This window comes from Theropithecus gelada, chromosome 19, assembly GCF_003255815.1.
Source record: "Theropithecus gelada isolate Dixy chromosome 19, Tgel_1.0, whole genome shotgun sequence".
Lineage (NCBI taxonomy): Eukaryota > Metazoa > Chordata > Mammalia > Primates > Cercopithecidae > Theropithecus > Theropithecus gelada.
In genome coordinates this window covers 6,074,667-6,185,703 of record NC_037687.1, presented here as the reverse complement: position 1 = coordinate 6,185,703, position 111,037 = coordinate 6,074,667, and the positions used below count along the sequence as shown (strand labels likewise).

At 46.2% G+C, this 111,037-nt stretch overlaps 2 protein-coding genes and 1 long non-coding RNA gene across 9 annotated transcripts in view; 2 read left to right on the top strand and 1 right to left on the bottom strand.

Moving 5' to 3' along the window:
* Positions 1–9,496: 9,496 nt before the first annotated feature.
* Positions 9,497–17,727, top strand: LOC112612434. The gene is made up of 2 exons (XR_003116862.1): positions 9,497–9,593; positions 16,958–17,727. It is a non-coding gene; the product is annotated as an uncharacterized LOC112612434 (long non-coding RNA).
* Positions 15,716–62,912, bottom strand: ACSBG2 (acyl-CoA synthetase bubblegum family member 2). Of its 6 annotated transcripts, XM_025366945.1 has the most exons (16): positions 62,882–62,912; positions 62,636–62,721; positions 59,611–59,708; positions 56,336–56,565; positions 52,829–52,917; positions 48,392–48,512; positions 44,009–44,089; positions 39,530–39,679; positions 33,312–33,479; positions 26,890–27,071; positions 26,550–26,783; positions 24,182–24,399; positions 21,217–21,356; positions 20,794–21,040; positions 18,267–18,375; positions 15,716–16,163 (listed from the first exon to the last, which is right to left on the bottom strand). In XM_025366945.1, the coding sequence occupies exons 3-15, from the start codon at positions 59,675–59,677 to the stop codon at positions 18,302–18,304; spliced, it is 2,001 nt and encodes a 666-aa protein (XP_025222730.1). In that variant the 5' UTR covers positions 59,678–59,708; positions 62,636–62,721; positions 62,882–62,912; the 3' UTR covers positions 15,716–16,163; positions 18,267–18,301. The 6 variants fall into 6 exon arrangements, with proteins under 6 accessions (XP_025222730.1, XP_025222728.1, XP_025222731.1 ...); XM_025366943.1 differs by having other exon boundaries at positions 62,636–62,912; XM_025366946.1 differs by having other exon boundaries at positions 20,794–20,956; positions 62,636–62,912.
* Positions 62,913–86,298: 23,386 nt separating this feature from the next.
* The window catches only part of RFX2 (regulatory factor X2), a 120,236-nt gene continuing 95,497 nt past the window's right edge, over positions 86,299–111,037 (top strand). For both annotated transcript variants that reach the window (XM_025367215.1, XM_025367213.1), the window contains exon 1: positions 86,299–86,559. The gene's annotated coding sequence lies outside the window, so the exon portion shown is untranslated. The remainder of the gene's footprint in view (positions 86,560–111,037) is intronic.

Below are 111,037 nucleotides of genomic sequence, written 5' to 3'. Positions count from 1 at the left end.
AGAGGAAAGGAAGGAAAGAAGGAGAGAGGAAAGGAAGGAGGGAAGAAAGGAAGGAGGGAGGGAAGGAAGGAACGGCAGATGGGTGGATGGATAGAAGGATGGATGGAAGGATGAATGGATGGATGGATCAATGGGTGGATTAATGGGTGGATGGAAGGAAAGAAGGATGGATGCGTGGATGGATGGATGGGTGGGTGGATGGATGGATGGATGGATGGATGGATGGATGGATGAAAGAAAAAGGTAGGCAGACATTTTTTCCCAGGAGCCAGCGTGCCATCTCCCAGTTTCCCTCTGGTGGGTTTTTCTCTGGCCTCAGTGTGGCAGAGCTCAGTGAACCTCCAGGAGACAAAGCTGTCACTGGCCACATTTGAGCAGATCTGTCCTCTGTGCTCCAGCTCCAGCTCCACCCAGAGGAGCCGGAGTTCCATTCCTGAGCGGCCCACATTGCAGAGTCACTGCGGCAGCCACTGACTGAGATCACCTTTGTCAGCAGGCAGCAGCTGGGGACTCAGCTGGGCTCAGCTTAGCACTGGTGACTCTGGAGCATGTCTTCTCCTTTCTACTCTGGAACCAAAAAATCCATTCCCAGCATCAGAGTGTGGCTTTCCCTGCCCTGTGCCTTACCAGAGAAAGGTTCTTTTGAGCCTTCGGGGTATGGTTTTGGGTCTGAGCTCCTAAAGTAGGAATATGGAGTGAAAGAGGGTCTATGGTGGTTCCTTCAGGGTTCCCAGACGCTCCAAGATGCAGTGGAAGGACTACGGATGTGTACAAATGTGGTAGGGCTTTCTGGCCAGGCACGGTGGCTCATACCTATAATCCCAGCACTTTGGGAGGCCGAGGCGGGCGGATCATTTGAGTCCGGGAGTCCAAGACCAGCCTGGGCAACATGGCGAAACCCTGTCTCTACTAAAATTACAAAAGTTAGCCTGACGTAGTGGTGCATACCTGTAGTCCCAGCTACTTGGGAGGCTGAATCACAAGAATGGCTTGAACCCGGGAGGCAGAGGTTGCGGTGAGCCAAGATTGCACCACTGCACTCCAGCCTGGGTGACAGGAGAGAACCTGTCTCAAAAAAAAAAAAAAAAAAAAAAAAAGGCTAGAGGTGGCTCACACCTCTAATCCCAGCACTTTGGGAGGCTAAGGCAGGTGGATCACCTGAAGTCAGGAGTTTGAGACCAGGCTGACCAACATGGTGAAGCCTGTCTCTACTAAAAATACAAAAAATTAGCTGGGCATGGTGGCAGGCGCCTGTAATCCCAGATGCTCGGGAGGCTGAGGCAGAAAAATCGCTTGAACCTGGGAAGCAGAGCTTGCAGTGAGCCAAGATCTCACCACTGCACTCCAGCCTGGGCAACAAGAGCGAAACACCAACTCAAAAAAAAAAATCCCTAAGAGTTCTCTCATGGACTCTTCATAAGCACTCCATGAGGCAGGCACTGCTTCATCCCTGTCTACAGAAAAAGAAACAGCCTCAGCAAGCCGACTCGCCCAGGATTCTTTTTTATTTATTTTTATTTTTCTGAGACGGAGTCTCGCGTTGTCACCCAGGCTGGAGTGTAGCGATGCGAGCTCAGCTGACCACAACTTCCGCCTCCCAGGTTCAATCCATTCTCCTGCCTCAGCCTCACGAGTAGCTGGGATTACAGGCGCCTGCCACCACGCCCAGGTAATTTTTGTGTTTTGGGTAGAGACCGGGTTTCACCATCTTGGTCAGCTAGTCTTGAACTCCTGACCTCATGATCCACCCACCTCGGCCTCCCAAGTGTTGGGATTACAGGCGTGAGCCACCGTGCCTCGTTCTTTTTCTTTTTTATTTATTATTATTACTATTTTTTGACATGGAGTCTCACTCTCACCCAGGCTGGTCTCGAACTCCTAACCTCAAGTGATCCATTATCAAGTTATCAAGTTTTCCTTGAAATGGCTTTTGGGCTGTTATTGTTTAGGATGTTTTTCTTTTAGGTTCTCCCTTGATTTCTCCTAAGAATTCAATTCTTCCCCCTTTTCCTGCCTCCCTTCCCTCTTTCTTTCTCACATTTCAATTTGTTGCATCTGGAATTTATTTAGCCATGAGGGAGGGCCCCAACTCTATTTCCCCAATAGCTATGCAAGGCGATCCACCCCATTTATTGAATAACCTGTCTTTCCTTCATTTATTTGAGATGCCATCTTTGGTTGTATTTTTCAATTCCTGCATACGTTTGTGTCTCTCCCTGGCTTCCCTCATATGCACAGTACTCACCTTTGCATGTCTGCCACTGTGTGATCTAATTAATATCTGGTAGTGCGGCTGGGTGCAGTGGCTCACGCCTGTAATCCCAGCACTTTGGGAGGCCGAGGTGGGTGGATCACCTGAGGTCGGGAGTTCGAGACTGGCCTGACCAACATGGAGAAACCCCGTCTCTACTAAAAATACAAAATTACTGGGCGTGGTGGCGCATGCTTGTAATCCCAGCTACTCATGAGGCTGAGGTAGGAGAATCGCTTGAACCCAGGAGGTGGAGGTTGCGTTGAGCCCAGATCGCGCCATTGCACTCCAGCCTGGCAAGAAGAGCGAAACTCCGTCTCAAAAAAAAAAGTCTGGTAGTGGTAGTTTCCCTTTATAATTCTGCTTCAGAATTTCCCCAGATATTCTTGGATGCTTTTTTCTTCATATAAATGAATCAGCTTGTGTTTCAGAATATTTTTATCTGTTGTTCTGAAGTTTTAATTTTAATTTTAATTTGTTTTTGTTTTTGTTTTAGATGGAGTCTTACTCTGTCACCCAGGCTGGAGTGGCGTGGCGCTATCACGGCCCACTGGAGCCTCACCCTCCCAGGCTCAAGGAATCCTCCCACTTTGGCTTCCTGAGTAGCCGGGGCCACAAGGACATGCCATCAGGCCCAGCTAATTTTTTTTTTTTTTTTAAATTTTTGTAAAGATGAGGTCTCGCTATGTTGCCCAGGCTGGTGTTGAACTTCTGGGCTCAAGAGATCCTCCCACCTTGGCCTCCCAAAGTGCTGGGATGACAGGAGTAAGCCACTGCACCTGGCCTTACTTTTTTTTAAAATGTCTCCTTGTTGGCACTTGGTGAGTTCCTGGAGAATTCTCAGCAATGTTTTTTCTTTTTTTTTCTTTTTCTCTTTTTTGACATGGAGTTTCACTCTTGTTGCCCAGGCTGGAGTGCAGTCGTGCCGGCTCGGCTCACTGCCTCCTCCGCCTCCCAGGTTCAAGTGATTCTCTTGCCTCCAGCCTTCCAAGTAGCTGGGATTACAAGTGTCTGCCACCATGCCTGGCTATTTTTGTATTTTTGGTAGAGACAGGGTTTCACCATGTTGGCCAGGCTGGTCTCAAACTCCTGACCTCAGGTGATCCGCCGGCCTCAGCCTCAGATCTGTAACCAACTCTCATTATGTGTATGTTACGGTTTTTGTATTGTCCCGCGGTTCTTTTACATTTGTCCATTTCGTTGTGTTTTTGTCTTTTCTTTTTTTTTTTTTTTTCTTTAAATAGAGACAGGGTCTTGCTAAGTTTCTCAGGCTGGCCTTGAGCGTCTGGGTTCAGGCAGTCCTGCCACCTCAGCCTCCTAAAGTGCTGGGACTATAGGCATGAGCCACTGTGCCTGGCCTCTTTTTTTCTCTTAAGATTTTCCACGAGGGATGTTTCTATTGACCCGGCTTCAGGCTGACTGATGATTTCCTCGGCCGGCTTCAGTCCCCTGCCGAGCCCATTGGAAGCATGCTTGCTTTATGTCAGTGTTTTTGATGACCATTTCCTTTTGATTTCTTAGAGTTTCCATCTCTCCGCTTACGAGAACCCCCCATTGTAGGTTGTCTGCTTTTTCCATTAGAGCTCTTAGCATATTAATTATTATTTAAAATTGATAGCCAGGCGCGGTGGCTCATGCCTGTAATCCCAGCAGTTTGGGAGGCCGAGGCAGGTGGATCTCTTGAGGCCAGGAGTTCGAGACCAGCCTGGATGATATGGTGACACCCTGTCTCTACTAAAAAGGCAAAAAAATTAGCCGGGTGTCGTGGCGCATTCCTGTAATCCCAGCTACTCGCTGCTGGGTGAGTGCAAGGTTCCTGGGAGTCCCCAGCACCTGACACAACATACCCTGTTGGGAGGTGGAATTCAGGGACAGTCCAGGCTTGGACCTTGCTCTCAAGGGGTTCCCCAGTGTCCTGGATGGGTGGAGAGAGGGCTCAGTGCTGGAGAGCCTTGAGAAGTGGGGAGGGCTTTCTAGGAGAGGGGATATGAGAGTGGGGCTTCACAGGATGTATATGAGTTCACTAGGTGGAGAATGTCTGGAAGGGTGAGCTGGGCATGCACAGGACTGGGCCGTTGAAAAATCCCACTAAGCATAGACTTAAGTGGGAGCCCTTGTCAGCTCCCTGTCCTGAGGACTCTTCCTCGGGACCCCATAGAAGGTGGGCTGGTGAGTTCCTGCCCCCAAAACGCTCCGGGGAGAGGCCATGTGCCCTTTACCCTGCCATGATGGCACCAATACTGGTGATGACCCACTCTTCTGAGTTGAGACCCATGATCCCCATGCCGTGGAAGCACTCCAGGCCCAGCTAGGGGAGGAGGTCCTTGTGAGGCACTAGGAGGCTCAGCCATCCCCTCCCACCTGCCCGGGAGCCTCAGGCTGAGAACCTTTGGCTCCCTTTTCTCTGTTGCCTGTTTCTTCTTTCTTCTTCTTCTTTTTTTTCTTTTTTTCTGAAACAACATCTTGCTCTCTTGCCCAGGCTGGAATGCAATAGCGCAATCATGGCTCACTGCAGCCTCGACCTCCCCCAGCCCCAGCCATCCTCCCGCCTCAGTCCCCTAAGTAGCTGGGACTACAGGTGTACACCACCACACCTGGGTAATTTTTTAATTTTTAATTTTTTATAGAGACGGGATCTCACTGTGTCACCCAGGCTGGTCTTGTACTCCTGGGTTCAGGCGATCCACTCGCCTCGGCCTCCCAAAGCACTGGGATTACAACCACCTCACTTGTCCTGTTTCTTCTGGTTTTTTTGTTTTGTTTTGTTTTGTTTGTTGTTGTTGTTTTCTCTGATAAAATAACGCATCCCCCCCATGACAAGCAACCACACATTCATCTAGAACTGGGGCTCTTAGCTAGGGGGCGATTCTGTTCCTCCGGGGACTTTTGGTAATACTTGGAGACATTAAGGGTTGTCATAGCTCCGGGAATGAAACGCCACTGGCTTTGATGGAGACGAGATACTCACAGGACATTCTCCACCACAAAGAATGATCCGGCCCCTGAGGACAACGGCCCGGAGATTGAGAAATCCTGGAAAAAAGAACTGCAAACAAAATACCTTCGTGACATTTTTAAGCATGCATACTTCACAGAGCCAGAGCAATACTACACATACGTACCTGCCTTTGTTCACAAAACCATTCATCTTGACTGTTTCCCCCAGTCTTTAAATATTTCTCTGCAATATCAAATCTAACACTTCCATAATGTCGTGTAGTATAGAGATGTCATGATTTAATCATCCCCCTTATTGGCTGATAAGTAGGCTCTGGCTGCTGGATTTTTTGTTGTTGGTTCCACTTTTTTCTTTCTTTCTTTCTTTCTTTCTTTCTTTCTTTCTTTCTTTCTTTCTTTCTTTCTTTCTTTCTTTCTTTCTTTTTTTTAATGAGACAGGGTCTTGGCCAGGTGCGGTGGCTCACGCCTGTAATCCCAGCACTTTGGGACGGATCATGAGGTCAGGAGATTGAGACCATCCTGGCTAACACGGTGAAATCCCATCTCTACAAAAAATACAAAATATGAGCCGGGCGCGGTGGCGGGCGCCTGTAGTCCCAGCTACTCGGGAGGCTGAGGCAGCAGAATGGCGTGAACCCGGGAGGCAGAGCTTGCAGTGAGCCGAGGTCGCGCCACTGCACTCCAGCCTGGGTGACAGAGCGAGACTCCGTCTCAAAAATAAATAAATAAATAAAAGAGACAGGGTCTTGCTCTGTCACCCAGGGCTGGAGTGCAGTGGTGCCTCCATGGCTCACAGCAGCCTCCACCTCCTTGGCTCAAGCGATCCTCCCACCTCAGCCTTCTGAGTAGCTAGGACTCCATGTGCACCACCATGCCACCATAATTTTCATATTTTTTAGAGATGGCGGTCTCACTATGTTGTCCAGGCTGGTATGAGCCACCACGCCCAGCCTGGTTTCACTTTTATTAGGTAATATGTTGAGGTGAACACCCTGGTAGCTCAAGCTCTGCCTGTGCACTGAGATTATCTGTGCTGACATAAGTGTCCACCTGATAATTTAAGATGGTGTAACTCTCTTGGTTCCATTCGCTCAGGTGAGTCCATCGGATCCAGGTGGGGCCCCTCCCCGCCACTGCAGACTCTTCGATACTACTGCCCACCCCTCATTTCCTCGTCTAACACACATCTCAAACCCAGCTAGGGGAGCCCAGCTAGGGGAGGGATATTACCCACAGCCCTTATCCCTAAACCTCCTCCCTCCACTCCAACCTTCCGTAATCTCAGACAACAGCAGCTCCATCCTTCAAGTGGCACCGACCAGAAACTTTGGTCATTCTCAGTGGGTTCTGCTGAGACACCAAGAAATTCTGTGGTCTCTGCTTTCAGAATCTGAACGCTTCTCACCCTCTCCCCTGCTACACCTTGGTCCAAACTATCAGCATCTCAATCTCAGCTGGTCTCTTTCTACTCAGTCTGTCCTCCCCACAGTAGCCAGAGAGCACCTGAGTTCAGGGTACATCCCTCGTCTGCCTCCATGGCTCCCAGTCCCCCTCCCCTCAGGTAAAAGCCACGTTCTCCCCAAGGCCCACCAGGCACTTCTCGACCTTCCCCACCCCCTCCCTCCCTCACTCTGCTCCAGCCACACGGGCCTCCTCCCTATTCCTTCAACACAGCATGCACTGTCCTGCCTCAGGGCCTTTGCACAAACTCCCCTTGACCTGGAACACCGTCCCCTAGATCTTTCCTCTTCATTGAAGTCTTTGTTGAAATATCTCTTTCTCACAGTGAGGCTCTCCTTAGCCATGTTTTTCTTTTCTTTTTTCCTTTTTTTTTTTTTTTTTTTTTGAGACAGAGTCTCACTGTGTTGCCCGGGATGGAGTGCAGTGGCATGATCTCAGCTCACTGCAACTTCCGGCTCCTAGGTTCAAGCGATTCTCCTGCCTCAGCCTCCCAAGTAGCTGGGATTACAGGTGTGCACCACCATACCCAGCTAATTCTGTATTTTTTAGTAGAGACAGGGTTTCACCATATTGGCCAGGCTGGTCTCGAACTCCTGACCTCAAGTGATCTGCCCTCCTCAGCCTCCCAAAGTGCTGGGATTACAGGGATGAGACACCGCACCTGGCTAGCCGCCATATTTTTAAATTCTGCCCCCACCTCAGCAGTTTTCTCCTTTACATGCTTTGGATTCCTCTGAATTACTGACCTCTGTCTACCTATTGCATAATTTAGTTGTTTATTACATGGACTGAACAAGTCACAGGAGGTCTCTTATCCCCTTTCCTAATCTGAGAAATGGGTGTTCATTCATTCAACAAACATCAGAGGGTTGGCGCTGGTACAACAACAAGGCAATCCGGCCGCTCGCCCTCAGGGAAATGACCAAAGAAACAAACGGCCATGGTAGCTTGTAGCCATGATGATAAAAACTGGGAAGATTTTTTTTTTTTTTCTTTGAGACGGAGTCTTGCTCTGTCGCCCAGGCTGGAGTGCAGTGGCATGATCTTGGCTCACTACAACCTCTACCTCCCAAGTAGCTGGGATTACAGGTGTGCCACCATGCCTGGCTAATTGTTTTGTATGTTTAGTAGAGACAGGGTTTCACCATGTTGCCCAGGTTGGTCTCAAACTCTGGACCTCAAGTGATCCGCCCATCTCAACCTCCCGGAATGCTGGGATTACAGGCGTGAGCCACCATGCCTGGCCCTGGGCAGACAACTTTTAAAGGCGCTGTCACAGAGAGGGGGAAGGGGGTGGGTCTGGGGAACCAGGGCAGCAAGGAAAGACCTCGCTGAGGACATGCCACTGGAGAAGAGACACAATAAAAATCATAAAAATGACCGGGCACGGTGTCTCATGCCTGTAATCCCAGCACTTAGGGAGGCCGAGGTGGGTGAATCACGAGGTCAAGAGTTTGAGACCAGCCTGACCCACGTGGTGAAACCCCTGTCTCTGCTAAAAATACAAAAAATTAGCTGGATGTGGTGGCAGGCACCTGTAATCCCAGCTACTCGGGAAACTGAGGCAGGAGACTCGCTTGAACCCGGAAGGCGGAGGTTGCAGTGAGCCAAGATTGCACCATTGCATTCCAGCCTGGGCGACAGTGCGAGACTCTGTCTCAAAAACAAAAACGAAAAAGAACCATAAAAATAATAAATAGTGAATGCTGGTGCAATGCTTTGTGTGTGCCAGAGCTATTGAATGTGTGTAAACTCACTGAATCCATGCAGCAAAGCTGTGAGCTAGCTGCTGTTATATTTTGTATATTTACATACAAAATGCTAATATAAATGTACATATTTTATATTAAATTTAACATAAAAGTATAGCACACATAAAATTTATCCATAAACAGATGTTTTATATACTATGCATTTATAACAACTATATTTTAAATGTATATATCTAATTATACATATTTTTATGTTTACTTTTTAAATTTTTAACAGTATTTTTACTTGAGGATCCAGTTTATTATGGGTATTGGAATGACTTTTCTTCTCTTTTTTTCTTTTGAGACAGAGTCTCGCTCTGTTGTTGCCTAGGCGGGAGTGCAGTAGCACCATCTCGGCTCACTGTCTCTGCCTCCCAGGTTTGAGTGATTCTCCTGCCTCCAGCCTCCCGAGTAGCTGGGATTACAGGCATGCACCTCCATGCCTGGCTAATTTTTGTATTTTTAGTAGAGACAGGGCTTCACCATGTTGGCCAGGCTGGTCTCAAACTCCTGACCTCAAGTGATCCGCCTGCCTCGGGCTCCCAAAGTGTTGGGATTACAGGCGTGAGCCACCGCGCCTGGCCTTTACATATACATGTATATGTAAACTCTTCATATGGGGAAACAGAGGCACAAAGGCAAAGTAATTCGTGCAAGAGAAACGTAGCTAATGGCTGCTCTGGGATCCGAACCGGGTCCCCTAAGGCCGCAGCTTTTCATCTCTGGCTCTCAGGCAGCCTCAGGGAATCCATTCAAACAAACATGCCGGGTCAGACAAGGGGCAGTTACGGGAGAGTAACACCGCGCAGGCGCAGGAGGGAAGGTGTGGCGCGCAGGCGCAGGAGGCGGGGGGGGGGGGCTGGGGGAGGAAGGCCCTGCAGCAGCGCGCAGGCGCAGAAGCGGGTGGGCCGGAGCGGTGCGCAGGCGTAGCAGAGGGCAGGAAAGGCGCGCAGGCGCAGGAGGTGGGGAGGGGGCGGGGGAAGAAAGGCCCTGGAGAGGTGCGCTGGTGCAGGAGGTGAAGTAAGTGGCGCGCAGGCGCAGGAGGGTGGGCGTAGAAGAGGCGCGCAGGCGCAGGAGGGACGAGAGAGGCGCGCAGGCGCGGGCCGCCTGGCGGTACTTCGAAGAAAGACTTGGCGACGCCCGGACGCTGCTCGTGGTACTCGAAGTAGGTGAGCAGGTGGCAGCTGTCTCTGTAGTTGGAGCCGGGCGCGATGTTGTTGGCGTACTTGATGGCCGTGCTTGCGACCGTGTCGTGCACGGTGAGGAGTGTCTCGTTGCTAACCTAGTCCTTGCTGAGCCGCAGTCGCGCCTCCTCGTCGCGCTCCGTGGTCCAAGTAGCTCAGCCTGCGGACAGGCGGGTCGGCGGCGTCCGGAGACCCCCAGTGGACCTAGAGAGAGGCGACCAGGTGGGGTGTCAGGGGCAAAACCAGGGAGAGATGGGGGCACAGGCGGGGGCGTGGCACTGAGAGATGGCAGACAGAGGAGGCGTGAGGTATGAAGTGGATTGCCAAGGGAGAAAGAGCTGACCAGCGAGGCACAGAAGGGGATGCAGGGACAGGTGGACAATAAGACGCACTGACCCAGAGAGAGGAGTTCAGCAGGAAACCCACCAGCAAGTAGACAGGTCAGCTGCAGGCCCACACTGTCCCTGCTGGGCGCCGTCTCCTCCCCAGGGACCAGACCCTTCTGACAACTAACCACCTGCACCCCCCAAGCCCCCATACACCCAACCTGGCACCCTGTGGCCGTGCTTTCCATGCCCCTATCCCATCAGGCGACTTCTGAAGAGACAGATTGAACCCTAAAGGATCCTGACACTGGCTGAATTGCCCTTGGCCAGCCCTGAAGCTCTAGATCCCCCAATCTCAAACTGGCTTCTTTGGGAACCCCACTAGCCTCACCCAGGAGCCAAGGAGCCCCGACCTCTGTTTTTCTTTCCTGGGTGTTGAGTGCCTTTCTGTCATGGACTCTGAATCTGTCCGAAAACATGGTCTCCAAAGTATCTTTGTTTTTCTTCTTCTTGTGTGGGGCATCTAGTTTGCTGGGCTTGGGCAGACAGATCTTCAAACGAAACTACAGCGGGCAGCGGGGGTGGGAGTGTCCAACAGGGAGGCACAGGATTCCCACCGAGTCATGGGGGTGACCAGGAAAGGCTTCTCTGAACAATGGGTAGACACCAGGCAAAGGAAGGAGGGAGAAGCATCTTAAAAGAGGTAACGAGCGGCCGGGCCCGGAGCTCACGCCTGTAATTCCAGCACTTTGGGAGGCCGAGGCGGGCGGATCACGAGGTCAGGAGTTTGAGGCCAGCTTGTTCAATATGGTGAAATCCCGTGTCTACTAAAAAATACAAAAATTAGCCGGGCGTGGTGGTGCACACCTGCAGTCCCAGCTACTCGGGACGCTGAGGCAGGAGAATTTCTTGAACCCAGGAAGTGGAGGTTGCAGTGAGCCGAGATCACACTACTGTACTCCAGCCTGGGTGACATAATGAGACTCCGTCTCATTAAAAAAAATAAAAAAAAAAATAAATAAAGAGGTAACAGGCTGGGTGCAGTGGCTCATGCCTGTAATCCCAGCACTTTGGGAGGCCAAGGTGGGCAGATCACTTGAAGCTTGGCCAACATGGTGAAACCCCATCTGTACTAAAAATGCAAAAATTAGCCAGGCATGATATCGGGTACCTGTAATCCCAGCTACTCGGGAGGCTGAGGCAAAAGAATCATTTGAACCTGGGAGGTGGAGGTTGCAGTGAACTGAGATCGCACCTCTGCATTCCAGCCTGGGGAACTGAGGGAGACTCTGTCTCCAAAAAAAAATAAAGAAAGAAAAAAAGGGAAAAACGTGATGAAGGCAGTTGGGGGCTGGCGTGAAGAGAAGAAGGAGCATGGAAGGAAGGAAATGAATCTACCACACCCATTCCCCACCTGGTGTGCAGCCTAGTTCATCTCCGGGAGGAACTGACATATGTGGGCTCCCAGTCCCTCCCTCGTGTCCACAACATATTTTCATGCCCCTCTGTCATTGGGAAGGCAGTGCCCACTCTGGGCTCTACCTTTTTTTTTTTTTGAGACAGAGTCTCTCGCTGTGGTCCAGGCTGGAGTACAGTAGCGCAATCTCGGCTCACTGCAAGCTCTGCCTCCTGGGTTCACGCCATTCTCCCGCCTCAGCCTCCCCAGTAGCTGGGACTACAGGCCCCCGCCACCATGCCCGGCTAATTTTTTGTGTTTTTAGTAGAGACAGGGTTTCACCAGGTTAGCCAGGATGGTCTCAACCTCCTGACGTCGTGAACCACCCGCCTCGGCCTCCCAAAGTGCTGGGATTACAGGCGTGAGCCACTATATGCCCGCCTCTGGACTCTACCTTTTTATCTTCTTGGTCACTCCCCCCGTTCCAGCCACAGGGATTCTAGCCGCAGGGGGACAGTGGTCTCTAGACCAGACATCCAGAATGTTCCTGTCCATGGCCAGCCTGGTGACATCACTATGGATCCCGTGGCCCACAGCCACGATGGAGACATGGCCCATTGCCTCTTTGTAGAGACCAGTTTTAGAGGGCAGGGAGGGTCTACCCAAGAAGGCCCTTCACTGCTCTGACAGGCCAGTGGTCTGCAAGGTGACAGTGCCCAGGGAAGAGCCAGGGGCAAGTCTGGCAGCGGGAGGGACTCCAGAGTCCTGCTCTACACAGTTGGCTTTGAGTGAGACAGTTCACAAGGGAGCTGGAAGAAGAGTGGTGAGATGGAGGAGGTAAATAAGGTGCGGGCATCATGGAGGTCAAGGAAACAGAGCCCTGGGCTCCCGGAAGGCTGAGTTAGAGAAGGACTTTGAGTCGCTGTGCCTGGGGTTTTATGAATTCATTTACCCACCAAGCATAATTGAAAGCAGGGGTGTGAAGAGGTATTTATACACCCATGGTTTCTTTTCTGGGCACTGAATGTGTTTCTGCCATGGACCCTGAACCATGCCATGGACCCATATACACAGCAGTATGATTCACAAGAGCCTAAAGGGGGAAGTAACCCAAGGGTCTATTGATGGATGAACGGATAAATTAAATTTATCCACGTATATGTGTGTACACACACACGTGTGTACATACATGATGAAATATTACTCAGCCTGAAAAAAGAAATTTTAACACGTGCTAAACATGGATGAGACCAGGTATGGTGGCTCACACCTGTAATCCCAACACTGTGAGGGGCCGAGATGGGAGGATCAGTTGAGGCCGGGAGTTCAAGACAAACCGGGCAACATAGGGAGACCCTGTCTCTATTTTTAAAAAATTGTTAAAAAATTGAAAAAACTTTTTAAAAGGATGACCCTTAAAGGCATTATCCTCAGTTAAATAAGCCAGCCAGAAAATGGCAAATATTCTTACAATACCCCTTTTTTTTTTTGTTTTTTTTTTTGGGATAGAGTCTCGCTCTGTCACCCAGGCCAGAGTGCAGTGGCATGATCTCAGCTCACTGCAACCTCTGCCTCCTGGGTTCAAGTGATTCTTCTGCCTCAGCCTCCTGAGCAGCTGGGACTACAGGCGCACGCCACCACGTCCGGCTAATTTTTGTATTTTTAGTAGAGACAGGGTTTCACCATATCGGCCAGGCTGGTCTCGAACTCCTGACCTCGTGATCCACCCTCCTCGGCCTCCCAGAGTGCTGGGATTACAGGCATGAACCACCACGCCCGGCCTACAATTTTACTTTTAAGGTGCTTAAAGTAGTAAAATTCAGGAGACAGAAAGTAGAATGATAGCTTTCAGGGGAAAGGGAAACGGGGAATTGTTTGATGGATCTAAAGTTTCTGTTTGAAAAGATGCAACTTCTAGAAATGCGTCGTGTTGATGGTTGTACTACGATGTGAATGTGCTTAATGCCACTGAACTGTGTAATAACAAAGGGTTAAAATGACACATTTTATGTTACGTATATTTTACCACAGTTCAATTTTAAAAGCCTTCCTGATGATAGCAGATTCTTGTCGTTTCTCAAAAAACATTGAGAGAACATTAAGAGAACAGTGAGACCAGGGTGAGAATCATTATAGAAAACACATGCATTCCTCTCCTGTATTTGAGCTTCCCTCACTTGACATAATCAACCATTTGTATTTCCTTGAGGAGGAATCAACATTGAAAAGGAAGTGAAAAAATATTTGCAAAAGATATGCACATCTCTGTAAAAAGCTTACACATTTTGAGAAATAGGTTAGCAGTGGGGTGTCTAAATATAATATTAACATACAAAAATCAACAGCTTTTCCATATACCAACATTAACTACCTAGAAAACCTAAAAGTGGGGAGATCACATGACAGTAGAAACAAGCTATAAAACAGAATTATATTGACCCAAAATTGTACAGTATAGTCATGGATAAAATCAGAAGGGTTTGGCTGAGTTCAGTGGCTCATACCTGTAACCCCAGTGCTTTAAGAGGCCAAGACAGGAGAGGATCCCTCGAGCCCAGGAATTTGAAGTTACAGTGAGCTGAGATCACACCGGTGCACTCCAGCCTGGGTGACAGACTGAGGCCCTGGCTCTATTTTAAAAAAAAACTCAAAAAGGTTTACTAACAGAAACATGAAAATGCAGAAAATGTGGCGTGAGATATACCTCAGAAAGGGTACTGTTTACGGTGTGACAGCTGAAACAAGAGGCCAGAGCATCGCCTTGTTCAACCTCAGATGGGAATGCACAGTCGGACACTCAAATTTTTCACTCCTGTGTATGTCCTGGAATGACTTCTAAAGTGCCATAAATACTGATTTGGAATTTACAAGCAAATTTTAGCGGTGAGGCGAATTTGCAAATACGGAATCGGCAAATAATGAGGACCAACTGTACTAACTTATTAAAAAGTAAAAGCCCACCAAATAGTTGAGGAGGGCCATGGATGTGGTTTGGATATTTGTCCCTGCCCAAATCTCATGTTGCACTGTAATCCCCAGTGCTGGAGGTGGGGCCTGGTGGAGGTGTTTGGGTCATGGCGGGGGCCAGATCCCTCATGGCTTGGGGCTGTCTTCACGATAGTGCGTTCGGGAAAGATGTGGTCATTTAAAAATGTGTGGCACTCCCTCTGGCTTGCTCCTGCTTTCGCCATGAGACATGCCTGCTCTCCTTTTGCCCTCTGCCATGATTGTGAGCTCCCTGAGGCTTCACCAGAAGCTGAACAGGCACCAGCACCATACTTTCTGTAAAGACTGTAGAACCATGAGCTAATTAATTAAGCCTCTTTTCTTTATAAATGACCCCATCTCAGGTATTTCTTTATAGCAGTGTAAGAATGGCCTAATACAGCACTCAAAGTTGACATTAGCCTTATCTGCATTGCGTTAATTTTATTTATTTATTTATTTATTTATTTATTTATTTATTGAGACGGAGTCTCGCTCTGTCGCCCAGGCTGGAGTGCAGTGGCCGGATCTCAGCTCACTGCAAGCTCCGCTTCCCGGGTTCCCGCCATTCTCCTGCCTCAGCCTCCCGAGTAGCTGGGACTACAGACGCCCACCACCTCGCCCGGCTAGTTTTTTGTATTTTTTTTAGTAGAGACGGGGTTTCACCGTGTTAGCCAGGATGGTCTTGATCTCCTGACCTTGTGATCCGCCCGTCTCGGCCTCCCAAAGTGCTGGGATTACAGGCTTGAGCCACCGCGCCCGGCCTTTTTTTTTTTTTTTTTTTGCAAGGAGAATGCCATTTTAAATTTCTGGTGTATTTCAAAAATGGAACTCAAAAGGGTCTCTGGCCTGCCTCTGATCAGTATCTAGAACCTTAAGAGACATTGGGAGTTTTGTTGCTCCTGATAAGCTGTTTCTCTCCAGCCTGGGAGATGTCCCCTCTCCCACTCTCCCTACTAATATTTCAGGGACACACTGTGAATATGCCGTTTCAGCTCTGGTCTGTTTATAACGGACTGTTGGATGGGAGAGGAATAAACTGTCTTCTTTCAGTTGTTATTATTGAATTTTACCACAACAGCAAAACTCCTCCCTAATGATAGAATTAGTCAAGAGTCATACCTTGACTCTTGAGTTAACCAAGACTGACTGTGTTGATGATAACCATTAACTCATACCGAGGACTTTCTGGAGTCAGACACTGCATTCCCCGTACATCATCTCCACGAACTTCCGTGGCCACCCTCCAAGATGGGGATCTACTTTCCAGATTTAAAATCTCCGAGCCTCAGACCGTTGAAATCACAGCTGGTCACAGTATGAACCCAGAACCGATTTCAGAGGCCAAGTCCCTCCCCATCACACTAAATAAAGGACGAAGTATTTGTGTCAAGCCAAAAATCAAGACATGGGGCCCTGAAGTGCTTTATTATCAGAACTTATTGGAAGGGTTTCCCAGTTGCTTCCAGGCAGGTGAGTTCATTTGGGGGCCCAGTTCTTCAAATCTGTGAAGGCTTTTTCTTTCTAATGTCTCTTTAAGTCCCCTGGGGAGAAAAAAAAAAAAATCAAATGGGAACCCACAAGTTCAGATCTTTCTTCCAAATCAGGCAGCTCTTGGTAGACTTCCCAGTAAGGCTTCCCTGGGGTCATGACTTGAAGGTCCGTAGAAAGATCTACGATGATTTTCGTGCTTTGAAACGTATGGCAGGTTCTTCTAGGGAGCACCTCTTCAACAGACGAACAATCAAGAAACTGACCAAGGAGGAATGTGGCTCCTTAAAAACAGCAGGAAGAGCTTCTACCCAGAGCAGCATTTCACTTATTGCAATGAGGTCTTCCTGCCGAAGGCTGCAAAGAGGAGAAACACAAGTTATCACTGGGGGATTCTCGTAATATGTGCATTCAGTCTCCAAGATCCCACAGTCACCATATGATGAAAATATTCCCCAGTGAATTGATCCATTTATAAATTGGCCATCACCCAAAATCTCCCCACAATGAACTTTAGAGTGGCACTATCCAAAAGAAACATTACTGGAGCCACCTATGCAATTTAATAATATATAGCAGCCACTTTTTAAAAATTCTTATTTATGTTTTTTGAGACAGAGTCTTGCTCTGTCTCCCAGGCTGGAGTGCAGTGACGCAATCTCAGCTCACTGCAAGCTCCACCTCCCGGGTTCACACCTTTCTCCTAGCAGCCACATTTTTAAAAAAGGAACTTGGCCAGGCACAATGGCTCACACCTGTAATCACAGCACTTTGTGATGCTGAAGCAGGAGGGTCGCTTGAGGCCTGGAGTTTGCGACCAACCTGGGCAACATAGAAAGACCTTATCCCCACAAAAACATTTAAAACACTGGGTACGAATGTACCACTGCACTCCAGCCTGAGCAACAGAGCAAGATCCTGTCTCTAAAAAGTAAATAAAAATTTAAAACTGGTAAAAGTACTTTTAATAATAAATATTTTATGTAACCCAGTATTCCAGAATATCATCTCAACATGTAATCAAAATTTTAAAATACTGATATTTTATTTTTATATATATAATATGTATAATATATATATTATAAGTAAATATATATATATATATTTTGTGCTGAGCTTTTGAAGCCCAGTGTGTGTTTTATGTATTACAGCACATCTTGGTTTGGACAGGCCACATTGTGGCCAGTGGCTGCCATATTGGACAGCACTGGTATAAGAGGGTCCATCTCTCACTCCCACATCAATGTCCAATGGTTTCTCATTCAAGTGGAAAGTGAAATTGGAAATCTCACGAAAGATGAAGAATTATGAATGTGGTACGTTGAACTGCTGGGCCCACCCACAAGACATCGACACATGAAGGTGCAGAGGGGTTAAACCAGTTAACACTGAACAAAGGACAGTGGATGTGATGAGTCACAGGCTGAGTTGTACCCCTCCACAGTTCACATGTTGAAGTCCTAACCTTTAGTACCTCAGGATATAACTTCTTTGGAAACAGGATCATTACAGAAGTTAAAATGAGGTCATTAGGGTGGGCCCTAATCTTATTAACCTGTCCTTATCAAAGGGAAATTTGAACACAGAGACACCCACAGGGAAGATGATGTGAAGACACAGAGAGAAGACAGCCGTCAGCAAGCCAAGGAGAGAGGTCTGGAATGGATCCTCCCCTCACAGCCCTCAGAAGGAACCAAGCCAATCAGCCTCTCAATCTCACAGTTTTAGCATGCAGATCTGTGAGTCAATACATTTATGTTGTTTAAGCCCTCCAGTCTGTGGTACTTTGTTATGTAGCCCCAGCAAACTAAAACATGGGTTGGCTGGTGGCATTAGAACAATTTGCCCAGGAGAAGGTTACAGGCAGCCTATAGGACAGTTGAAGATGCATTCTACTTTCTGCCTGCATTGTGCATCTAGTGAAGAAAACAAACAAACAAAAAAAAACTATCAGTGATTCATGGTGTCATGGAGGCTCCCTCTGCACATGCCTTGGGGAGAGGAGAGGAGAGGAGAAATGGTGGGTAGTGGAAGTTCAAGCCTCCATCCCTTATTAATCTGTGTAATGGGCCAACACACCTCATTCCTTGGATTCCTGGCAAGTAGAACTTTCTCCACTAAAGTTTCTGACGAAAGGCCTTCTCCACATAAGACCCAAAGAGACATTTGGGATTTATTGCCTCCTACTTTCTAGAAACAAATAGAAAAGGCAGGAAGCACAGCTCACATCATTGGTGGCTAGCTGAAGGAGTTTACATACCCTACCATGACCCTGGTATGAGTTGAAGCCTGCTGCTCAGAACCCACTGCAACTGTGTGTGTGTGTGTGTGTGTGTGTGTGTCTGTCTGTCTGTGTCTGTGTGTTCTGCAATTCCAATCACAGATCTGCCTGCCACACAGTGGAGCCCTCTCTTGGACTCTGAATGCATAGCCCAGCAAAGCCAAGCAACTGAATCTCACCATCAGAACAGGTGACAGCAGCTCCATCAAAGCAGTCAGTGGTACATGAGATCAATTTGTTTTTTGTATTTCTGGGCTACAAAATGTCTCTTAAGTTTCATCATTGGACCTATTGAGAAAGGAGAAATCAATTGAGTTACGGAGATAAAAGAAAATTCCATACACCCATGCATGACCAGGCAACAGAGTCCCATGCCTCGGGCTAGGCTGGGTGGCTGGCTGTGCCCTTGACTTTCAGGGTGTGTAACTTTTGCCATCTGTATGGGGATGATAAAACTTCCATGTGGTCCTTCAGCTATGGTGAGGATTCTGTGAGGTGGAAGGTGAAGAGCACGCTGCATTCTGTGCCTGATGTGGACTGTGTACCCAATGGAGGAGGGATATCATCATCTCAAACCATGCCCCTATCCCCATTTTACAGGTGAGGAAACTGGAACATAGAGAGGACCAGTTCCTCTGAGGTCAGCTAGCAAGTGCATGGCAGAATCAAGACTCAAACTGGGAGTTGTCTGCTCCCTCAGCCCAGGACTTTCGTTGAAAGCCTCTGAGTCACCAGGGGCATTGATGACCTCTGTGCGTGTCTCAAGCAACCCCACAAGGACTGTTTTTCAGCTTATAGTTGAGAAGACCACCAGCCTGGACAACACGGCAAAACACCATCTCTACAAAACAAAAAGAAAATAGCCACACATGGTGGAGCACACCCGTCCCAGCTACTCAGGAAGCTGAGGTGGGAGGATTGCTTGAGCCTGGGAGTTCAAGGCTGCAGCGGCAAGTCGTGATCATGCCATTGTACTCCAACCTGGGTAACAGAGCGAGACTCTGTCTCAAAACAAACAAAAAACAAGGCTCAGTAGGACAAGTCACTTCCCTGTGTAGAGGGGACAGGATTTCAACCCAGGTTGTTCAATGCCACATGCTTGCTCTGACTCTTCCATCCACACCGTCAGATTACAGCCAAGCACTGACAGCAAACTCCCAAATGAAAGTACATTGGTAGAATCCAGTATCCCCACTCTGGAGTGAGCCCTTCCCTCATAGGGAAAGAGAGGCAAAAATAAAACTCATACAGAGAATAATTTCATGTTCTGATGCTTTAAAGAAGACAAAGTGGTATAATGGGGGTGACAGTGAGCTACAGGGTGAAATATTAAGGACAATGGCAAGCCACTTAAGCCAGCATGGTCAGGGAAGGCTGAAACCATTCCTAAAAACTTTATGATATTAATCAGAGAAGAAGGGAGGGGGAGAAACTAAAATCAGCCACACTTACAACACACTCAACATTCATCATTAGGTCAGTTTGCTCTCTGACCCCTTCCTCATAGCTAGCTGTCTGCCTATTGCCCCAGAATCACAAAAAAAACCCAGTCACAAGATATAGTTCCCCTTAACTGCTCTACAGATAACATATTAAGCATTGTGAAAGGTTAAGTTTTCCATTTGAGGTATCTTTTCAAGTCCTGCATACCAGTGAAACTACTGATGCCCACTGATCTGAAGGACCCCACAGGAGTTGAATTACCAAAGAATGCAGCTTCCACATCCAGATGATTTCATCCCCCTTATCCGAACCAATCAATGACTCTAATTTTCCAGCCCTTCACCCCCAAAGATCCCCTTAAAACCCCAGCCCAGAATTCCTCAAAGAGAGATTTGAGGGTTCTTTCCATCTCAGTTGGCTTCCCTGCAAGGGAATTTAATTTCCTTTTTTATTTTTATTTTTGTTGTTTGATTTTTTGTTTTTGAGACAGGGTCTCCATTGCTTAGGCTGGAGTGCAGTGGCATGATCGTGGCTCACTGCAGCCTTGACCTCCCCGGGCTCAAGTGATCCTCTCAGCCTCCTGAGTAGCTGGGCACATGCCACCATATCCAGCTAATTTTTGTATTTTTTTGTAGAAATAGTATTTCACCATGTTGCCCAGGTTGGTCTCAAACTCCTGGGCTCAAGCAGTCTGCCCACCTCAGCCTCCCAAAGTGTTGGGATTACATGCGTGAGTCACTGTGCCTGGCCATAATTAAACTCTGTCTTTGCTGCATCTCCTGCTGTCTCAGTGTATTGGTATATTAGTGTGCAGTGGGCATACAAACCTGGTGGTCCTGTAACAAGGCTGCTCTGAGGAGGAAGAGGCCTGTAGGGTGAGACCTGGACCATGAGAAGGAGCCATCCAGGCAAGGAATTGAGGGGGAAGGGTATTACCAGGGAGGCAGACTGGCAAGTGCAAAGGCCTTATAGTTGGACAAAGCCCAGAGAGCTGCAGGAACATCAAGAAAGCCCATAGGGTTGGTGCAGAGTGAATGAAAGGTCAGCAGGAGAGAGATTGTGTAGAGCTGTAGTAAGGAGTTTGGATTTTATTTCCAAGATGAGGAGCTGGGGACCAGTTAGCTAGAGGTGGCAGCATCCCTCTCCTGGTCCCTGGCTGGTCTCATAGACCCTCTGACCTTCAGAAAAGGACCCGTCTCTTCAGAGCCCACACAGTCCCGGATGCTAACAAGGGACCAGTCTCCAAACGTCATGGCCACTCACCTAGCTCTCCACCATAGATGGAAAAGTCCTTCTCCAAGATGACCCACTTTTGAATCTTCTGTGTATTGTTCATGGCTTCCTGGTTCACAGCATTGATGCCTTGCTGGATGGCCTTGTAGACCAGGGGGTCTTGCTGCTTCACAATCTCAGTCACGGTGGATGCCTGGCTTCCCAGACCCCGGCAGAAGTTGATGGCCTCCAAGTTCAGCTTGTCCAGAGGTTCTCCGCTCATCTGATTCATCTCACACTGCCCCCGGACACCTCTGTCACCACACATACTCCTTGACCAGCACCCCTCCCCCGGCCCACAGACCAAGAAGTGGGTCTTGAACCCACAGGTGCATCCTCTTGACCCTGGGGTGGGGCCAGGGAACGTAAGAGCGGCTGCAGAGACTTCCCCCAATGACAGAAAACCCATGTTACCTTCAGCGTCAGCAACATGCTCAGAAACTTCAGTTTATCTCCTACTAACATGGCATTACTGATGATGGGGATCTTCCTCTTAACCAAAGTCTCAACGGGAATGGGGGGCACGTTTTCACCACCAGCAGTGATAAGGATTTCTGGAACAGAGCTTGACTTGGTACACGTCCAGCCATGACAACGTGGAACCCCCAGCCCCTTGGAGATCAGAAGGGCAGCTGCTGGCATGGCCAACACTCACCCAGAAAGCCCCAGAAGCACAGGAGGACCTGGCCCTCTTCCCCCACCCACTTTTAATTATCATCAAGTGTCCAAAGTTGTGACTTCCACTTGGACAGCATCTTAATAATTCATTTCCTATCTCCTGGTCCACCATGCCCTGGTTTTAGGTTCTTCCAATATGTCTTCCTTGAAAGATAGTGAAGCCTTTTTGGCCACACCTTGCCTGTCTGTTGCCTCCTAGTCACTTAGTAACCCCCTCAGAATGTAATGTAATTCCAGTCTTACCCCCAGGGACATGTGTAGTAACCCTAATTTTGGCAAACTCTGCAAGAATCTCCCTTAGTCTCTCAGATTCTTCAACAGCGTCTCCTCCTGCCCCAGACCCACTGGTCACTTGTTCTTTCATCCTAAGATGCTTCCCTCTTTCTGTCCCACCCACTCAAACTCGTTCTCCCTTGTCCCAGAGACTCACAAAGTCACCTTTACTGTGGTCATTAATAGCAGTAAGAATAAATATGACCATGAAATGGACGTAAGTGTGTAACGGCCTTTTTGGGGTAAGAGTACTGAGTGGGAACTACTCTTCACTTTTTAATGTGGTTTGAGTGGGTTGGACTGCAGGGGTGAGCATGTGACCAGCTCTGACCAATCAGCATATTTCACCCCTTACAGTGAGACATATCTTGACTCGAGGATCCAATGAGAGGCCTAAAACGCTGAAAACATTGAGAATGATACACTCTAGTCCCCTTGCGGGGTTAGAGGTCAGCCTAGACTGTTGGTAGCTTTCTTGCTACCAGATGGCAAAGTTTATTTAAGAATAGCCTTTGGGAGGCCGAGGTGGGCGGATCACCAGGTCAGGAGTTTGAGACCAGCCTGGCCAACATAGTGGAACCCCGTCGCTACTAAAGATACAAAAATTAGCCGTGTGTGGTGGCGTGCGCCTGTAATCCCAGCTACTTGCGAGGTTGAGGCAGGAGAATCTCTTGAAGCCAGGAGGCAGAGGTTGCAGTGAGCCGAGATCGCACCACTGCACTCCAGCCTGGGCGACAGTGGGAGACTCCATCTCAGAAAAAAAAAAAAAAAAAAAAAGCAACAGCCAGGCACAGTGGCTCACGCCTGTAATCCCAACACTTTGGGAGGCTGAGGCGGGTGGATCACCTGAGGTCAGGAGTTCGAGACCAGCCTGGCCAACATGGTGAAACCTCGTCTCTACTAAATATACAAAAATTAGCCAGGTTTGGTGGTGTGCGCCTGTAATCCCAGCTACTCAGGAGGCTGAGGCAGGAGAATCACTTGAACCTGGGAGGCAGAGGTTGCAGTGAGCCAAGATTGTGCCACCGCACTCCAGCCTGGGTAACAAAAGTGAAACACCATCTCAAAAAAACAAAACAAAATAAAAAAGAACACTAGTGGCCAGGTGCAGTGACTCACACCTATAATCCTGCCACTTTGGGAGGCTGAGGTGGGCAGATCACTTGAGCCCACAGTGCTAGACTAGCCTGGGCAACATGGTGAAACCAGGTCTCTGCAAAAAAATAGTGGGGTGTGGTGGCATGCGCCTATAATCCTAGTTACTCAGGAGGCTGAGGTGGGAGAATCACCTGAGCCTGGGAAGTTGAGGCCACAGTGAGTCATAATTGGAGACTGTATTCCAGCCTGGCCAACAGAGTGAGACCCTCTCTCAAAAGTAAAACAGTAGCAGCACAGAGGAAAACTCAAGAAAAGAATTTTAAAATTTCTTATGACCTCATTTTGGCACCCAGATCCAGCCATGCCTGAAGCCAGCTAACCTTTTGGCCAACTGACCTTTTCAGTTATGTTGAGTCAACAGTTTTGCTTTTTTTTTTTTTCCCCCCCTCAAACCTATTTAAACCCATCTTAAATGGGTTTGAGTAAAAAAGCACTGTGTTCTCCATCAGGTTTTGGCAAACTATGGCCCATAGTGGCCAAATCCAGGCCACTATTCAATTTTGTATGACCAAAAGCTAAAAATGAATTTTACATTTTTAAGTTGTTGGAAGTCAAAAGAAGAATATTTTTGACACATAAAAATTATGACATTCATATTGGCAGCTGGCCACACCCATTCTTTGTGTGTTGTCAACAGCTGTTTTTATGCTACAAATCACCGAGTTGAGAAGCTGCAACAGAGACACGTTTTATGAACCCAAAAATGTTTGCTAAAGGGCGCTCTTCAGGAAAAATTGGCTTATCCTTGTTCTATACTTTCTTTAATCCTTACAACTCTGTAGATTATTGTCCTCTGAAAATGCTGAGGAAGAAAATGGCACTTTTTTACTCAAACCCATTTGAGCCAGCTTGAATGAGTTTGAGTTTACTTTTTTTAGTAAAACTGTTGGCTCAATATAACTGAAAAGTTCAAAAGGTCTCTGGCTTCAGGTATGGCTGGATCAAGGTGCCAAAATGATGTCACAAGGAATTTCTTTATCCTTCTCTTACTGAGTTTTCCTCTGGGCTGGTGCTATTTTGAAACAGGCTTCAAGGCTTGTCTTTTGCAGGTCCATCCGCCTGAGGGTGGACCATGGGATACCAAGTGACCAAGGGGTAACGTTTGCTGGACAGGAGGATAGAGATGGGTTGTACAGACTGAGGTGTTTCTGCACAGCTCCTCTTGGAAGATGAGGAACTGGGGGTGGCCTTTGTGCTGGTACGCTGGGCCCTTAAATGTTCAGGGAGGGCCTGCTTGCAGGAGATTCCCAAAGAACTCAGCCCCTGGTACCTTTGATGCGGCCAGTGACATAGAGGAATCCCAGACTGTCCAGCTGGCCCAGATCCCCAGAGTGTAGCCAGCCTTCATCATCGATGGCCTCTGTAGTTTCAGTCTCACTTTCCAGGTAGCCCATGAAGATGTGCCTACCCCAGAGGCAGATCTCCCCAATACCATCCTTGTTCTGCTGGAACAGCATATTCTTGCACCCAGTCAAGATCTTGCCACAGCTGCCAGGGGACAGAAGCAGAGAAACTGAGGCTCATAGAGACAAAATCAGCCACCCAGCTCTGCCTGTATCTTCAGCCTAGGTACCTAATACTCTGCTCAACTACAGCAGGCTGGATATGCACCCGAGTGCACAGAAGGAGGTGTTTGCTGCAGTGTTTAATCCAGCGTGTCAGATTCCCAAAGGCTTTGTGAACCGGGAAACCCAGCGGTGGCCGGGTGCGGTGGCTCACGCCTGTAATCCTAACACTTTGGAAAGCCGAGGAGGGAGTATTGCTTGAGCCCAGGAGTTCAAGACCAACCTGGGCAACATACAGAGACCCGTCTCTACAAAAATAATAAAAAAATAAAAGTTGGGCATGGTGGTGCATACCTGTGGTCCCAGCTACTTGGGAGGCTGAGGTGGGAGAATCACCTGAGCCCAGGAGGTCAAGGCTGCAGTGAGTAGTGATCACGCCACTGTACTCCAGCCTGGGCAACAGAGCAAGACTCTATCTCATAAAACAAACGAAAACAAAAAACGAAAGAAAATCCAACAGCATTTCAGGCTGTTTTTTGTTTTTGTTTTTTGTTTTAAATCTCCACATATGCCAGCAAAGAAAAAAATGCTTTTGGCTTAAGGATAGGAAAAAAACCCCCTCATTTTTAAGAAAACAGATAGGTAGACCTCTCTGCAGTGATTCAGACAGCTAATTTTAAGTATGACAACCAACTACAATCTCTTTAGAGGTAAAAGTTACTTTCATAAAACAGAGTAGCACTATTTGAAATCTGGATTCTTCTTCTTACTTTTTTTTTTTCCCCCCCCTAGAGATAGCATTGGCCAGGGTAGTTCTAAGATGCAGGAAAGGAAATATTTTCTCCTTGTGTTGCTGAGATCTCTTTGATTAACTGTTAGCAAGGCCAGTGGTCCCAGGGTTAAATGTAGGTATTCCCCCGGTTAGCAAAAGAAAAAATGGAAACAGACCTGAGAAATTTAAAATTTACAAAGAACTGCCTTATGATTTCCCCCACTGAAACTTTTTTAGGTATGTAGAAAAATCCAGAAGCCATAAAAGAAAAGATTGGTAAGTTCAACCATCTAAATTTGTGACCACAAATTTCTGCAGAGTAAAAAACATCTTAACTAAAATCAGAATACCAATGACAAGCCAGGGAATAAAATATTTGTAACTCATATGAAAGACAAAGGGCTGATTTTCCTAATATGTAAAGAGTGCCAACAAACCAATAATAAAGGGCCCAATAATCTAATTTTTAAAACAGGCAGATAATATTGACAGATAGTTCATAGGAAAGGAAGTACAAATGACTTTTAAGTATATGAAAAGGCTGGGCATGGTGGTTCATGCCTGTAATCCCAGTGCTTTGGGAGACTGAGGATTGCTTGAGTCCAGGAGTTCAAGGCCAGCCTGGGCAACATAGCAAAAAATTTTTACAAAATTGCCAAGCATGGAGGCTTATGCCTGTAGTCCCAGCTAGTTGGGAGGCTGAGGCGGGAGGAATGCTTGAATCCAGAAGTTTGAGGTTACAGTGATCTATGATTGTACCATTGCACTCCAGCCTAGGCAACAAAGTGAGACCCTGTCTCTAAAAAGATTTTTAAAATAAATTTTTAAAAATAAACATATATATGAAAAGATTTTTTTCAAACCTCACCCATGCTAAAAGGAGGGAGTCAGGGAGAGACACAACCAGAAGATTCTATGACTATGACTGCTGTCAGATGGGGAGTTGGACCTGAATTTGGTATTCTTAAAGTTTTCTTATCATTGGGTTGAACCTTGCAGCCTAGGGCAAGCTGAGCTTGGGAGAAAGCCAGGAATGGGCCATGGAGGTGTTTTGAGATGGGGGATCATGGGGATGAAAGGTGCTGAGGTCACAGGCGGTGAACTTGGAGGCAGAACTCACAAATGACAAATGGGGAGACCATGGAATGTTCAGAGAGCCATCCCCCTTGTCTGTGGGCTCTCTGACCATCCAGGGTTTCCCATGGTCATGCAGAGTTAGGAGTTGGAGGCTGGAGAAGAGGATCATTCTGGAGACACCACGTCAGGATTCTTCTTAACCCAGAGGCCCATCTATATACCCACCTTCCCCCTCTTGACCCCATGTTATGAGAGGAGCAGGGGTCTGCCCCGGGGGCTGGTACCTTAGAAGCCTGTAGTTATTCTGGTTGGATATTGTGTGGGGTCCCGAGCTTTCACTCAACCCATACAACTCGCCTATAGGTATGTCCAAGCTTAGAAAGAACTCGGCAGTCTCTTGGTTGAGAGGCACAGCCCCACTGATGAAAGAGTGACAGTGATCCAAGCCAAGGGACGTCTTGACTTTGCTGAACACGAGAGTCTTAGCCACGCGGTAGCTCATGGGAGTATTATATTTCCTGTGAATAAGAATGCCATCAAGTGGAAAGGGGCTGATGGGACCCTGTGGAGAAGGCTGAGCCTCCTCACCAACTACCCTCCCAGCCCTCTGGATGCTGCACCTACCCCAACATCTTCTTTGAGTTGACCTTGAAGCCAATGTTTCTTGCCCACACGAACACCTTCTTCTTCAAGCCTGTGGACTTGGCACTATTTTTCTTCACTGTCTCATGTATCTTCTCCCAAATCTGGGGCACTCCCATGAAGATAGTGGGTTTTACCTTCCGTAAAGTATTTACCAAGGTGCCCTGTATGTAACGAAACTAGGTTAGCCACAGCAGGGCCTTCCGTGCACCAGGGATGTCCATCTCTCCTGATCCACCCAACTCTGCCCAAGAGAACATTCCTTCACCGATCAGATTATGCAGGGCTCCCAGCCCAAAGGAGACAACCCACTGGCTGGGTTGGCCAATCAGATTTTTGCACTCTCTCTAGGGATTTGATGCGAAGCATAAACTGGTAAGATATTTTTGGAAGGTAACATGACAGTACTATTAACATTTTAAATGCAACCTGTCAACTTCACTTCTGTGGGTGAAGGAATTCAGCTGAAGGAAAGACTCAGGCACACAAAGAAACACATTCAAGATGTTCTTTGCAACACTGTTTTGTAACAGAATGGAAACAGCTTACAGGTTCAATGACAAGGGGTTGGCTAAAGAAACTGTGGTCCAAGCATGCAGTGGAATGTTGTACAACTGTTAAAAAAGGATGCAAGATTCTCCCCCAAAGAGACCTATAGGTTCAATGCAATCCCTATCAAAATCTAGGCAGGTTTTTGTTTGTTTGTTTGTTTTGTTTTGTTTTTATTTTTTTTTTTTATTTTTATTTTTTTATTTTTTTTTTTTTTGAGACGGAGTCTCGCTCTGTCGCCCAGGCTGGAGTGCAGTGGCCGGATCTCAGCTCACTGCAAGCTCCGCCTGCCGGGTTCACGCCATTCTCCTGCCTCAGCCTCCCGAGTAGCTGGGACTACAGGCGTCCGCCACATCGCCCGGCTAGTTTTTTGTATTTTTTAGTAGAGACGGGGTTTCACCGTGTTAGCCGGGATGGTCTCGATCTCCTGACCTCGTGATCCACCCGTCTCGGCCTCCCAAAGTGCTGGGATTACAGGCTTGAGCCACCGCGCCCGGCCTGTTTTGTTTTTAAATACAAATTGACAAGCCGACTTTAAAATTTATATAGAAATGCAGAGGACCTAGAATAGTCAAAGCAATTCTGGAAAAGAAAGACAAAATTGGAGGACTTACTACCTGATTTTAAAATTTATTCTAAAGTAGGATGAACAACCATCCTGGTTTACTGCAGAACTGCAGGAGTATCTGAAATGTGAAACTTTCTATTTTAAAACTGGGGAAGTCCCAGGCAAACCAGAAGTTAGCCATCCTGCTATCAAGCTAGTGTGATCAGGTCAGTGTGGCTTTGGCATAAAGACAGAAATGCAGATCAGTGGAACAAAACAGAAGATCCAGAAACAAAACCTTACATTTATGATCAATTGATTTTCAACAAAATGCCAAGGCAATTTAGTGGAGAGGGGAGACTATTCAAATGCAAAACGAAGTAAAACAAACAAACACTTCCACAAAACTTAGGGTTAGAGCCTTATTTCTCACCAAACATGAAAATTACCTCAAAATGTATTATAGCCCTAAATGTAAGAGCTCAAACTAAAAGCCTTTTGGAAGAAAACGTAGAAGAAAATCTCTGTGTCTTTAGAGTAGGCAAAGATTTCCTAGATATGATACCAAAAGCATAAAAGAAAATAGATAAATCAAACTTCATCCAACTTGAACTTTTTTCCTCTTCAAAAGATTATTGAGGAAACAACAAGCCATAGAACTGGGAGAAAGTATTTGCAAACCACAAACTTGGTAAAGGATTTGTAACCAGAATATATAAAGAACCCTTCACACTCAACAATAAGATTAGATATGCAGGCCAGGTGCAGTGGCTCACACCTGTAATCCCAGCACTTTGGGAGGCCGAGGCGGGCGGATCACAAGGTCAGGAGATCAAGACCATCCTGGCTAACATGGTGAAACCCCATCTCTACTAAAAATACAAAAAAATTAGCTGGGCATGGTGGGAGGCACCTGTAGTCCCAGGTACTCGGGAGGCTGAGGCAACAGAATGGTGTGAACCTGGGAGGCGGAGCTTGTAGTGAGCTGAGATCGTGCCACTGCACTCCAGCCTGGGCGACAGAGCGAGACTTTGTCTCAAAAAAAGAAAAGATTAGATGTGCAGCCAATTCTTTTTTTTTTTTTCATTTTAAATTTTCTTTCTTTTCTTTTCTCTTCTCTTCTTTTCCTTCCTCTCTTTCTCTTTTCTTTCTTTCTTTCTTTTTCTTTCTTTCTTTCTTCTTTATTTCCCTTCCTTCCTTCCTTCCTTCCTTCCTTCCTTCCTTCCTTCCTTCCTTCCTTCCTTCCTTCCTTCCTTCCTTCCTTTTCTTTCCTTTCTTTCTTTNATCACCTAGTCAGTGTCATTTGCTTCATTTTTACATTATGGTCTAAAATTAACTTGCTAATTTACTGGTATACTAGTTTATTATCTGTCTCCTTCCATTATTTCTTTCCTTTCTTTCTTTACTTTTTTTTTTTTTTTTTTTGGACAGAGTCTCCCTTTGTCACCCAGGCTGGAGTCCAGTGGCACCATCTCGGCTCACTGCAGCCTTTGCCTCCCAGGTTCAAGCTATTCTCCTGTCTCAGCCTCTTGAGTAGCTGGGATTACAAATGACGCCACCAAACCTGGCTAATTTATTTATTTATTTTATTTTATTTTATTTTTTTAATAGAGGAGACAGAATTTCATCATGTTGGCCAGGCTGGTCTTGAACTCTTGACCTGAAGCAATCTGCCTGCCTTGGCCTTCCAAAGTGCTGGGATTACAGGCATGAGCCACTGTGCCCGGCTTTTACTTTTCTTTTTGCTAGTCATGCTAGCACAGAAAGAGCAACCAAATTTGTAAATGGGCAAACTATTTGAACAGATTTCTTTTTCCAAAGAAGATATGTAAAAGGTCAATAAACACATGAAGAGATGCTCACTATCATTAATCATCAAGGAAATGCAAATTAAAATGGCAATAATAAAAAAGGCAAAATAATAAAATAATAAAAATGATAAAATAATAAACAAATTAGAACGGCAATAATAATAAAAATAATAATAATATGCGTTAGTGAAGATGTAGAGAAACTAACCTTTGCACACTTCTGGTGCACTTACTTTAGAAAACAGTCTGGAAATTTCTGAAAATATTAAGACACTTTTGTTTCTATTCAGATTGACAAGTTTTAAACATTCTGACAATATTAGGAGTTGGTAAGGATGTGGGAAAATGGGAACTTCTCAGGTCCTGTAGGTAAATGTGTATGTATTATGTATTCAGCCAAGAAAGGAAATATGTATTGAAGACCTAACACATCTCAGGCACTGAGCATGGGGCATGTGAGAGGGATCGAGAGGGCCCAAGGAAATATTTAGCAGAGAGCTAAGTGACAAAGAAGAGTCAGCCCTGCAAAGAACAAGAGCAAGAACCTTCTAGAAGCATGTACAAAGGCCCTAAGATTTAGCCTGCTTGATGGAGAGCGTGGGAGGCAAAATAATGGCCCCCCTAAAGATGTCCACGTTCTAACCCCTGGGACCTGTGAATGTATAATCTTTCATGGTAAAAAGGACTTTGTAGATGGGATTAAGTTAAGAATCTTGAGATGGGAGATCATCCTGGATGATCTGGGTGGCCCAGTGTCATCACAGGGTCCTTACAAGAGGGAGGCAGGAGAGTCAGAGTCAGAGAGGGGAAGAGGTTGCCCTGCTGGCTGTGAAGATGGAGGAAGGGGCCCTGAGATAAGGAACACAGGTGGCCCTAGAAGCTGGAAAAGGCAAGGAAATGGATTCTTCCCCAAGAACCTCTAGAGTGAATGCAGCCCTGATGACGTATTGATTTTAGCCCAGTGAGACCCATTTTCAGACTTCTGACCACCAGAACTATAAGATAATAAATGGGCCAGGCACACTTGATCACGCCTGTAATCCCAGCACTTTGGGAGGCTGAGGCAGGTGGGTCACTTCAGGTCAGGAGTTCAAGACCAGCCTTGCCAACATGGTGAAATCCCGTCTCTATTAAAAATACAAAAATTAGCTGGGCATGGTGGTGCATGCCTGTAATCCCAGCTTGGGAGGCTAAGGCACGAGAATCGCTTAACTCGTAGTCGGAGGTTGCAGTGAGCTGAGATCATGCCACTGCCACCGCACTCCAGCCTGTGCGACAAAACGAGACTCTGTCTCTAAATAAATAAATGTTGTTTTAAGTCACTAAGTTTCTGTTCATTTGTTGTGGCATTAACAGGAAACTAATTCAGAGAATGTAGCTTGGGGAAAATGTCAGAGTTCTTTTCTGGCTCTGTTTGCAAAGTCCAGACATGTAGGAAATCACTGTAAAACAAATTAGTCAGGTATGGTGGCATATGCCTGTAGTCCTGGCGACAGGGGAGGCTGAGATGGGAGGATCCCTTGAGCCCAGGAATTTAAGGCTGCAGTAAGCTATGATCATGCCACTGCATTCCAGGCTGGGTGGCAGAGCACGACCTTGTCTCTAAAAAAAATGAAAACAATATTTTAAAAAGAAATCAAAGTGTTCTCTCATATAACTACTTTGCAAAACCTACCAGTGAATGATTTCCAGCTAAATCAGGAATAATCCAAAAAAAGGCAAAGACCCTAGAAAATAGGGGATGCAACCCAGGAGTGGGGAGAAGGGGTATCCCTGTATGGCAGCTTGTGGAAGATGCTGTTGATGTCCTATCACATCTCTAGTGGCCCACAGTTCTCTCTTTTCCAGAAAACAGCCCTTAGAAATAACTGGGAAGTTATGCTCCCTATCCCACGTGGGTGCCTAAGCCCACAGCCAATGACTATCTGAGTTGGGGATACAAAAGCACAGCCTCCTTGCCTCAAAGTGGAACAACTCTGGTGTCATTCATGCCTCAGAGCTTCCTATGGGATCAGTCTGAAGTTACAATCCAGCTGAATGTATGTCCTTTCTTGTTTTTTCTCCCAGCCTATCCTTCTCTCCTCACTTCCTTTTGGTTTTCACCTGAGAGCTCCCCATTGATAAATCACAAAGATCTCCAACTCAGATTTTGCTTCTAGGATACCCAGCCTAGGACAACCTAAAACAACAGTCCAGCTAAGTGCAGAAGGATGGAGGAAAAGAATAATGCAATGAAGCTGGGTGCAGTGGCTCATGCCTGTAATCCCAGCACTTTGGGAGGCCAAGGCTCACCTGCGGTCAGGAGTTCGAGATCAGTCTGGCCAAAATTGTGAAACCCCATCTCTACTAAAAATACAAAAATTATCCAGGCATGGTGGCACAGGCCTGCGGTTCCAGCTAATTGGGAGGCTGAGGCATGAGAATTGCTTGAACCTGGAAGGCAGAGGTTGCAGTGAGCCAAGATCATGGCACTGCACTCCAGCCCAAGCAACAGAGCAAGATTCCATCTCAAATAATAATAATAATAATAATGCAATGAATATTTGAACATTTGGAGAATATTGATAAGCATGTGACAGATCAGATGGAGCAACTGGACATATATGCAAAAACTTCACCAAATTGGAAAAGAAAGGCAACTATTAATTCTGGGAAAAACAAAAAGTTGTACCAAACAGGAAATGTTATCATATGATAAACTACTTGGCTCAGTTAACTAAGAATAATTTATATTGAGAGAATGGGGAAGGAGAAATGAGACGGGAGAGGAAGGGAGCGAAATCCTCACCACAGTAGAAAGGCAAAGATAATACTTAAAGTCAAGAAAAGGTGGTATAAAAGTTCTACACTCAAATACATGCATAATCCCAGCAAGTGGAATAAAATGAAGACCACAAACAACATCATATGAATTCAGATCCGACTTTGCTGCCAAAAGCTCCTGTTTTTTTTGGAGCTTTTTAGATTTTGGAATACCGACTTATAAAAACACACACACACACATACACATATTTTACTTTCAATACCAAGTACATCTTTGTCTTGGGTTGTTCAGTGTTCAATCTACATAACCATACATAGATGCCCTGACTTGGATAAAGATAAAAACTAGGAGAATGTAGCCAGTTGGTTTAAAAAAAAAAAAAAAAAAGTTGTTTTATTTGGTCAGGTGTTTTTTTTTTTAAGAAAAATTTACTGTTATTATTATTGGTTTTTGTAGAGATGGGGTTTCGCCATCTTGCTCAGGCTGGTCTCAACTCCTGAGCTCAAGCAATCTGCCTGCCTCGGCCTCCCGGAGTGCTGGGAATACAGGCATGAGCCACTGTGCCTGGTCTTGTTTTTAATGCTTCTAAATAGAGCATTAAGATGAGGGCAGAGGAAAAACCGTTAGACCTGGGGCCTAACCCAAAAAATCTGTTGAATGATTAACAACTATCTACTCACCTGGGCTGCCCAAGAGGAGGAAGTGGGAGCCCCAGGTCCTTACTCGATCTTACCTTGAGAGCATCTGCTTGAGCAAAGTATGTGAGCGCCCCAATCTTTATGGGTACCCAGATGTCCATCATCTGTGCTGCAATGTGGCTGAGTGGGAGGTAGCTGACCACCGTCTCATGCTTTTCTGTCAGTTTAAAGTCCTTTGCCACTGCTCCTGCCATCCACGTGATCTGTAACATAAGGGACAATCCAAGGTGCCTCGCCCTCATAGAAGGGCCATTTTATTTTTAAATTTTTATTTATTTATTTTTCAGACAGGGCCTCACTCTGTCACCCAGACTGGAGTGCAGTGGTGTGATCACAGCTCAATGCAGCCCCAAACTCCTGGGTTCAAGGGATCATCCCATCTCAGCCTCTTGAGTAGCTGGGACTGCAGGCACACACCACCACATCCAGGTAATTTTTTTTTTTAACTTTTTTTTTTGTAGAGAGGGGAACTCACTATGTTTTCCAGCTTGACCTCAAACTCCTGGCCTCCAGCGACCTCCCGCCTCAGCCTCCCAAAGTGCTAGGATTATAGGTGTGAGTGACCATGCCCAGCCTGGAGGGCCCTTTTAAATATATTTAGCTAAACACATTAATTAAGTAAACACTTACAAAGCACCTACTATGACGAAGACACTGTTTGCATACTTTACAAACACCAAGTCATTGAATCATTGTAACACCTGGGGGTCAGTAACTATAATTCTCCCGAAATTTTTGGAGCTTCCCCCCAAAAATCTGTCAAATGATTCACAACCATCTACTCATCTGAGCTGCCCAAGAGGATGAAGTGGGGGCCCCAGGTCCTTACTCGATCTTACCTTGACAGCATCTGCTTAAGCCTAAAGTATATGAGTGCCCCGATCTTTACGGGTACCCAGATGTCCACCATCTGTGCCGCAATCTGACTGAGTGCGTGTGTGTGTTGCTTTTTCATAAGTCAGTATAAGGCATCTTGGATTGTCCCTTATGTTACAGATCACGTGGATGGCAGGAGCAGTGGCAAAGGACTTTAAACTGACAGAAAAGCATGAGAAGGTGGTCAGCTCCCTCCCACTCAGCCACATTGCAGCACAGATGATGGACATCTGGGTACTCATGAAGATTGGGGCGCTCACTTTGCTCAAGCAGATGCTCTCAAGGTAAGATCGAGTAAGGACCTGGATCCCCCACTTCATCCTCTTGGGCTGCCCAGGTGAGTAGATGGCTGTTAATCATTCAACAGATTTTTTGGGTGAAGCCCCAGGTCTAACAGTTTTTTTAACCGGGGAGAATTATGTGAAAACAGAAGCCCAGAGCCCTTAACTAACTTGCCTGAAGTTACGGGGGTTGCAAAATATAGCAGGCAGCTTTAGGAGTAGGGAGGTTGCAGACCCTCTTGGGTCCAATGACAGAACTCAGAAAACTGAAGGATTCAACAGGTGTCCCAGAGTCAAACCCTGACTCCACTGTTTGCTAGACATTTGGGCTATTTACTTAAAATCCCTTGTGGCCGTGATTGCCTCATCTTTAAAGTGGGGACAGAGGCTTCTCAGGTCCAATATAGAACTATGGAACCAACATGGTCAAACAAACAAAAAGGCTCTCCATAATCCCATCATATAAACAACCCAGCAATTAGCATTATTAGCATTTTTCTTTCTCCGATGCATATGTGGATGTAAAGTTTTAGTGTACCTATAATTTTGTCACCTATAGTTCTCACTAGTGTCATAAATATCTGGTGAATAGTTACTTCGTTAATCCAGCCACCCGGACCTCCTCGCTGTTCCTCCAATGTATCAGGCATGGTCCAGCCTCAGGGCCTTTGCACTGGCTATTCCCTCTGCCTGGAATGCTCTTTCTTCAGCCTTTTCCCTCACCACCCCCCACCCCCATGGCTGGCTACTTCTTGAACATTAAGTCTCAGCTCAAATGTCACCTCCTTAGAAGGGCCATCCCACACCATCTAAGGTGAAAGTGCCATTGACTGCCTAAGCCTCTACGCACCATGTCACGCAAGCTGAATGTTTTCATTTGTTAATTTCTTATCTGTTCCCAAGGTCCAGATTGAGTCTCTCTTGTTCGCTGCTGTATCCCCTGTTGCTGGAATATTCCCCAGTACATACTAGATGCTCAATGAATTTTTGTCAAATGAATGAGGAAATAGAAGGAAAGGTTAACTACAATAAAGGACATACAGCAGTCAGCCCAAAATATCCCTCAAGGCATCCCTCAAGGCTAGTTCCATTTCTTTCCCTGGGCTCAGGATGAAGGCTCCCATAAACCTTGTCATGCATAGTCCAGGGTTCAAGGAACCTAGCACACTTTTGTTGAGAGAAGGGGCTTGGTGTGTGTAGTCTGTGAGGTACAATGGTTTAGACACTCCTGGTTCAGATCTCAGTTCAGAGCTTCCCTTGCTCTGTGATCCTGACCAAGTAATTTCCTCTGTCTGAGGCTCAGTTTTCTCATCTGTAAAAGGGTTAGTGACAAAATTTTCCTGGTGGGGTTTTACTGAGGGGTTAAAATGTGTTTATCTGGCCGGGTGCGGTGGCTCAAGCCTGTAATCCCAGCACTTTGGGAGGCCGAGACGGGCAGATCACGAGGTCAGGAGATCGAGACCATCCTGGCTAACACGGTGAAACCCCGTCTCTACTAAAATACAAAAAAACTAGCCGGGCGAGGTGGCGGGCGCCTGTAGTCCCAGCTACTCGGGAGGCTGAGGCAGGAGAATGGTGTAAACCCGGGAGGCGGAGCTTGCAGTGAGCTGAGATCCGGCCACTGCAGTCCAGCCTGGGAGACAGAGTGAGACTCCATCTCAAAATAAATAAATAAATAAATAAAAATAAAAATAAACAATGGAGAAGGACATCCTATTCAATAAATGGTGCTGGGAAAACTGGCTAGCCATGTGCAGAAAAATGAAGAAACTAGAAGAAAACCTAGGAAAAATTCTTCTGGACATTGGCCTAGGCAAAGAATTTATGACTAAGACCACAAAAGCAAATGCAAGAAAAACAGACGTGGACAATTGGGACTTAAACTCAAGAGCTTCTGCACAGCAAAAGAAACAATTAACAGAGTAAAGACGACCTACAGAAAAGGAGAAAATATTTGCAACTATGCGTCCAATAAAGGACTAATATCGGCCAGGTGCTGTGACTCACGCCTGTAATCACTTTGGGAGGCTGAGGCGGGTGGATCACTTGAAGTCAGGAGTTTGAGACCAGCCTGCCCAACATAGTGAAGCCCCATCTCTACTAAAAATACAAAAATGAGCCAGGCGTGGTGGTGGGTGCCTGTAATCCCAGCTGCTTGGGAGGCTGAGACAGGAGAATCGCTTAAACCTGGAAGGTGGACATTGCAGTGTGCCGAGATAGTGTTCACTGCACTCCAGCCTGGATGACAGAGCAAGACTCTGTTTTAGAAAAAAAGGACTAATATCCAGAATCTATAAGGAACTTAAATCAACAACAACAACAAAAAACAGCCCCATTAAAAAGTGGACAGTCTTGCTTCAGGATCTATGCTTATAACCCCTGTGCTAGGAGAATATCTTAGCAGACATGCAGCTACTAGGAGCATAAATACTAGCCAGCATAGAGGGGAATATCCTGTTTAATCAGATTTCTTTCATTCATTCATTTCCCAAAAGTGGATTGAGTCCTCCTGCCCACCAGGCCCTGCAGTTACAGTAGTGAATAAGACAGACAACCCCTGACCTCAAGGAGCTGATGTTCCTGATAAACAAATGAGCATATAATATGTCAGTGTTAAAAAATTCTAAGGAAGAAAAGAAGTAGCCAAACAGGAATTAGGGAGTAAGGGGGTGGTTTATTGTTTGCTATTTCAAACATGGAAGTTAGGGAGGGCTTCACTGAGGAAGTGACGCTGAGCAGAGACCCACCCGAAGGAGGGGAGGGAACAAGCTGTGTGGCCATCTAGGGAAAGAAACTTCCCACCAAGCTCATGTAAAGACCTCGAGGCAGGACTTGTCTGGCGTGTTGGAGGAACAGTGAGGAGGACAGTGTGGCTAGAACAGAATGAGGAAGGGGGAGAGAGGGTAGAGAAGAGAGGAGGAAGGGGAAGGGGCTAAGCTTGCATGGCCTTGTGGGCCTCAGGAGGACTTGGGCTTTTACCTGGAGGAGATGGGAGCCATGGCAGGCTGCGGACAGAGGAGGAATGGGACCTGACTCAGGCGCTGACAGGTGCCCTCTGGTGGCTGTAGAGAGGATAGACGGGGGGTAAGGGTGGGAGTTGGGTGGGAGGCAGGTAACAGGGTAGGGTGAAAGCAACCACACAGATCCCTGGGAGCGATGATGGAGACGAGACCAAAAATAATTTTTCTCTATCATGCATCATACAGTTGAGTCCAAGGGCTTCTGTAATGTCTGAACTTTTAATTTTTACTCCAACAATTTATCGCCAAACTTGAAGCCTGCTTTCTTTGTCGTTATAGCAAAATATATTTATGCATCAAATTTTACAGGAAGCCAAGTTTTAATTTACATATAGACCTTAGTCCTGGGCCCACGATGTTGCTCAAACAGGCAGTATGGGAGGGTAAAAGCCATAGTTGTAGAAAAATCAGAAAACTTCTGAGAGACCTTGAGCTAAAATTCAGGAGGAGGAAAGGAGTTCTGCAAGAAGGAGACAGTGTTGGCAAAAGATTTGGATTCATGTTAAAATGAGAAATTCAGAAAAGATTTCCAAGATGTGGATCTAGGATCGGGACCTCCAGACCCAGGGGGATGATCCTAGCCCCACACCTTGCTATACAGCACTAGCTGAGACAGTGTGTTAAGGAAGTGGAGGCTGATCTTTGCAGTCTTCCATTGCTGACCTTCCATGGGCCAGGCCCTCTGCCAGAATTGGGCACTCTACTCTCCCCATTTTACAGATGGGCAAACTGACACACAGTTTGATGATGTCATATGACCAATGTCACACCAGCGTATATTGTTACTTACAAGTAGCAAAGCCAGGATTCCAACACTGATGTTGTCAGACACCAGTGTGTGCTGGTAACTATTACCCTAGGCTGAGTTTGGGGGGAGGGCAGGGAAGCATTTATAAAGTAGAAATGCTTCATTTAAAAACCAGCAGGCTAGGCGTGGTGGCATGCACCTGTAGACCCAGCTACTTCGGAGGCTGAGGCAGAAGGATCACTTGAGCCTGTGAGTCTGAAGCTTAAGTGCACGATGATTGTGCCTCTGAGTAGTCACTGCACTCCAGCCTGGGCAACATGGCAAGATCCCATCTCTAAAAACAATTTAAAAATAGACCAGGTGCAGTGGCTCACGTCTGTAATCCCAACACTGTGGGAGGCCAAGGCAGGCAGATGATTTGAGGTCAGGAGTTTGAGACCAGCCTGATCAACATGGTGAAACTCCATCTCTACGCAAAATACAAAAAATTAGTTGGGTGTGGTGGCACTGGCTTGTAGTCCCAGATACGCAGGAGGCTGAGGCATGAGAATTGCTTGAACCCAGGAGACAGGGGTTGCAGTGAGTGGAGTGCCACTGCACTCCAGCCTGGGGAACAAAGCCAGACTCGATCTCAAAAAATAAATAAATAAATAAATAAAAACAAAAACCCACACACACATACACAAACGCAACTGAAAAATAAAGTAGGCTGGGCATGGTGGCTCATGCCTGTAATCCCAGCACTTTGGGAGGCCAAGGCAGTGGATCACCTGAGGTCAGGAGTTCAAGACCAGCCTGGCCAACTTGGTGAAACTCTGTCTCTACTAAACATACAAAAATTAGCCGGGCGTGGTGGCGGGTGCCTGTAATCCCAGCTACTTGGGAGGCTGAGGCAGGAAAATCACTTGAACAGAGGCAGAGGTTTCTGTGAGCTGAGATTGTGCAACTACACTGCAGCCTGGGGGACAGAGCAAGACTCCATCTCAAACATACACCCATGCACACACGCACGCGCGCGCGTGCACACACACACACACACACACACACACACACACACACACCCCGTTCCTGACTTACACAGAGGAATCATCCTTGTCTGTTGGGTGCATACCCTGACAGACATTTTTCTGCTTTTGACATGGCCAGCATTCCTTGGTCTGAATCACTGCACTCTGCTGCCCCCTAGTGAAGCAACTACACTACTCTCTAACCCCCAGTGGTGAAGGAGCCCCTGTGTGCTAGACCCTGGAATGCCACCCTGCCCCTGGAAGCCAACAGGAGAAACAGCCCAAAGGCCACCACTCCAGAGCAAAGGGACTTTGGCGTACGTTGTCATGACTGAGCATCACTCCCTTGGGCATGCCTGTGGTCCCGGAAGTGTAGATGAGCACTGCGCATTGATTCGCCTTCTGGCTCTGGATGACCTGCTCCAGTTGGGTGTCAGCAATGCTTCCGCCAAGTTCCATGAAATCATCCCACTGTGGACAGAAAAGACAAACGGAGGATGAGAAGGCAGTCAGGCGTCCTCTTCCCCACCTCTCAGGTTCAAGTGATCCTCTTGCCTCAGCCTCCCAAGCAGCTTGGACAGGCATGCACCACCACGCCTGGCTATTTTTTTTTTTTTTTTGTATTTTATTTTATTTTATTTATTTGTTTATTTTTAGACAGAGTCTTGCTCTGTCGCCCAGGCTGGAGTGCAGTGGCGTGGTCTCAACTTACTGCAACCTCTGCCTCTTGGGATCCAGTGATTCTCCTCTCTCAGCCTCCTGAGTAGCTGAGACTGCAGGTGCGTACCATGACACCCAGCTACTTTTTGTATTTTTAGTAGAGGTTGGTCTGCTAATACTGGTCAGGATGTCTCAAACTCCTGACCTCAGGTTATCCACCCGCCTTGGCCTCCCAAAGTGCTGGGATTACAGGATTACAGGCATGAGCCACTGCACCCAGCCTTTTTTTTTTTGAGATGGAGTCTCACTCTGTTGCCAGGCTGGAGTGCTGTGGCGCGATCTCGGCTCACTGCAACCTCCGCCTCTCGGGTTCAAGCAATTCCCCTGCCTCAGCCTCCTGAGCAGCTGGGACTACAGGCGTGCACCACTATGGCTGGCTAATTTTTGTATCTTTAGTAGAGATGGGGTTTCACCATGTTGGCCAGGATGGTCTCGAACTCTTGACCTCAGGTTATTTGTCCACCTCAGCCTCCCAATTACAGGCATGAGCTACTGCGCCCAGCCTAAACAGAATCTTAAAATGGTAGGTTCTACTCTCCCTTGCAGAGAAGTAGATGCCCTTCTATGTCGCTATCCCCTATAAATTAGCAGCTCGACCAGGGGTGATAGTACTCCACCACCGCCCACCCACCCACCACCAGGGACTATTAGGCAGTGTCTGGAGACACTTTTGGTTGTTTCAAGTGGGAGGCAGGGGATATATTCCTGGCATGCAGTGAGTGGAGGCCAGCGATGCAGCTCAACATCCTACAGGGCATAGGACAACTCCTTACAACACAGAATTACCTGCCCCAAATGTCAACAGCAAGGAGGCTGAGAAACCCTGCTATAAGTGTTATTGCTAACAAAGGAGTCTTTTAAGTTATCCAAGACTTAAGGCTGTTGCTGTAGTGGTCATTTTGAAACTCTAAAAAGTTTGTAATTTTTTTTTTTTTTTTTTTCTGAGACAGAGGCTCACTCTTGCCAGGCTGGAGTGCAGTGGCACAATCTCCGCTCACTGCAACCTCCGCCTCCTGGGTTCAAGCAATTCTCCTGCCTCAACGTCCTGAGTAGCTGGGACTACAGGCATGTGCTACCATACCCAGGTAATTTTTGTATTTTTAGTAGAGACGAGGTTTCACCATGTTAACCAGGATGGTCTTGATCTCCTGAAAAGTCTGTAATTCTAATTGGTTGTCTTAGTCGTTGTTCTGGTATTAATATGGACATTTATGTTTTCTGAAAAGCATGAAAGCTGATGAGTTTTGGCTGGCCAGAAAGGTTCATTTCTCCCACTTGCATGGAGGGAAAACCAAAATAAACTCCATGACTTTCAGTTCCTTCTGATTGGAGCAATGGGTTTGAGAGTCTAATCTCATGGAAATTAGAAGGAATTCTTCATGGTCTCTCACAAGCCTCTTGCCCTGGTTTCTGTAAGATAACTCAATATGTCCTTCAAAATAAAACAACAGCAGTGGCTCACACCTGTAATCCCAGCACTTTGGAAGGTGGATCACTTGAGGTCAGCAGTTCAAGACCAGCCTGGCCAACATGGAGAAACCCCGTCTCTACTAAAAAAAAAAATACAAAAAATTAGCCAGGCATGGTGGTGGGTGCCTGTAATCCCAGGTACTAGGGAGGCTGAGGCAGGAGAATCACTTGAACCCAGGAGGTGGAGGTTGCCGTGAGCCAAGATTGCGCCACTGCACTCCAGCCTGGGTGACAGAGTGAGACTCTGTCTCAAGAAAAAAAGCAGGCCGGGAGTGGTGGCTCACGCCTGTAATTCCAGCACTTTGGGAGGCCGAGGAGGGCAGATCAAAGGTCAGAAGATCGAGACCATCCTGGCTAACATGGTGAACCCCCGTCTCTACTAAAAATACAAAAAATTAGCCAGGCGTGGTGGTGGGCGCCTGTAGTCCCAGCTACTTGGAGGCTGAGGCAGGAGAATGGTGTGAACCCGGGAGGCGGAGCTTGCAGTGAGCCGAGATCACGCCACTGCACTCCAGCCTGGGCGACAAAGCAAGACACTGTCTCAAAAAAAAAAAAAAAAAGCAAACTAAAATCAATAATAAAATTAAGTGGATCTCTGTTGCTTGCAAGCAAACATTTTCTGGCTCCAAAAGATGCTGCAGCAGAATATATTTTCCAAAAATGATTGTGACAACATGTATAATGTCACACATTCTTTAGGGACCTTGCCTCTCCCTTAGTAAGCCGTGGTGTCTATGTCCCCATCCCTTGATCCCTGACAGATCTTTGGCTTGGCCTTGATGGGCAAATGATGACGGGAGCAATGTCATGTGACTTCCAAGACTAAGTCATTAAATGTGAGACAGCTTCCACCTGGCACACGTGCTCTCTCTCAAGATATTCTCTATAAAGATCTCAGCCACCAAGTAAGTCCAGCAATCTTTTTGTTGTTGTTTAGATGGAGTCTCGCTCTGTTACCCACGCTGGAGTGCAGTGGCATGATCTCAGCTCACTGCATCCTCCGCCTCCCGGGTTCAAGCAATTCTCCTGCCTCGGCCTCCTGAGTAGCTGGGATTACAGGTGTGCGCCAACACGCCTGGCAATTTTTGTAGTTTTAGTCAAGTCAGAGTTTCACCATGTTGGCCAGGCTGGTCTTGAACTCCTGACCTCGTGATCAACCGGCCTCGGCCTCCCAAAGTGCTGGGATTACAGGCATGAGCCACCACCGTGCCCGGCCCCAGCAATCTTGAAGTGACCGTGCTAGACAGGCCATATGGAAAAACCATAAAGAGATGGAGAAAGATGCTGGCTGCACCCCAGCTACAGGGCTGGGACTAAGATGAAAACCAGAGTCCTTGCTTACAGCACAATACCCAAAGGGACACAAAAAAAACCCTTGGTAATCAGGATCAATGATGTTTTAGTTTAGCAAATTTGCTTATTTGTTTATTATTTTTTGAGATGGGGTCTTGCTGTGTTGCCCAGACTGATCTCGAACTCCTGGGCTCAAGTGATCCTCCCACCTCAGCCTCCTGAGTAGCTGGGATTACAGGCATGTGCCATCATGCCCAGCTTAAGATAAATAATATTTTAATGAACAGTATTTTAAAAGTAACTATCAAAGCAAAAAACATCCGTGATGAATACATATCAAAATTTTACATAAAGACAGGCTGCGACACAGCTGTTGGGTCCTAGCCATACTGGAGCTTGCGGCAAAAGGAAAAATTTACATCCGTCTATGCATATTTTTAAATGGTCAATGGTTTTAGTAAAAATATTTGCATATTTTTAAATGGTCGATGGTTTTAGTAAAAATATTATCAATGATTTTGCATCTGTTAAAGCCAGAAAAATAAAGTTATAATAAATTTTGGCTTGGGTATAAATAAAATATTTAAACTTAATGTTAGTTTTAACACATAATTTTCAACTTTTTAGTATATTGTTTAATTATCTTAATGTTCTTGGGAAAAAAATAACAAAATAACTGATTTTTTTTTTAGCCACCAGTTTTGGTGGTGATTTGTTCAGTCCAGCAGTAATTAGTTGGAACAGACACTGTTAATTAATCAGTCCCTTCATGCCAGAAGGGAAAAATGTGTCCCAAAGGTCCCGCCTACTTCCTTTTAGGAGGCCCCCACACATTGCTCACCTCCCATTTCCCTTTGCAAAAGGCACACCCACTTCCCTTTGCAAAGCCCCACTTACTACATTTGGGAAGCCCCACCCACTTCCCTTTGCAAAGCCCCACCCACTACATTTATGAAGCCCCACCCACAGCCCTTTGCAAAGTCCCACCTGCCACATTTGTGAGGCCCCATTGCATCTCTGCTTACCTCCCACTTTCTTTGAAAGGCCACACCCACTTCCCTTGTAAGGTCACACCCCCTCCCTCTGCTCACCTTTCACGTCCTTTGAAAGGTCACACCCACTTTCCTCACAAGGCCCCACCCACCTTTTCTCACCATTCACTTCCTTTGAGAGTCCCCACCTACTTCCTTTGAGAGTTCCCACCCTTGCCAGGTCCCACCTCCTCCCTCTGCTTACGTTCTACTTCCTTAGGCCACGCCCACTTTTCTTGCAAGGCCCTGCCCTCCCCTTTCCCCAGTGCCCACCTCCCACACTTACAGAGTACAAGTTGTTGTTCTCCTTCATTGGCAGTCTGTACTGGATGATGGCTTTTAGGGGCTCCAGGCTGCTCTGTGGAATCTGAAAGAAAGTTCTCTGTGGGCTTCATGGCAGCCCAGCCCTGGGAAAGACTAAAGCTGGGTTGGATGTCCTAAGCTCTCTCCAGCAACTCCAGCCTTTTTTTTTTTTTTTTTTTTTTTTGAGACACAGTCTTGCTCTGTCGCCCAGGCTGGAGTGCATTGGCGCAATTGCGGCTTACTGCAACCTCCACCTCCCGGATTCAAGCCATTCTCCCACCTCAGCATCCCAAGTAGCTGGGATTACAGGCATGCGCCACCATACCCAGCTAATTTTTGTATTTTTAGTAGAGCTGGGGTTTCACCATTTTGGCCAGGCTGGTCTTGAACACCTGACCTCAGGTGATCCACCTGCCTCGGCCTCCCAAAGTGCTGGGATTGCAGGTGTAAGCCACTGTGCCTGGCCTCTTTTCTTCCCCTGCCCACACTATAAAACGCTGCTATTGGTCTTGACTGACCCCAAATGACCTGGTTTCAGGACTCCTGGATTCTTTGTAGTCCATATCACTAGTTTTCATCAGTGTAGGTAGAGGATGACAGCAATCTGCCTGAGACAACACATCTCTGACCGAATTATGCTACCCAGAAATATGGATCTTGGTTGATGAGCTAAAGGAAGTCCCTCCCGCTCTCTGTTTTCCAGGACTTTTCACCTTGCAGCCCAGGTTTAGCTAACCTTTTAGTTGGAATCAGGCAACAAAAATCCTCCATGAAGTTGGCTGGAACCTGGACAAGTGCAGAGCCCTCTACCCATACCTAGCACGGTAAGAATCAGGCAACCTGCAAGATTCTTGTACTCTGTTCATGCCAAAGAAAGGGGGAGGGGTCTCTCTATGACACTTCTAGCCAATCCAGTGAAAAAGTTACTTGCAACATCCATTTTGCTAATTATAGCCATGCCTCTGGCAGGCATTGGAGAGAAGAGATAGCAGAAGCCCGTACAGCAGCTGGACAAGTTTTCCAGAGAGAAGAAGAAACAGACATTCAAGGAGCCTGGAGCAGGCAACAGCTTGGGATGTCTGAGGGATATAAAAAGTCCAGGATGGCCAGAGTGGGGACCCAAGACAGTATGACAGGGGAGGGGGCATGAAAGAATGGTGAGGCCCAGATCAGCGGAGCCTTGGAGGCAAAGATGAGGAGTTTGGAGTTTATTTAACTCCAACAGAAAACCGCAAGAGAATTAGAGGGTTTAAGCAGAGGAGGATCTGTGATTACTTCCCCAGATCAAAGATCTCCAAGTGGAGCTGGGCATCCAATTTGGAAGGAGCATGTCAGGAACCTGGTTTTGAATCTTCTAGACATAGCAACTGGAACAATAAATCCTCCACAGACTTCACCTTCAATGAAACTAGGAGTCAGAAATAATTCAGATATTTCTTTATTCACTTAAGGCTGGACCTCCTAGAATTAGGACAGAAATCCATAGCAGCCAGGTGGGTGTAGAGGGGAAGGTTGGGTATGTGGCATTTTCCAGTTATGGAAAACTCAAATTAAGCCAGCATTCCCAGATGGAAGAAGGATCCCACCCACCCGCTAGCACCCACCCCATAGTGTGTTCTGCTAAGAAGAGGACAAACAGGTATGACATGAGTTTTGGGAACCACAGATGCATCACTTAAGAAAGTAATTTTATGAGCAGTGGTTCATGCCTGTAATCCCAGCACTTTGGGAGGCCAAGGCCATTGGATCACTTGAGGCCAGGAGTTCAAGAGCAGCCTGGCTAACATGGCAAAATCCCGTCTCAAAAAAAAAAATGCAAAAATTAGCCAGGTGTGGTGGTGCGCACCTGTAGTCCCAGCTACTTGGGAGGCTGAAGCACGAGAGTCGCTTCAACCTGAGAGGTAGAGGTTGCAGTGAGCCAAACTAAGATGATACCACTGCTGTCCGGCCTGGATGACACAGTGAGACCGTCTCAAAAAAAAAGAAGAAGAAGAAGAAAAAAGAAAAGAATTTTTAGCCGGGCGCGGTGGCTCAAGCCTGTAATCCCAGCACTTTGGGAGGCTGAGACGGGTGGATCACGAGGTCAGGAGATCAAGACCATCCTGGCTAACACGGTGAAACCCCGTCTCTAATAAAAAATACAAAAAAATGGCCAGGCGAGGTGGCAGGCGCCTGTAGTCCCAGCTACTCGGGAGGCGGAGCTTGCAGTGAGCTGAGATCCGGCCACTGCACTCCAGACTGGGCGACAGAGCGAGACCCCGTCTCAAAAAAAAAAAAAATAAAAAATAATTTTTAAAAGCTCCAGGCCAGAGGTAGAGGTCTATCCTTACTGAACCAAGTCAGGAATTAGGAGTCAAAGGAAACCAGGCAGCAGAAAGTGTTGTATTTTGCTGAGTCTAGCTAGGATTTCACTGAATCTGGAAACTACCCAAATTTTGGAGATAGTAAAATGTGAGAAAACATATGGTCAGTAGTGATCAGAGAATGCCATCAATGAAAACACACATCTCGATTCCAGAGATGTTAAAAAGTGAAGAAATGAGTGGCTCAGAGTCATGAAATCATGTATTCAAGAAACAGTCACAGTGGTCCTTGAGCTGAATGATGAACCTAGCCATCTAGGCTCACCCCTCCCAAGGACTCCTCTCCTCTCCAGGACCCTCCTGCCAAAAGCTGAATCAGCAAACTGCAACTCATTCAAACATGTAGGAAATTTAAAGTTTCCACAATAGCCATACAAAGACACTACAATGAAAAAAAAAAAAAAAAAAAACACAGGAGCCAAATTTCACTGTACACAAAGAAAACTCACAGGATAATTTCAACACAATGCAAAAGAAAATTGTAACCAAACATTCCAACATAAAACTAAAAATGTAATGAAGCAAACACAGCTAGAAAGAAAGAACACAAAGCAAACATACAAGCACTCAGGGAAGAGACAGCAGGACACTAGAAAAAAGTGAAATAGGAAGGGATAGAACTTAGGCAAGAAATAGAAGAGAACAACAAAAGCGTCTAGAAATGAAGACAATGACAAGAAATGAAGAAAATTATATAGAAGCACAGGCTTGAAATAATCACACTTCCAAAAGAAAAAATAATTAGCAGTGGGATGTATATAAAATAATAGATAAATATTTTTACGTGGGGGCTTAAGGCCAGGCATGGGGGCTTATTCCTATAATCCCAGCACTTTGGGAGGCTGAGGCAGAAGGATCAATTGAGGCCAGAAGTTCAAGAGCAGCCTGGGCAATATAGCAAGACCCTGTCTCTACAAAAAAAGAAAAAAAAAGAAAAAAAAAGGTTTTTGTTTGTTTGTTTGTTTCGAGACAGGATCTCACTCTGTTGCCCAGGCTGGAGTGCAGTGGCTCAATCTTGACTCACTGCAATCTCCACCTCCCAGGTTCAAGCGATCCTCCCACCCCAGCCTCCCCAGTAGCTAGGACTACAAGTGCATGCCACCATGCCCAGCTAATTTTTGTATTTTTTGGTAGAGATGGATTTTCACCATGTTGGCCATGCTGTTCTCACACTTCTGACCTCAGGTGATCTGCCTGCCTTGGCCTCCCAAAGTGCCTGGATTACAGGTGTGAACCACCACACCTGGCCCAAAAAATGTTTTAAAAATTAGCCCAGGCCTGGTGCAGTGGCTCACACCTATAATCCCAGCACTTGGAGACTGAGGCAGGCGGATCACGAGGTCAGAAGATCGAGACTATCCTGCCTAACATGGTGAAACCCCATCTCTACTAAAACATACAAAAAAATTAGCCAGGCGTGATGGCAGGCACCTGTAGTCCCAGCTACTCGGGAGGCTGAGGCAGGAGAATGGTGTGAACCCAGGAGGCGGAGCTTGCAGTGAGCTGAGATCGCGCCACTGCACTCCAGCCTGGGCGACAGAGCGAGACTCCGTCTCGGAAAAAAAAAGTTAGCCCGACATGGTGGTACATGCTTGTAGTCCCAGCTACTTGGAGGACCGAGACAGAAGGATCAGTTGAGACCAGGAGTTCAAGGCTACAGTGAGTTACAATCACGACATTGCACTCCAGCCTGGGGACAGAGTGAGACCCTGTCTCGGGAAAAAAAAAAAAAAAAAAGAAAAGAAATGGAGGCTGAATATTAAACTAAGTTAATATGAATTGGAAATCAAACTCCTCCACTTCACTCTGCTTCTCCAAACATCAGCTTCACCACGTATACTAATGAGGTCACGGAGGACTCTTGCTGAACCAATGTATGGCCTTATTCTAATGGCCCTCATTAGAATTTACCTGGGAGAAAAAGAACACTTGCCCAGAGCCCTGAGGTCTCCCTGGGTGACTTTGGCAGGCAGTGTGTAGGGGTTTGCTAGGTAGGGGTTTACCGAAAGGATTTTCTGTAACTGTTGATCATTCTCAACCAGCAAGATGTTCACTTTGGCATGAGTGATGACATATTGACAAGCCTCGGCAGAGTTGGTGGCATAAATACCAACACAGAGACCCCTGGGAAAAGAAAACACATTCATGTGTGCATCCAAACACACCTTAAAGGCAGAATGGTCTGGAAGGTCAAGAGAGAGGAAAGGTTTGCAGGCAAGTTCTTAAGTTTGCAGCCACAGCACCAGCTTCCCTCCCTCCCCAACTTAACGGTGAAGACAACAAAAATGACAATGATGATAAGAGTGACAGCTCCTATGATGTCACTATGACAACAGGTTGTGGAACACTTAGAACACCCCATTTTACAGATGAGAAAAACAAGGATCCGGCAGTGAAGTTACTCAAGATTACACAGCAAGTAGGTGTTAGACCTAGGATTTGAACTCCTCACTCAGCTCCTGTTCCCATCATTCATGGCCTTTTGTGCTTGCAGGTGGCATCCTCTTTTGCTTTTAATTTGCATTTCCCAATGGATAATGACATTGAGCATCTTTACACGTGCCTTTTGGCTACTTTCCTTTGTGGCATTTCTGTTGAAATCTTTTGCCCCTTTCAATTTTTTTTTTTTTTTACCTTTTTATTACTGAGTTACAGAATTCCTTTATATATCTTAGATACCAGTCTTTTGTCAGAAATTTGAGTTTTAAGAATATTTTCTCCCAAGTATGCAGTTTGCCTGTTCTTTTTTTTTTTTTTTTTTTTTAAAGATGGGGTCTAGTTCTGTCACCCAGGCTGGCATGCAGTAGTGCAGTCTCAGTTCACTGCAACCTCAACCTCCTGGATTCAAGCAATTCTCCTGCCTCAGCCTCCTGAGTAGCTGGGATTACAGGCATGCACTACCACACCTGGCTAATTTTTGTATTTTTTGTAGAGAAGGGGTTTCGCCATGTTACCCAGGCTGGTCTCAAACTCCTGGCTTCCAGTGATCCACCCGCCCCTGCCTCCCAAAGCGCTGGGATTCCAGGTGTGAGCCACCATGCTCAGCAACTGTTCATCTTATTGGTATCTTTTAATAATCAGACTTTTTAATGCTAATAAAAAGTCCTGTTTGGCAACTTTTTCTCTTATGCTTTTTGCTCTCTGTGTCCTGTCTAAGAAATCTTTCGCTACCCCCAGGTTGTGAAACCATTCCATCCTTTCCTTTTTCTAGAAGCTTTAGAATTTGACTTGCATGATTTGGTCTGTAATCCATCTCAATTTAATTTTTGCATATGATGTGAGGTAGGGATCAGGGCTGATTTATTTTTCCATACAAATATCCAGTTGGTCCATCACCACTGGATTACTCTGCTGCCTTTGTTGGAAACCAGTGACCATGTATGCATGGAGCTATTTCTTGCTCTGTGCTCTGTTGATCTAGTTGTTGTGCTTTTAATATGTCAGGGAATGAAGCACATTATAATTATTTGGGATGGTTACTCTCATCACTGTTCTTAAGCACATACTATTTGCTAAGCGCTGTGCTAAGGGTTATTGAATCTTCTTATTGAATCTTATTGAATCTGTTATTGAATCTTCATAACAGCCCTGTGAGGCAAAATACATATATTATATATATATAATATTATCTATACTATATATAATATTACTATTAGGAAGGAAGGAAGAAAGAAAGAATATATATTATATATATTATATATATTTCAACTCCCTGTAAGATGGGGTAGTATATGCTCATAAAAATTTGGAAAATAGAATATAACATATTAGGGTGTTCTTAGTCTCGATGATGAGATATAACTAATGTTAATATTTATTTCTAGTCACTACCCTCAATTTCTTTTCCTTCCTTCCTTCCTTCCTTCCTTCCTTCCTTCTTTCCTTCCTTCCTTCTCTCTCTTTTTCTTTTCTTTCTATTTTTTTTTTTTTTTTTTTACAGACAGGGTCTCACTCTGTTGCCCAGGCTGGAGTGCAGTGGTGTGATCATAATTCACTGCAGTCTCAACTTCCTGGGCTCAAGCCATCCTCCCACCTCTGCCTCCCAAGTAGTTGGGACTACAGGCACACACCACCATGCCTGGCTAATTTTAAAAGCACCTTTTTCTTTTTTTTTTTTTTTTTTAGAGACAGAATCTTGCTATGTTGCCTAGGCTGGTCTTGAGCTCTTGGGCTAAGGCAATCCTCCCACCTCAGCCTCCCAAAGTGCTGGTATTACAGGCATGAGTCACTGTGCCCAGCCTCTCAATTTTTTCATAGCTGTGGCTGCTGCTACTGTTGTCATTGCTGTTGTTATTATTAATCTTGACTTGAACAAATGAGTTCAGGTCTCAGGGTCTTTATCCAACCACAGCGTGATTCTGGGGAAGCCACTTAACCTTGATGGGTCCCAGATTATCGTCACCATCATTATTACTCGGGATCATGTTGGCACCTACCTCAAAGGGCTACCATGAACAGTCAATGATATCATATGGGTAAGAGTGACCAGCAATAATTGCTATATTAATAATTAGTATTTTAATTTTTTTTTTTTTTTTTTTTTTGAGACGGAGTCTCGCTCTGTCGGCCAGACTGGAGTGCAGTGGTGCGATCTCGGCTCACTGTAAGCTCTGCCTCCTGAGTTCACGCCATTCTCCTGCCTCGGCCTCCTCAGTAGCTGGGACTACAGGTGTCCGCCACCACGCCTGGCTAATTTTTTGGTATTTCTAGTAGAGATGGGGTTTCACCGTGTTAGCCAGGATGGTCTCCATCTCCTGACCTCGTGATCCGCCCACCTCCATCTCCCGCAGTGCTGGGGTTACAGGTGTGAGCCACCGTGCCCGGCCTGGTATTTTAAATGTTAAGCGTAGTTGTAACCATACAGTGTATAAAGATTTTGATACCTGCTTTGTCACCTCTGACATCAAAAATGTTTAAAATGTGCTCTTCAGAGCCATCATTTCAAAATATTACCCAGAATCCCATCCAGAAGGCGTCTCATGGTTTAACCTCCAGCTGTGGGACACTTAGGTTGTCCCTGACTTTTATTTAGGTTGTCCCTGACTTTTTGCCATCACTAATAACACTTCCAAGAAGCATCTTTGTGCATAAGCCAAAATATATTCTCATATTTTGGTTTTGCTTCTTTAAGTAACACTCCCAAAGGTAGAATTACCAGCTCAAAAAGAAATCAATATTTTATTTTTACTTTTTTTTTTTTTTTCATGATTAGAGCCTGGGCAACATAGCAAGAAACCATCTCTACCAAAAAAAAAAAAAAAAAAAGGAAATTAGCCAAGTGTGGTGGTGTGTGCTCATAGTCCCAGTTACTCTGGAGGCTGAGGCGGGAGGATCGCATGAGCCTAGGACTTCAAGGCTGCAGTGAGCTGTGATTGTACCACTGCATTCCAGCCTGGGTGACAGAGCGAGACTCTGTCTCACAAAAACCCCAAAGCAGACAAACAGAAAAACCCCAGTGGTATGGTGGCATCTGGACTGGATTATCATCATTTATTTAAATACTGAGTAACCTGGTAAACCAGACCCCAGAGATGAACAAAACACAGTCAGTGTCATGGGAGGTTAATGTCGGGATATCCCAGCCCCTCCCTAACTCCCAGGTAATATAACTAGAGGAACTCCCTCTTTTATTTGTGTGTGTGCATGTGTGTTTAGGAGCTATTTTTTGTTTGTTTGTTTGTTTGTTTGTTTGTTTGTTTGAGACAGAGTCTTGCTCTGTCACCCAGGCTGGAGTGCAGTGGCATGATCTTGGCTCATTGCAACCTCCACCTCCCGGGTTAAAGCAATTCTCCTGCCTCAGCCTCCCAAGTAGCAGGGATTGCAGGCACCCACCACCACACCCAGCTAATTTTTGTATTTTTTTTAGTAGAGATGGGATTTCGCCATGTTGGCCAGGCTGGTCTCTAACTCCTGACCTCAGGTGATCTGCCCACCTTGGCTTCCCAAAGTGCTGGGATTACAGGCATGAGCCACCGTGCCTGGCCATTTTGTGGATTTTTAAATTTTTTTTTTAAATTTTTATTTTTAGAGCAGAGTGCTGACTCTACTGCCCACTGGCCGTATGAGCCTCAGTTCCCTCATCTGTAGATAGGAGATGATAGGACCCACTTCACATTGCTGTCGTGAGGTCTTCCAGGATCGTACACACGGAGCACAATGCTTCTGCACATAATCAGAAGCCTCTAAATGCTGTGATTATTATTTTGTCTGCAAAAAGTTCTGCAGCTGAAGAAAACCGAGAGGTCTGAGACCGCTGGTCTAATGGGTGTTATTGCGTATGACCTGTGATCAGAATAATGTGTTCGTGTATCTATCCTGCCTGCTAACCAGGGCGTTCATCCAAAATTCCTGTTTGCATCTCACACCGAACAAGCCCAGGGGTCCCAGGCCCAGGGTAGCGGCTCCTTAATCCTCACCGTGAACCAAGCCAAGGACCTTACCCGGCTAGGATGGCACCAACAGCAGTGATAAACCACTCCGCAGAGTTAAACCCCAGGATGCCAACTCCGTGGAAACGCTCCAAGCCCAGCTGGGAAGGAAAAAACCAGAAAAACAAAGCGTGAACACGGAGATGTTACGTCATTAGGATATGTGACGTCAGAGTCAAATGTAGTCACACGGAGGCTGGGCGCGGTGGCTCACACCTGTAATCCCAGCACTTTGGGAGGCTGAGGTGAGAGAATTGCTTGAGGTCAGAAGTTCAAGACCAGCCTGGGCAACACAGTGAGACCCCTGTCTTTACAAAAGAGTAGAAAAGTTCGCCAGGCATGGTGGTTCACCCTTGTCGTCCTGGCTACTTGGGTAACTGAGGCAGGAGGATCACTTGAGCCCTAGAGTTCGAGGCTGCAGTGAGCTATGACTGTACCACTGCACTCCATCCTGGGCAACAGAGTGAGACCCTGTTTCAAAACAAAGCAAAAGTAGCCACACGGAGTGGGAGACAGCGTTGAGCCTAAAATCTGAGGTGTAATATTGTTTTTTGTTTGTTTGTTTTTTGGGGTTTTTTTGAGACGGAGTCTTGCTCTGTCACCCAGGCTGGAGTGCAGTGGCGCAATCTCGACTCACTGCAAGCTCTGCCTCCCGGGTTCACGCCATCCTCCTGCCTCAGCCTCCTGAGTAGCTGGAACTACAGGCGCCCGCCACCACGCCCGGGTAATTTTTTGTATTTTTAGTAGAGACGGGGTTTCACCGTGTTAGCCACGATGGTCTCTATCTCCTGAACTCGTGATCTGCCCACCTCAGCCTCCCAAAGTGCTGGGATTCCAGGCATGAGCCACCGTGCCTGGCCGTATTTTTATTTTTAATGAAAGTATTCAAGGAATGATATCAGATAGTGGTGATAAGTTGCATATGTAGGTCGGGCATGGTAGCTCACGCCTGTAATCCCAGCCCTTTGGGAAGCCGAGGCGGGTGGATCACCTGAGGTCAGGAGTTCGAGACCAGCCTGGCCTACATGGTGAAAACCCCATCTCTACTAAAAATACAGAAAATTAGCTGGGCATGGTGGCACATGCCTGTAATTCCAGCAACTTGGGAGGCTGAGGCAGGAGAATTGCTTGAACCCGGGAGGCAGAGGTTGCAATGAACCCAGATTGTGCCATTACACTCCAGCCTGGGCGACCAAAAAAAGAAAAAGAAACAGGGTCTTGCTCTTTTGCCCAGGCTGGAGTGCAGTGGGTGATCATAGCTCACTGCTTCGACTTTCTAGGCTCCATCAATCCTCCCACCTCAGCCTCCTGAGTAGCTGGGACTATGGGCCTGCTCCACGGAGTCAAATTTTTTAAAAATTTATTTTTGTAGGGCCGGGTGTGGTGGTTCACACCTGTAATCCCAGCACTTTGGGGGGCTGAGGCGGGTGGATCTCTTAGGTCAGGAGTTCGAGACCAGCCTGGCCGACATGGTGAAACCCCGTCCTATTAAAAATACAAAAAATTAGCCAGGTGTGGCGGTACGCATCTGTAGTCCCAACTACTTGGGAAGCTGAGGCAGGAGAATTGCTTGAACCTGGAGGCGGAGGCTCCAGTGAGCCTTGGATCCAGTGACCCAAGATCACACCACTGCACTCCAGCCTGGGCAACAGAGTGAGACTCTATCTCAAAAAAAAAAAAAAAAAAAAAAAAGTTGCACATGTAAAAGTACAGACTTGTCCTGAGTGTGGCTGAGAATAAACCAGGAAACTCAGAAACAAAAGTAAGCATCCTTAGGGGAAAACTCCCTCTTTGTTCTGGGTACTGCCAACCAACATTGTCGGCTCTTTTAGTCATACGGGATCACGGCTGGCAATGATCTGCTGTTCTTGGGGGAAAAGGAACCATTTGGAAGACATTTGCCTGCTGGTACCTCAGGATGAGATGCCAAGTGTTTCAGTGACCAAAAGGCTGGCTTTATTGTGGACAGAGTGTGTTTTTATGAATGCCTATTAATAATAATTACACTGATTAATTTCTGCTTGGGGCTGCAGGTAGTTTTGTTTGTTTTTCTTTTTGGTTTTGTTTTTACTTTGGTCTCCAAGTTTTGTTTTTGTTTGTTTGTTTTTTGAGACGGAGTTTCACCCAGGCTGGAGTACAATGACACGATCTCGGCTCACTGCAACCTCTGCCTCCTGGGTTCAAGAAATCCTCCTGCCTCAGCCTCCTGAGTAGCTGGGATTACAGGCGTGCACCACCACACCTGGCTAACTTTTGTATTTTTAGTATAGATGGAGTTTCACCATGTGGGCTAGGCTGGTCTCAAACTCTTGACCTCTTGACCTTGATCGGCCAAACTTGGCTTCCCAAAGTGCTGGGATTACAGGCATGAGTCACCATGCTTGGTCAGGTCTCCAAGATTTAGAGGAGGAGAGGGACCTTCAACTCCACGGAACTAAGAATATGGCTAAAGGAGACCCTCTTTCAGGAGAGATGAACTAGCCACAGCGACATAGTATGAGGGTGGGGCCACCAAGAAGAAACCCAGCCCAAACACATGGTTCTCTCTCTTTTTTTTCTTTAAGACACGATCTCACTCTGTTGCCCAGGCTAGAGTGCAATGGTGCAATCACAGGTCACTGCAGCCTCAACCTCCCAGGCTCAAGTGATCCTCCCACCTCAGCCTCCTGATAGTTGGATCTACAGGCATGTGCCACTGCATCTAGCTAATTTTAAAATTTTTTGTTGAGACTGGGGTCTATGTTGCCCAGGCTGATCTTGAACTCCTGGGCTCAGTGATCCTCCTGCCTCAATGTCCCAGAGCCCTAGGATTACAGACATGAGCCACTGACCCCAGCCTTTTTCCCTCTTTCTTTTACTTCATTCATTCTAGGGGGGACTGGCAACCATGCTATGAAGACACTCAAGCAATTCTGTGGAGAAGGCCATGGAATGAGGTGCTGAGACTTCCTGCCAACAACCAGCCATCTAGGTAAGTAAGTTTGGAAGTAAAGCCTCCAGCCCTGGTTGAGCCTTCAGATGAGACAGCCCCAGCTGATAACTTGGCTGCAACCTCATGAGAGACCTGGAGCCAGAACCACCCAATTTCAAAGTAGCTCCTAAATTCTCAATCCACAGAAATTGTGAGATGATAAATGTTTGTCATTTCAAGTCAGTATGTTTTGGGATAATTTGTTATGCAGCAGCAACTAACTAATACATAGATATAGTATGTTAGGGACAAATGCAAGCATGGGTGTAGTAGGCTATTATGTGTGTAAAATTTTGCATATATAAAAATTGTGTTTTATGTATATATACATAATCTAGTTCTCAAAAGGACACACAAAAAACTGACAATGGTGGCTGCTTCCTTGGAGAGGAACTAGATGTCTGAGGCTCATGAATCAGAGGGAAATTTTTCACCAATTAACCTTTGTATCTTTTGGTGCCCTGTGAATTTTGTATCACATATATGTACGTGTATTACCTATTCAGAATGAATGGTTGAACAAAGGAGAATGAATGAATGGATCTTACCTTGATCAAGGATTTTGCAGCCTTCCGACAAGCCTCGTAGTACTGGTTGAAATTCAGAACTTCCCATTTTTTGCCATTCAGGGATGCAAGGGCTGGATAAATTCCAAATCGGTTGACTGACTCTCGAAAAAATTCAGGGATGGTCATCGGGGTCTCATGGCCCGGTCCATGTTTGGATAGCCTCAGAAGGACTTCTCCATCTCGACAGGTGGTCCACAGCCTGGGAGTAACTGCAAATAGTTACCAGAGTTGGTGGCAAATGTTTTAATTTATTTAACAACTTTGGATAGGGGGCGGTTGGTGTCTTTTTGGACCTAAGGTGCTGAGAGTTGAATTAATCCCCTTTTAGGGTGAAGTTATGTGGTCAACACTGGCAAGACAAGCTTCCTTTCTCTTTATTTATTTTTTCATTCCCCCCAAAAAAAATTTTAATAAGTCGAAAGGATTGTATACCAAGCACTTTCTTACCCAACACCTAGATTCTACAACTGCTAGCATTTTAGTATATATTATCACACATCTGTCCTGCTATTTTTGTTCTGTCCATTGTTTTTTGTTTTTTTGTTTGTTTTTTCTTTTCTTTTCTTTTTTTTTTCTGGAGACACAGTCTTACTCTGTCAGCAGGCTGGAGTGCCCTGGCACAATCACAGCTCACTGCAACCTCGACCTCCTAGGCTCAAACCATCCTCCCACCTCAGCCTTCCAAATAACTGGGACTACAGGTGAACACCACCATGTAAATTTTATTTTTTAATGTTTTGTAGAGATGGGGTTCTACTGTGTTTCTGAGGCTGATCTCAAACTCCTGGGCTCAAACAATCCTCTCTCAGTTTCTCAAAGTGCTGGGATTACAGTCATGAGCCACCGCACCTGGCCCCATCTTATTTTTTTTATTATTATTTTGTTTTGTTTTTGTTCTTGAGATGAAGTTTTGCTGTTCTTGGCCAGGCTCGGCTCACTGCAACCTCTGCCTCCTGGGTTCAAACAATTCTGCTTCAGCCTCCCAAGTAGCTGGGATTAGAGGCATGTACCACCACGCCTAGCTACTTTTGTATTTTTAGTAGAGACAGAGTTTCTCCATGTTGGTCAGGCTGGTCCCGAACTCCTGACTTCAGGCAATCCGCCCGCCTTGGCCTCCCGAATTACAAGCGGGATTACAAGCGTGAACCACCATGCCTGGCCTATTATTATTATTTTTTGAGACGGAGTCTCACTCTGTTGCCCAGGCTGGAATGCAGTAGTGTGATCTTGGCTCACTGCAACCTCACTACCCACACCTTCATCTCAGAAATCTGGCCTCTAGAATTGTGAGACAATACGTTTCTGTTGTTTCAGACACTCAGTTTGGGGCACTTTGTTAAAAAAAATTAGCCAGGCATGGTGGTGCATGCCTGTAATGCCAGCTACTTGGGTGGCCAAGGCATGAGAATCACTTGAGCTTGGGAGGCAGAGGTTGCAGTGAGTTGAGACTCACTACATTCCAGGCATGTGCCACCACACCTGGCTAATTTTTGTAGTTTTAAGAGGCAGGGTTTTGTCATGTTGTCCAGGCTGGTCTCGAATTTCTGGCCTCAAGCAATCTGCCCACCTCAGCTTCCCAAAGTGCTGAGATTACAGTCGTGAACCACTGTGCTCAGCCAATTTTCTAGGGATTTAGATGAATATTCCATCCCTTGGACCCATAAAGGTCCCCAAACTCCTTTTGTGCATGACGCTATCTTTCGAGTACTCCCGCACTCCCTCTCCTTGAATGTGCATTTTGCAATGCAAGTACTTTTATTTGCCATAAACCTCAGTACTTTCAGTTTTTTTTTTTTTTTTTTTTTTTTTAAACGTAGTCTCACTCTGTGGCCCAGGCTGGAGTGCAGTGATGCGATCTTGGCTCACTGCAAGCTCCGCCTCCTGAGTTCACGCCATTCTCCTGTCTCAGCCTCCCAAGTAGCTGGGACTACAGGCACCCACCACCATACTCTGCTAATTTTTTGTATTTTTTAGTAGAGACGGCGTTTCACCGTGTTACCCAGGATGGCCTCGAACTCCTGACCTCGTGATCCGCTCACCTCGGCCTCCCAAAGTGCTGGGATTACAGGCGTGAGCCACCATGCCTGGCCCACTTTCACTATTTTCTGACTTGTTTCTTGAATTCACTCTCGATGGTGTCAAGAGCTTGGACAATGGCTGGGTTCGAGGTCCCACCGGCATTTGAGGACCTCCCCCAGCCCACTGGTATCACAGCTGTCTATAATGTCACCATGTCCCTTGACTTTAGCTCTGGCAGTAAAATGATTACAGCCTAATTTTTTTTTTTTTTTGAGACGGAGTCTCGCTCTGTCACCCAGGCTGGAGTGCAGTGGCGCGATCTTGGCTCACTGCAAGCTCTGCCTCCCGGGTTTACGCCATTCTCCTGCCTCAGCCTCCCGAGTAGCTGGGACTACAGGTGCCCGCCACCACACCTGGCTAATCTTCTTGTATTTTTAGTAGAGACAGGGTTTCACCATGTTAGCCAGGATGGTCTCGATTTCCTGACCTCGTGATCCGCCTGCCTCGGCCTCCCAAAGTGCTGGGATTACAGGCGTGAGCCACCGCACCTGGCCTACAGCCTAATGTTAATAAGTCACTATGATCATATCTGCGCCATATCCACATGGATGGTTCCTGGGTACTTTATCCACTTGGGCTCACCATCCTGACAGGCAGGTGCTGTTATCAATGCCCCCATCATTCAGATATGCAAATGAGGCCTCCAAAGAGCAAGTGACTTGCCCAGTGTCACATGACCAGTAGAGCAGAGCTCTGAATTAAGTGAACCACTTGCCCTGCTACCTCAACACCTTATCAAGAGTAGAAAATAGGCCCCAGGCTGGGCATAGTGGCCCACAGCTGTAATTCCAGCACTTTGGGAGGCCAAGGTAGGAGGATTGCTAGAGCCCAGGAGTTCAAGACCAGCCTGGGGAGCAAAGCAAAACCCTGTCTCTTCAAAAAAATACAGAGCTGGGCATGGTGGTGTGCACCTGTAGTCCCAGCTACTTGGAGGGCTGAGGCAGGAGGATCACTTGAGCCTGTGAGGTCAAGGCTGCAGTGAGCTATGATGGCACCACTGCACTCCGGCCTGCATGACAGAGCAAGACACTGTCTCAAAAAAACGGGTGGAGGGTGGGGTCAGCAGGGTCAGTCAAGGAACGGCTACATCTTTCTAGATCCTGACTCCTCTGCCAAGAGCCTTTGTGGAATCAACGTGCCTGTCTCTCTCCCACGCACTCTTTAGTGCAATATACCTTGTGTTTTATTCATGTCTACTTCAAGATCTTTAGCTCCTTCTTGAGTCTTTGGGGTTCCAATCATTCAAGGTGTGCAGAAACCATGCTTCACAGTACTGCAGGGCAAAAAAGCAGGAGTTTAACAGGATTGGTAAAGGGGCTGTAGGTATGAGGCCAACTCCTCCATCCACTAGTCATGTCTGCCTAGCATCCTGGGATCCATTGGTCATGCCTGTCCTGGGCCTGGGAGGAGAGGAGAGTGGCGGGCATGCCAGATACTACAGCATTTGTAAAACCCAGAGGGTATTCAATCTGTGAGTTTACAGAAAAAGTCTGGGCCTATACACAACTCTGTGGGTGAGAAAACATTTTCAAGCCTCCCAAGGGAAAGAAACTCTTATGGGACCACACATTTACCTTCTCTTAAAGGTAGTATTAATATGAAAACTCAAAGGGCCTAAAGGAGAAACAGGATAAATCTTGCTACATAAAATTTTTAAATTTTCCACATAGCAAAGAATACCATAAACAAAAATCAAGAGATCTACAAATTAGGGAAAGATATGGACAATACATCCAAAATATAAAAGCTTGATTTCCTTCATATGTAAAGAACCCTGAGGAGTTAGTCAGAAAAAGACCAAAACCCAAAGGGAAAGTGGGCAAAGGACATGAACAGATAATTATCTGAAACTAAAAAATGACTTTTAAAAAGAAGAAAACATGCTCAAACTCAGTCCTATGAGAAATACAATAGAAAATATGATGCAGTTTTCACCTCTCAGGTTAAGTAAGATCAAAAAAGGTGACAATATTTCCTATTATGAAAATGTGGGAAAACAGGTGCTCTCATTCATTGTGATAAAATCAATGCCATCTCTTTAGAAAACGTTTATCAGTAATCAGACTTAAGATCACATGGGGTTTTGTTTTGTTGCCTAGGCTAGAGTGCAGTGGCACAATCTCGGCTCACTGCAGCCTCCACCTCCTGGGTTCAAGCAATTCTTGTGTCTCAGCCTCCCGAGTAGCAGGGATTACAGGCCACCATACCCAGCTAATTTTTTTTTTTTTTGAGATGGAGTCTCGCTCTGTCGCCCAGGCTGGAGTACAGTGGTGTGATCTCCGCTCATTGCAAGCTCTGCCTCCTGGGTTCACACCATTCTCCTGCCTCAGCCTCCTGAGTAGCTGGGACTACAGGCACCCGCCACCACGCCCGGCTAATTTTTTTGTATTTTTCGTAGAGACGGGGTTTCACCGTGTTAGCCAAGATGGTCTCCATCTCCTGACCTCGTGATCCGCCCGCCTCAGCCTCCCAAAGTGCTGGGATTACAGGCGTGAGCCACTGCGCTTGGCCTATGCCTGGCTAATTTTGTATTTTTAGTAGAGACAGAGTTTCTCTGTGTTGGTCAGGCTGGTCTCAAACTCCCAACCTCAGGTGATCCACCGGCCTCAGCCTCCCAAAGTGCTGGGATTACAGGTGTCAGCCACTGCGCCTGGCCTAAAATCACAAATTCTAAATATCAATTTATTTCAATCAAAAATGTCCCCAGATATGGTCAACTTTGTCCCCTGGGGGAAGTGGAGGCCAAATTATTGGTCGATATTTATTGAAACTGATATTTCCAGTGGCTTTCAGGGAGGAAAATTGTGCGATTTTGTTCATGATAAAGAGTGTACTCGATACAAGAATCAAGCAGTTGTTCTGAATTCTAGATTTGCAGTAATCTAGACTGTATGGACTGTAAATGTTTCTATCAGTGAGCGCAGGAACCCAGCAGGCAACAACTTGAGTAAACGCTTTGGTGAATGAAGCCCTCTAACATACACGTGGTTCTTACACCAGCCCTCTGCCTGGAACTCTCTTCCCCTCAGATAGCTGGGACTACAGGTGCATGCCCCCATGCCTGGCTAATTTATTTTTATTTTTATTTTTGTAGAGCTGGGGGCCTCGCCATATTGCCCAGGCTGGTCTTGAACTCCTGACCTCCAGCACTCCCCCCACATCAGCCTCCCAAAGTGCTGGGATTTGCAGGCGTGAACCACCGCACCAGGCCCCTCTTTCCTTTATAAATTACCCATCTTCAGGTATTACTTTATGGTAATGCAAAATGGGCAAATAAAATTAGTATCCGGAGTATGACAAGAACTCTGGATTTAAAAGACAAAAGTAAACAACCTAGTGTTTTATGATGAAAAATGTAAGCAGGCAGGTCACAAAAGAGGAGCCTGGATGGGCTATAAATCCTGGACAAGATGCTCAGGAGCTTTGGTCATCAGGGAACTGCACGTTAAAAATCACACGATGATTTCACCCCCAGCAGATGTGCAAAAATGCATGCAGGCTGGGCGCGGTGGCTCATGCCTCTGAGCCCAGCACTTTGGGAGGCCGAGGCAGGTGGATCACTTGAGCTCAGGAGTTCTCCACAGAGGACTTGTAAGTTACTAGTAATATTCGATTTCACGAAGTGAAAAGGGCACACAGATATTTATTGTTATTCATTAAATCGTGCAGGTATGTTTTGTGTTATTTTACATGCATTATATGTTTTGCAATTTTAAAAGGCCATGTAGGGTTTGGGTGCGGTGGCTCACGCCTGTAATCCCAGCGCTTTGGGAGGCTGAGGTGGGCGGATCATGAGATCAGAGGTCGAGACCATCCTGGCTAACACGATGAAAGCCCGTCTCTACTAAAAAAATACAAAAAATTAGCTGGGCGTGGTGGTGGGTGACTGTAGTCCCAGCTACTTGGGAGACTGAGACAGGAGACTGGCGTGAACCCAGGAGGTGGAGCTTGCAGTGAGCCGAGATCATGCCAGAGTGAGACTCAGTCTCAAAAAAAAAAAAAAAATTAGCTGGACATGGTGGCGGGTGCCTGTAATCCCAGCTACTTGGGAGGTTGAGGTGGGAGGATCGCTGGAGCCTGGGAGGCAGAGGTTGCAGTGAGCTGAGATCATGCCACTGCACTGTAGCCTGGGAGAAAGAGTGAGACCCTGTCTCAAAAAAAAAAAAGAAAACACGTGCCCTTCTCCCATACCACTGGCACCTGTCACTCTTCAAGAGGTGTGGTTCTGGCCATCTGGCAAGGCACCTGGAGCTGGGACATCTGGTCACTCAGGTGTTTTCTTCTTCCTGCAAAGACAGTAAACAGGTAGCCCCTCCTGGAAACCTGAACATGAGCTGCCCCTTCCCAGCCCCCGTCACCCTCTCCGTCCAGCCAGGATGATGGTGGTGGTGGCAGGCAGGAGGTTGGGTGGTTTCCCTCCACAACAGGCCTTCTACCCCATTCAACCTTCCAGAACCTTCCATCCCAGCCACCTCTTGTGACATCACTGGCTGTCCCTGCCTCCGCACCCCACCCCCACCCTAGGGGAAGCTGCTTCCGGGACGGGGAGATTGCTTTTTCATGCATCGTTAATTGATTCATGCATGCACGCACTTCTGTGTGTGTTCATGACATTTTTATGGAGCCATGACCGTAATGACAGGGATTGTGCTGGATGCTGGAGACATAAAGATGAAGAAAACCAGGCCGGGCGCGGTGGCTCACGCCTGTAATCCCAGCACTTTGGGAGGCCGAGGTGGGCGGATCACAAGGTCAGGAGATCGAGACCATCCTGGCTAACACAGTGAAACCCCGTCTCTACTAAAAATACAAAAAATTAGCCGGGTGTGGTGGCGGCGCCTGTAGTCCCAGCTACTCCGGAGGCTGAGGCAGGAGAATGGCGTGAACCCAGGAGGCAGAGCTTGCAGTGAGCCGAGATCGCGCCGCTGTACTCCAGCCTGGGCGACACAGCGAGACTCCGTCTCAAAAAAATAAATAAAAAAGATGAACAAAACCAAATGCGGCCTGTTCAAGAAAATAAGGGGAGGCCTAGAGTCACACAAACAAATGCAAACTTATTGTGAAGAGAAGCCCCAAGGCGTGTTGAGGGCTTGATCAGAGGATCCCACCCAGGCAGGGAGTCTGGGAGTGGTTTCTTTCTTTTCTTTCTTTTTTTGAGACTCAGTCTTGCCCTGTCACCCAGGCTGGAGTGCAATGGCGCGATCTCAGCTCACTGCAACCTCCACCTCCCGGGTTCAAGCGATTCTCCTGCCTCAGCCTCTCGAGTAGCTGGGATTACAGGCGCCCGCCACCATACCAGGCTAATCTTTTGTATTTTTAGTAGAGACGGGGTTTCGCCATGTTGGCCAGGCTGGTCTTGAACTCCTGACCTTGTGATCCGCCCGCCTTGGCCTCTCACGGTTCAGGGATTACAGGTGTGAGCCACCGGGCCTGGTCACCGGGGCCTTTTGAATGTTTCACAAATATCCACTCTGCAGAGCACCTGGGCAGCTGTGCTAGGAGAGCCAGTGTCCACCAATGTCCATCCAGCCCTTCTTCCCCAGAGCCTTCACCTAAAGAGAATGTTTCCCAGACTCCCTGACCGTGTCCGGGTGGCTACGTCCTGCCCTGTGGGAAGTGGGCATAAGTGGTGGGGGCCATGCCTGGTCATGCCTGTAAAGGAAAGGAGGTGATGCCCTTCCCCAACCCCCCGCCCAGTAGAATCCTGGGATCAGAAGCAGCCTCCTTGGACAGGGGTGAAGCTGGAGGGGAGGGAGCAAGTCAAGGGACCTCTTGATAGGAGGTCCCCAATAGGAGGGAAGGGACCTCTGTCTCTAATGATGATTGAGCCACTTTGCTGGTGCCAGACAGATTTATGCAAGTTGCACACACGCTCGCTCAGACACTCTCACATGCACAGGTACTCACACACACTCACACCTTCCCATGGGCACAGTCAAAAGCACACTCACATACACACACTCAAACTCACAACATGCTCCCATAATCACACCTGTTTGCACAATTCAAATGCCTTCATACAGACACAAACCGGCAGGCATGCACACACACACATGTGCACACACACAGTCACATGCACTCGCCTACAGACACGATTACATGCATGTACACTCATCCGCATAGCCATGCACGTATGCTGTCACACACATGCCTCATTATAGAGATGTCCAATTTCATACATATGTACACTGTCAGACACACAATATATGATGGTCACACAGTCACAATGCTCAGGCCCTCATGCAGATGCACAATTACATATATGCATTCCCACACACACATATATGGACATGCATAGTCACACAGCCTCATGCAGACACAATTACACACACTCATACACTCACATACATATGCACACACAGGCTCACACTGCCTCATGCAGACACACAATTGCATGCACTCACACACATACATATGCACACACATGCTCACATTCTCACACACCCTCATACACACACACAATTACATATATGCATTCCCACATTCACATATATGGACACGCGTGGTCACACTGCCTCATACAGACACACAATTACACACACACTCCCATACATATGCACGCACATGCTCACACACACCCTCATAAAATTATATACACATGCACTCACATATGCACATACATGATCACACTCTCACATAGCCTCACACACACAATTACATACACACACATATATGCACTGACATACACCTAATTATACACGTAATCATAATCACACACACTCACACTCCTGTGTGCCATCGTGCAAATACACCCACACACAGGCACACACCCCTTCATGCAGACACAGTCACATATACAGTCACACTCATATGTCCTCACCCCTGCACACACTCACACTTGCACACCCCACATTCTCACACACTCTCATACAGATACCAAATATATACACTCACACACATATGCACACACTTGCTCAGACTCACACAAACCCTCATACACACATACCTTATGACACACATATTCATTCATATACACTCTCCTACAGACACACAGAGACACACGCATATCCTCCCAAAGTTATGCACACACACCCTCATGCCGACACACAGTTGCACATACAGTCACCACACATTCACACACACATACTCGAACAGTTATATACACACACACAGTATGACACACACACATATGCACTCACATACACCTTCATATAGACACGCAATCACACACATGCACATAATTACATGCACACATATACACTCAGTTACATACAGTATGACGCACACGTATACACACATACACCTTCATATAGAGACACAATCACACACGTGTACATAATTACATGCAGGCATACACAGTTACATACAGTATGACACACACATATGCACTCACACCTTCATAGAGACACATAATCACATACACACACACACACCCTCTCACCATGGAAAAGTAAATCTGCTCAGAGGAAGTCTGTCCATAGCTATCCCAGACAAGTTTCAGCAAGGGTGAGGAGGACACTGCTGTGCTACCCAGGTCTTTTCAGCGATGAAAGACGTGTGCCCCAGCTTCTGGGAATGCTACCCGAAGCAGACCTCTGCTGTCCACCCCTTCAGGTCAGCATCTGCCGAATAGCACCTCCTCATCCAGGGTCTTGTTCCCTTCCCTGGGCCACCAACATCCGCGTGGAGACATAAAATCTCAGGCCCCTCTCCCCAAATCAGGACAACTCAGGGACCATCCCAGCTACAGAGCTGGGGGCAGCTGGACTTCTCATGCTCACTCGCTCTCTCACTCGCTCTCTCTCTCTCTCTCTCTCTCCCCCCCATCCTGTTTCTTTCCCTTCCCTTCTCTTTCCCTTCCATCAGTATCCATCCCTCTAAACAAACCTTTTGCAAGCTCAGTTCCTCTGATCCGCTTCCCAATAAGCTCTCTGCAACAAAGGCAGGCATTGTATGTCACTGAAATCCTCCACTTGCCTTCTCTTACCTTTATTCCACCTGCCCCAGGTAAGATAATAACATGTACTCTCATCCCACACCCGCTTCCCTGAGGACTCTGAGCTGACCACTCTCCCAGAGTCTTGGCTGTTACTCTTTGAGCTCGACTCCCCACTCCCTTCCAGGCGTTCTTCGTACACAGACCCGAAGCTGAGCCTGTCTGGGCAGTTGAGGACGCTTCCTCCACACAGAAGGATGAAGTTCATTCCAGGCCATGGCTCACATTTTAATGGAGAAAGAACTGAAGATAGAAATGGCATTGCATAAAGGCAACAGCTGCAGAAAGAGAAGCATTCATTTGGCAAAATTCATCTCTTCTAATCCAGCAGACCCCAGGAGACTCCCTCTCCCCCAGAGCCAAGGGCAAAGTGAACTCAAGCCAAGGGTAACACTGTAAAAGAATCCAGGTGTTCACACCAGAAATGGAGAAGGGGGGACTCACCTGGCAGTGTGAGTCACCTGTGTATCCTCCACCAGTACCTCTCTGGGCAAGGGGGTGGTTGGTTCCTCACTTACTTGGCTGGCTCTAGGATCCTCCACTGGGGCACCTGCTTTCACCTCATGTGCCATCTTGTCTTAAGAGTCAAGAACAGTGGGCGCTCTCAGCCAACCTCCAAGACACCCAATTAACCAACTTATCCATTAACCCAAGGTCTATCCCCCAAAGAACATGCAAGGTCCCTGGTTCGTACGGAACCCTTGCAGGGCTGCTCTGAAATGCACATGCATCCACTTCCATACCAGGCTTGCCGTGTGCTCACTGAGCGCAAGCTGTGTGTTCCCAAACCTGTTTATGCCAGTTGTGCTGCTTGTTCTAACAACATTTTATTTTATTTTATTTTATTTTATTTTATTTTATTTTATATTTTATTTATTTTTTGAGACAGAGTCTCGCTCTGTTGCCCAGGCTGGAGTGCAATGGCGCCATCATGACTCACTGCAACCTCTGCCTCCAGGGCTCAAGTGATTCTCCTGCCTCAGCCTCCCGAGTAGCAGGGATTACCGGCGCCGGCCACCACACCAGGCTAATTTTTGTATTTTTAGTAGAGACGAGGTTTCACTATGTTGGCCAGGCTGGCCTCGAACTCCTGACCTCAGGTGATCCGCCTGTCTTGGCCTCCCAAAGTGCTGGGATTACAGGCGTGAGCCACCAGGCCCAACCCTCACAACATAATGTAATCAAATATTATACCCCTCATTGAAATACAGCAGCAAGAAAATTTCGTCGTTTCTAAGTCTCAAAGTCCAGCTGATAAAAGAGTGATGAATTATGCAAGGACAAGATGACTTACTCAAGGAAAAAATGGAAAATTGACCCTGTCCAATATGGTAGCCACAAGTCTATGTGAGTATTTAAATTAAAATTTTAATGACTTAAAATTACATAAAATTTACCACTGTACACTTAAAAATGGTTAAGGTAGTAAGTTTAGTGTTATACGTATTTTGCCATATTAAAAATAAAAATAGAGCCAGGTGTGGTGGCTCACGCCTGTCATCCCAGCGCTTTGGGAGGCAGAGGCGGTTGGATCACTTAAAGTCAGGAGTTCAAGAGCAGCCTGGCCAACATGGTGAAACCTCGTCTCTACTAAAAATACAATAAATTAGTTGGGCGTGGTGGCAAGTGCCTGTAATCCCAGCTACTCGGGAGGAGGTTGAGGCAGAAAAATCGCTTGAACCTAGGAGGCAGAGGCTCCAGTAAGCCAAGATCTAACCACTGCATCCCAGTCTGGGCAACAGAGTGAGACTCTGTCTCAAAAAAAAAAAAGTTATTCACATATCCAATCGATTAGTCACAGGAGGAATTTCAACACCCCTCTTTTGTTTACTATCTTATTTCTTTATTTTTTATTTATTTTTTGTTTTTTTATTTTTTTTTAGACTAATATAGCCCAGGCTAGAGTGCAATGGTATGATCACGGCTCACTGCAACCTCTACCTCCCAGGTACAAGCAATTCTCCTGTCTCAGCCTCCCAAGTAGCTGGGGTTACAGGCATGCACCACCACACCTGGCTAATTTTTGCATTTTTAGTAGAGACAGGATTTCACCATGTTGGCCAGGCTGTTCTCAAACTCCTCACCTCAAGTGATCCACCCGCCTCAGCCTCCCAAAATGCTGGGATTACAGGCATGAGCCACCATGCTGGCCTGTACTATCTTATTATTATTTTTTTGAGACGGAGTCTCGCTCTGTCGCCCAGGCTGGAGTGCGGTGGCCAGATCTCAGCTCACTGCAAGCTCTGCCTCCTGGGTTTACGCCATTCTCCTGCCTCAGCCTCCCGAGTAGCTGGGACTACAGGCACCCACCACGTCGCCCGGCTAGTTTTTTTTTTGTATTTTTAGTAGAGACGGGGTTTCACTGTGTTAGCCAGGATGGTCTCGATCTCCTGACCTCGTGATCTGCCCGCCTTGGCCTCCCAAAGTGCTGGGATTACAGGTGTGAGCTGCTGTGCGCCCAGCTGTGTGTGGTTTCTTTCAACCCACATAATGTTCTCAAGGTTCCTCCACATTGCAGCACGTGCCAGGGCTTCGTTCCTTGCTATGGCTGAATAATATTCCGTTGCATGAATTGATCACGTTGTGTTTATCCATTCGTCCATGGGTGGACAGACACTTGGGTCATTTCCACCTTTTGGCTATTATGAACCATGCTGCTATGAACATTCACGTACACTTATCTGAGTACCAGCCTTCAATTATTTTGGGTTGCAACAGAAGAGTGGAATTGCTATGTCAGGTGGCAATTCTATGTTTAACTTTGCTGAGGAACCGTCAGACTGTTTTGCACAGTGTCTGCACCATTTTGCATTCCCACTAGCAGGGTATGAAAGTCGTAATTTCTCCACATCCTTTGTGCAGTGTGAGACCTGTTCTATTTGTACCTTTACTTCATTTGATTTTTTTCAATAGGTAAAACATTCATATTCATAGTTCAGAAATCAAAGAGGCAGGGCTCAGTGGCTCATGCCTATGATTCCAGTGCTTTGGGAGGCCAAGGTAGGAGGATTGCTTGAGGCCAGGAGTTCAAGACCAGATGGGGGAACATAGTGAGAGCCCATCTCTACAAAAAATTTTTAAAAAATTAGCCCAGCATGGTGGCATATGGCTATAGTCCCAGCTATTCAAGAGATAGGTAAGAGGTTCACTTCAGCCCAGGTGATCAAAGTTGCTGTGAGGTGTGATTGCACCACTGCACTCCAGCCTGGGCAACAGAGCAAGACCCTGCATAAATAATAATAATAATAATAATAATAATAATAATAAATTTAAAAAGCTCCAACAGCATGAGATGCAGAGTCAAAACCTCATACGTAACTGTTACAAACCAAACTGGATCTACTTCTCTGTATACAATGGAACATCAACCAGCAAAGCACCATGGTCTTGCAGTGAGAAAGGTTTAATGTGAGCCAACTGGCAAGAAAATGGGAGGAAACACTCAAATCTGTCTCTTTGAACTGGGAGTTGGGGCAGGTTTTATAGTCACAGGGTAATGAGGCATGATCTGATTGGCTCTTGTGATGGTGTGATGCCAGGGCTTGAGCTGATTGCATACTGGATCATTTCCATGTGGCATCTGTTTCTTAATTCAGTTCTGCTCCTTAGTCTGAGCACTTATGTTCCACCTGTGGTTGACTTTTTAGCTCATCTGGACATGTTCTGATTATATAACATGCAACCTGGGGTCCATGGCAACTGAAAGACAACTCACAACTTTGTTACATAAAAGTTGAACCAGATTGGTCCGATATGGTTACATAATGAACTCTCACCATTGGGTGAGGTCAAATTGCTATAATAGGTATATGTCCCTTTCTCATTCTTTTTCACAGCTGTATAGTATTCTGTTTCACAGCTGGAATACTATACAGCTGTAAAAAAGAATGAGATAACATAGTTATGATATATCCCTTATAGGTAACATAGCGATGACATAGCCCTTTCTCATTCTTTTTCACAGCTGTATAGTATTCCATTTCATAGCTGGACTACTATACAGCTGTGAAAAAGAATGAGAAAGGGCTATGTCATTGCTGTATTATCTATTGCCCTGCAATAAATTACTCCAAAACTTAGCAGCTTAAAACAATGATAATCACTTATCATCTCACATGGTTTTGGTAGATCAGAAGTTCAGACAGGGCACATCTAGGACAGCTTGAAGTCATGATGTACTGGTGCTGGCAGGTATCAACTGCATGACTCAGAGCCAATTGCATGCATCTCTTCTCAGCTTCACATTTAGTGGTATCACATCTGTACCTTGAAATCAGCCACGGTGGGAGTATTTACACCACAGGAATTGGCAAACACTGCAAATCAGTGCCCCATGCCACTCAAGAGCCAGTTATTAAATATTTACCAGAACATAACTGCTTTAAAGATTTATTTAAAATTCTCAACAATATAAAGGGACATTTTATTACTAAATCCTTAGGGATGGTCCCACCAAAATCCCACATACAGTAATATTAGCAGACTCCAAATGTACTTAGATTTGCTAAAATTCTCAAATGCATTATTTTTTAGGGATAGAATCTCACTCTGTTGCCCAGGCCTCATGGTGTGATCATAGCTCTCTGTAGCCTTGAATTCCTGGGCTCGAGCAACCCTCCCACCTCAGCCTCCTAAGTAGCTACAACTACAGGTGTGCACCACCATGCAGGGCTTATTATTTTATTTTATTTTATTTTTTTGTAGAGGTGGAGTTGTCCAGCCTGGTCTGGAACTCCTGGCCTCGAGTTAGCCTCCTGCCTCAGCCTCCGAAGTATTGGGATTACAGGCATGAATCATGACAGCCAGCCTCAAATGCTTTTCCAATAACACACAGACACAAGCCCTGAAATTTAAATCATTGAGCTACTGAATACATTTATGTGCCTGGATTTCCCTAGGAAAAATTGGGAAGAAAACATTTACTTTCCCTTTCCAGGCAGGTTGAGTTAAATGGTGTGTCTGCAGCTTCATTGCAAGGGGTCCGTGGCTTTTCAAAAGTGGGTGTCCCTACTGACAAAAGTGGATACGGAGGTCTGCGTGTTCTGTGGCAGTTTCCAGGAAGAATGATATGTGGATATGAGTGGATGGTGCAGGTCTAGAGGCAAGAAAATTTGAGCGACATTGGTTGTCACTTGCTATATAAATGAGCCAAGGATGATGTCTTTCTATCAGCCCTATCTCCTTTCTTTCTTTCTCTCCCTTTCTTTCTTTCTTCTTTCTTCTTTCTTTCTCTTTCTTTGTTTCTTTCGTTCTTTTTCTTTCTTTCCTTTCCTTCTCTTCCTTCCTTCCTTCCTTCCTTCCTTCCTTCCTTCCTTCCTTCCTTCCTTCCTTCCTTCCTTCCTTCCTTCCTTTTTCTCTTTCTTTCTTTCTTTCTTTCTCTCTCTCTTTCTTTCTTTTTTTGACAGAATCTCACTCTGTCGCCCAGGCTGGAGTGCCGTGGCACCATCTCAGCTCACTGCAAACTCCGCCTGGTGGGTTCACGCCATTCTCCTGCTTCAGCTTCCCGAGTAGCTGGAATTACAGGCGCCCGGCACTGCGCCCAGCTAATTTTTTGTATTTTTTGTACAGACGAGGTTTTACCGTGGTCTCAATCTCCTGACCTCGTGATCCGCCTGCCTTGGCCTCCCAAAGTGCTGGGATTACAGGCGTGAGCCACCATGCCCGGCCCCCATTTATTTCTTTACAGCAGGCAGGCAGGGACCTGACAGCTCAAAGCCCACCAGCACCAAGCTCAAATTCTCACACAATCCATTGCTATAAATATTGCACAAATAAGCATATGTTTAGTCGTTTAGAGCCTACCTACTTTGCATACCCCACAAAATTGCACCCAACACCTATTAATCACAGAGAAGACAAATCCTATAGCCATAAGAAACTCCAAATTATTTTTGCCTTTCAGAGTTCTATGATGCACTCTCCCCACCTTGCTACTGAATGACATCACCTAGACACTTAAACCCTGCCTCTAACTCTCCTCTGTTCCAGGAGCTCCTCTGGAAGGAGTCCTGCTGGAAGGGACATCGCCCACATGCAAACCTATCTAAGTGCCGTGCAATAAAGCTTGTTAGGCAATACTGCCATCTTGTGGTCCTGTTTTGTTTTGTTTTGACCAACCCCATCAGGAATCAATGATGTCCTAAGTCTTGGCTCCTGAAATTGCAATTTTCTTATCGTGTGTGTGTGTGTGTGTGTCTGTGTAAAAGCAAAATTAAGCCAGGCATGGTGGCTCACACCTGTAATTCCAGCACTTTGGAAGGCCAACACGGAGGGATCACTTGAGGTCAAGAGTTTGAGGCCAGTCTGAGCAACATAGAGACACCTCATCTCTCCTAAAAATGTGAAAATTAACGAGATGTGGTGACGTGTACCTGTAGTCCCAGCTACTTGGGAAGCAGGAAGATTGTTTGATCCCAGGAGTTTGAGGTTGCAGTAAGCTGTGATTGCACCACTGCACTCTAGCCCGGGCTACAGAGAGAAACCCTATCTCAGTTTAAAAAATAAAATACAGGAAGTTTTAATGAATTAATTTTTGTTATGTCTTGTGGTCTTTAAATGACACACATTTGACAGAATGCAGTGGATGTTGACAGTAGCAAGTAACACTGCTATGGCCGAGAACGTCTGAAAAGGTGTTCTCTGTGTGGCCAGGTGGCATCTGAAAAGCTCTAGTTCCTTGGTATGTCATCTACAGCCATGAGCAGCCTCATCCAAGGCTCCCGTCAGGATGGCCAGTATGGAGTGAGGTCTGGAGGTGTGTCTTTGATCCCTACGTCTGACACTCGCTGTCCACCACGAACATCCTGTGTCACTGTGGATCCAGGTACTGGAAGATACTGAAGGAGTCCATGTTCCAGGTGCCAAGGAAAGGCCGTGAAGCCAAGGTGCAGTTCTTGGAGGAGACCAGAAGGGGGCTCCTGGTGGATGCAGCGCCAGACAAAACTTCCAAGTCCCCAGCTTTACATGTATCAGATTCTTCTGTCAATTTGCAGCTGGTATGCTCTTTCAGCAGGGATCAAGCCAGCAACTGGATGACTGTTCCAACAATGCATGCAAATTAGAGCATCATTATCATTTGAAGTGCCTGATGGGAAAACACTCAACTGGATTCAAAAAGCCATTTATATCATTACAATAACTTACTTTTTTTTTTTTTTTTTTTTTTTTTGAGATGGAGGCTTGCTCTGGAGTGCAGTGGTGTGATCTCAGCTCACTGCAAGCTCTGCCTCCCAGGTTCACACCATTCTCCTGCCTCAGCCTCCCCAGCAGCTGGGACTACAGGTGGACGCCACCATGCCCAGCTAATTTTTTTTGTATTTTTAGTAGAGACGGGGTTTCACCATGTTACCCAGGATGGTCTCGATCTCCTGACCTTGTGATCCACCTGCCTAGGCCTCCCGAAATGCTGGGATTACAGGTGTGAGCCACCGTGCCCAGTCAAGAATTTTTGAAACTTATATTTGTTAATGAATAAAGAAGAAGAGGGGTCCTTAGACATAATTTCACCTGTTATAATTTTTAAAGGCTTGTAGAAAATGGTTTGAAGTTTCTTACTGCTTGTTTGTGTGCGTAAAGTTTCTTGCCAATTGTGTCTGTTAAAAATTTGACGGGCCGGGCACAGTGGCTCATGCCTGTAATCCCAACACTTTGGGAGGCCGAGGTAGGCAGATCACCCAAGGTCAGGAGTTCAAGACCAGCCTGGCAAACATGGTGAAACCCTGTCTCTACTAAAAATATAAAAATTAGCCGGGTGTGGTGACAGGTGCCTGTAATCCAGCTACTCGTAGGCTGAAGCAGGAGAATCACTTGAAACTCGGAGGCGGAGGTTGCAGTGAGCCGAAGTCTCACCACTGTACTCCAGCCTGGGAGACAGAGTGAGACTCTGTCTCAAAAAAAAAAAAAACAAAAAAAAACCCTCTTTTTAAAGGATATTAGAAGAAAACCAAATGTCTGTCAACAAGAGAATAAACCTATAAATAGTGGTATATTTATTTAATGAAATACCACTCAGATTTTTTTTTTAAAAGAATGAACAACTGATGCATTCAACAATATGAATGAACTTCACAGATATAATATCATACTAAAGAAGCCAGAAAAGGCTGAGCGTGGTGGCTTATGCCTGTAATCCCAGCACTTTGGGAGGTTGAGGCAGGCAGATCACTTGAGGTCAGGAGTTCAAGACAAGCCTGGCCAACATGGCAAAACTCCATCTCTACTAAAAATACAAAAAATCAGCTGGGCGTTGTGGTATGCACCTGTAGTCCCAGCTACTTGGGAGGCTGAGGCAGAAGAATCGCTTGAACCAGGAGATGGCGGTTGCAGTGAGCTGAGATCGCGCCACTGCACTCCAGCCTGGGCGACAGAGCAAGACTCCATCTAAAAAATTAAAATAAAATGAAAGAGTAAGCAAAATACATGTGGTGGTAGAAGTCAGAAGAATGGAGTAGAGGTATCTACTGGAAAAGGACAAGAGAGAGCCTTTTGGGGAGAAGGAAATGTTCTATACCTTGATCCGGGTGCTGGTGGTAAGGGTTCACACACACACACACACGTAAAAAGTCACACATATGTAAACAAGAATTGTGCACTTTGATGTATGTAAGTTATATCTCAATTTGGTTTTTTTTGTTTGTTTTGTTTTTTTGAGACAGGGTGTCACTCTGTTGTTTAGAATGGAGTGCAGTGGCACAATTGTGGCTCACTACAGCCTCAACCTCCCTCAGCTCAGGTGATCCTCCCACTTCAGCCTCCCAAAGTCTGGGATTACAGGCATGAGCCACAGTGCCCAGCCTCCTGTCTCTATTAAAACAATAATAATAATAAAAGTGGTGCAGTTCACACGGTGATATCCTTAAAATAATGCAGATGAAGCCAGTGTCGTTTATAAAGATGCGAACTAATTGCAAAGCCCCCACAGTCCCCTTTGTTAGATTGCCTTGCCAAGTTGTAAGATAAATCTTTGTATCAATTCTGAAAAGTTGCTAACATTCAGGCACAGAACCTAGACTAGGGAACGCACTATGTTACTGTTACAGCTTGGTTGTAATTAAGCTAAGAATTGAACATTCTCTTTTTTGAGTTCTTCTTATTATTTTGAGACAGGGTCTTGCTCTGTTGCCCATCGTACAATGGCACAATCTCTGCTCACTACAATCTCAACCTCTCCAGGCTCAAGCAATCCTTCCACCTCAGCCTCCCGGGTAGCTGGGACTATAGGTCTGCATTGCTATGCCCAGTTGATTTGATTGATTGATTGATTGATTGAGATGGAGTCTTGCTCTGTCACCCAGGCTGGAGTGAAGTGGTGCAATCTCAGTTCACTGCAACCTCTGCCTCCTGGATTCAAGCAATTCTCCTGCCTCAGCCTCCCGAGTAGCTGGGATTACAGGCGCCTGCCAGCATGCCTGGCTAATTTTTGTATTTTTAGTAGAGACGGAGTTTCACCATGTTGGTCAGGCTGGTCTCAAACTACTGGCCTCAAGTGATCTGCCCACCTCAGCCTCCCAAAGTACTGGGATTACACGTGTGAACCACTGTGCCCAGTCTGATTTTATTTATTTTTTTGTAGAGATGAGGTCTCGCTTTCTTGGCCAGACTGGTCTCAAACTCCTGGCCTCAAACGATCACCCTGCCTTGGCCTCCCAGCGTGCAGGGATTATAGGCAGGAGCCACCATGCCCATCCAGAATTGAACATTTTTATCTCTGTTTTCATAAAGAAGGCAGCTAGTATACTTGACAGCTTCTGTTACTGAAATTTTTTGTTTCTCTCTTTTTTTAAACCTCTTTCATTCTCATTCCTTGCCTTTTTTTTTTTTTTTGTCTGAGACAGGGTCTAGGTCTGTCACCCAGGCTTGAGTGCAGTGGCACAATCTCAGCTTACTGCAACCTCCACCTCTGGAATTCAGGTGATTTTTATGCCTCAGCCTCCCGAGTACCTGGTATTAACAGGCGCCTGCCACCACACGGGCTAAATTTTGTATTTTTAGTAGAGATGCGGTTTTGCCATGTTGGCTAGGCTGGTCTCGAACTCCTGACCTCAAGTGATTCACCCACCTAGGCCTCCCAAAGTGCTGGGATTACAGGCATGAGCCACTGTGCCCCGTTACCCCTTTCATTTTCTCTCCAAATTCTCCTTTTTTTCCCTCCATTTCTCTTTTTCCTCTTTCCTTTCCTTCTTCCTTGCCTTTGAGGTTAATATGGAACACAGGCACACACAGCCATTCTATCCTTCTGCTCTCTGGTTGCCTGGAAGTGGTTAATACCTTTGGCTGAAAAAAAATGTTTTTGTTTTGTTTTGTTTTAAAAAAATGTGTTTGATGTGTATTCAGCTTGCCCCTTCGAAGGCTGTTCAGGGTCACAAGCATTTGCTATGGAAATGATTCCATGTTGCAGAGAAACGTGGCAGCGGACAGCGACAAAGCCACAAGACAAATAAAAGATCTCTGCGGCACTCAGGTGCTTTTTACACAAAATCCGCTATTTAGAAGCCCCGTCATTATGGAAATTGTCCTTTTATGCTACCCTTGAAAGGATCAGATGCTCAAACTCAGGTTTGTACCAAGTAAGAGGCTCTTAAAACCACGCATCGGTGCGTCAATGGCCTGTAAAGTTCTAATAGTGCTGGTTAATTAACAGTCATCAGTTAAATAAAAACAATCAATTAGGGAGAAGCTCGTCTGGGAGAAAAAAAAAAATAGTTTTAACAATCACCAAGGGTAAATTGTTTCAAGGAGAACTGGACATCTCCCAGGAAAGAGGCAGTTTTTGTACCATTCTCATACCCAAACTCGTTTTCACTGGCCCTGTGGTTTTACTAATTCTTCCCTTGTAAACGTGCTGTCTAAACGTTTTTGTTTGAGGCAGGGAAGGATGGCTTATGATTGTAATCTCAGAACTTTGGGAGGCTGAGGCCAGAGGATAACTTGAGCCCAGGAGTTCGAGACCAGCCTGGGCAGGATGGTGAGACCTCGTCTCTTAAAAAAAAAAAATTGGCCGGGCGCGGTGGCTCAAGCCTGTAATCCCAGCACTTTGGGAGGCCGAGACGGGCGGATCACGAGGTCAGGAGATCGAGACCATCCTGGCTAACACGGTGAAACCCTGTCTCTACTAAAAAAATACAAAAAACAAGCCGGGTGAGGTGGCGGGCGCCTGTAGTCCCAGCTACTCGGGAGGCTGAGGCAGGAGAATGGCGTAAACCCAGAGGGCGCAGCTTGCAGTGAGCTGAGATCCGGCCACTGCACTCCAGCCTGGGCAACAGAGCGAGACTCCGTCTCAAAAAAAAAAAAAAAAAAAAAAAAGCTGGGCTTGGTGGTGGTCTGTAGTCCCAGCTACTCTGGAGGCTGAGGTGGGAGGGTCCTTTGAACTCAGGAGTTTGAGGCTGCAGTGAGCTGTGACCATACCACTGTACTCCAGCCTGGGTGACAGAGCCAGACCTCATCTTTAAAATAAATGAATAAATAATTTTTGTTTGATTTTATTTTGTATTTTAGCAGAAAAATATCTTTATTTTATCGTGCCATTTGAGTTCTGTGGCAAAAAAAAAGATTGAAAAATAATATTTGTGCTTGGTGAACGCACATAAAAACATGCAGACAGACTCAACCACATGAAAGGCTCTTCGATGAAAGTTAAGCCTCCCTTCCACTGTTTTGTATATCCTTAGTGTATTTTTTTTTATCTTTCCAGAAATATTATCTGCATATACAAGCATGCTGCAGAAGGGTGCAGAGGAGGCGTGGTACAGGGTGGAGGTGAAGCACTTGGATTTTAGAGACACGCTGCTTGAGCTCGAATCCCAGCTTTGCAATTTGCTAGCTAGCTCTGTAAGTGTGGACAAGTGACTGAACCTTTCTGTACCCCAGTGTGGTGGGCTGCCCCTACATGGGACCCCCAGGGTCCCCATTGTCTCATGTTCACACCCTTATCTAATCCTTCCCTTGAATGTGGGATGGAGTCTTGCTCTGTTGCCCAAGCTGGAGTGCAATCTCAGCTCACTGCAACCTCCACCTCCTGGCTTCAAGCCATTCTCCTGCCTCAGCTTCCCAAGTAGCTGGGATGACAGGCGTGCACCACCATGCCCAGCTTATTTTTGTATTTTTAGTAGAGACTGGTCAGGCTGGTCTAGAACTCCTGACCTCAAGCGATCTGCCCACCTCGGCCTCCCAAAGTGTTGGGATTATAGGTGTGAGCCACTGCATCCAGCCTCACTCACTTACTTTTTTTTTTTTCTTTTTTTTTTTTGAGATGGAGTCTCACTCTGTCACCCAAGCTGGAGTGCAGTGGCATGATCTTGGCTCACTGCAACCTCCGCCTCCTGGGTTCAAGCAATTCTCTGGCTCAGCCTCCCAAGTAGCTGGGATTACAGGCGCCCGCCACCACGCCCGGCTAACTTTTTGTATTTTTAGTAGAGACAGGGTTTCACCATGTTAGCCAGGATGGTCTCGATCTCCTGTCCTCATGATCTGCCCACCTCAGCCTCCCAGAGTGCTGGGATTACAGGTGTGAGCCACCGCGCCCGGCTTTTTTTCTTTTTCTTTTTTATAAAACAGCAGGCAGCTCCACAAGAGGTCAGCCCTCCTCACTTCCCCAGTTACCAGCACAACATGTGCACCTCGGCCCAGAGGAGCCCAACCCAGCCCACCTGACCCCAGCCTGCAGTGCCAGGCACCAGGTTCCAATTATCTTTTGTATATTGTTATTGTACTCTACAATCTTGCTGAACTTGTTTCTTAATTATAATAGTGATTTGGTAGGATCCTTAGGATTTTCTGTATACAAGATCATATCATCTACAAATAGAAGTAGTTTTACTTCTTCCTTTCCAATCCAGTAGCCTTTTATTTCTTTTTCTTGCATAGTTGCCCTGGCTAGCTCCATCAGTACAATACTGAATAGAAGTGGTAGAGTGGACATCCTTGTATTGTTTCTGACCTAAGGGGGAAAGTATTCAGTATTTTTTGGTTGTTTTTTCTTTTTCTTTCTTTTTTTTTTTTTTGCCAATAAGTACTCTAATATTAACTGTGGGATTTTCATAGATACCCTCTATCAGGTTGAGAAAGTTCTATCTCTAGTTTCCTGTGCTTTTATCATGAGTGTTGGATTTTTATCAAATGCTTTTTCTGCATCTATTGAGATGATTATATGGTTTTTGTCCTTTATTCTACTAATATGACTTTTAAAATGTTGACCCAACCACTTTTACACTCTTGGGATACATTTGACTTAATCATAGTGTATAATTCTTTTTATACGTTTCTGGATTTGGGATTGAGGGTTTTTACATTTATAATCATAGGAGAGATTGGTGTGTAGTTTTATTTTTTTATTATAATGTCTTTGTGTGGTTTCGTTATCCAGATAATACCAGCTTCATAAAATAGTAGAGCTAAGTGTTTCCTCCTTTCCCATTTTAAGACAACAGATGCTCCTCAACTTATGATGGGGTTATAGCCTGATAAACCCATTGTAAGTTAAAAATGTTGAAAGTCGAACCATCGTAAGCTGGGGATCATCTAGTTTGTGAGGGATTGGTGTTAATCCTTCTTTAAATATTTGGAAGAATTAACTAGTATAGTCACATGGTCCTGGGCTTTTTGTGGAAAGTTTCTTTTGGATTACTACTAATTTCTTTACTTGTTATAAGTCTATTCAGATTTGCTATTTTTTATTGAGTCCGTTTTGGTAGTTTGTGACTTTCTATGAATTTGTCCATTTCATTTAGATTATTTTTTGGTTAGGGGGTCTCATTTAGTTTATCTAATTTGTTGACATACAATCACTCATAGCATTGCTCCATCATTCTTTTTATTTCTGTAAAATTAGTAATGATACTTCCTCTTTCATTCCTGATTTTAGCAATTTGAGTCTTTTCTCTTTTTTTCTTGTTTAGCCTAGTTAATTAAAATTTTGTTGATCTTTTCAAAACACCAACCTATGGTTTTGTTGACTCTCCCGATTTTTATTTCTCTATTTTGTTTTTTCCTACCCATATGTTTATTATTTCTATCCTTCTGCTAGCTTTGGGTTTAGTTTACTCTTCTTTTCTCAGTTTCTTAAGGTGGAAGGCTATTGATTTGAGATCCTTCTTCTTTAGTAACATAGGTGTCTGACAGTTGTATATTTCCCTCTGCATTAGTTGCCTCCACAAATCTTGGTAGGTTGTGTTTTTATTTTATTTTTCTCAATGTGTTTTTCTTTTCTTTTCTTTTCTTTTCTGTTTTTAAATGGAGTCTCACTCTGTTGTCCAGCTGGAGTGCAAAATGGTGTGATCTTGACTCACCATTCACTGGAACCATTCGCTTCCCAGGTTCAAGCCATTCTCCTGCCTCAGCCTCCCCAGTAGCTGGGATTACAGGCATGTGCCACCACACCCAGCTAATTTTTGTATTTTTAGTAGAGACGGGGTTTCACCATGTTGGCCAGGTTGGTCTCAAACTCCTGACCTCAGGTGATCCACCTGCCTCAGCCTCCCAAAGTGCTGGGATTACAGGTGTGAGCCACTGTGCCTGGCCCTTAATGTATTTTCTAATTTCCCTCATGATTTCTTCTTTGAGATTGAAGAGTTTTACACATTTTAGATGGTTAAGAAATACATAAATACTATAGTAAATATGACACATTGCCATGAAAAAAGCCTGAAATTTGCTTGAGGAAGTGGCTATTGGAGGACTGCAGCTTGTGAGTTATTGTGAAAAGGCAGAAAATCATCTGTAATCAGATGGAAAGTTGTAATGCTAGGTGTAGATAAATGTGGCTTATAATTCACAGGAAGCTGAGCTGGCTGGTAGATATTTCAGATGCGTGCTTATGCATATTTTGTGCAGTCCTACACAATTTGGTCCAGACAGGTGCAGTTTTCTATTTACCTAGTGTTTCTTGCAGACAAAATTGTGCATAAGGAAGGCAAAATCCACATTATGCTCAAATTGTTTGCTATTATATCCACCACTTGGGGACTAATTCACATTTCAAAGACAAGCATTCTAGCAGAACGGAGCATACAAACCAGCTACGAGGCACCTCCTGTCGCACCCTAAAACGTTATCCCTCACTCCCCACGTCTAGTCCACTAGAGTGTACTTCCAAATGTACCCTCAGTCCACCCACTCATGTCCACCTCCACTACCAGGTCCCTAAACCAAGCCACCATACTTTCCCACCCAGGAGAACTGGGACAGACTCCTAGGTTCTCTCTCTGTCCCTTTTATCTCCTACAATCTGTTCCCCGTGAGGTGGCTCAACTGAGCTTTTATTTTTATTTTTATTTTCATTTCTATTTTTTGAGATGGAGTCTCTCTCTGTTGCCCAGTCTGGGGTGCATTGGTATGATATCGGCTCACTGCACCCTCTACCTCCCGGGTTCAAGCTACTCTCCTGCCTCAGTCTCCAGAGTAGCTGAGACTACAGGTGTCTGCCACCATGCACAGCTCATTTTTGGATTTTTAGTAGAGACCGGGTTTCACCATGATGGCCAGGCTGACTTCAAGTAATCCACCCGCCTTGGCCTCCCAAAGTGCTGGGATTACAGTCATAAGCCACTGTGCCTGGCCTCAACCTAGCTTTTAAAATTATAGTTTAGGCTACGCATGGTGGTTCATCCCTGTAGCCCCAGTACTCTGGGATGCCAAGGAAGGAGGATCAGTGGAGGTCAGGAGTTCAAGACCCTGTCTCTACCAAAAAAAAAAAAAAAAAATCTTGTATTTAACTAGCCTTGGTGGTAATGCCTGTAGTCCTAGTTACTTGGGCAGCTGAGGTGGGAGAATCCCTTGAACCCTAGAGTCTGAGGATGCAGTGAGCTATGATCGTGTCACTTCACTCCACCCTGGGCGATAGGAGTAAGAGTCTCTTAAAAAATTAATTAATTGACAAAAAATAAAATCACAGATCGGATTACATTCCACCCACTCCTCCCTCCACCTGCCCCCACACACCCCCTTGCTTAAAATCCGCCATGGGGGCTGGGCGTGGTGGCTCACGCCTGTAATCCCAACACTTTGGGAGGCCGAGGGGGCTGGATCACTTGAGGTCAAGAGTTTGAGACCAGCCTGACCAACGTGGCGAAACCCCATATCTACAAAAAATACAAAAACTATCTGGGTGTGGTGGTGGCACCTGTAATCCCAGCTACTTGGGAGGCTGAGGCAGGAGAGAACCACTTGAATCCAGGAGGGGGAGGTTGCAGTGAGCCTAGATGGTGCCACTGCACTCCAGCCTGGGTGATAGGCGACTCCATCATTAAAAAAAAAAAGAGAAAAAATTTAAAAAAGAAAATGCTTTGGAATTAGATATAGGTGGTGGTTGCACAACATTGTGAATATACTAAATACCATTGAACTATTTCCTTTTAAAATGGCTCATTTTATGGTATGTTAATTTCACCTTAATTAAAAAAAAATGTGTGGCACAAAAGCAGGACTCATAAGAAGTTGCCACTTTTTGGCTTGTCTTTTGCTACTCTGTGCTTGTTTTTTGAGCTAACTGGGGCCACAGTTTCCACGTCTGGCCAGGGCTGGAAGCGGGAAGAGGTCTAGCTTAGCTAAAAGGGTCAACCAGCAGTCCCAGGACAGGCGGTCACCTTACTCCCCAAGATTACAACTTGAGATCGCACCACTGCACTCCAGCCTGGAGTGCAGAGCGAGACTCCATCTCAAAAACAAACAACAGCAAAAACAACAGCAGCAACAACAAACCCTCCATTGGTTTCCCAGTGTGATCATGACTTCTTCCCTATAGCCTCCAATAAAATGACTGCCATCATATCATCCCCTGACTCACTCGCCCCACCCACTCATTGCTCTTCCCCTTTCACTTGGCTCCGGCTATGCCCAAGGACCTGCTTTCTGTTTCTTCCACATCAGCTTTCACCCCAGGGATTTTGAATTCCAAACTATTTTCCTCTGTTCCTCGTTACTCCAACGTTGCCTCAAATGTCAGCTCCTTAGAGAGACTCAGGGTGACCAACTCTTCCCGCTTTGGGGATTTCCCGGTTTTAGCACTGAAATTCCCATATCCTGGGAAACCCCTCAGTCTTGGGCCAAGCAGGATTGTTGGACGTCCCAGGGAGATCATCTCTGATTGCTCTATCTAAGATAAGGTCCACCCACCCACTTCTCCCACCAAGCCACTACTGTATCACTTTCCTATGGGCATGGGAATTTTACCTTTTTTTTTTTTTTTTTTTTGAGACAGAGTCTCGCTCTGTTGCCCAGGCTGGAGTGCAGTGGCTGGATCTCAGCTCACTGCAAGCTCCGTCTCCTGGGTTTATGCCATTCTGCCTCAGCCTGCCGAGTAGCCGGGACTACAGGCGACCACCACCTTGCCTGGCTAGTTGTTTTGTATTTTTTAGTAGAGACGGGGTTTCACCGTGTTAGCCAGGATGGTCTCGATCTCCTGACCTCGTGATCCGCCCGTCTTGGCCTCCCAAAGTGCTGGGATTACAGGCTTGAGCCACCGCGCCCGGCCTATTTTATTTACACTTGTGTCCTAGCACCTAGCAAATAGTAGGCTCTATCTATCTATCTATCTATCTATCTATCTATCTATCTATCTATCAATCATCATATACACTATATGTGTGTGTGTGTGTATGTGTGTGTGTATATATATATATGTGTGTGTGTATATATATATATATGAGATAGATTCTTGCTCTATCTACCAAGCTGGAGTTCAGTGGCACAGTCATAGCTCATCGCAGCCTAGAACTCCTGGGCTCAAGCGATCCTCCCACCTCAGCCTCCTGAGCAACTGGAACTATAGGTGTGCACTGCTGTGCCTGGCTAGTTTATTTTATTTTTACAGAGATAAGGTCTCACTATGTTGCCCAGGCTGGTCTTGAACCCCTGGTCTCAAACAATCCTCCTGCTGAGTCCCTGCACTTGGACCTCAATAAATATTTTTGACTAAATTAATAATTGAATGAAAGGGACTGATTACTGTAGACCACTTAAGTTTAAGATTCTGTCGCGTGGCCGGGCGCAGTGGCTCCTGCCTGTAATCCCAGCACTTTGGGAGGCTGAGGCTGGTGGATCACTTGAGATCAGGAGTTTGAGACCAGCCTGGCCAACATGGTGAAACCTTGTCTCTACTAAAAATACAAAAATTAGCCGGGCGTGATGGCAGGCACCTGTAATCCCAGCTACTGGGGAGACTGAAACAGGAGAATCGCTTGAACTCGGGAGGCGGAGGTCGCAGTGAGCTGAGATCGTGCCTCTGCACTCCAGCCTGGGCAACAGAGACTTGTCTCAAGAAACAAAAAAAAAAAAAAAAGAAGAAGGAGATGATGAAATCAATTTAGAAAATCACGGTCAACATTTTAATTAAAATGAAACAGAACAGGAAATATCAGAGTGCATTAAAGTATCATCTCATGGTACTTTAGTTACAGTGTCATTTGTTTTAGTTACAGTATCATTTGTTTCAGTTATAGACGTTTGTGTGGACTGAGCCCCTAAGTAAAATGTATTTCCTGCTGTATGCTGTGGTCAAAAATGTTCGAAAACCACCCGTCTAGTGATCAACAGCATGCACTATGGCACTAGACTAGTAGGGCTCCGATCCCTCACAAGCTGTTTTGACACTGGGCAAATTCACTCATTCTTTCTGGGCCTCAGTTTCCTGATCTGAAAAATGGGGATAGGCCGCGCATGGTGGCTCATGCCTGTATTTCCAGCATTTTGAGAGTCCAAGGCTGGCAGATCACTTGAGGTCAGGAGTTCGAGGCCAGCCTGTCCAGCATGGTGAAACCCCGTCTCTACTAAAAATATAAAAATTAGCTCAGCATGGTGGCAGTTGCCTGTAGTCCCAGCTACTCGGGAGGCTGAGGCAGGAGAATGGCGTGAACCCGGGAGGCGGAGTTTGCAGTGAGCCGGGATGGTGCCACTGCACTCCAGCCTGGGCAACAGAGCGAGACTCCGTCTCAAAAAAACTAAATAAATAAAAATTAAAATTAAAAATTAAAAAATTAAAAAATGCTTAGATCACTTTCTGGCACGTAACAATTTAATCAGTGTTCACTAATATGATTTCTTGTTGAATGAATGAGTGGAGCTGAAGCCTAATCTCCTGCCTTTTCTCAGTACAAGTTGTTTTCTCCTATTGTTCCAGCCCCTTGTCTCGAATAACTATATGTTTACTTCTTTATTGTGTTTGTTATCAATGTTCCCTCGCTAGAATAAAAGCTCTATTTTTATAGAGAAACAGGGTCTGTTTCTGTTCTACTCATAGCTGAATCTACCAGCTTGACAGGAGGGTTGGTGAGTTTTGGCAAACGTTTTCTGTAAAGGACCGTATAGTAAATATCTTAGGCTTTGCGTGGGACATGCCGTCTTTGCGCAACTACTCTACTCCTCCAAGCTGTTCAAGGAAATGGGCGTGGCTATGTTCCAATAAAGCTTTATTTACAAACCCAAGCAGGCAGAATTTGACCCGCAGGCCACAGTTTGCCAATCTTTAAACTAGTTCAAAATACTGGACCCACTACAATAAAAGAGGGTCTCCTATCAGGTTCAGACCCCACAAAAGCTCCTTTTGATAGTTTCTTTTAACCATGTAAAAATATATATATATTTAAATTTTCAGCTGGGGGTCCGTGAAAAACAGGCCGCGAGCGAGAGTTTGCTGACACCTAATCAGACTGTCCCGACATGTCTCACATTCCTCCTGTGGGGTTAACGAAGTCCCTTGGGTCCCCTAAAACTAGACTTTCCCAAAACGCGCCACCAACCCCCGGCCCCGCGCGCGCCTCGGGTTTGCCAACCCTCTGAGCCCAGCGCGCCTCCCGCCAAGACCCGCCCCCCTTCGCGGCGATTGGCCGAGTCTCGCCCCCTTTCCGCCAGGGAACGCCTCCTCCTTCTGACAGACTCTGCAGACAGCCAATGGAACGCCACAGGGTCTCGCGCCCCGCCCTCTTCGGGCCCGTTGGAGGCGGGCGTGGGCGGGCCGTTATGAAGGTGGGGCGCGGAGCCTGGTAACCGTTGCCGGTAACAACGCCCCGCCCAGTCGGGCGGGCGGGCTGCGCGAGGCTGGCTGGCGGCGGGAGCCGGAGGAGGAGCGGCCGCCGCCGCCACCGCCGCCGCCATAGAGACTGTAGCCGTGGAGACTGTTACTTACCAACGGGGACCAACACGCAGCAGCCGCTGCCGCCGCCGCGGGAGCCGCTGCCCGAACTCCCGGCCCGAACTCCAGGTGACCGATGCGACCGCCCCGGGCCCAGCCCGGCCGGGGAGTATGGGGGGCGGCGGGGACCTCGCTCGGGGAGCCGGGGGAGCGGGCAGCACGTCCCCGCCGCTCACCCCAAACGTCCGGGGGGTGCGGCCGCGGGACCCGCCTCCGCCACCCCGTCCCGCGCGCGCGGCGGAGTTTGGGGGGACCCTGGCGACGCCTCCACTTTCCTTATGGACCGAACGCGGGGGAGGTGCGGTGCCGTCGCCTGACTTTTTACAAAACTTCCTGAGGTTGGGGCGTCCGGGGACCCCTTTCTCACGCTTACCTTCAAACTCGCTGAGTTGGGGGCGCCCCGGGAACGTCTCTCAAACTTCTCAAACTCCCTGAATTGGAGGCGCTTGGGGACCCTCTTCTCACTTTAACCCCCCAGATATCTGAGTTGGGGGCACCCGAGGACCCCTCTTTTACTCATACCCTCGAATTTTCTGAATTGGGGGCCCCGGGGGACCCTCTTCTCACGGTTACTCTCCAGATCTCTGAGTTGGGGACGCCCAGGAACACCTCTTTTACTCATACCCTCAAACTCCCTGAATTGGGGGCACCTGGGGCCCTCTTCTTACTTTACTCCCCAAACCTCCGAAATTGGGGTGACCCCAGAGCTCTTCTGTCACTCTTAGTCGCAAACTTCTTGGCTCGAGAGGACCTCGAAAACTCCCTTCTCATTTTTACCCCAAATTCCTAGATTTGACTTGTCCTGGGGACCCCCTTTTTAATGGACTCCCAGACATACTGAATTTGGGGGCACCCCTGGAACCCTTTTCTCATTCCTTAACTAAAAGCTGGTGCGTCTGCCCTGGAGAGAACCCCTCTTGTCCTTCTCACCTTTTCATCCCAAACTCCCCTAGCGAGCTTCCCCGGGAACCATTTCTCAGCTTTTCACCCCAAATTCTCACGTTCAGGGCTCCTCTCTCTGACACCCCCTTCCCTTCTCCCTGTGACCCCATATTCCTGAGTTTGGGGGTTCGTGCGTCCGCCAGTCTTTCCACGTCCCCCCAAGAAGCCCCTCCGCACGTCCGCAGCTCTCCTCTTAGGACTGATCTGGAAGGGAGAAAAGTTTCACCAAAGCGAGTGAAACTTTTTCTTTTTTTTTCAATTTATTTATTTTCTTAAAGAACCTAAACTGCTCGGGGCATTTTCTCCGAGGTTGTGCGAGTGCGTGTGTGTGTTTGTGGATTTAAACTCCACCCCCTTCCCCCCCCCCCCCCCGCCCAGCGCGGTCGCGGGCGCGCACACACACTCACACACACACACACACACACACACGCACTCACACACACACACACACACTCACACACTCACACCCCCAATGCTCATTGCTTTCTTTTTCCCTCCCTCGGAGAAGCCACCGCGCTCCCTCGCCACCAGCCTCCGGCTCCGTTCCTTCTGGTTTTCCTCGCTGCTCCGCTGGGAAAGTTGGGTTTTCCGATCCTAGTGTCTATTTCAAGGGCCCCCCGAGGGCCCCAAGCGCCCGGGCCATTCTGGCGGCTGCCGGCGGCGCGGTTCATCTTCTTATTTTAACCTCCTGGTTGTGCGGCCAGAATGGGGAAGGGAGAGGGCAGGATGAGCGCGGGACCCAGGGCGGGCTGCCTTACCCCCACCGCCCCCCTCCCCCCAGGCTTTATTCCTACTTTGGGGTGTTGTTAGCATTGCGCCTCCCTGCAATTATTTTCCTGTTTTGTACCATAAATGACCAGCTCAGGCTTCGATGAGTTATTTTCCCTCTCAGTCAGCTTCATCTCTGCAGGTCCGAGGTATCAAACCTCCTACAAGCTTCTTTCTCTGTTTCAACTAAGAGTTCCCCAACAAAGTAACAGTAATAATAATAATGACACAAAACAACAACAAAGACTAAAAAAAAAGTTTGCCTGTACATGTTATTGACGTGTATTTTATCTTTTTACATCATGCCCCGAAACATTGTTTGCTTGTGGAAAGATCCTTACCTCCCGCCCTTCTCTGGATAAGGAGGAGGGGGCATCTGTGCTTTCTCCTGCTCCAGTTTAAAGACTTGAACTGACTGTAAAATAACCTTAGAAACGGCAACTCACCTACTCTGGCCAGAGAAGTAAGAGTTTATGGTACCCTACCCTAGGAAAATAATTTAAGTTCTTGAATGACTAGGGCTTCTTCATCAACAGGCGTGGTACGGAAGGCAATTCATAATGCATGATGGGAAAGATCACTGGTTCTGTGACTGTGTGACAGTTCAACGGACTTGGGTCGGGAACGAGTTCTGAAATAGTTTGCCCCTGCAGGAAAAGCAATACTGAATTATTTTAGTTTTTTAAGTTCATTCTTATAAACCACTGAATCTGAGAAGAGACAGACAGTTATTACCTCAATAACAGGACAAGTTCTTTGAAATCACTTGATCTTTGCTTTCTGCATGAAGGGCATGCATTACCTTAATGTATGTGTGATGTGTATTTAAATATAACAATATCATATAATGTATATGTGATGTATGTTTAAATATAGATATTCATCTTTTTTTTTTCTTTTTTGGAGACGGAGTCTCGCTCTGTCTCCCAGGCTGGAGTGCAGTGGCCAGATCTCAGCTCACTGCAAGCTCCGCCTCCCGGGTTTACGCCATTCTCCTGCCTCAGCCTCCCGAGTAGCTGGGACTACAGGCGCCCGCCACCTCGCCTGGCTAGTTTTTTGTGTTTTTTAGTAGAGACAGGGTTTCACCGTGTTAGCCAGGATGGTCTCGATCTCCTGACCTTGTGATCCGCCCGTCTCGGCCTCCCAAAGTGCTGGGATTACAGGCTTGAGCCACCGCACCCGGCCTATACTCATCTTTTAACATTGGTTATTATTGAAGTACTGTTAAGGATGGTTCTGTTCACCAGAAATGCAGATGCTGGGGAATTGTTTCTCTGGGTCTTATTGCTTAGATCTAATTGTTTAGTTTTACATTAACGTTATAGTCAATAAAAATATTAAATTGGCTTAACTTTAATATTATAATCGAGTCACAATTTTAAATGCACCTGTGGATTTTTTTTTTTTTTTTTTGAGACAGAGTCTCACTCTGTTACCCAGACTGGAGTGCAGTGACAAGATCTCGGCTCACCGCAACATCCACCTCCCAGGCTCAAGGGATTCACCTGTCTCAGCCTCCCAAATAGCTGGGATTACAGGTGCGCGCCCCTACACCCAGCTCATTTTTGTATTTTTAGTAGGGACAGGGTTTCACTGTGTTGGCCAGGCTAGTCTCGAACTCCTGACCTGAAATGATCCACCCGCCTTGACCTCCCAAAGTGCTGGGATTACAGGCGTGAGCCACCCGTTTTCGGCCCCTGCACCTGTGGATTTTTATAGTAGCTAATGATTGTTTTGGTCATGAAATTCTGGGGCCAGAAGGAACCACATCTTATATATTTGTTTCTGAAGTTGACAGCTATTTATTAAATATTTAAATATTTTTAATATATATTTGAAATATTAAAACATGTATATATATTTATATATTTAAATATGATAAAATCTAAATATAATATAATATATTTTAAATATAAAATAAATATATTTAAATATTTACAAACTTTTAAACAGTATGCCCCCATACATACACACTTACTTGTAAAATATGAAACTTTGGAAAAACAAAGGGAAGTTCTCATCTTGCTTGTCAAGACACTCCCTAAACTACAGGAGAGGAGAATGCGAGTCTGTGGGCCCGTCTCTGAAACTACGGGTCCAGGGTACTCCCACTAAACATAGCTGTATTTCTGGACTGAACTATATGAATATTCACCTGAAGTGGGGAAGAGAAGGACCATAAGTAACCTCATGTCAATTCAGGCCAGCTTTTGTCACCAAGTGAGTCCAGGCCAAATTTACAAAAAAACTTCCAGTTTTCAGAGTTTCCTGGGTTTCAGTATTATTGTAAGGGGTTGTGGGCTTACGTATTTTTTAAAAAGATGTGTTGACTCCCGCTTTAGAATGTAAATGGCGATGAGCTCCTCTGCTGGTCGTGTTCTCATGCTCTCTCATGTAGACATATGCCTGGCATAGTGAAAGCTCTTATTTCGATGGATGGATGGATGGATGGGTGGGTGGGTGGATGGACGGACGGATGGATGGATGGGCAGGCCGATGGAATATACGCTGGGAATTAGAGAGAAAACTGAAAACCACCTACTTGCTTCTTGGAAACTCTAAGGTCAGCAAAGGAATCCTCATAGGAAAAAAATATGGGGGAAGACCCAGAATGAAGGGGGTGAAAGGGATAAGGGTAGGTGAAGGAGGAGTGGGAAAAGGTCCAGAGAGAGGCCCTAACAGGTCTAGAGGGAACTGGAGCCTGGGAAGCTCCAAACTGGGTTAGGATTCTAAACTCTTCTCTGCAGAAAACATCTATCCAGCTGCCTCCTGGGCACATCCAGGTGGATTCTGATAGGCACCTTAAACTTAAGGTGGCCAAGCTGAGCCTGTCATAGTCCCCCCAGATCTACTACTCCCAAAGTATCCCCCAAACTCCTTAGTAAGTATCAACTCACTTCTCCCCATTACTCAGGCCAAACCTTGGGATTGTCCTTGACTCCTCTCTCCCAAGCCATCAGCAAATCCTGTTGACTCCACCTTCAGTAGTTACCCAGAACCTGACCATGCCTCGCCACCTCCACTGCCACCCCCTCTGGTCCAAGCCACCAGCATCTAGCCCAGATGATTCCACCACTGGCGCTCGGCAGTCTCTCCTCAGCCCAGCAGCCAGACAGGGCCTGTTAACCCTAGGGGAGGGGGTGTCATGTTAAGTTCTACTTCATATCCCTCAGCTCCAAACCCTCCGATGGCTCCCATCTCACCTGGAGCAAAAACCAAAGTCACCCCAACTCCATTCCCCGCCAAACCTAATACCTCTTTGACCTCATCGCCAACCTAGATGCCTTCCCCTCACTGGACTTCCACCCTGCTGGCCTCCGGAAGCTCCTTCCAGCTCTGCCTGGAAAGCTCTTTGCCCAGGTATTTGGAGGGCTGGCTCCCTGACTTTCTTCAGGCCTTTTCTCAAATGTCACCAGGCCGCCCACTTGAGAATGGGTGCTCTCAGCCTCCTCCCCTGCTTTCTCTTGTCTCAGCGTTTATTCCTATCTAACACACCATAAGTGATACATATTTATTTTATTATCACTGTCTTCTTGTTAGAATGTCAGCTCAGTGAGGGCAGGAACTTCTATCTGTTTTATTAACTTCTTTTTTTTTTTTTTTTTTTTTTTGAGACGGGGTCTCACTTTGTCACCAGGCTGGAGTGTAGTGGTGCAATCTTGGCTTACTGCAACCTCTGACATCCGAGTTCAAGTGATTCTCCTGCCTCAGACTCCCAAGTAGCTGGATTACAGGCATGTGCCACCACACTCAGCTAATTTTTGTATTTTTATTAGAGACTGGGTTTCACCATGCTGGCCAAGATGGTCCCAATCTCCTGACCTCGTGATCCGCCCGCCTCAGCCTCCCAAAGTGCTGGGATTACAGGCATGAGCTGTTTTATTAACTTCTATATCCCCAGGGCTGAGAATAATTTTGGTGCTGAGTAGGCAATTGAGAAATATTTGTGAAATGAATAAACAAATGGTTTCCTTGACACTTATGGGGAAAGCATATGTAGAAATGAAGAGCTGGGAGCTGCATTGGGTGTGGTGGCTCACACCTGCAATCCCAGCTACCTGGGAGGCTAGGGCAGGAGGATCGCTTGAGCCCAGGAGTTTGAGACCAGCCTGGGCAACATAGTGAGACCCTGCCCTTAAAAATTTTTTTTTAGTTAAGAATTGCTCATAGGCACCTTAAGCTCATATTGCCATCTCTGAGTCAGTAGAACTCAAATTGGATGAATCTGGATGAACGGGGGCAGGGCAAAGAGGAAAGGAAAAGGTGCAGGTCATAGTGCTGGATGTTGTAGACCAGGGCTTTGGAGCACAGCAGAGAAGGGGTTAAATTGTGGCGCCACCATTTATTAGCTTAGTGGCTCTGGGGCAAGATTTGACATCTGTGAAATCGATAATAATAGCTCGTGTGGTTGCTATATTAGAAATAATTTCTATAAGCTATTTAGCACAGCGGCTGGCATCTACTAGATGCTCAGAAAAAAGTCAGTGTTATTATTATTATTATTAGGATGAAGCAAATAAGTAGTAAGTGGCCTGGGATGATCAGTTTTTTATTGTGGTTTCCTGACCAGTACCAGAGGCTAAGGAGGCATTTAGTAAATACATCTTGCTTGATTGAGTGGTCGGGCCCCATGCTGTCTGTTTTAAGGTAGGAAATCCCCTTAAATTAACCTGGAAACTCATGGGTACTAATGTGTCCCTCTGCAAACACAAGTGCTTCATAAGAACAAAAACAACATGAAAAGTTGTTGGAGTCCTACATCTTGATTGTGGCATGGGCCCCTCTGAAATGACTCCCCAGACATCACATTTGTGATGGATTTTGGGGAGTGGCCAGCTCTACAGATGAGAACATTTTAAAACTGGTTTCCCTTCTCTGTTATCACTGGCTCTTGGATGCCAACACGGTCGGAGTCTGGAAATGAGCCACTTGGAGCTGAGGACTGGCCTGGTCTTCGTGCCAGGACTTGAGTTGGGCCCTTAGGAGCAGACAGCCTGGCCTTGCTGCACCTCAGTTGTTTTTTCCTGAAAGTGCATTCCTGTTTTATGATACATAATGTCTTGCGTGTTTGAAAACCCTGTTGTATGCCCTGGCAATTCCTTATTCTTATTTTTACTGTTTGTGAATTTCATGACTTTCTAAAAAATACAGTTGACTTGCCACTGCCTGTAGATGATACATAAAGCAGATAGATTTTAAATGCTGTCAGTTCATTTACACCTGCTACAATCCATGTTTCAAAGTGGAGAAAAAGCTGAAAAGCCATTAAAAATATGTAGAATTTACATGTAATGGTCCGATAGAGTGATTATTTGTCATTTTTTATATAATGAAGCCCAGATGTGCTATATATGGTAAGCCTATTTCTACTAAGATCTCTGCAGTTATTTTGGACATGTGTGCATGTGTTTGTGTATATGTTTGAGACTGGGGTGTGGGTAATTAATAATAAGAAACTTTTAAAAAAAAAAAAAAAAAGAGATGAAATCTCGCTCTGTTGTCCAGGCTGGAGTGCAGCCTCAAACCCCTGGGCTCAAGCAATCCTCCTGCCTCAGCCTCCCAAGCAGCTGAGATTATAGATGTGAACCACTGTGCCTGGCCATAAGAGGCTTCTTATATTTGAACTTGGCTGAAAAATTGAACAGTAGAGACAAAAAAAGCAAGGCTGTGTGATGCGGACTGGGCTCCTGGCATCCAGCAGTTTTTAAGGAGGTGACAGTTGAGCTGCGACTGAAATGAGGAGAGGGAACCAGCGCTGTGGGGTTCAGAAGGAAGAGCCTTCCAGGCAAGGGACAGCAGATGCAAAGGTCCTGCAGTTGTGTGGCTGATGCCTGGCGAGCAAAGCAAAGAGAGGCAGAAGAGGCAGGGGCAATCTGCGGGGCCTTGGAGGCCATGAGCAAACTTTGGATGCTATTCTAAGTATAAACTGGATCATCAGTAGAGTTCACATCAGCCTGTAGCTGTCAGATCAAGGGTGTCCAGTCATTTACCAAAAGACCTGCTTTTCAGACTCCTGACATTTGTTCATTATTCATTCATACATTCTTCATTCATTCATCCTCCATTCATTTATTCATTACCTTCTTTGAGTAAAGTGCTATCCTACCCGGTTACAAAGACCAAAGACCAACAAGGAAGGGGAGTCAGTATCAAATAGGCTTTGCTGGGTATTTCTACAGGCACAGAAGGCAGACAAAATAGGAAGGCCAGCTATCCCTGGAGCTGAGGAAAGGTCTGAAAAGAGGGTGTGGATCTGAACTGCATCTTGAGAATGGTGTTCTGCAGGCAGCAGGTGGGGGAGAGGGATGTGGCCATGTTTTCAGGACTGGGCAGTCCATGTTTTCATGTCTCCATGAATCTGATGACTATACCCCATATAAGTGGAATCATAGAGTATTTGTGTTTCTGTGACTGGTTTATTTCATTTCCATAAGTCTTCAAAGCTTGTCCATGCTGTAGCATGCAGCAGAATTTCCTTCCTTTTTAAGGCTAAAGAATACTGCATTGCATGGATATGCCACATTGTGTTTACGCATTCATCCATGGATGAACACTTGGGTGGTTTCCACCTTACAGCTATTGTGAATCATGCTAAGCAGAGATCTCGAAGGGACTCTTAGGTGGAGGGAGAACCTGGACAGAGGCTCAAAAGGCAAAGGAGGAAATAACTTCAAGAACTGAGCACCATGAAGAGTGAGATCCAATGGCAACCAGAAAGATAAAACTTGCACAAGTCCCATGAGAAAAAGGACTGGGTCCCCACAGAAAGGCAGAAGGCTTGACTCATAAGCGCCTGTCTCCTGGAAAACTGTTGAAATTATACCAATGATATAGAAGTCCATTCCTAATGCTGCAATAGCACTTAATTATACTTTTTTTAAAAATGCAAACTGTTTATCTTTTAGAAACTGTGCCATGTTTCCAAGGATACATTTCTGTCCAAAAGGTGATCAGTGGGGAAAGGCCTTAGAAGCAGTTTCCAAAAAAATTACCAGCCCACAAAAATGTATGCGGGCTCCACCCAGGCCAGTGGAAACCCAAAGAAAATAACACCAAGGCCTTTTTCCCACCTCTCCTGTCCTTCTCAGAATACATACAGACAGATGTAGCCTGCCTTGAGAAAAAATATATTTGGAATTCCAGACCCACTGAAAACAGACTAAAGGATATGCTTCTGATTTTAAAAGGAATTATTCATTTCTTGAAGAATTCACCCTACTAGGGATTTCGGTGAGGAGCTCACTGGGATCTCCATCCATTTATTTAGCAAATATTTGTGGGCCTGAAATATCAAACATCTGAGGAGCTTATAATTAGTTAAGTATTTACGTGTATTAATATCATCATGTGGACAGTTGAGAGGGGAGAAGGCACTAGACAAATTTAAAATTATTAGAAACCATTGGCAACTAATATTCAGACCCTAAGTTAAAAACAGGATATATCTCAGGAGCAAATCTTTTGTGTAAATCCTGGTATTTTTACTGCAGACCCTTAAAATGACAGACACGGGTGAGTAGAATTACTTCTGGAAATGGATATGATTCTATTAATTAATTCAATTAAATCAATATAATTCAATTAATCGCCAGCCTTAGTTCACACTGATGACTGTGCTCATCGGAGAGACTCAGCATGCAAAAGAAAAGACTCATCAATTTGCAGTTATTTAATTTAACGAACTGCGGGATGGTGGAGTCAGCAGCAGCGACTGGGCCGCAACATGGCGCCTCCCACCTAGACTTCCGGTCCGGAAACTTCCACCTTCCTCCCGTTTACGTGGGCCTGCATGAGCCTACTTCTCTTCTTTTTTTTTCTTTTTTTTGAGACGGAGTCTCACTCTGTCACCCAGCCTGGAGTGCAGTGGCGCGATCTCGGCTCACTGCAAGCTCCGCCTCCCGGGTTTACGCCATTCTCCTGCTTCAGCCTCCCGAGTAGCTGGGACTACAGGTACCCGCCACCTCTCCCGGCTAGTTTTTCGTATTTTTTAGTAGAGACGGGGTTTCACCGTGTTAGCCAGGATGATTTCGATCTCCTGACCTCGTGATCCGCCCGTCTCGGCCTCCCAAAGTGCTGGGATTACAGGCTTGAGCCACTGCGCCCGGCCTCTCTTCTTCTTATACTTCCGTATTGTCTCCCTGTGGGTTCTTGCACAGACCTTGGGTTCCTTCGTCTCTGGATTCTTACTGATCTCCGTCTTCTCCCAGCCGCCTTGTCACGTCTCTCTGAGCTATGTCAGGAGGAACGGAAGGGCACTTTCTGACTACTTTGTTAGCGAAACGGACAAACTTCCCCCTCCCCTTTGTTGTAACCACACATTCAAGGCTTCCTTCAGTCCAGCCCCATCTCCCTTTTCATTGCCTCCCTTTCACTACTCCAAATGACCTTGCCATACTTTAAACGGGTCTTGTACTTTCTTATCCCGTCTCTGGAATGTCATTTCTACTAAAGAAAATCCTACTCTTGGCCGGGCGCGGTGGCTCAAGCCTGTAATCCCAGCACTTTGGGAGGCCGAGGTGGGTGGATCACGAGGTCAGGAGATCGAGACTATCCTGGCTAACATGGTGAAACCCCGTCTCTACTAAAAATACAAAAAAACTAGCCGGGCGTGGTGGCGGCGCCTGTAGTCTCAGCTACTTGGGAGGCTGAGGCGGGAGAATGGCGTGAACCCGGGAGGCGGAGCTTGCAGTGAGCCGAGATCACGCCACTGCACTCCAGCCTGGGAGCCCAGCGAGACTCCGTCTCAAAAAAAAAAAAAAAAAAAGAAAATCCTACTCTTCCCTCAAGACCCTTCTCTAATCCCCTCTTGCCATGGAACCTTGAGATTTTCGTTGAGGAGTTAAGTTGGAAAATATAAACTAGAGCAGAGTCTCTACCATGGCACTATTGACATTTGGGGCCAGATTATTCTTGGTTGGGGAGACTGTTCTGTGCACTATAGGATGTGGAGCAGCCTCCCAGGCCTCTACCTGCCAAAAGCACATTCCCCCTTCCCCAAGTGGTGACAACCAACTGTTTCCAGACATTGCCAGATGTCCTGAGGTGGGAACTAAGGTGAACAGAATTGCCCCCCAGCTGGGGGCTGCTGGACTAATCAACCAGAAGTGGCGAAGACTGCAGGCAAATTGCCCCAGCACTTAGATTTAGCATTGCAAGGCCTCTTCGACAGGTGGTAGTGATTTGTGCGTCTCATTTCCTATTCTTGATTGTGGCAAGGTTCTGGAGGATGGAGACAGCTACTCCTGCCACAGTTCCCACAGGCCATTGTACATAGGGCTTCATATTTAACACGTGAGTGAATGACACACATAAGCCCGAGTGCTCTTCAGAACGGCAAGGCCTATATCAAGATGGTAAACGTACAGTTCTTAGAAAAAAAAAAAATCACGCAGTCGGTGCCTGAGATCCAATAACCTTCAAACTCCATGTTTTCGATTTGGTCTCAATTAACATTCCAGCTCTTTCAATATGTACTTTTCCTTTACCAAATTTCAAAAGAAATTTTAATCAAAGACCCCTACTGTTAATTAATTTCCCTTTTTACCCAGCCAAAATTGCAAATGAAGTTCTTTTTCCAGAAAGTTCGGGGAGCAGGGAGGGGTTTTATAACAGAGCTGCTGCTGGGTCTCATTGCTAGGAGCTGAGTACACAGTGGAGAATATGAAATCCCGAATTCTATGTCCCAGCCCATTGCAGTGGCTTGATTTGTCTCTTGTTTTGCTTTGGAACTTTTCAAAGGTTTCACTCTGTTAAAAAGTCAATTTGGAATAAATATAGAGCTGTTATGTCTATTAGAATTGTTTCAGCAACGAAATGTGGCACTCAGCATTTGTTGAACCAATGAATTCTCCTTTTTGCTCTGAGGGAAAGCAAGGTTATAGGGCAAGTTGTATTTTTACCCTTAGCTTTTTTTTTGTGGTTCAAACAATTAGTTAAATATTTGAAAGCTCCAGACACTTGGGGTCACCCTAAAAAGTCAGCCCTGGGCCACGAGCAGTGGCAGAGGAAGCAGTTACAGAGAATTAACAGAGTTACATAAAATTTACTCACTTTGTAGGCAAATATTTCTAACCTTGGCTCCCTTTCTTAAAGATCTATTTCCCCAGCTTTGTTCCCCAACTCAAAAGCATTTCCCAACACATGGATCTGCTACCACTGGATCTGCCAAAGCAGAATCCTTTTTTTTTTCCAGTTCTTTTTTAGGCCTTCCCAGTAGGCTGAGGAGAAAGTCTCTTGTGGGTGTTAAGGTATCTTTAACCCCTCTGTAACACTCCTGACCTCTCATGTTTAATGAAGAACAGACTTCAAAACTCGAGAGCTGAGTGTTAAAGAAAAATAGTAAATGGTAATATTGGTGGTCCTGGAAGGTGCTAAAACCAACAAAGAGACACTGCCTCAAGATCATTGCCCAGGTGGCTCTGATGAACTTGGACGAAAACGCATCTCGCTGAAGACTCTCTTTATGTTGCGGCCTCTTTATAGGTGTTATTATCAGCCAAGCACTCACTGCACTGCCTCGGTGCAGGGACAGCCCCCATTTCTCAAGTTCCCACAATGGAGCCCCACATTTCTAATTAGACCAGTAACAGTTCTCATCAGGAAGAGAGGTCATTTTTCATGCAAGTCAAAATATAAGCCACTTAGAGAGGCTGGGATAAACTTCATGGGTGGCAAAGTTCTTTTATTGTTTCCAAATAGATACTCTGAAATAATTATATGTTTAGTTGTCTGGTTACAAAGCTCTTAGATAAAATAACGTATGACATCATTTACAAAGTCATTTGCCTTCTCTGATCTATATAAGAATGTTCAATGCTTTGTGATAACATTTTTGATTCTCATATAAGAAAAGAAGAAAGAGGGTTTTTCAAGAACAGCAGAGAGTGGTATGTTGGCCACAGAATCAAGCAAACGGGCAAAAAAGCAGCCCTCAGTAAGGAGTAGCCAGACGTTAAAAGTAGTGCCTGTTAGATCAACAAGGTTATGTTTTAAAAATAAAGGGAACCTGGCACGGTGGCTCGTGTCTGTAATCCCAACATTTTTGGAGGCTGAGGTGGAGGATAGCTTGAGGCCAGGAATTCAAGACCAGCCTAGGCACCATAACAAGGCTCTGTCTACACACACAAAAAATTTAAATTAGCTGGGCCTGGTGGTGCACACTTGTAGTCTCAGCTACTCGGGAGGCTGAGGTGGAAGGATCACTTGAGCACAGGAGTTGAGCACAGGAGTTGGAGGCTGCAGTGAGCCGTGTTTGCACCACTGCACTCCAGCCTGGGTGAGAGGGTGAGACCTGTCTCTAAAATAATAATAATAATTAATAATAATAAAGGGTTGCCATGATATTACCTGTGGGTACCTACTATGTGCCTGGTGCATTACATGTATTACTTCTAATCCTTGTAAAAGCCCAGTGGAATTGGAATGATGATCATGCCCTCAGAAGGGTAAAGATATCTTAATGCATGTCTCAGTCCTTTGGGCAGGTAGCTGAGGAATATTTCCTGCAGCTAAACTCCACTCAATTTGCCTTTCTCCTTAGTTGCTTCCCCGCTTTGTTGCTTCAGAAAGGGTTGGACCCAGGGTCTAGGAAGAAAGGCAAGGCCCAAGTGAAAGAGAGATGTGTGGGTCCCAACCTGGGCACCCTGCTCTTGCCAGAAACCTGAGTAGCCTGGACCACTCGTCCTTCCTCGCCAGGGTCTAGTCCAAGGCTATAGATGGAGCTGTCTCCTCTGTTGCCCAGTGTCGAAGGGTAGGGGTCACCTCATCTTCTCCCCACTCTCCTTCACCCCCACTAACCCACGGCCCTCTTTTCTACTCACTACTTCCTATAGATCCCACCACCCAAACTGGTCTTGTATTGATTCTTCCCTTTCTATTTCGGATTATACTGTTCCAATTCAGACCCTCTCATTCAGGATTGTTCAAGCAAACTTCCGATTTCTTACCTTAGATGAAGGGCGTAGCGTGGGCCCTCTTGTTCTGTGTTCTTCCAAATCTGGTGCTTCTAGCTGCCCCCAACAATGGCCTTCAGATGGCGGGGGACCCTGGGAGGGCGAGACCACCCGATATTGTGAAACATCATGGAATACCAGGAGTGCACTGAATTAAATCATGTGAACTCATAATATTTTATTCATGCAACATGATTAAATTATAAGAAATGAGCGTGTGTGCAGTATCAACTGTGAGCATACATTCTTTAAAACTGCTGTTGGCCGGGCGCGGTGGCTCATGCCTGTAATCCCAGCATTTTGGGAGGCCGAGGTGGGCGGATCACAAGGTTAGCAGATCGAGACCATCCTGGCTAACATGATGAAACCCTGTCTGTACTAAAAATACAAAAAAAATAGCCGAGCGTGGTGGCGGGCACCTGTAGTCCCAGCTACTTGGGAGGCTGAGGCAGGAGAATGGCGTGAATCCGGGAGGCGGAGCTTGCAGTGAGCCGAGATCATGCTACTGCACTCCAGCCTGGGCGACAGAGCCAGACTCCGTCTCAAAAAAACAGACAAACAAACAAAAAACTGCTGTTGATTGGGAGAGACAGACTGGTGCAGGGCTTCCCAAAAAATGTGAAACCTGCAGGGTATGACATTATTTTTTGTTTTGTTGTTTGCTACTCTTCATTAGCAGATAAGAGGAAACGTCTACCAAAGGTTTAAGAAATATTGATAGGGAAAATGTTTTAAATTCGAGGAACCTAGCCAATAAATATTTCTGTAGATTGGCACAAGTGCCATTATTTTATTTGAGCAGTGCCTTTATTTTATTTGAGCAAAGAAAGCCCACAGGATGTTTTAGTATTCCAAGGAAGTGGGGATCAGCAAACATTCTCTATAAAGGGCTAGATAGTAAATATTTTAGCTTTTGCGGCCCAGATGGTCGCTATCTCCACTACTCAGCTCTCCCGATGGAGCTTGAAAGCAGATGTAGACAACATGTGAGAGCCTGGGCATGGCCATATGCCAATCAAACTTTATTTATGGATGCTGAAATGTGAATTTCATGTAATTTTCATGCATCGCAAAATATTTTGATTTTGATTTTTTTCTAACCACTTCAAAATGTAAAAGCCATTCTTGGCTCATGGGCCATACACAAACAGGCTGGCGGCTGGGCCAAATTTGGGTGGTAGGCGGTAGTTTCCTGAGTCTTGCCCCTATGGTGGAGTCCAGGGGCTCTGACTCGCATTCATAGACTTTCTCCAAGTGGTCCATCTTATTTCCCCCTTTATTCCCCGAGCTCCAACCAGCTTGGTCTCTTTACCCCTTCCCTGCCCCACACACCCTCCCCTTGTCTACACCTTTGCCTGATTTTCCCTACCCCACCTCCAGCAGGGTCCAGGACGGGATGCTGCCCAGACTCCCCTGCCCTGCTGTTTATGGCACCCTGTTCCATCTGGAGTCTGCACCTGTCACCTTTTGCCACGTAAGGAATTATCTGTGTACGTCTCCTTTTCTTTCTCACCCCATCCATACAAAACCCTTGAGGATAGAGGCCATGTCTAATTGTATTTGTGGGACACCACATAGAGTAATTATTTGTCAAAATTACATGAGTTCTTACTAGATAGAGATCACATCTACCTCTAAAAATCATTTTGCTTACTTTCTAGTAAAATAGGATCTCTTAAGATACTTGTGAACTCTTAAACTTACCCTAAGATGATTTATTCTAAGGGTCTTCTAGATCATTACCGGCCAATATAGAAACATAACACAAGCTACATGTGAAATTTGCAATTTTCTAGTAGCCGCATTTTATTTATTTATTTTTGTTTTTATTTATTTATTTTTTTGAGACGGAGTCTCGCTCGGTCGCCCAGGCTGGAGTGCAGTGGCATGATCTCGGCTCACTGCAAGCTCCGCCTCCTGGGTTCACGCCATTCTTCTGCCTCAGCCTCCTGAGTAGCTGGGACTACAGGCACCCACCACCACGCCCGGCTAATATTTTGTATTTTTTAGTAGAGACGGGGTTTCACCGTGTTAGCCAGGATGGTTTCGATCTCCTGACCTTGTGATCTGCCTGTCTCAGCCTCCCAAAGTGCTGGGATTACAGGCATGAGCCACTGCGCCCAGCCCAGTAGCTGCATTTTAAAAAGTAAAAAGAGACAAGTGAAAGTAATTTAATAATACATTTCATCCAATGAACTGTATTGAAAATATTCATTTCAATATATAATCTATAGGAAAAATTATTGTTGAGATATTTCACATTCTTTTTTGTGTGCTAAGTCTTAGAAATCTTAGTTCAGACCAGCCCCATTTCAGGTGCTCGGCAGCCATGTGTGACCGTGGCTTCTATACCGACTGCACAGGTAAAGGTGTTAAAGTCAAGGCAGGCACAAGTTTTACGTCAACTCTTCCTTTTAAAAGACGACCACTATATTGGCTACTTACTGGCGTGCAGATACTCCATAGCCGTGAAAACATAAGGTCACTCGCAAAGTCTGAGTGGTGTGGGTCCACCTGACCTCAGTGTTGTCCATTTTCTAAAGTGACCATCGCTGGACTTTGTAACACAGGTGGTGCCCTCCAAGCCACCTGAGTGCCCTCCAAGCCACCCGAGTGATCTGTCCCCAGAATTCCCTAGTGACCATTTCAGGACTTTAGGATCCTGTGTGTATTCCCCATAATTCTGACTGCTTCTCTTTTACATTATAAAAATCTTACCTTTTCATCATAAAAAAAAAAAAATCCAAATCATACAAAAGAAAAAAAGAGCCTCTAGCTGCTTCTTCCTCTCTCCTCTGCCCCTCCCACCACTAAGAAAAGTTTGGTGTGGATGCTTTCACATATTTCGCAGGCCTATAAAATATACACACGAATTTTTTAGTATTTTTTGCATTGAGATGTAATTCACAAGCCATAGAATTCACCCTCTTAATGTGTACAATTTAATGGCTTTTAGTATATTCACAAGGGTATGCAGCCATCACCATCATCTAATTCCAGAGTCATCACTCCAAAAAGACACTCTATCCCCATTAAGCAGTCACTCCCCACCTCCCTTCCCCAGTCCCTGGCAGCCACTAAGCCACTTTCTGTCTCTGTGGATTTGCCTGTTCTGGAAAGTTCATGAAAATGGAATCGTATAGTAAGTAGCCTTTTGTGACTGGCTGTTTTTAGCATGATGTTCTCAAGGTTCATCCACCTTGTACCATGTGTTGGTGCTTCATGCTTTTCATGACTGGACTAAGACTTTTTGTGTGGGTGTATGCAAAAAAGAGATGTTATTTTGCTCACTTTTCTGCAACCTGCTCTTTTACCTAATATTTAGCCTGTATATTTCCTTATCACTCACTATTTGTGTTTGTGCTTCATTCTTTCTACTAACGGTCTGATATTTCCACTCCTGCCCTAAGTAGTTACTTAGCCTTTTATTTTATTTTATTTTTTTTTGAGACAGAGTCTTGCTCTGTCATCCAGGTTGGAGTGCAATGGCACAATCCAGACTCACTGCAACCTCTGCCTCCTGGGTTCAAGCAATTCTTGTGCCTCAGTCTCCCGAGTAGCTGGGATTACAGGCACATGCCACCATGCCCGGCTAATTTTTTGTATTTTAGTAGAGACGGGGTTTCACCATGTAGTCCAGGCTGGCCTCGAACTCCTGACCTCAGGCAATCTGCCCCCCTCAACCTCTCAAAGTGCTACGACTGCAGGCATGAACCACTGCACCTGGCCTTAGTTATTTATTCATAGGCATTTTGGTTATACCTTCCACTTTACCACCAATGCTGCAGTAAGCACACATGCCCAAATACATTTGTGTACACGTGTGAGATGTTTGCACAGTCAGGGGAGGGAAATTGCTGAGCCTGACGGACTTCCTCCCCTTGGCCTTAGCTTGCCGCCACTTACATCTGCACTCCATTCCTACTATAAAGGTGACTTTCCACTTTTGTCCTCTCCTGAAACTGCACTGCCTCCAGCAGGACCAGAGCCACCTCCTCACCTCCCCGACACCACAGGGCCTTTTTTACCACATGCCTGTCCTTTGCCCTAAGTCCCCGTCCCACTCCTTGCCTCTCAGACCAGCACAAACTCTTTACCTTCTTAACATTTCAGAGTAGCAGGTCCCAGACCCTTTGACGGACTCGTGAAAACTTGTGTCTCCACCCTCCAGGAGAATGCACACTGAACTCAGCCACAGTGTTCTGTGGGCCACTGAGGAGGTGCTAGGACCCCTGGGCAGCCTCTCCCTCCCCCGGCCCCTCTTCTGGAACGTGTTCCCCGTCAGCTTGGCTCTGCCTGTCCTAAAGCCCACGTGTGACTGACTCAGCCTCATTCTGTCACCGTGAGCTGCGCCCATGCGGGCGTGTGCCTCTCGGGGAGGCCTGGCTGCTGGGCTAGTTTGCGCAGCCACAAGCTCATGCTTGTCGCCCTTGACTCCTGCGCGGACTGGAGCCTAGCAACGGCGTGCCCCGCCCCTCCGAATTCCCTCTGGACGCGCGGCTGTAAACTCTGCTACCTTTATTCTCCAGCAGAGCAGTCATTCTGCTGCCTTCTCAGCGGAAGACCTTCCTTCCAGCAGCCCAGGATGCAGCCTGCGGGGCCACCCTCCGTCCCGAGCTGCTTTCTCGGGTCATTGACCCCCTGCTGCCATGGCCCGGGTTTAGGGACTTGAGCCCCTGCTCTCTCCAGCCCGAGGAGGGAACTCAGTTGTGCAGCCACTAGATCCTGTTCTTGAACCTCTTTCTTGCTGTTATAGTTGGCTTCTTATTATGGTACAAATTCTTTCTCTTTAACTCTATGTAAACAATTTAAAACCAGAATTCCTGTGACCTAATCCTCGATAAAGTTATTCATTCTTAATCTGAGCTTTTCTCCCATTTTAAATTCAGTGAATCATAGTTTTCTTTTTTAACATCCTTTAAGATTTCTGAGACACCAACCTCCACAGTTTTCCTCCCCCCACCCCCAAATGTAGAATCTTCTAGAAACTCCCTGCTCCTTTATTCTCCAGGGTTAATGTTCACTGAGGGCTTGGCCCAGAAAGTCTACAATTCTCTGACTCCCAAACTGGGACATAGTCTCATTTCAGATTCCTGATTGTAGAATGCCTACTTCCCGCAGTTCGTTCCTCATTCAGTCCCTCGGCTTGTTCTGTTGACGGGACTCATGTAAACACGTTTTGCTGCTTAGACTCAGCGTTTCTGAACCAGACTTCCCCACACCTACTTCTCTCCCGTCACTCGAGATTTTCACAAACAGTCTCTTAGGGATCATGTTGAACAGATATTTTTGTTTGTTACTGAATTTTATTTCTGAAAATGTTCAAATTGTACTTTGTAAGTTCTGGTGCCTAGTTTTCTCATAATTATGAGAATATTGCATTTTACTTCTCCTGAGGTGAGGAATGCAGGAAATGCTTTTAGTCTCTATGTCATTGTTTCTCTTCGTGGCCGGCATTTGCCAGCACTCAGCGTCATCTTCTTTTTTCAACTGTGGTAAAATTCACATACAATTCACCTTTTTTTTTTTTTTTTTTTCAGATAGGCTCTTGTTCTGTCGCCCAGGCTGCAGTGCGGTGGTGCGATCATGGATTACTGTAGCCTCCACCTCCTGGGCTGGGACTATAGGTGCACGCCACCGTGCCTGGCTAATTTTTTGTAGAGACAGGGTCTCACTATGTTGCCCACGCTGGTCTCAAACTCCTGGATTCAAGCAGTCCCCAGCCTCAGCCTCCCAAAGTGTTGGGTTTACAGGCATACGCCACCACACCCAGCCCAAAATTTACCATTTTAACCACTTTAAAGTGGTTTTCATTTGGTGGATTTTAGGATTTTCACAGTGTTGTGAAGCCATCATCACTCTCTAATTCCAGAACATTTCTGTCACCATGAAAAGAAACTCCATACCTATTAGAAGTCAATCACAGTCCCCCACTCCCCAGCCCCTGGCAAACACCAGTCTACTTCTCGTCTGTGTGGGTTTTCCTATTCTGAATATTTCCTATAAATAGAATCATACAATATGTGACCTTTCTCGTGACTGGTTTCTTTCACTTGTGTGTATATAAATACGTATTTAAGCCCTGGAAGACTGGATAATATTGTTTTGAAGTTCATCCACATTGTAGCCTGTGTCAGAGCTTCATTCTTTTTCATGGCTGAATAGTATTCCACTCCATGGATGGACCACATCTGTTTACGCGTTCATCCCTTGATGGGCATTTGGGTTGTTTCTACCTTTTAACTATTACGAATAGTGCTGCCGTGAATATTTGCGGACAAGCTTTTGCCTGGACATATAGCTTCATTTCTTCAGGGAATATACCTAGGAGTGGAGTTGCTGAGTCGTATGGTAACTGCATGTCAACTGTCAAACCGTCCTTTCACATTCCCACCGGCAGGGAGTGAGGGCTCCAGTTTTTCCACATCCTCACCAACACTTTTATTTTTCCCTGTTTTTACTATAGCCAGCCTAGTAGGTGTGAAGTGGTATTTCATTGTTGTTTTGATTTGTGTTTCTCTAATGACTAATGATGCTGAGCCTCTTTTCATGTGCTTTTCTCTGTCTGTAGATCTTCTTTGGAGAAATTTTTTTTTTTTTTTTTTGAGACAGAGTCTCACTCTGTCACCCAGGCTGGAGTGCAATGGCACAATCTTGGCTCACTGCAACCTCACCTGGCCAAGAAATGTATATTCAAAGGTGTTATCTGGGCTGGCACGGTGGCTCATGCCTGTAATCTCAGCACTTTGGGAGGCTGAGGCAGGAAGATCACTTGAGCTCAGGAGTTCAAGACCAGCCTGGGCAACATGGTGAAACCCTGTCTCTATGAAAAATATAAAATACAAAAATAGCCAGGGGTGGTGGTGTGGGCCTCTGGTCCCAACTACTCCAGAGGGTGAGGTGGGAGGTCCTCTTGAGCCCGGGACATTGAGACTGCAGTGAGCCATGTTCATGCCACTGCAGTCCAGCCTGGGTGACAAAAGCGAGACCCTGTCTCCAAACAAACAAACGAACAATCCAAAGATGTTATCTCGTATAATAATTTTCTCTAATCCACAAGTTTCTCTTCTTCTGTGAAATGTCCAAAGACCGTGAATCGTGAAGGTCCTGAACACATATAAGAGCTACACAGGGTGGTGGAGGGAAGGGAGGGTGGCAGTTCATTCAGCCGCTACAACAAAAATCTTAGAAACTGGCTGGCTTCTGAACAATGGGAATGCGTTGCTGCCAGCTCTGGAGGCTGGGCAGTCCAAGAACAAGGCACTGGCAGATTCGGTGTCTGGGGAGGGCCTGCTTTCTGGTTCAGCTTCTGCCTTCTAGCTGTATCCTCACATGATGGAAGGGGCAGGGGAAGTCTCTGGGGCCTCTTTTGCAAGGACCCTAATCCCACTCCTGAGGGCACCATGTTCATGACCTAATCATCTCCCAAAGGCCCAACCTCCAGATGCCGTCATATTGGGGGTTAGGTTTCAGTATGTGAGTTTTAGGGGGATACAAACATTCCAACCATAGCACAGGGTCAGGATCCACATGACATGAGAGCTGGCCTTCGCCTTCCCTATGACATTGCTCCAGCTCCTGCCCATGCACGCGCCCTTTCCAGAGACTGCCCAAAACCCCACATCCTGCGCCTCTGAGATGGAGACATGACAGGAATGTTGGTCTTCACCCCCAGAGTGTCCTTGACCTGCTGGACACAGATTTCTAGAATGGTATTTGTCATTACATGGGCTATTTGATACCTGCCCTTTTATTTATTTGGAGTTATTTTAGGCTCTGTTTTAAAGACATGAGTCCAAACATCTGAGTCTAATACAGAGTGGGCAAACTAGCCCATGGGCTAAATCCAACTCACCGCCTGTTTTTGTACAGCCCGTGAACTAAGAATGCTTTTTTTCCTACATTTTTAAGTAGTTGGAAAAAATCAAAAGAAGAATATTTTAGGACATACAAAATTATCTGAAATTCACATTTCAGTGTCCATAAATTGTGCTTGCTTCGGCAGCAAATATGCTAAAATTGGAACCATAAATAAAGTTTTATTGGCACACAGCCACAATCATTTCACCCTACGATGGATGGAGTTGAGTCATCTTGACAGAGAATGCCTGACCTGCAAAACCTAAAATATTTGCTATTCTGCATTTCACAAAAAAAGCTTGCCAACCCCTGGTCTGACACACATTACTTGGCTATATGTGATTAGTACTCATGTGTATATGAATGTGATGCTAATTTTGAGGTTTATAAAATCCCTTAGGCTCTTCAATGGTGTTTAACATCATATTTTTGCTTCATCTAAAGGAGAGAGGAATAATATTTACTTTGTTATCTTCTCCTGTTTGTTGTAATTAAAGAAGAGTCTTTGGTTACATCCATCTTGCAGGATGAATTTCATTGCCTTCTTATACCTATGAGAACCATGCCTTTAAAAAAAAATGCTGGGTCGGTGCAGTGGCTCACACCTGTAATCCTAGCACTTGGAGAGGCCGAGGCAGGAGGATCACCTGAGGTCAAGAGTTCGAGACCAGTCTGACCAACATGGAGAAACCCCATCTGTACTAAAAATACAAAATTAGCAGGGCATGGTGGCGCGTGCCTGTAATCCCAGCTACTCGGGAGGCTGAGGCAGGAGAATCGTGGGAGGTGGGGGTTGCAGTAAGCCAAGATCACGCCATTGCATTCCAGCCTGGGCAACAAGAGTGAAACTCCATCTCAAAAAAAAAAAAAAAAAAAGAAAAGAAAAAAAAGCTTTAGTGCCCTGGTCTTCCTCTGTGGCATTCTTCTTTGTCTTTGAAGGGCTCTGTCTCAGGGGGCATTGTTTTGTCTTTGCTCTGGTCTCTGACTCCCCAACACGCAGCTCTGGGTGACTGTCCCTTGAGGACTGTGGCTGCTTCCTGGCGGGTTAAGCCAGTTCTGGAAGTGGGTGTGCAGCTTATATGGCAGCCAGGAGTGGTTTCTGAAATTAATTACTGCTCTAGATGATGATGTAAGGAGTGAAGCTCCTGGGGGAGAAACTGCCCCCGTAGAGAAACCCAGCACCTGTAACCGGTCACCTTCATATCAAAACACGCTGTCCACCTAAGAAGTGAGAATGTGTCATGGCTAATCAACAAGGAAAATAATTTCTGTTTAGCTGTCAAAAAAGCTATTTCCATGATATCAGCCCTTTCAGTTGGAGCTGAAACCTCACGAACATAAATTTTGCAACATCTGAATCTTTTGTTGTAGCTGGATTTTTTAGAGTTAAGACATTGCTAGGAATTACTGACAGAGTCCAGGGAGGGGCTAGAATTGCAATCGGGCTTCTCTGGGGTGAGAAAGTCAGTGGGGACTCGCCTTAATGCCTGGCCATGAAACTGATCAAGGTCAGTGACTAGACGTGGTAAATCAGGTGGGCTTCCTTGTGTTGAATGGGTGGATGCGAGAAAGAAACTGAACTTCTCTCTAAGCCCCTTTACTCCCCTCTGGCAGGTATCTCTCTCCTGGGCTTCCTCTGATCCTCGATCCTCGAATTCCTGGACTTGGTGGACTGTGGGTTAATTATCTCCCAGGTGTTCTTTGAAGGCAGAGCCAATTATCAGCACAGTCCCTTCCCGGGCTGTTTGAGTTCCTAAATACAGGGCGGTGGGAGGAAGGAGTAGCCACCTGTGGACTGTGGCTGCCTGCTGGAGACGGGTGTGCGTCTCACTTTGCCCCTGTGGAGGTTATGCCTGTCGCCCTTTCTATCACGAGTCTGTCTCTGCAGCTTGTGGCTTCTGACCCGCTGCCACCGTCTGCCTCTGCTCAGTCCCCGCCCAGGAAGTGAATTGATTTTGTTACTTTCTTCAAAAGACCACAGATCTGCCTGGTTTATACAACAAAGCTTGTCTGAATTGGAGTCCTCAAATTTGTCAACTTAAGTTTTAAAAGATTAAAAAAAAAAAAAAAAAAAGACCTGGCGGATGGCTCAAGCCTGTAATCCCAGCACTTTGGGAGGCCGAGGTGGGCGGATCACGAGGTCAGGAGATCGAGACAATCTTGGCTAACATGGTGAAACCCCATCTGTACTAAAAATACAAAAAAAAAAAAAAAAAATTAGCTGGGTGTGGTGGTAGGTGCCTGTAGTCCCAGCTACTTGGGAGGCTGAGGCAGGAGAATGGTGTGAACCTGGGAGGCGGAGCTTGCAGTGAGCTGAGATCGCACTGCAGCCTGGGCGACAGAATGAAACTCTGTCTCAAAAAAAAAAAAAAAGGACATACTGCTATAGCCCAGTGGTTTTTAATTTTCATCAGTCTGGATCTCTTTCAAAATCTGCTCAACACTGGGAATTTCTCCTCAGAAGAACAGGCCTGGAAGGGCAAAAATTACATGACAATCTACATTAGTAGTAAACAGAAAAGGCAGAGGTGCCCATGTGATGTTTGTATCTCCGTAGAGTTGTGTGGTCAGAACAGACAAATTCCCTTTGCAAATAATGGTAAGGAAGTGCATCACTGAAAACAGGAATGAGCCGTGTGCATGGACGCATCCATTACTGTCAAACGGGAAACACGGAAGTCATCTCATTCCTGTGAGCTTTTGCAGTTCACTTTTAGAGTGCCCTTTCTGGCAAGATTAGATTCTTGTGTGTTATTACTTAACTTTAGTTATCTGTTTATAACGCAATCATGCCATGCATAACAGCAGACCACATATACAAGTGATCCCATAAGATTATAATGCTGTGTTTTTCCTGTACCTTTTCTATGCTTAGCTATGTTTAGAGACACAAATACTTACCACTGTGTTACAGTTGCCTGCAGTGTTCACTGCAGTCACGTGCTAGACAGGTTTGCAGCCTGGGAGCAATAGCTTATACCATACAGCCCAGGTGTGCTACGTAGGTTGTAGCGTCTAGGTTTGTG

Bases quoted from the DNA above. Each gene is read 5' to 3' on its own strand.
- ACSBG2 (XM_025366943.1), bottom strand. From the start codon at position 59,677: ATGATTGGAACCCCAAAGACTCAAGAAGGAGCTAAAGATCTTGAAGTA. The intron at 39,680-44,008 runs GTAAGTGTGGGA...TTCTGTCCACAG, and splicing joins AGAACAACAACTTGTACTCT to TGGGATGATTTCATGGAACT. The intron at 21,357-24,181 runs GTACCAGGGGCT...GCTCTGTTCCAG, and splicing joins TGTCACTGGCCGCATCAAAG to AAATCCTTATCACTGCTGGT.